This window comes from Pyrus communis, chromosome 14, assembly GCF_963583255.1.
Source record: "Pyrus communis chromosome 14, drPyrComm1.1, whole genome shotgun sequence".
Classification (NCBI taxonomy): Eukaryota; Viridiplantae; Streptophyta; class Magnoliopsida; order Rosales; family Rosaceae; genus Pyrus; species Pyrus communis.
Window position 1 is genome coordinate 16,608,076 of NC_084816.1, and position 113,019 is coordinate 16,721,094.

Here is a 113,019-nt window from a genome sequence, read left to right on the forward strand (position 1 = left end):
AGTATGGACTCAACTAAATCCAAACCATTTCCCTAACCGTGACTCGATTTCAAAACCGCAACCGTTTCAAAATTGCAAAACCTAACCTTTCGATGTGGTCCAATTTGATTCATGTTTCGGTTTGGATTTTCAGTTCCAAGTGCCGACCCCTAATGTTGGTTTGCATGAAGCCCACTGCTACCCAACCTCATTCACCATTACAGTCGGTTACTTGGTATGTGCCTAACATCTCGCACTTACGTTGTTTAGGTGCACAGTCTATATGCCAATAACATCGCCACTACATGCTAAAATGGGTCCTCAGAGAAGAATGACAATCTATGTCGATTATGATTCGTCATCAATTATTTGCTACTTAGAGCCCTTGATAGAAGATTTCTTTACCACATGTTTTGCAGATTGTCACTTCGTTGAAACAGTTTTCCTGTCGTTAGCAAAGATAAGAATGCTAACATTCTTGAAGAATGCCGCGAATTGTCGTGGATTGCTCCCACTATGTCTCATTTAGATCATTGAACTACCCAGTCTGAAACTGAAGTGCGTCGTATTCTAGATATACAGAGCATTGCTTAGAGCATGCTGGATGCTTTTACTGATCTAGCAAAGGTGATGGGATCATATATACCAATTGTAAATGCACATGCAATGATCGACATACCTATTGTATGCTGTAATATTGCCCTAGAAGGACGAGCCGTCCCTAAAATGAGGGTCAATCGTACCTCTCACGAGGCCCAATACACTAGCAGCTAGCCAATCATCTGCTCCTACCTGATGCGTGGCAAATCCCTTGGTTCATAGGATTTGCAATCCCGGGAGAGGAAAACGGCCAGAAAATTTACAGCTAGTGGGCTAGCTAAGAAGTATAAAAAAAGTTGGTTTTTGAAAAATGACTATACGTTAATCTTATAAGCAAAGCTCGTCCAATTATTCTATGTTATCAACCTTTAATATGACAAATATATACATAAATAAGCAGAAAAAGGTTAACATACTATAAAACTTTTTTAGATAGATAAAAATCATGCATAAAATAATTCAAAAAACTGAAACATGCAACGAGTTGCTTTTTAAAATAATTAAAAGCACTATTAAAGTAAGTAAACATTGTCACGATTAACCATAAATGGATAGTATATGAAGTGTAAAATAGATTTGTAATTTAGGAAATAAATAGTATTAGTTAATGTAGTAAATAAATAAAAAAGATAGATGGGCTAATAGTGAGATGAATATGAAAATAAATGAACCACAGGGAATAATTGGTTTGTACCCACAAGAACTACCTAGGTTATAGCCTAGGGTAGCCTTGTACTTGGTTCCACCCTTGGGCACAAACTAGTGAAATTAGTATGAATCCGACCATCGCTTACTCAGCCGTTCCAACGCATGAGATTATTCTAGATTACAGTGACGTCCTAGACGAGACGAACCGGCCTCCCAAGAATCATGAAATTTCAGTCCATTATGCAGTTTTGGATGAGGATTAGAATTAGAATGAGATGATAGTCGGTGATGCCTTTGCATACACAGTAGTTACTGACATCATGCATAGCAATAATATTGAACCATGTTTTATTGATGGACGTTGATGTAGAATTGACTGGTCAAACTGGAAACAAGCAATCCAGGTCAAACTCGATTCGCTTACAAAACACAAGGTGTTTGGAACCTATAACTTCCACACCGCCACATGAATCCCGTTGGCTACAAGTAGGTTTTCATGAGGAAACGCAATGAGAAGAATGAAATAGTGTGATACCAAGCACGCTTCGTAGCTTAAGGCTTCTCTCAACGCCCTAGGGTTGATTATGAAGAGACGTATGCTCCCGTAATAGACCTCATTACATTCCGCTCCTTTATCAGTTTGGTAGTTTCCCAAAAACTAAATATGCAACTTATGAACGTGGTAACTACATATCTATACGGGGATCTTGATATGGAAATCTACATGAAAGTTCTAGAATGACTTACATTGACTGGATCAAATAGGTCTAGACTAGGGAACACCTTTTCGATTTGATTAAGGAGATCACTCTATGGATTGAAACAAGCCGAACGAATGTGGTATAATCGTCTGAGTGAATATTTGATAAGTTAGAGTTATTTGAACAATGAATTATGCAAATCCGTGTTTATTAAGAAGTCAAATTCCGAATTTGCGATAGTTTCTGTTTATGTCAATAACATGAATCTCATTGGGATTCCTGAAAAGCTTGAGAAAACTGCCACTCATTTGAAATTGAAATTCGAGATGAAAAATCTTGGAAAAAACTCGATTTTACCTCAGCTGGAGATTGAGCAAGGTTCAGATGGAATCTTAGTACATTAATTGAACTACATCTAGAAAGTTTTGCGACAGCGAAGCCTTCAAGTAGTCATATGGTCGTTCATACTCTAGATGCAAAACGAGATCATTTCCGTCCCAAAGAGGATGAGGAAAAGATTTTGGGGCCTGAAGTTCCATACTTAAGTGCAATTGGTGTTTTATTGTATTTGGCTCAATGCACTAGACCCGACATCTCATTTTCTGTGAATCTTTTCGCAAGATACATCAATGCTCCCACACGTAGACACTGTAATGGTATTAAAGACATTTTCCCCTACCTCAAGGGTACGACGAATTTGGGTTTGTTATACCCCTATGAATCCTCAAGAGGAGCATCCGCCCCCTCGGTCCTTAGGTTGATTCTCGCCTTGTTGGTTATGTTGATGTAGGTTATTCATCTGACCCATACATAGCACGTTCTCAAACGGGTTATGTCTTTACTGTTAGAGACATTGCAATTTCTTGGAGGTTTATCAAGCAATCGTTAGTTTCGACTTCTTCAAACCATGTTGAAATTCTCACTCCATAAAGTCTCATGTGAATGCTTTTGGCTGAGAGCAGTCATGGAACATATTTGAAGTAAAGATCAACTGAAAAAGGGATACATCAAGGGAGACAACACCAAACACATTGCGCTAGAGTTCTTTTATTCTCATCAGCCACAACAACATCAAAACATTGAAGTCAAGCAAATCTGTTCACAAGACAAATTGGTCGATCTCTTCATGAAGTCATTGCCCAAGTCTACCTTTCAGAAGCTTGTCAAAGAAATCAGTATGCGTAAACTTTATGACCTGAATAGCTTGCAGTTCTCTTATTGGATTATGTCAAACTCAGGGGAATGTCTAGAAGTATACTCACTTGATCTTAATGTACTATTTTTCACTATGATTATGAGCATTTTACTCATTGGGTCTTTGCTACCTAACGAGGTTTTAATGAGCCACCCATCATGAGATGACCATACACTTATGAGGTTTACTACTTTCGTCCCGTATGACATTTATTTTTAACATTATGCATACTTCTCACGTTTCTCCTTAGTCTATAAGTTTTTCACATACTTTAGTTTTTACCGTAGAGAGGTTTTGTGAGTTTTACTACCGATGCATACTTTCGTTAATTTGAGACCCACATTCGTTCATTGTACCAACGACTTCATCAACTGATCTACTTCATTCGTTAAAGACCCGATGTGATGTTTATTTGAGTATTTACACACTCAAGGGGGTGTGTTGCAATCTTATTAGAATAGGAATGTAATCGTGTAAATTCTATCATATCTGAGATATCCTTGTGTGATTATACCATATGTCTTATACTAGATATTATGCTATTAGAGTTGTAATCCTATTGGGTAAGGAATTTACCTTTGCTACTACTATAAATAAAAACACAATTGGATGACATAACACACACCTCACAATTATACATATATTATTGTGCCGCCGCACACTCTCTTTGTCTTTTATATCATTTAGTAAATTAGGCCTCTAACCGTCGAAAATTATCAAGCGCTTTCTATCTCTTTCCCGATTTCCCTCCCTCCCATTTTTTTCCTATGTATTTGCATTTATACCTAACAGATAAATACAAACATTGGCAATAAAAAAAGAGAAATAAAAGCGATTGAAAATACTGGAAAATTTCCCAATCAGAGGCGTAAGTTAGCTGGAACACGTAGGGGTAGCCAGAAATTTCACTCCTCTCTTACAAGTTTCCAGAATATCGCAGAGATTAGGGTTTCTTTCTCCAACTTTCAAGACTCGCTCTCATTCTCTCTCTCTTCCCTGGTAAGATCTCAAAACCCTAATTTCCCCTTTTTATTTCTCCGTCTTCCATTTCGGAAAATGACTACTTTTTGATTTCTGCGAACTCTTTCACTGCCCACTCGAAAACAATAGATATAGAAAACCCTATACCTTCGAAAGAATGGATGAAGGCGACGGGGCTGATCAAATGGATCAGTTCCACCGCAACGAGGCGATCTCGGCGGTGGCCGACGATGGTTTTTTGGCCGAGGAGGACGACGATTATGAGGACCTTTACAACGACGTCAATGTCGGCGAGGGGTTTTATCAGTCTATGAGAAAGAACGAGGATGTAGGGTTTAGGAATGAGGTGGTGGAGGAGAAGAAAGTTGAGGTTGAGTCACCAGATGTTGCTCCGTCGGAATCTCAAGGTGGTCTGATAACCGGTAGTGGTGAGGAGACCGGTGGGGGTGGGGGTGGGGGTGATGGAGGGGTTAGAGGTTCTGGGTATAATAATCAGAATCTAGACTTTAGAGGGAACGATATGGGTATGAAAGGGAGTGGTGGGTTGGGGCCCGTTGGGGGCGGGGGAGGAGGTGTGATTAGGGTTGAATTAGGGCAGGCATCGAGTAAGAAGAATGTGTTTGAGCAACAAAGTGGGAATAATAGTAGTGTTGGGGTGCAAGGGATTGTTGCTCAGCAGCCGCCACAACAATTGCAACAACAACATCAACCACATTCTCATCCGCAACAGCAACAGTTACATGGTCCTGCTGCTGGTGGGAATGTGGGGAATGAGGGCATGTTGAGGCAAGCTGGTAGTGTTGGAGGTGGTAACATGAATGGGATTGGTGGGAATAGTGGTCCGGGAGGAGGATTTGGTGGTGCTGCCGCTGGTGGTGGAGCGGGGACAATATTGTTTGTGGGTGATTTGCATTGGTGGACTACTGATGCAGAGCTGGAGGCAGAGTTATGTAAGTATGGACCTGTTAAGGAAGTGAAGTTTTTCGATGAGAAAGCAAGTGGAAAGTCAAAAGGGTACTGTCAGGTTGAGTTTTATGATCCTAATTCTGCCACGGCCTGCAAGGAAGGGATGCATGGTCATGTGTTTAATGGGCGCCCATGCGTTGTTGCATTTGCATCACCATTTAGTGTTAAGAGAATGGGGGAGGCTCAAGTAAATAGGAACCAGCAGGTAACCCAAACTGCAGTGCCTCAAATTGGTGGGAGGAGGGGATCCAATGAAGCCGGGAATAAAACTGGTGGGAGTAACATTTCAACTGGCGGGAATTATCAAGGTGGGGATAACAATAGAGGTTATGGGAGAGGTAACTGGGGGAGAGGTAATCCTCAGGGTATGGGAAATAGAGGACCAGTTGGACCAAGGAATAGGGGTGCGATGAATGGAAGGGGTATAATGGGTAATGGTGGAAATGGGTTTGGGCAAGGTATTGGTGCAACCCCTCCTATGATGCACCCTCAGTCAATGATGGGTCAGGGTTTTGATCCAGCTTTTGGTGGACCAATGGGGAGAATGGGAAGTTATGGAGGCTTTCCTGGTGCTCCTACACCTCCTTTCTCAGGAATCTTGTCTTCATTTCCACCTGTGGGGAATGTTGGGCTACCTGGAGTGGCCCCTCATGTGAATCCTGCATTTTTTGGAAGAGGAATGCCCATGAATGGAATGGGAATGATGCCTACATCAGGTGTTGATGGGCCTAATATGGGGATGTGGTCCGACCCTAGTATGGGTGGATGGGCTGGTGAAGAGCATGGTGGTGGCAGAGCTGGGGAGTCTAGTTATGGCGAGGAAGCTGCTTCTGACCATCAATATGGTGAGGTTAGTCATGATAGAGGAGGTGCATGGCCAAATGCCATGAAGGAGAAAGATAGAGGTTCAGAGAGGGACTGGTCTGGATCTTCTGATAGAAGATATCGGGATGATAGGGATCAGGGATATGAGAGAGACGCGCCTAGAGAGAAAGAGGTGGCTCATGACCATGACTTCTCTGAAAGAAGGTATCGTGATGATGTTGATGTTAGTCGAGAACGGGACAGAGAGCGTGATAGGGGTCGAGAACGTTCTCGAGATCGTGATCGTGAACGTGATAAAAATCGTGAACGAGACTGTGACAGACACAGGGAAGACAGAGACAGATATGCTGATCATCGTAAGTACAGAGACCGTGAGCAGGAACATGATGATGAATGGGAACGGGGACGGTCATCCAGGCATAGTAAGGCACGTGTAACTCAAGAGGATGACCGTCGGTCAAGATCAAGGGATGCTGATTATGGGAAGAGAAGGCGGCTTACTTCTGAGTAACTGCTCTACTTCTTACTATTCTTTACTTTCTATTGAGAAAGAAGGGCAATAGAGTAAAAAGAACTGCTGGCTTTTGGTTCGCCGTGCTTATTTGGATTCTCTTTCAAGTGGTGTTTTTGGGTCCTTAATTCATCCAATGGCTGCTCTCACGTCATTGCGTAGATGTTTTTTTATTGCTTCTGTCTAGCGGGAGCAGAGTTTAATTCTCATGTGGATAAGGTAAGCATTTAAAATTCAATTTAATTTTCATCTGTGCATGTATGTTTGAAAATTGTTCTATTGTCTGTTTTGGACGTGTCATACAAATATTTGTGTTGTGCTTTTATCATGCATGACCACTCTTATTCCGGTTTAGTTCTTGTGTGTTGTGTGTAGAGTCATAATTTGGAGCTTAGTTTATTTGTTTTGAGAGGTTTTTATGTCCTCTAATATCGTCATACTTTTTAGTTCTTACTGATGTTAAATCGGTTTTTTGACTTTGCCTAATTTGTAGATCTGTGGTATTTACAAATTATAGTCTCTTACGAGCATTTTTTAGTGTTTTCAATGTTACGTTTACTGCTATGTTTATCATTTGGGCTTAACATGATGCCTTAAAATACTTTTACAATTAGAGTCTAAATGGTACAGATCTACACCAAGTTCTCAAGCATTTGTGATCTATTGATAAATATTTGTGCTTTTTCAAACCATGTTCCTGTATACACATTGCATCTATTTGTATGACACAGAAGGCCCTAAATGCTGTTTATCTGTCGAATTCGCTATGTAGTCGAAGTGAACAGTGGGATGTGGTTTTCCACGATGACCGCATTCGAAATTCTGCATATATGGGTATATATATATACAGTTTGGTACTTCCATTAGGTTTGCATTTAGAATGATTCCACTTGATTAATGACGTTATCTGGCTAGAGAACAGTACTCTAGATGTATAGGTATCCATGGTTTTTATTTAGTTTAGGTTCTATAAAATATTTGTAACTCAAACATTTTCAAACTTCCGTCTTTTTAATTATAAGTCTCTACAGTTTTTAGTATATTTAGTGTACGTGTTAATGATCTTACTGTGTCTAAAGTAATTATAGTATCAGTCGGGATGGTATTAACTGATGACTGTGACCTCTCAATGACTTTCCAAATTTGAAGGTTACTTAGCTTATTCGGATACACTAGTGATTTAAAGTAAAAGTAAAACAATCGTGGAGATAACAGTGACCTGGAAACATACTAAGGTAGTTCTAGACAGACAGCTACAGCAGTCATGTTACCCAGTCCCGGTGATTTGAAAATCCGTCATTTAGTAGTCAGTGCAGTTTGTAATTTACTAGATTAGCTTTGGGAACCAATCTACACAACCTAATAGTTCTCTTGCTGTTGTGACCTTGCTGCCTTGGGGCGGGCGGGGGGTGTCCTTGGATTTTTGATGATATGGTTGCTTTTTCCTAAACTTATATGTGTTTTGATTTTTACCGTTTACTGCGCTCTCCGTACAAGCGTCATTTAAGTTTACCACTGTTACCAGTAGAGTATGTTACTGTTTCCTGATGTGCCTATTACTGGCTTGATAATTGTAGAAATTTACTCTCACCTGTTTCACTGTCTAATAGTTTGAAGGACACTCTACCGTGAGAATTGAAGCTGTTAAGTAGAACTTGGAGTTTGACGACGTCGATAATCTACAACTGAAGAGACAATGCACGGTGTTTCCCTTTCACTACCTGGATATAGAGCCTGAACACTTTGCTTTTGGTTTTAGCTTTTGTTTATGTTTATGTTTGAGTAAATTAGAGCACTTGATCGAAAAGATTTGTGGATATTGTTATAACGGCATGAAATTGCTGGAGTCTATGTGGTAGATTGTTTCGGAACCTGCTATTTGACTGTTGTAATAGGATATGGCAGAGGATGTTGGTAATATGCCTTGTTTTGGTTGTATCATTTTGCGCTCATTTTTTGTTTTGGGTTTGTATACCTCCAATGCTGATTGTGCCCAATTTTTGTGAAGATGTAGAAAACTAACCATTCTTTTTGTAAAGTGTTTTTAGACCCCTTAGAGTTAGAATTGTATAGATGTCGCACGTCGGCATCGTGTACATAGAGAAAAGCAGGTGTTTGTTATCTTGTACATAGTGAATTCATTTTCGTATCTTCAAAGCTTATCTTAACTTCTGTTTGCATGGATTCAATTCTCAATTCTGAAGTTTGTCGGTACCTCACCTTTCTCTTCTCCTGAATTGAACCCGCACCAGATGCATACGTCGTGAAATTATGGGTGGTTTATGTCGAACCCATAGAGGAACTATTGGACTTTGTATTGTGAAAAGGCTAGGTGATAGAAACCATAGGTATGGGTATGAACCCCACAAGGGCCACGACACAATCGAAAGTGTTACAAATCCATTTCGTTTTTCGACCAACAAGTTCATGTCACGTCAGCAAGTTAACAATTTATGTAACCAAGTTCACAAGATAGAGATAAGATTGAGTGTAAAAGGTAAAATGTGAGAGAATAAATTGTAGAGGATAAAGTGAGATTATGTGGAGAATAGAAGTGACATGATTAAAAATAAGCCTTTTCTATACACAGCTGAGATCGACCAAAAAGAAGCAGAGACTATTCAGATCTAGTTTTTTGGTGGGGTTGGAAGAACAGGCTCCCCCCACTCTAGTGAAGAAGTTGAAGTGAGAGTTGACCTTTAGCCATCCTAGTCCTCCCTCTCTCTCTCTCTCCCTCTCTCTCTCACCCTCTCTCTCTCATCCAAAGGAAGCGAGGAGATGAGCTTCAACCCAATTGTCAAATCCAACCCAATTAGACAAAGTGGGCAATCAAAGCTCGCAAGACTTATATGGTCAACCAAATCATCATTTTTTTTTTCTTAAAAAGAAAATAAATTAGACAAAGCGGATTACCAAATCATCCTGGGGTAAAAATCACATACTAAATTTTTCTAAATTAGAATAATCCAAACTTAGGTACAGATAGCGAAGCAAAAACTTCTAGTTAAACTTGACTGAGTACAAGTATTTATAAAATGAATTTTGAACTCTGCTATACACGTTACTATTCAATTTTATTGATATTTATTTTATAAATAAACAAATAAATTAAACAAGAAGGCCTTGAGGACAGCCAATACAAAAGGAGTCAAACAATAAAGCCTATCTAACAAGCAGAGCTGCTGCTACTTAGTGTATTACAATCTAGTGATATTCTTCTTCACTTGTAAATGAGATGTCTTAGATTCGATACTAGTCAAATGCGAGTTTGAATTACATTGTTGCTAGCTCATTGTGAGGCTAAGCCCCACCTCTTCTCCCTTAGTGTAGATAATATCATTTGTTAAAATAAAAATAAAAAAAATAAAAAGTAGAGATGCTCTCCTAAGGTCCTCACGTGTTCAAGAATAAGGGGATCATAATTTTCAAAACCACAAAATCTTAATTTTTTTGGGGTGCTTTACAACTAACTAGGTTTGAATAATATTGATAAAAGATTGGGTGAAATTGGATGTGTGAAGTTATTAGGCTGGTTTTATGCAATTAGATTAGCCCGGTTTAGATATTTTATGAGGAGAATAAGTTTTGCACATGAAAGAGATTTGACATAACGTGAGACCTTCTCTCTTCTTTTGCTTCTTTTTTTTTTTTTTTTTTTTGTTTTATTAATTAGTATTTTGTTTTGGTGTAACAAAAATTAAGTGATGCCTTAATCTACTATAAGATTAATTTGAGGACTCATACAAAAAAAAACCTCACAAATCCTCAAAATAAGAATCTTAGGTGATCAGCACTGATTTAAGAAGGGCACAACAAGAAGGAAACCAAACATAATCTAAATTAAGGGGTGTGCTAGCCACAGACCCTTTGTTAATTTACGCCCTCTGATCGTCATCAACTCATTCGATCCGACATTCTAAAATTAAGAATGTGAGAAATAAAAAAAAAATGTGTATAGATATCACACCCCTATATCAATAGAATGTCCATAACTAGTTGGAGCATCGGCAACAAAGTTTGCTTCTCTCCGTATCTATATATATTAATAATCTAATATATCCGTAATTACAAAATAATTTTAGTGACAAGTAAAAGTAATATAAATAACAAGTAGGAGTTTACATACACAGACACTGTGACTGTCCTCAATTAAGAAAAACACTTTTAAGCAAAATAATTAGCAATCAAATTACAAAAACAACCCTAAAGCAAATGGCCAGCCACCAAGACCAGAGAGTCTAGCCTAATATAATCATCTGGGCCTACCCATGTTAGATCCGGGCCCACTCTTCCCCATCCCAACTCCACTCACACCCATCTGATGAAACCCACTCCCGCCGTACACGTGTCCCTGATGCTGCTGCTGCTGCTGTTGCTGCTGCCAGTATACCCCAGCTCCGCCACTGCTCCCACCTCCGACCTCGTACCCAACCCCACCATTCCCGCCACCGCTCCCGTCCTTGTCACGCGCCGACACGCTGCTCTTCTCCCCTTCCATCTCCCTAAACCTCTGCAAATAAACCTTCAGAGGCTCCACGTACTCCTCGAACCCTAACGTCGTCATCGCCCACAGCAAATCGTCGCCGTTGATCGTCTTCCTCTTCTCCCTCTGACACTTGTCAGAGGCCTCGCCCGTGATGAAGCTTATGAACTCCGACACGCACTCCTGCACCGTCTCCTTCGCGTCTTTCGAGATCTTCGCGTTCGCCGGCAGCGCCTTCTTCATGATCCGGCTCACGTTCGCTATAGGCAGCAATCGGTCCTGTTCCCGCGGCGAGAGCTCGCTCTTCGTGTGCGCTCCTCCCGAGTCGTTGTCCGAGTCCGCCATTGATGAAACTTCTCAAGCTTTTTGCAGTAATTTTGGTACAAAATACTACAAGTTGACTTCACATACTGTAGTCGCCGATCAAAAATGCTAAAATTGGAAATTTCGAGCTGTGAATCGAGCTAAAATCTCCAGGAATTGCAATTGACGCTTCAAATTTTTTTAAAAAATTGGATTTATCTTGCCTTCGAGAAATTGAATTCAGTGAGAAAAAAGACGGAGATTCCAGTAAAATCGGAGCTTTGGATTATGAGAAATTGGGATGAGAGAGAGAGAGAGAGAGAGAGAGAGGGAGAGAGAGGGGATGCGTTTGCGAGCGAATGCGTTGGGTCCGTTGGATCATGGAGTTAATAACGCCTATCCGGTGGTCACCTGCACGAATGTGGACCGTTGTCTGCCGATAAGTGTTGAGTGTACACCGACGGCGTTAGGGGCGTCGGATGAGTTGAGGTGGTTCATCGGGACCGTTGATTTGGTATCCAGCACGTGGTTGGTCTGACCTGGATTTTCCTTTTTCAAAAGATATTCAACCTTTTGTGGAAACTTCTATTTTCATTTTTATTTCAACCAATAATTATTTATTTATTTTCTTACAACAAGCTTTGGTCAGCATCTTGTAATTTTTATTTCAACCAATAATTATTTATTTATTTTCTTACAGCAAGCTTTGGTCAGCATCTTGTAATAGATAGCTATTTATTAAATGTTTTAATATTAAAATCCTTATTTTCTTTTTTATTTAAATTCACTGTCTTTAGAAGTTTTTTATATTTCCATAAATATAGAAAGTCATGTGTTGTGGACATGCATACATTTCTTTTTTTTTTAAGAACGATATTATCTACATTAAAGGGTACGAAAGTGAACTAAGTCTCACGATGGACTAGCAATAATATGATTCAACCTCATCTTTGACGATAACTTAAAACTTCTCACTTACAAGTGAAGAGGAATACCACTAGACCGTAGTATTAAATGACGTGGATGAAAAAACGATGTGGATGTTCTCCACATTGTTTGTGGATATTTCCTTTGTGTCTACACTCTTTCATAGCACATTACGGCAGTCACTTAACAAATTTTCCCATTAAGCACAATTCCAAGAATTTGGCAATAAGTCACATAACATAGCGTAATTTGATGATATTTTGTATAGAAATACCAAACGCTAAACTCTTTTTGTACAAATAAAAAATTTAGAACATTATACTTACCGAAATATTGATGATATGTTGTTACATTGTCAAGATATTGTCGCCAATTTATTTAACCATATTTGAAATTAGGGCACGGCCGTTTTGAGCAAAACAAACTCAGCCCTACCTTATATGGAGCAGCACCGTTTGTCCTAGCCTATGGTCTCGAGGCAAGGATTTGGTGTCAAGCCATTAAACTTCCTTCTGGGGAGCTTTGAGCTAGGGTGCTGCCAAGGGCCCCCCTAAGGTAGCACAAGTAGGCGCTCAGTTAGGGACCCCACTTCAGAGGAGCCCCCAAAAATTTTATATCCTGTAATGAACATATAAATACAGAAAAAGTAAGAAATATCATAATTTATTTGTTGGTACAGTAGAAATGTTCAGCTTCCTTTTTCTTTGGGGTGTTCTATTCAAAACATGGAGTTGCCTTTTTAGTGACTAATTTTTCTTGTTTTTCAAATTTACTCCCAATCCATTTGTCCAAATGCATATAAAGTTATAAAACTCAAGTCCTTTGCAATTTTTTTTTCTTTCAACTTCCCAATCTTTCCATTCACATCGAATGTTTAAATTAACTATCACATGATCTTGAAGATTGTACTTTAAGGTAATCAAAACTTCAAATTTATATTTTGTTTTTCAATAATTTTTTATTCAATGGATTATATTAATATTTGATTCGTTAGTGTGATGTTGATTTCAAAAGATATTCAACCTTTTGTGGAAACTTCTATTTTCATTTTTATTTCAACCGATAATTATTTATTTATTTTCTTACAACAAGCTTTGGTCAGCATCTTGTAATTTTAATTTCAACCAATAATTATTTATTTATTTTCTTACAGCAAGCTTTGGTCAGCATCTTGTGATAGATAGTTATTTATTAAATGTTTTAATATTAAAATCCTTATTTTCTTTTTTATTTAGATTCACTGTCTTTAGAAGTTTTTTATATTTCCATAAATATAGAAAGTCATGTGTTGTGGACATGCATACATTTTTTTTTTTTTTAAGAACGATATTATCTACATTAAAGGATACGAAAGTGAACTAAGTCTCACGATGGACTAACAATAATATGGTTCAACTTCATCTTTGACGATAACTTAAAACTTCTCACTTACAAGTGAAGAGGAATACCACTAGACCGTAGTATTAAATGACGTGGATAAAAAAACGATGTGGATGTTCTCCACATTGTTTGTGGATATTTCCTTTGTGTCTACACTCTTTCATAGCACATTACGGCAGTCACTTAACAAATTTTCCCATTAAGCACAATTCCAAGAATTTGGCAATAAGTCACATAACATAGCGAAATTTGATGATATTTTGTATAGAAATACCAAACGCTAAACTCTTTTTCTACAAATAAAAAATTTAGATCATTACACTTACCAAAGTATTGATGATATGTTGTTACATTGTCAAGATATTGTCGCCAATTTATTTAACCATATTTGAAATTAGGGCACGGCCGTTTTGAGCAAAACAAACTCAGCCCTACCTTATATGGAGCAGCGCCGTTTGTCCTAGCCTATGTTCTCGAGGCAAGGATTTGGTGTCAAGCCATTAAACTTCCTTCTGGGGAGCTTTGAGCTAGGGTGCTGCCAAGGGCGGCCCTAAGGTAGCACAAGTAGGCGCTCGGTTAGGGACCCCATTTTAGAGGAGCCCCCAAAAATTTTATATCCTGTAATGAACATATAAATACAGAAAAAATAAGAAATATCATAATTTATTTGTTGGTGCAGTAGAAATGTTCAGCTTCCTTTTTCTTTGGGGTGTTCAATTCAAAACATGGAGCTGCCTTTTTAGTGACTAATTTTTCTTGTTTTTCAAATTTACTCCCAATCCATTTGTCCAAATGCATATAAAGTTATAAAACTCAAGTCCTTTGCAATTTTTTTTTCTTTCAACTTCCCAATCTTTCCATTCATATCGAATGTTTAAATTAACTATCACATGATCTTGAAGATTGTACTTTAACGTAATCAAAACTTCAAATTTATATTTTATTTTTCAATAATTTTTTATTCAACGGATTATATTAATATTTGATTCGTTAGTGTGATGTTGATTTAAAAAATAAATAAAAAAACCCAAGAAACAAAATTGGTGTTTTTGAATTTATTATACTCGTCAATCAAGTTTTATTGTTATTTACTCTCTTGATCATCAAGTTTCATTGTTCTTCACTCTCAATCTTAGAATCTTGACTGCAAACATTTAGTACATTTGAGCTAAAAACGTGAGACGTGTAATATTTAAGTAATGTTTGTATATTTAGTTTCTTTTGATATTGATTTTCAATGATATTTGATGTGGAAATACAATTTTTTATGTATTTAGCGAATTCTTTTTATACATCAATGTACAAAGAACCAGAGATCAAAGAACTTTAGGGCCCCACTTTGAAGGCTTGCCTAGGGCTCCCAAATTCTCAGGACCGCCCTGGGTGATGCTACGCGTGGAAGTGAACCGATCCAATTTTTGTCTTTGGGCGGAATGTTTATTGTTTTGCTTTAGTTAATGGGGCAACGCAACAAGAAGATAGCCTGGCTAGCGATATTAAATGAGAAAGGATCCAAACTCAAAATTTTTGGTGCAAGAATAATTTTTTTTTTTATCAAATAAACTACAAACCCCTTACTAAAGCGTGTGATTTTCAACTAATTTATTTATAAAGCATGATTTGTTGCGTTTATTTTTGTCTTAATATCGTTAATTATTTATATTTATGACTTGAATTGCTTCCAACTTGGCACAGCAAATCCCCATTGACACGTCCAAGTCTAAGAAGCTTTAAGAATGGAAAAGGACCCTCGCCGGATCTTTTTCCTAGGGATTCTAGGGATCCCGTGATCTTATCATTCATCGTATATCGTGCAGTCAGTTTTTGTTAAGTACTATTCATATTTAATTTTAAATTTTAAATTTTGAAATGATTTCTAACCGTACGATGTACGATGAACGAATGAGATTACGAAATACCTAGGAAAAGAATCCGGCGAGGATCCTTTTCCTTTGAGAATTTGTCATTTTCGATCATGCCACTCATGATAATTTCGAAATTAAACTTAGTTTATGGTCCCAAACTCAAAACAAAACTGAATTTATATAACTCTAGTGCACATTATGAATAAACTAATGCTTAATTATTCATATTTTACTGAGAAAAGCATCAAATCTCCTCTGAAATGCAACAATAACTTATGTTTGTACTATATTATATCGACTTCGAAGTTATTGATTATCGATCAACTAGGAAGCATTGATAACTTTTAGAGGGATTCCTTCTTTGATACACTCGCCGAAACAAACAAATCAGCCTCACAAGAAGTGAGAGCCATAACACGTGGCCACCATGACATGTGACTACCCCCATGACTAATGAGAGACTTCCTTCCAATTTAGAGGCAATCACATCACGACAAGTGACACTACCATATTAATGCATTTAATCCCCCATTGGCCAAAATCAAGAACTCTCCACCAACTTTGCCTCTATAAAAGGGTAACTTTGCCTCTATAAAAGGGTAACTTCTACTCTATTCAAAAGATTAATTACATTTACTATTCAACACTATATTACCATAAACTCCGTGCCCACGTGGCATCCTAAATATACTTTGTTAACTTAAACATTAGAGACTCTTAGGCCGGTATAACACCAGTGCCTTTCGATACGTGCTCATCTTCCTTGCAAGCTACTTCGTCTGTCTACCTTTGATCGGAGCACTCTCGCGGAAGTCCTTACACCGCACTTTACATTGACTTGGAGTCCACCCAATTTTGTGCATCAACATTTGGCGTTGTTTGTGAGAAATGACTGATTCCTACTCTCACCAACTTGACCAAGCTGAGTCTCAAATTTCACACCCTTTCCTTCAACCAAGTACCGCTCTCCAACATGGGGAGCGAAGAAGGCCAAAGTACATAGCAAAATACACCTCTCATGTGCAGTGCAAAGTAGAGGAAATAAAAAACCCAAGTTGACCTTCAAGCTAGAGTCAAAGAGCTTGATGCGCAAAATAACAAAATAGCAACCAAGAATGAAGTCCTCCAAGAACAATATGAGAAGTTGTACGACCCTTCAATACTTAAAGTGACTTATGCCTACCGAATGAGAAGCTGTCTTTAGGGAGATACATGAGGGAGTTGGTGGAAACCGTGCTGGATCTAGGCCCTTCGCACACAAAGCACTTCGCCACAGATACTATTGGCCAACACTTCACCAAAATGCCATTAAAATCTCTCACTCTTGTGACAAGTGTTAGCGCTATGCGACTATTCGTCACGCCCTCCTAAGCCTCTCACTCCCATGGTCAGCCCTTGGCCTAGTAGGGTCTTGATTTGACCGCCCTAATGCCTTCAGGCAAAGGCAAGGTCTGGTATGTGACCGTGGCAATGTACTACTTCATAAAGTGGGCTGAAGTAGAATCCTTGGCAACCATCACTGAGGCAAGGATAGAGGACTTAGTGAATGAACAATCTCTGCAGATTTGGCATTCATATTGCCATTGTCGCGGACAACGAGCGCCAATTCGACGATAAGAAGTCCAAGGCCTTTTGCTCTAAGTTCAATATCAACTTATGTTTCGCCTCTCCAATTGATCCTCAGGCTACTTGGCAAATGGAAGCCATCAACATGATCACCAAGCGCCCCTTGATAACAAGCTAAGACAAAGCTAAGGATCAAGTCCTTAGGTCATAGACTGAACTTCATTTAAAACGTGTTCATCGCTGTCATGACATTCTGCTTTGATAAGATAATGTAACGGGGTAATTGTTTCTTCACATAGCATGCACTATTAAACTAGAATGTCACATAGTGATAAACTCATTTCATACAAGTTCTCCTTGAATGGTACTGTTGAAATGAAATGAGCTTCTACTTTCTACTTTCTAGAGGGGGTGTTGGTCACACACAGTGACCTACTATTAAGGCAACTGAACGTAGTTCCAAAATCTCCACATTAAAAACTCTTCTATACAACCTGCCGACTTTTGCCGACTTCACGACCCTCATATGACTTGGAATATACTTAATTTTGGTTTTTGTTGATAGTGTTTGGTTTAACCAAGTCTGCTCGCATATTTTCAACAAAGAGGCATTTGGCCCTTTCTATGGTGGCCGGAGGAATGCCTTATATTCGACATGTTGTTGTACTTCCATATAAAGGGGTTTGGAATTTGAATCCACGATTTCCAAATGTCGCAAAATAAAATGTATTACAGTCTAAGAAACAAGTTGCAATGAGTTTTATTCATTAGGAAACCCGAAACGATTTCAACATTTCTCTCAATTTTTTAGGTGATAGGTTTAAGTTCTATTGCCATAAATGACAAGTTCATGCCAAATTATTGATGTCCTATATTGTTGGCCCATGAAAAGCCAAGGTCGCCTTAACAAGGTTATTCACACTGTAAAATTTATCTCCATCCTTAACATGTAATTAGTCCAAAATTTTTTTTGCACTCAATCCTTCTTTTTATAAATGAGTGTGTGTATCTATCTGTTTATAGTTTACATATTCGAATCTTAAATCTCGAAGGAAATATTTTTAACCACTTGAGACTTGAATTGAAACCCCTTAAAAATGTAATGTTTTTAACCCATTAAATTAGGAGTTAAATCAATAAACACATGTCGAATAATTAGAAGAAAACATGAACGGAGACACAAATTTAAAAATAGTAGATCCCTATTAACTAATCAACAAATGCTTAATTACGCAGGCTGTAATTATTCAAAATACTTTTTGAGGAAGTAAGCTCGAGTTGATTCCTTAACAAAAGTCGTTTTCTATACAAATAAAAAGAGCAAGCTCGAGTTGATTCCTTAACAAAAGTCGTTTTCTATACAAATAAAAAGAGCCCAATTTACGACAAAATGCAATTCCAACGTAGTGGAGAAAATAACACTTTGTATTTTAATATCATGGGACGGTGATATCAAACCCCCTAACACAATAATTAAAGCTTAAATGCGCTTAAAATATCATTAACCGTCTCTAAACCCGATTAGTAAATCATGTGGTCCACTTCACAAGTGGAGCAATCTATCTTTGTCTAGAGGGTCTCTACAAACAAATGCATTTGCAAATGGAACTCCGAAGTCACTAGGAAACATCGTATTATTGGCGGTAATTTGTTTGAAGTCGCAAAATATTTTCAATAACAGCCGTCGGAACAAAATGTTTTTCGCAGTAAATACATTTCATCGAAACAAATTCCACGTCGATGATAATCAAATAGTTAAATGGTTTTATATTTAGTTGCAGCTCTACTTGGCAATTATTCATATGCATGTGAGGATGTCCACTTAAAGTGATACAGTACCAAGGGTCAGCTTTCTGTCCCAAATAGATGGGGAGGAGGATGCACAAGGGGCCATCAATGTCGAACGCATTTAGGGAGTTCGAACGAGAGACCTCTTCCAATAGAGCAATAACGAGTTGGCAAGCCTGAACATAATGAGTTGTGAATCCACAGCAAATTCTAGCCCACGTTATCCTACTTCCGTGACACCTTTAATCTCACGCTATTAATCATTGTTCAAGTAAATAAATACTCAACTTACCAATTGCAAACAACAGTAAATTGGCGCTAAATCGCTCTCAAACTTGTAATCTTGTTTCAACTTCAATTTGGGATGACACGAGAAGAAAACTAGAGGTACGAGACTAGGGAAGCATAAGAACATGAGTTTGGCAGAAAAACAAACATGCTTGGCGGAATGACCAAAGTGATAAATAATTAAGGAAAGGCGCCACGACAGTAAATAGAGCCAGAATAGAAGTCTAAATTAAACCCCAGGAAAAGAAAAAGAAGTCACAGAAGTCACCTGTCAGGTGGATATCATATATGATTAGTGGTCACTGGTCAGCCAGTTGATCCAAGACATTGAGAAACAGTCATGAGCTCAACCGAAAAATGACCGGACATACCTGCAGATTCGGCACTGAAGGACTTTAATCAGTTTGGCTCTCACTCCTGCATAGATGTAATCAGTCCAACATAGACCAAATATCGAGCAATAACATCCAAAAATTGGGGCCACAGTAATAAATTCAGAAAATCGGAGAAACTCAAATTATCAAGCAAAAAGTTCGGTTATATTAGACAGTAAAACTCCTATAGATTATGTGAACGTGTACATAACAAGCTGCAATCCTGCAGCACAACTTAATTTAACATCCGCTGGTTTAGCATTTAAATTTCCTAGTTTACTTGCCAGCAAGCAGAGCACTAACGATGACAGACTAAATAGTACATGCAGCATTAACATTAAGTCAAAAAAGCAAAAAACAAAGGGGCATAAATAGCTATTACTATGTCCATGCAGTCACATTCCCTCTCATTGGTCAGACTTCGACCTCCTCTCCCTTAGCAGTCCGGGTTTCGTCTTTCTCTGGATCCCCTTCTTCTTCGTCTTCTTCATCTGCCTCATCAGCTAATTTAGTAAGCTCTTCCTGGATCATGAGCTTTATGGCTGACTTTCTTAAGCTGAGATCTGCATTGAATTGCCCGGCTGAAAAGAAAATCGGCAGGTAAGAAGGCAACCAACTAAGAATTCAAGAAGATGAGTGTTGATTTGATCAAGCATTAGGTTTCAAAATGAAAACTAATGATTTCTTCAATCATACAGCAGATGAACGTTCGCAATTTTTCTAACCAATTTACTAGATGCATCAAGCATGAATAAATATAGAGAAATTTCTCTGAAAGGAGACCCTTTAAAAGCTGAGACCAAATTAGTACATTCGGATATCACGAATATTGAAAAGGAAATGAAGGCATTTAAAATTTAAATAAAACAACAGAAACAAGAGTGCATACCAAGTAGCTTCAGAATGTCGGTGAAAGTAGCCTGAAGAATAAAGAAAACACAACTTGTAAGCGTGTGAGAACCGTCACTTACCACATAGAGGGGTAAGCATAAACAAAGGAATATAATGGTCTCAGATACTTCTCGTTTTGATTGCTGATCTGTATAATGTTCTCACTTCTCACTGTTCTCAGCATATCATATGCAAACACCCTTTACAATCATATTTACCAGTTCATTCTACAACTGGTACTATAAGCTTACCGTATTGAAGTCAACTTCTTTGAGAATTTGACATATTGCATCTCTCAAATTGTCATCAGTTGGCCTCAATTTTCCCTCCTTGGTCTTGTCCTTCCCTTTAGCAATTTTTTTCCCTTCAAATAAGCAATAGTATTTAGTACTATTGACTAGGATTAAACGATCGACAAGCTTCAATTCTTGCCAAAAAAATCCAAAAGAGTGAGTTGTTTATGAACAATATGTATTAGACAACATTATCAAATCGTGCAAAAAATTTGACCAGATAAATCAGTCCCTCAATACTTAAACAAAACGAGAAGACAAAAAAGATGCACAAGAACTTCCAAAATAGTTATTAAAGAAAAATGTCATATAATCAAGATGGTGATGATGGTAATGGAAGAAGAGATTTCAGTTTATACCAGTTTTTTCCGTTGAGGCAGATTTTTTTGGAGTAGATTCTTTGGACACCTTCTCATTTTTCTTCTTCCTTGACGATGCCTTTGGACTTGTATCACTGTCATCATCAACCGGAGTGAGTTTTGTTGCTGATTTCTTTTGTCTTTTACTAGGTGGCGGAGTAGATTTAACAGAAACTCTGGATTTTTTGGTTTTAACTTTTTCAGAAGATTCCTTCTTTCTGGATGATGATTTTGATCGTGGCTTCTTTTTTATCACTTCTGCCTCAGAATCATCAGAAGAGTTATGTTTCTCCTCACTTTCTGAACGCTCAGGCATCACATCCTCTGACTTCTCTGGTACACCATTTTCATTTTCGTCCTCAGCATTTTCTTCTTCTTCTTCGGCTTTCACATCTTCCTCTGACTCATCTTCTGTATCTGGTGTACTCTTGTCCTCCATTTTTGAATCATCATCATTCTTTCTATGATTCTGGAAAATTACAGGACAAAAATTAATTTTTTTAAAAAATAAATAAGATAAAAAAACATTAAGTGGCACAAAGCCCTCTAAACAGAATGAACAGAAAAAATCCAATGCAGGTTGCATGCATATTTCTTCTCTAGATAAATTCTTATAGAACATTTTATTTTTCATGGAATTGCAGTAAAATTCACAATCAGCACAAACTTCGGCAACAGTGCATATAAGTGCTCTTATCTTAAGATCCACCAATGCTACGTAAAGAGATGGTCCGTGGAATAGTGCCCCATTCTATACACACTGAAAAGAATTAAGAAGCCACATTCCATACACACAGGGCCATGGAATAGTGCACCCGTCAAACACTCTAGTAAGTTTGACAAGGGAACATATAACATTCATTAGAAGACACAAGTTTAACTAAAATGGCAAGACAAAGTGTTGTCCAAAGTGCAAAATTTATACACACTTAATGAATATAAGAACATGACCAAATTTAAAGAAATATATACATATAAAAAGAATACCAACTTCTGCTGAAGTAGAACCTTTTACAGTTACAGCAAGATGAAAAAAAAATTTATTCGCCAATTGGGCTATTATACTAATGCACAAGTCAGAACTTTATATACACAGGATGCGAAAATAACACCTTTGCTGAGCGCTTTGAGCTTGTGCCCCCAGATGTTGAAGGACTTCCTTTAGTTGCCCTCTTGCGCTTGTTGCCCTTAGTTGGCTGACATTGAAACAGGAAATGAAAAGTATTAACATACTGCTCTAGAAAACAATTCTCTCCAAGGGAGAAAAATTGCAAGTAAACAAACCGTCTCTTTTTCTGCGAGGAGCACATCAGTTGTAGCATGAGGAGCCACCAAAAATTCAATGAGCTTTGCAACTATATCCTCCTGCATTTGCATTTTCCAGCTCATTTAAGCAACTGTCCTCCCAACTTTGTCAATAACAACATTAGTTTTTCAAATTAGGCCAAAAGTTCATTTCTGAGATGCCAACAAAACCAGTGTTTCAGATAATGCCATGATGCATCAACCCTTTCTCTTTACTAGAGAAAGCAAAATCGGATAAACTGTTGCATCTAAAGTCCACTCACTGTTAAATTATCAATTTTTGTGGATTACGAGAGCAGACAATTATGTCTGAATTGAACAATGTGTGTAATGTAAGGTAATCAACCATCAAGAAACATCCCCACTGGGGAGAAAGTTACTTTAGTCAGTTAGTGAACAAGTAATAGATTCAACACAACAAATATAAAGATTTAGGAACAAATTTCCAAACCAAAAAGGTAGCAGCAGCAATAGAAAGTTAGCAAACCTTCCTAGTAGTAGCTTTGGAAACTGATACGTTGAGCAGATCACAGAAGTCCAGTAACTTCTCTTTATTACACTTGTCAAATTTTTCTTTTACCTTAGCGTTTTGCTTGTCCTGCAACAATGTCAAATTTTAGTGATAACCACCCTCAAAGCACTAGAACATGTCAACCACATGCAGCAAAGATAATTTATTTATTCATTATGCATCTTTTACCTCATTTCCACGCCACACAAAACCAGAAAATCTGGATATATTACTCTTGACCTCAAGTGCCTGCAAAATTAAAGGAAAGCCACGTAGACACAACATTTCAGACTACATATGAAGAATACTAGCTTTAGAATCTCCCAAGAGATTTTATGCATGTAGTTTAATTTTGCAGCACGTACATTATTGTCACCAAGTTGGGTGAGGAAAAAATGATCGAAAATTAAAAATGGGAATTGTTATTGGCACTACCAAAATCTTATTTTGCACTCCAAAAAATAATTAGAAAGAAAAATACACTTGTGACGATTGCAGAACGAGATTTTTGGAGTGCTAATAACAGATCCCTAAAAAATAAGGAGTAAGCAGTAAATGAATTACCTTTCCTCTCCTTCCAAAAAGAATAGTATGAAGTAATTTTATGTTATCATCGATTTTCCTTCTTGACAACTTGAAAGCCACTGAACAATTTGAACAAGACAAACATCAACTATTTGCATTGCCATTATGAATATAGCCTTAATCAACTCCCTAGTTGCAAGATCAGGTTGTTATGAATCAAAGGGACAATAATTTGGACAATAATTTAGTCTCGTACTTTGATGTAAAAAATTGAAAGGATGGGGAAGAGAATACCTAAATTCTCAGTAAATAATCTATTTGAAAATATACAATACATCACATAGAGAGTTCGATATAGATTTCTTGTATGCAATTGGTAAACAGAAAACATGACAAAAAGTATTAATTGCCAAAATTGAACAATCTCCATAATTTATAAATGAAAGTATTAAGTGCAGTTGAATGCTAGTCAAGTCTTCGTACTCTACACTTAGCCTAACTTTTCATATACATGATATGGACAACCAGATACACAACAAGAAGCAAAAAGTGGAAGTACTGTTTTGTGCTTTTTGGTTGATGTAAATTGTTGGTGGATAAGAAAAAGCTGGACTCATGAAAATGAAAGTCAAGACAGAAACTCCCATCACAGTGATAGGGTTCTAGGAGCCACCTTAGGAATCACACCTAGAGGTAGGTTACATCACACAATCTAAAGAGAAACATATGCTGCTCACTCACTGGAAAGGTCTCTAAATTCATTAGTTTCATTGAAAGAAAAAGCTCTCCCAAGCCTTTTATAGAGTTCTACTAAGTTGGATACTACTCATAATTCATGTTGAACCCATGATATGTAAACCAATATCAATTACTATATGTATGAATCCAAGACACCACACTAACTCTGAACCAACATTAGTTACTATAGGACTTCATATTACCCAATATGTGAGGTACAGATGTAAAAGACTCTTCCCTGTTGCAATAAAAGCCCTAAAACAGTAGCTCATATTCACCGACTTGACCAAACCAACCACACAAGACCCCAGGTAGGAATAACATCATGATGTTCCAAAATAAGGGTTTGTGCATTTGAGCCCTCCTTGTCATGCTTTAGGTAAACTTTTAAAGGGCAACCACTTATATCCTTCCAGCTACATTACTACCAGATCCCTCGGACAACATACAGAATGTGAAAATATCTTCCAAAACAAAATTGACCACTGAAAGCTTTGACCCCTACACAGCCCTATGAAGCTAAAAATATGTCGATGTAGTTACTACTGATAGGAGTTTAAAATTGGAAAAGAATATGCAAGTGGATTACTGGATTGATACGACTTTCATTTAAAAGAAATTACAATGTACAAAACTATAACAGAGAGAACCAAAGTGAGGTTCATATAAAAAAATAAGCGAATAATAGGGCAGGAACAGTACCATTATGTATGTCTTTCAATGGTGTACCGCGTCCCTACAATATTTAAGGTAAAACTATGAACAAAATAATACTCGGTAATACATAACCTGAAATTGATATCTATAGAACAGAAAGCAAATAAAAAGAAGACCTTCTCTATATGGAATTCCTTGGCATTATCTTTTTCAATAGCTTCCACCAGCCTTTCAACTGATTTCCGCTCACGAACAGGCCGATCAGTAGCTGGAGTTCTTGGCTCAGGCTCCTTCTTTTCTGCAACTTTCTTTTTCTTCTCTATGGTTTTCTCTGCACTCTTTCCTTTTGCACGCTTCCTCGGCCCTTTCTCCACCTTAGCTTCTTCTTCCTTCTCTTCTTCCATCTCTTCTTCCTTATCTTCTACTATCTCTTCTTTCTCTTCTTCCTTCTCTTCAACCTTCACGTTTTCCTTCTCTTCCTCCACCGAAAGTCCATCAACCTTCTCTTCTTCCACTTCAATTTCCTTCTTTTCTTCAGTCTCCTCTTTTTCATTTGGAGCAGTTTCTTCTTCCTTTTCCTCAACTTTGAGTTCCTCTGTTCCTTCTTTCACCTTTTCACCGTCTTCGTCCATTTTCTCAACTTGTGCATTCTCGTCATCTTTTTCAACTTCATCTGGACCAGTTTCCTCTTTCAATTCCTCAAGTTTGGGTCCCTCAGCTTTGTCTTTCACTTTTTCATCTTTGCTTCCATTGGTCTCTTGGTCTCCATCCATTTTCTCCACTTCATCGATCTCATCACCTTTCTTATCTACATCCATTTCTTTTACCTCAACCTTTCCATCCCCTTTTTTCTCAGTCCCATCTCTGCTGGTTTTCTCTAACTGGCTAGTCCCATTTGCCACTATTTCAGTGTCATTGGCCACCATGTCTTCCTCACCCATGATCAATTAACCAAAAACAGATTACCTTCGTCGCAAAGTTGACTAAGGAAACTCCTGAAACAAATGTATATCCATTTAGGGATGCATAACGCATCATGCAAAAGAACGCTGATCGAAATTTAACGGTTACCACAACAGTTTCAAACAAATATAATGTCAACAGTTTGGAAATTTTCAAACAAAATTCATCAAGTTTGAAAATGCGGCAACCACAGCTTTCGCTCTAACAAATAATAATCCAAAGAACAACAATAGAATCTAGGAGAAAGATGCAATGGCAATTACAAAAATTACAATCCCCAGAAAACTGTAATCCCTAACTAAATCTGGACCAAGTAGCCCAACAGGCAAATTTTAAATCTTTAGCTTCTACACTGCTTTAACTAACTCAAAAACCTCAGCTTTTCACGAAACGGCGTTAATAGAACAAAAAATAATCAAAGAAATTATCTTCTTCTTTTTTCAGCTTTCTCGGCAACCAAACAGAACCAAGAAAAAAAAATCCAATTATGCACGGTAACCAGTAAAAATAAAGAAAAATTCACAACGTTTGAGGGCTGCAACAACCAGTTGGAAACCCTAAGCTCTGCACCTCAATTATCCCCAACTACACCGCCAAAGAGAACAAAAATTTACAGAAAAAAAAAAAAAGCAGAAGAAAAAAACAATATTTGGTAGTTAAAATTGAATAAAAATTGATTAGGGTATGAAACTTACAGAGATTTGAGTTCGTGTTGGTTGATTTGGAGCTCAGAAAAGTCTTCGAGTCCCACTCTCAGTGCTTCTCTCTCTTACACATTGTCGTTATTATTATGCTTCGAATTTCTATTTTTATTTTTGTTTTCTTAATTTTATTTATGATGTGGATATATATAGTCCGGACTTCAAAGCCGGATTCAAAATGCAGTTAAATGCCACGTCAGTTTTGAGTTGCAGATCGAGCTCCCACGGTCCAGATCTGGTTTAGCATGGCACCTAGCGAATCGACGGCCACTGGTTGACATTTCGTTCTTTTTTTATTTTTTATCTTTGAATAAAAGGAACAGTATTTTATTGATAAAAGTAGTTTGGTATGACGTCAACACTAACTTCCACGCCTTCAGTTTTTTTTGTCAATTTTTAATTTAAAAAAATAATAAATTAGCTAGTTACTTTGTCATGATAATCAAGAAGATTCACAAAGAGTTTTCAATATTTCTTAACTACAATCATGTGATTCACTAACGATAAAAATCTAATCCAAATGAAATACAAGCTTGGATTTATCCCCAACCACTAAGCTACTCCATAATGATACATGAGAGCATCTTCTCTCCCGAGTATCAACGTCGATGCCTCAATCAAAACAAGTTTTGTATCAAAATAAATCGAAATAATGTTTTGAATGTTTTGCTCAAAATGAATCTCTTGTTTGGGTTTCTCGTTAATTTTTTATTTTCTAAAATTCTTTGATTAATATTTGATCGTTGCAAGCGATGTCAAAGGACGGGTCCATTAACGTAATGGAAGAAATAGTTATGTTCGTCCATAGTTATTTTTGCCATTACAATTTTTCATGCAAGTATTTTTCATGCTAGTCATCAATTTGCAACCAAAATATTCAGTCATACGATCTCATCTTCCTTCAATCAAGTAATAACATAAAACTGAGACATAACCAAATTCGCCTCGACCAAGCAAATCAACACAATGTTTCCGACTCCATGCATTGCTCGCTTCAAAGTCCCCTACCATGTCGCAAAACTAAATACTTACAGCGCCATAATATAAGGCTGTTGATGTCAAGGATCCGGACAAACTATAATAACTAACCTGTAGAAAAATAATATATGGCTGAATTGTTTTCTCATTGATACGTGAAAGTGTATATATAGACAAATACATTCCTTGAGTAGCAAGGATTCCTCCTACAAGTTAGGAGTACAATTACAATTTAAGTCTAACTACTTTCCTATTTGTCTAACACTCCCCCTCAAGTTGGAGAGTAAATGTCAAGAACGCCCAACTTGCGTAACATGGTTGAAAATTTCTCCTTCCCAAGAGGCTTCGTAAATAGGTCTGCCAACTGATGTGTCGTACCAACATACTTGATAGTTATAGTGCTATCAACAATCTTATCACGTATAAAATGACAATTCATCCCAATGTGGCGAGTACGCTCATGAAAAACAAGGTTGGAAGCAATATTCAATGCTGTATTCAATGCTGCTTGAATGTTCAAATCCTTAAATAGAAAGCGCAGCCAAATTATCTCACAACAAGCACCCGACATAGCTTTATATTCCGCTTCAGCAAAAGAAAGTGACACAGTTTTCTATCGCTTTGTCCACCATGAAATCAAAGAATTTCCCAAGAAAACATAGTAGCCAGTAGTCGACTGACGAGTAATAAGACAACCCGCCCAATTAGAATCACAAAAAGCAGTCAACTTGATTTGATTATCAGAACGGAATAATAAGCCTTGACCCGGAGTAGACTTCAAATAACGAACAACTCGAAGTGTAGCATCCATATGAGAAGTACGTGGCTCATGCATAAACCGACTCAGAACATGTACAGGGTAGGTGATATCTGGCTGAGTTATTGTGAGATAAATTAACCGTCCTACTAGACATCGATACTTTTCAGGATCCTTAAGAAGTTCCCCTTTGTCAGATAGTTTTGTATCGTCCATAGGAAAGGCAATGGGTCGTGCTCCCAAGAAGCCATAATCTTTGAGAATCTCTAATGCATATTTACGCTGAGAAATATAAATGCCACGTTTGGACCGAGAAACCTCGATACCCAGAAAGTACTTTAAATCACCAAGATCCTTCATCCGAAAGTGATTGTGGAGAAAAAGTTTCAGAGAATCAATTGCACCTACATCATTACCTGTTATCACAATATTATCCACATAAATGAGCAAGGCTGTAAAAGAAGTACCTGACTTTTTCGTAAACAATGAATAGTCAGCTTTGGATTGTTGAAACCCAGCAGAAAGAATGGCGCTAGTGAACTTGGCAAACCATTGACGAGAAGCCTGCTTGAGACCATAAAGAGATTTGTGGAGGCGACACACAAGATTCTCCCCCTGTTGCCGAAGACACATATAGATTTCCTCATCTAAATCACCATGCAAGGAAGCATTATTGACGTCGAGTTGATGAAGAGATCAAGCTTGACTAGCAGCAAGGGCAAAAAGACAGCGCACAGTGATCATTTTAGTAGTTGGAGAAAAGGTGTCATGATAATCGATACCTTCGCCCTGTGTGAAACCTTTGGCAACCAAACGGGCTTTGTAATGCTCAATAGAACCATCAGAATTATGCTTCAGTTTGTACACCCATTTACAATCAATGGGAACTTTGCCTGAAGGCAGGGTACTCATGGTCCAAGTGCGGTTGGCATGTAGGGCATCCAGTTCCTCGCTTATAGCACGACGCCAGTTAGGATCACTGGCAGCCTCTACAAAAGAAGAAGGTTTGACACCCCGACTCACAGAGCAAATATATGAAAGATGATGTAGAGATAAACGATGGTAAGAAACATAATTACAGAAGGGATGCCGCGTACCTTTGACAGAACTTGGTGGCAAAAACGAGGACGGGTGTGGGGGCAGAATCACCTACGAGCAAATGTAGTCCTTTAAATAAGGTGGGGGTGCATGGGAGCGGGAAGACACACGGAGAGATGGAGAGGGTGCAGGAGAAGGCACGGGTGGTAAGTAGGGCATGGATGGAGAAGCTGGTGAGGCCGTGGGTGGGGGAAGGGGATTATACGGTGCAGTGCTAGGAATTGGGTCAAGAGACTAGGAAATAAAAGGTAATGAGGGAGGGGGCGGTGGTGTAAGGTCCAGGGAGGTGGGAAAAAGGACATCCATTAAGGGAGGAATAGGTAGGGAGATGTGTTGGGATGGGGGGTCCGTGACAGGTGTAGTGGGAGGGGAAGCAAAAGGAAAAAAATCCTCATGGAAGATGACATCCCGACTAGTGAAGGTGCGATGTGTGGCAAGGTCATAGAGTTTATAAGCTTTTTGACCAGCAGGGTAGCCAATGAAGATACAACGATGAGCTCTAGGAGAGAACTTGGTGGGCGGAAGAATGGATGTGGCATAGCCTAAACAACCGAAAACACGGAAGTGATCATAGAGTGGAGTTTTATTGTGGAGGACTGCAAAAGGTGTTTTGTTATTGAGAAGGCGGGTAGGAAAACAATTGATGGTATAGGCGGCAGTGAGGATACACTCGACCCAAAACTTGAGGGGAAGGTGTGATTGAAACCGAATGGCTCAAGCAGTTTCAAGGAGATGCCTGTGTTTGCGTTCAATAACGCCATTTTGCTGGGGCGTGTAAACGCAAGAAGTTTGAAAAACAACCCCATGGTCAAAGAAAAAATGGCAAAGAGAATAAAATTCCCCACCATTGTCGGTACGTATGCTTTTAATGGTGGTGTTAAATTGGGTGCGAACATAGGCAAAAAAATGTTTAAGAATTTGTTGAGTATCAGATTTATGCTTCATCATGAAGACCCAGGTAAAATGAGAAAAATCATCCACAATAGTCAAAAAATAATGAGCGCTAGTAAGAGAAGGCTGACGAATTGGACCCCAAATATCACAATGAATTAAGGAAAAAGGAAAAGTCGATGAAATTGAACTTAAACCAAAAGATTGACGAGTTTGTTTTGCCAAAGGACAAACATCACAAACATGACTAGAATCCAAAGAACATGGGAGAAAACTAGAGGCTAAAACTTGTAAACGAGCAGAAGAGGGATGGCCAAGGCGCATATGCCATAGGGAGGAGGGTATGGTGATGACGTTGCATAGAGGTTGGCGGGTGGGGAGAGAGGCAAGGGCCACAAGGTAGTAAAGGTCGCCACATCGCTTTCAAAACCAAGTCCTGCAAAATACACCAAGATGGGAAAAAGGTTACGAAACAAGATAAACTATCTGTAAGCTTACTAATGGATAAAAAGTCCACTTTAAAAGTAGGAACACATAAAAAATCTTTCAAATCAATCGAGGAATTTAAGTGAAGAGTGCCAGTTAAAGTGATGGAAGTTGTTGCACCACTAGGCAAGGAGACGGGCGGCAAAAGTGAAGCAGAAGTGTGAACCAAATTGGAAGGTGAGGAAGTAATATGGTCTGTAGCGCCACTTTCAAGGATCTAGGGACCATGACATGGGCCAACAGGCAATAAACCTTTGGCGAAGTCAGCACTAGAGACGGCATGAACTTGAGGAGAAGACGATGGGGCTGCGGAATTGTCAAGGGCAGCAAGGAGACGAGTGTATTGATTAGCGGACAGATTGGGCATGGCTAACTGCAGGTCGTGAAGGTTGGGAGAGATGTGCACCTGATGGGCAGATGGTGAAGAGCGCGGTGTAAAGGTGCTGGAGTTGCTGCCTAAGGAGAGCCGGGGGCTATGGTGGGCGACAGGGTTACCCATGAAGAGGATGGCTAACAGGATAGCCATGCAGCTTATAGCAGGTCTCACGAGTATGGAAATCGTAGTCGCAGTAAGTACAATGAAGCGGAGGTCTGTCTGAAGAGGTGCGGGAAGAACTGCGGACAGCCATGGCAGCGGGAGAGTCGATGGGACGGACAGAGCCCAAGGATCGTTGTTTCTCGGCCTGAGAAACAGAAGAACAAGCTTGACGAATAGTAGGTAAAGGATTCATCAAAAAGATTTGGTCACGAACAGTAAAGAAAGAGTCATGAAGACCCATGAGGAACTACATAAGATGTTGCCGTTCAGACTTGGTGCCACAAAAGCACGTGTAGCCGTCACTATAAGAGGCAAACTCATCCCAAATAACTTTGAGGAGAGTAAAATAAGCAGAGACAGAAGATGATCCTTGAGAAATTGTAGCAAGCTCACGGTTGAGTTGGAAGATGCGAGGCGCGTTGCTCTGCGAGAACCGTTCGTAAAGGTCGTCCCGCACATCCTGAGCAGTGGTGGTAAAGAGAACGGATTCTTGAAGATCAGGTTCCAAGGAATGAAGAAGCCAAGAAAGAATCATGTCATTGCAACGACGCCAAGCTGCGTGAGCATCAGGATCGTCGGAGGAAGAAGGTTCCTGAACATCGCCAGTGATGAAACCAAGCTTGTTCTTGGCACTCAAGGAAATCTGCATGCCACGAGCCCTGGAGGTGTAATTATCACCATTTAATTTTTTGAAGACAAGAACAAGGTTTGGGTGGTCTGAATAATGAATGTAAAATGGGCCATCGGAGGAAGAAGAGGCAACCATAAAGAACGGCAGAGATGTTTACCGAAAAAAAATAGAGCTAGGGTTAGGTTTTAAACCTGCTCTGTATACCATGTAGAAAAATAATATATGGCTGAACTGTTTTCTCATTGATACGTGAAAGTGTATATATATACAAATACATTCCTTAAGTAGCAAAGATTCCTCCTACAAGTTAGGAGCACAATTACAATTTAAGTCTAACTACTTTCCTATTTGTCTAAATCTGGACAAACTGTAATGACTAAACAGGTCAGAAAATCGGGCTCAAAGCTCCCACGGTTTAATTACAAGCATTCTTGCTCTTCAAATAATCCACATACATTCTCTTTCTCACTGTACTGATGTGAAGAATCCATCTGCGTCCTTATTTTCCCACTTAGTGGGAAAAGGCTTTGTTGTTGTTGCTGTTGTTGATTGCAGGCATCAAGGCACCTGTTAAAATTTGAAGAACTATTACAGCCGTTGCTTTGATAGGAAGAGATTATTATGCCTAAAACCAAAATTAGTCGCAGCTCATCTGTGGGAGGTTTAGCGTTCTTCACAATGAGAAATCCATGCTTTTTTAGGCTGAGCATAATCCGTTGTCAAACAAAAAGAACGAATTCTCCAAGAGGCATACCAGCAAGAACCAAGTATCTGCAATCTAAGAAACAGGGTAGCCAATGTAACTATGCGAGAACTCCTTCGTCTGAGATAAGCTATGAACCAAAATCAAAATGGAGTTTGCCTTTGCAATAGTAAGTCTGTTTTCCTTTCTGTATGCAAATCTCATATACTGACATGGTCCATGAATATTAATTTATAGGAAGCCTTTGTTGAGCGGGTAACTAATTCAAGCAAACCCTGAAAATCACAACCATTCATAACCACTCCTAGAATGTACTCATACGTTTTTCCCCCAACGGTTTTGATAGAAGTTCCAACGTTAAACTATGCTACATCCTCTTCGTATGCGCTAAATTGCATCTATAATTTAAAATGCACACTATAACATAAAAGCATAACAGCGTTGGAGTTTCCATAAATGTATTTTTTTCTTTTACATAAGAACATTTGTCTTCTTTTTTCTCCCTAAAGGACTTCCCACAATATCAAAACAAAAAGCTGAAAACCGAAAAGAGAACAACATTATTCCATGGTAGCAATAAAAGCTGAGATAATTAAAGCAAAAGAGATTTCGCAACTAACTTCTTCATGTCAATGTCAGGCAAGTCACTCCCTGCAGCCTTCTCCACAGTCACCTGCATGGGGCTGAAATTAGAACAGAGTATATACACCGAGTGCCTAGGAAGTAAACCTATTTGGTGCACTGAAATTCTCACTGGTATCCAATCTGGCCTTGTGTTCCTCAAATGACAAGCATCTAAACGAAGACGATGTCGACATTGTTCTCACCTACAAAGCCACCTGAACATGTATCAAAAGCATAAGCGAAAGAGAAACAATTGTATTCCATGGTAGCAATACAAGCCAAGAAAATCAAAGCACAAGATAAATGGCTACTAACTTCATCTTGGTCATGGAAGGGATTTGACTCCTTGAAACCTCCTTCACAATAACATGAATTAAGACTCAAACTCGAACATTCCACATGTCCACCAACCAACTGGCCATTTGCACCGATCCAACCTGGGTCTTTTCCCTCTCTTGTTTGACGGAATTCTTAACTTGTTTCAAGGGCATAGATGAAAACGAAACAATCATTTTCCGTTATAGCAATACCAGTCAAGAAAACCTAAGCTACAAGGGAATTGAAAGCTAACATATTCTCTTGAAAGACAGAAATGCAACTCCTTGCATCAGAATTCTCCACAATCATCTGCACAAATGGCTCAAATTCAAACAGACAGTACACTAAATGCCTAGGAACTAGTTAGTAAACATATCTGACCCACTGAAATTCTTACTGGTGTAGGATCTGGGATGTTCCCTTTTGCTAATTTTCCATCGATTCATCAACTGTGGTGTGTGTAGTCTGTACAATAATATGTAAGAGACTTGTACTCCGTTTCAAATTACATAAGATAATACATTGGTCTTCAAGATGATAAGAGATAAAGGTTTAGCATGCGTTTGGGTCTTTGTAGAACAATCATCACAAGCAGACTAGTTTGAACAACCTCACCATCATTTTTACTTACACTATTTCCTACTTGTTCTCAGATGATGCTGCACTTGAGGAGTTTGTTCATGAACTTAATCCCAAAACGTCGAAGATAGTTGATAGTTATGAGTTCAAAGAAACACTCAAATTCTATTACTTTGGGAAACAGTGTACTGACTACTGATCAAATTTTGAGCTAAATATGTGGGCTGAAAGATATGAACACTTATGAAGTCTCTTTCGGTTTTTTTCTTCCTACCGCGTATTGGCATTCGCTGATTTTATCTTTTCAATTCCAATGTCGTCTCTTTTACATAATTAATTGTCTTGCAATTCTAGCAGTGATCATATTCAAATATTCAACAATTCACCACCAAACTGGGATGCTGGAACCTGGAGTGGTATGAATTCAGGTGTTTGAGATACAATAGAATCTGAAAAATGGCTATTGTAGTTACAACGCTCTTCGGAGTTCTGTTGAGTTGCGAATTTAGGCCGGCCTTCATGACCTACGTATCAAATCTAGACAGTTTGAGTGTCAGCAACTCCCATCTTTTGTGCATCATGTGAAAGAAGTCTTCTAAAAGACCCTCAATTATCTGGGACTGGTAAATGTTACCAGTTCCTATATGTTTAAATCAATTTTGATTGTTTGATCACGATTCAGAGATGGTTCTATTAGGGCATGTAAAGTCATCATTTGATCAGGAGTTAGGACCATTACCTCACAGCCTATAGGTTATAATCAATTAAAATGGATACGAGTCTAATCCGCTGTTTGGTGCGATTTAATTCCATTATGGACATGGACTTTGGATCCAAGTAGAATATAGAGGGGGGGACATACATAACCGATCATTATACACGAGTCACAAGTACCTACAAGTTGCCTCTCACCTGTATCGCGTCGGCACTTGGTCTTGGCCAGATCGAAGACAAGGTTCCTTTCCTCATCGTCTCCTCCCCTCTTTGAAGGACAGCCTCTTCTTTACCGAGTACCAACACCGATGCCTTGATTAAAACAAGTTTCATATCATAACAAATCGAAATAATTTTCTGAATAAAGTTTTGTTCAAAACTCTCCTACCTTCCAATGCCAAATCTGCTCTCTATCAGAACTCTAAAGTCTGGCAGTAATGCTACATTTACCATCTATTTATACTCTCACTTATACCATTTTTTTAATTGAGGTATGATCCGTGTAGATCTCATCTCTATTGGAGAAATATACAGATGGTAGCATAAATAGATAGTAAGAAAAACATTTTTTATTATAATTTAGTGTTCAAAAAATTACAACTGTGTTTCAATCTTAGCGTCCAAGGACTTATCGACATAAAATGTTAATTATTGCAACCTAACAAGCCCGTATCGACATAAAATGTTACAATATTAAAAACAATAAAACATATGTTACGTTATTATTGAACAAAATCTGAAATTGTGTAATGAGTACCTAATTATTATCCGAATAAACATGGAAAAAAATTAATTACAAGTCAACAAAAAAGAATCAAATTACCTACATGGTGCTAAACTGCCTTGCCGACAGTGGCAGTAATTGCTCAAACTTTGTGCTTTTATTTTCCGATTACGCAATGGTGGTGAAATCGAATATAAAGGAGAAGGAAAACCAGACAAAAATTATGTGCCACACCACACATTTGTGTCGCAGCATCGTACACGTGGCACACGGATCAAACACAGCAAGGAATTTTGACTTTGGACTTTTGGATCTTGCATGATCCAACGATCCATCTACTTCGACCAAACTCCGACCAGATCAGAATTAAATTATGCTGTCTGTGAAGAAAGACTTTTGAACGTGACCGAAACACGTTATAGTACATTACATGTCATTATTTATATAATGAATATGTATGTTAAAAAATTAATAATTTAAAAAATAAAATATTTCATTACTTATATAAAAACATATAATATACTACTGATATTTCAGTTACAATGAAAAATTTATGGTATGTGAGAACGCATATATGATGAACCTCCTCCTTGCCAAAAAGAGACCGCGCAGAGAACAAACAAAAGAAAAAGAATAATAAAAAGAAATTAAAGAAAAGAATAACAGATTGCGCGGCCAATGATAAACTTATTAATGGGAGGCAGCGACTGAGATATTCCAAATTTTTCCAAGAACTCTGAACTCATTCAACTGAGTTAGTCAGGAAAGCAAAATCCCGACATGCAATTCTGGTGACTGGTGAGTTTTCTGTTAAGTTGGTTGGTTGTTTTATTTCCAAGTTCTGATTCCATACGAGAGAGAGAGAGAGAGAGAGAGATCTTTCTGTTAAGCTAGTTATTTCAGTTCATCTGGAAGCAATCCTTAGCTTTGATTAGGGTTATTTTCATTACTGCACTGCATTGTCTGAATTTGTATGTATGTTTGTTTGTTTATATCAGTAGAGTAGTACACTCACTTAAAAAGCTTGGTCCTTGATTGTGCATTCAAATCTGATATGAACAATATATAATCAAAGGAAACTAATGGTGAATTTTGTTTTATGGGTTCCATTTTTCTTTTCTTTTTCTTGTTTGCTTGGTTGTTTGTTTGTTTCTTGGTTTGATCTTCCATGGAGTTTTCGTTATCTTGATGAATCCGCATTTCGGTATTTATTTTATACAACTTTTATGAAGATGAGGAATGAAGTTTACTGGCAACTGATGATTCCAACCTTAACTGTGTTGGTAAACAGTTGTGTAAGCTAATTGATTGAAGATCGAAACTTATATCGAGGTACATGTGTAACAAATTGGCTCAAGTGTCTAGCTGCTTATGCTTATGCAGGTCGTCTAGTTTGCTGAAGCATCGTAATGGGCTCGAATGAGAGTGGATCCTTGGTTTCAGAACCAAAAGATCCCTTGTCTCAGAAAAATATAAACAATGCTCCAAAGGGTAGAAGAATTCGCCTTTGTAAAAGTGCTCCTCTTTCAGATTATGTAGGCTTCGAGACAGGCTTTGCCTCAGGTCCAAGTACCAAATCCTTTTTCAGAAATATACACCCGAGTTTTCGTATGGTAGCTGCATTCTTGACTGTCTACTTAGGCTTAGGAACTGTATGTTTCTACCTCGTTGGCCACCAGCTCAAGGGAAAGAAGATAAATGGAGTTCTTGATGCTGTTTATTTCTGTGTTGTTACAATGACCACTGTCGGATATGGAGACCTTGTGCCAAACACTGTTAGTTCAAAACTACTGGCTTGTGCTTTCGTCTTCTCAGGAATGGCTCTCGTCGGGATGACCTTGAGCAAAGCAGCTGACTATTTGATAGAGAAGCAGGAGTTATTGCTCGTTAAAGCCTTACATATGAATCAAAAAGCTGGGCCTATTGAAATTCTTAAAGATATCGAGACTAACAATCTGAGGTACAAATGTATTGTGGTCTTTATCCTTCTTTTGCTACTCATACTTGGTGGCACAGCCTTCCTAGCTACTGTTGAGAAATTGAGCCTTGTGGATGCATTCTATTGCGTTTGTTGTACAATCACAACCCTGGGTTATGGAGATAAGAGCTTTTCGACTCAAGCAGGGCGTGTTTTTGCAGTATTCTGGATATTGACAGGTACCATTTGTTTAGCTCAGTTTTTCCTCTACGTTGCCGAGCTAAACGCCCAGAGCAGACAACGGGCGTTAGTAAAGTTGATTCTCACTCGTAGGATGACCAATGTAGATTTAGAGGCAGCTGACCTGGATGGCGATGGCGTTGTTGGGTATGTTAAACTTTTCTTCACAATTGCTTCTGTAGTATGAGCTTATTATTTCTGAATTCTTATCTGCTGATGGTTAACTAACAAATTTCGACACTCTTCCTCCTTCCCTTACATAGGGCTGCTGAATTTGTCATATACAAGCTCAAAGAGATGGGGAAGATTAGCCAGGAAGATGTTAGACTTGTAATGGAGGAGTTTGAAGATCTTGATGTTGATCAGTCAGGAACATTGTCGACATCAGATATAATGCTTGCGCAACAACCTCAAACCGAGAAGTAACTCTGCCACTATGCTGGTGGCTTTGTAAGTTCGTGATATGTATGATTACTTGCTCTTGCTGTGGTATGAATTTCTTAACTAGGCCATATCACAAACACTCCCATATATCACTTCCTATAAAGACTTGGTTAAAACGCTTGGATTGCTTCTATGTATTTTAGAGATCATTGGTCAGTATCGTCCTACCTCGATGTCAGTCTCATCCGTCAAAATTTATGTTCTTTTTAACCCATCAACCGTGGTTTACTGGGCTAATACAGTTTGTGTAATTAAACTGTACGACGACAGTCACTGACAAAAAGAATTTTGGAAGAAAATCACGGTTCATGACTCCTAAAATCTTTACTTAAATGGAGATATAGCGTACAAACAAATTTTGGTCCTTCGTTAGATTGACAAACGGGACTGCTTAGTTCCTGAATTCAAGAATTTCGCCTGATGTGGTTCAATCTGTTTGTGTTACGATAGATTTGGAGGCTGTGCATACGCGACGAGGATGCAGTGTGGTGAGAGCTAGTGAGAGCACTGAAGGTTTGATGTACTGAGTTACTGTATAATGATCGTATTATACACTGCCTAAGAAATCTACTTGTTAAATAGTTTACTAAGTATAGATTATGAAATCTACTGGTTAAATTATTGGGTACTTATACAAATAGATCTGCTTCTGCATTGATTTTTACTTAACATGAATTAAGACCCAAATTAGAACAGAGTGTATCCACTGAACCGAATGCATAGGAAGTAGAGTCGGCCCTGAGGGTATGCAAAAGGTATCACCGTACATGGCCCTATTCCGAAGGCCCCCCATTAGGAAGTAAACCCATAACTAATTCGGTGAAACTATTACCTCCTTCTCGACTCCCACATTCCATATGTCTAACAAGCCAACCGGCCATTTGCACAGATCCAACTGCATGAAATTATCTTACCCATAAGTTAGGGAATTTTAACAAAAAACTTTCGGTATTGTTCACTTTAACGAAAAATCATATTTTTACACTAAAAAGTCAATCAGGGTACTATTCACTTTACTCTTTATTTTGACAAAAATAATTTATGTAAAACGTTGTAGGTTGAAATTTTTGACAAAAATAAAGCATACCAAACCCTAACGGCTAACGGGGTCGATTAGGGCTTTAGGAATTGATGAAAGGCTTGGTTGAGATAACTGGGGAAAAGATACAGGATCAAAATCAATCAAAGGGGACGTGTCAATGACGGTAAAGAATTTAATGATTTTGTTCATACGATATGAATACGATACATAAATTCAAGGGATTATAATTTCGGAAGTTACTTCTACTAGTTGCAGTCTTTAATTAGATTAGAAATGTGATCGTGTGTAAATCTTGTTGAAATTGTATGATGTTTTTTAGATAGTGTCCTGATTCAATAGTAATAAATAATGAGTATTTACCTTTATTTTTTTTTTTTTTTTTTTTTTTTTTACTACTTAACTATCATATTCAGTTGTAATACCTAAGTGTAAATAATTTACTTTTTAAGTGAGTGTACTACTCTACAGATAACGTGTGTAAAATAAACATGTTATGATCAGAAACGTGCTTGATATTGTTTTGTGGCCAATTTAAAGGGAGAAAGGGAGGTGTGGCAAGAGGGATTGAAAGAATAGAGCTTAGGGAAATTGTAGATGTATTTCGCCCATGCCACTGCTTTATTTATAGTAAACAATGAGAAGAGAGAAACTTACTATCCAAGTAATACAAAACCTAATAGGAAATGATCACTATATTACATAAGAAACTAAACCAAATATATCAATGATATACACAATCACACAATGTTAAATATTATTCAATATATCAGAGATTGAATAAAAATATTTTTAATACAAATAAAAGCTCTCTATGGTAATACTCTATATAGGAATAACCTCCTTATAGTTCTAAAATTTTTCGGTCCCAGCTTGAACTAGTTATGTATAAAATAAAACTCTGCATTATAGTATGTTATAATTTTTTTAGGTCCCGTATTAAAGAAACTCGCTTCCACATAATAATTGTGATCTCATTCCTTATTCACATGGATTTTCCCGTGAAGAGAGGCTCTCGCCCTTGAATCAATCCCGAAATATGAGACCAAAGGTCGGGCTGATGTGCAATGTTACAAATAAAAGTAGTAGATAAAGGAAAATATTTATCTATAATTGGGACCATTTTTTATTTTTAGAGTTGATACAACCCGTTTGAGCTTGTGGGTATGTAATATTTCGTAAACATGAACAAACTCTTGGTGAAGCCATTATGTCTATAACTTCTCAATCATGTTTAGAAGCATTAAAGAGAACACCGCAAATAAATACACTAAATTTTAAGATTGGGTGTCTTTATTTTTCCACTGTTACATTTTAGAAATTGACGTGTCAGCTCCAATAGTTGTTCTTTGTATCCTGTAATTTTCATTAAGGATGTCCAAATCAAAAAAAAAATACTTTTAGCTATACCTCTATTAAGTATTAACTACCTAAATATATAATCCCAATTATTATAGCTATATAGAGATAACATCGTCAGATTGCCTCACTACTATTCTATTTGAAGCTATGGTGAACTTAGTTTTTGTTGCTTCTTGGAACTTGATAATCATATACAGAGTTATCGGAACATGACCTCAAATTAGTAAGTTTTTGTTAGGTGTGGACATGGTTCGATTTGGGCCTGTTCGCCCTTAAACTATGCGCCAAATCGGATACATACAAGAGAAAATCAAATAAACTAAAGAAACTCGGTTTTGGTTCGGTTTTGTACCAAAAATCTTTTACTTAAATTTACATATAACAATATGCAATTAACCACCAAGCCCTAGATATGATGGTGAGGTTGGTATTGGCGGATGTTGGCGTTGCAACTTTGGGAAGAGAATCTGATCTTGGAGTTGGCATTATCCCAGCGTGGACCGCTCGTCAAGCTAGGCGAGTCGAATATGCGGGAAGGGATGGAAGAGGAAGCGAGATTTGTTGAGTCGGATCTCGTGAAGAGATGGACGAGGAAGAGAGATGTGGTACAATCTTCGAAAAGAAATGGAGGACTAAGGGGAGAGAGAGAGAGAGAGAGAGAGAGAGTTGTAGAAATAATGAAGATAGATGGCATAGTGTCAGAGAGATGAGTTATTAGGGGGGAAGAGATCCTCTCCGGATTTCTTTCACAAAATTCACCAAGTCTATTTATTTGGACTTTTAAAATTTGTTCTAACGGGTAAAATTATTATAACTTATTAAGGAGCCCAATGTTCGCAGTTGTTGAATAAAATTTCAAGGGCTCAGATAAGTGAACTTGATAGCTTTGATGGAAGAGATCTGCCCTTATTAGGAAAAACATCTCTAACAACCTCGCTAAACAAGGCTGTTTGGCTATTTTAACGTAAAATTCACAAAACTTACTTTCTAACGGACTCGTTGTATGTAGTGCCACTTTTAACATTGTGAATAGTTGCTTACTAAATTTAGTATTGGGTTGTTAGCCTTTAGGAAATTAAAACAATGTGTTGGATTTTAGATGGGCCAGTGAACGGCTGGGGTTAAAGAGTTAGGCTAGGCTTACGAAATGTAAGCCTAATTACTAAAAGGTTTTTTTAACTAAAATAATCTATGAGATTTGTATAACTCTTTAATTTGATCTATAAAATTTGAAATCGATATAATTGGTCCCTTAGTTTGTACACCATCAATCTTTTTAGTCATTCTGTGAAAAATCTCCATTAAATCAAGATAAAATGACAAAGATACCCTCAATTTTTGTCAAATCATTTTGGCATATTGCTTATTAAAATGAGGGTATTTTTATCATTTTGATTCTTATTTAACATAATTTTTCATTGAAAGATCAAAATGATTGATGATAGATAATTAAGTGACTACTTTTATTGATTTCAAATATCAGGGATCAAAGTGAGAAGTTATGGAAACCTGATGAATCATTTTGGCTAAAAAGCCTTACTAAAATATAAAACCAAGAACCAAATCAGTTGCGATTTGTACAGTCCCATTTTTGGTTTGGGTTTGACAAGTATTGGTCAACTTAGTTTTTTTTAATTTTTATGGCACTCGATTTGGTTCAGTTTTTCGTTCACTGGTTTCTCTGCTCGCATCTTGTTTTTGTTTCCCATGACTCAAAAATTATTTTTCTCTTCCAACTCTTATAGTTTAAAATTTTAACCCGAGATTATTAAATAATGATTTCAGCCTTATTTTTTCCGGTAATTTTTTTAAAAATAAAATTTATGTGGATTATACTAATTTATTTTTATGCACATTTTAATCTAAAAATATTTAAATCCCGATAAGTAATTAAAAATCATACAAATACATAGGTATTTATAAATTTTTAAGTAAAATTTGATTTAAATAGTTTTCTTAAATTATTTTAGATGTTAAATTTAATTTTGGACAGTCAAATCTTTTTTTTTTTTTTTTTTTTTACCATTAGATTTGATCTCATTTGATCACAACAGTTACATTATAAGTAAAAAACAAAAAAAATGTTTGAAATATAATTTGGTTGGTCCAGAACAATTCAAGTCAAACTTAAATCCTAGGGGAATCTAACCCAAATATACATTTTCTCCATGTTGCTTATTTTAGCCTAATGGTTGGAGATGGTTTGGGGGAGTTTTAAAGCTTATATTTTAAGATTTATCTTATGAGTTGGAGATGGTCTAAGAATGCTAAACAAGTCTTAGAAAGTTAGAAAAAGTATAATGAGAAAGTTGGAAAGAAGTTTGTTTCCTCTCAACGAAAGAAGAGTCCCTTGTTTTTTGTGTGGCAAGACAACTTGAATGAAATAAATTTACAGTCACATGACGTCTTACTTCAATAATATCATTTAATAATATCATGTTATTTGGAAATGTTTTCTACATAACATGATATTATTAGAGCCGAACAGTGCGTGCCGTATATTGTTCCATGTAAGTCCTTGCGAGGAGGTCATTCATTACTCAATCTGAACAAAACAAAAATAATAATAAAAAATAACGTCATCAAACATAGGAAGATTTTTTTACTTTGGACTTTTGGATCTTGCATCCAACGGTCCATCTACTTCGACCAAACCAGAATTATGCTGTTTGAAAGATTACGCGGCCAATGACAAAATTATTAATGGGAGTCCACCGACTGAGATATTCCGGACTTTTCCAAGAACTCCGAACTCACGCAACTGACATATTATGTTGGTGACTGGTGAGTTTTCCATTAAGTTGGTTGTTTTATTTCCATGTTCTGAATCTGGAGCGAGATCTTTCTGTAAAGTTAGTTATTTCAGTTAATTGGAACCAATCCTTAGCTTTGATTAAGGTTATTTTCATTTCACTGCACTTTAATGTCTGAATTTGTTTGTTTGTATGTTTGTTTATAACTTTACATCAGTGGAGTAGTACACTCCGTTTGAAAGCTTGATCCTTCATTGTGCATTCAAATCTAATTTGAATAATATAATCAAAGAAAATTAAAGGTGAATTTGGGTTAATCGGTTTCGTTTTTCTTTTTCTTGGTAGTTATTTAAAATTTAGTTATTGAAATCAATCAAGTTACTGTGTCAAAATTTCTTGATTTGATCTTTCCATGGAGTTTGGAAAAGATTATCTCGATATCTTGATGAATCTATATTTGGGTATCTATAGAACTTTTATGAAGATGAGAAATGAAGTTTACTGGCACTTGATGATTCCAATCTTTGGTAAATAATTGTGTAAGCTAATTGATTGAAGATTGAAACTTAGAAGCTTGAAAAAATGTTGTTGAATCGACGTACATCTGTAACAAATTGGCTGAAGTGTCTAGCTGCTTATGCCTATGCAGGTCATCTAGTTTGCTGAAGCATCCTCATGGGATCGAATGAGAGTGGATCCTTGCTTTCAGGGCTAATGGATCCTTTGTCTCGAACAAATAAAAACAATGCTCCAAAGGGTAGGAGAATTCGTCGTTGTAGAAGTGCTCCTGTTTCAGATTATGTAGCCTTAGAGACAGGCTTACCCTCAGGTCCACGTACCGATCAGTCCTTTTTTGGAAATATACACCCGAGTTTTCGCATTGTAGCTGCATTCTTGACTGTCTACTTAGGCTTAGGAACTGTATGTTTCTACCTAGTCAGGAACCAGCTCAAGGGAGAGAAGACAAATGGAGTTGTTGATGCTGTTTATTTCTGTATTGTGACAATGACCACTGTCGGATATGGAGACCTTGTGCCAAACAGCGTTCTTTCAAAACTACTGGCTTGTGCTTTCGTCTTCTCAGGAATGGCTCTCGTCGGGATGATCTTGAGCAAAGCAGCTGACTATTTGGTAGAGAAGCAGGAATTATTGCTCGTTAAAGCCCTACATACGAGTAAAAAAGTTGGGCATATTGAAATTCTTAAAGATATCGAGACAAACAGTCTGAGGTACAAATGTATTGTGGTCTTTATCCTTCTTTTGCTACTCATAATTGGTGGCACAATCTTCCTAGCTACTGTTGAGAAATTGAGCCTTGTGGATTCATTCTATTGCGTTTGTTGTACCATCACAACCATGGGTTATGGAGATAAGAGCTTTTCAACTCAAGCAGGGCGTGCTTTTGCAGTATTCTGGATATTGACAGGTACCATTTGTTTAGCTCAGTTTTTCCTCTACGTTGCCGAGCTAAATGCCCAGAGCAGACAACGGGCTTTAGTAAAGTTGATTCTCACTCGTAGGATAACCAATGTAGATTTAGAGGCAGCTGATCTGGATGACGATGGCGTTGTTGGGTATGTTAAACTTTTCTTCACAATTGCTTCTGTAGTATGAGCTTATTATTTCTGAATTCTTATCTGCTGATGGTTAACTAACAAATTTCGGCACTCTTCCTCCTTGCTTTTACATAGGGCTGCTGAATTTGTCATATACAAGCTCAAGGAGATGGGGAAGATTAGCCAGGAAGATGTTAGACTTGTAATGGAGGAGTTTGAAGATCTTGATGTTGATCAGTCAGGAACGTTGTCAACATCAGATATAATGCTCGCGCAACAACCTCAAATCGAGAAGTAACTCTGGCACTATGCTGGTCGCTTTGTAAGTTCGTGATATGTATGATTACTTGTTCTTGCTGTGGTATAAATTTCTTAACTAGGCCATATCACAAACACTCCCATATATCTCTTCCTATAAAGACTTGGTTAAAACGCTTGGACTGCTTCTATGTATTTTAGAGATCATTGTTCAGTATCGTCCTACCCCAATGTCAGTCTCATTTACTGGGCTAATACAGTTTGTGTAATCAAATTGTACGATGACAGTCGCTGACAAAAAGAATTTTGGAAGAAAATCACGGTTCATGACTCCTAAAATCTTTACTCAAATGGAGATATAGCGTACAAACAAATTTTGGTCCTTCGTTAGATTGACAAATGCGACTGCTTAGTTCCTTCAAGAATTTCGCCAGATGTGGTTCAATCTGTTTTGTATTACGACAGATTTGAAGGTTGTGCATAATATATGCGATGAGGGTGCAGTGTGGTGAGGGCTAGTGAGAGCACAGAAGGTTTGATGTACTGAGGCAGTGTATAATGATCATATTAGGAATGTGTACATCATTTGTGTGTTAGCATTAGGGATGGACAATGGTTATGGCGGGTGGGTAACCGCGGTTATTTACCCATAACCGTTTATAATATCCCTCTTAATAGTACTTCTAGAAAGAACCTTGAATAAGGGTTGCAACGAATTGCAAAACCTCTTAAAACCCAAATGGTCCACTATAGATAAAGGATACTCATGTAAGATAATCATATAAGCTACCTCTTTCCTAGCATTATCTTCACCAAAACTATGGTATCGTTTGGTATGCAGACGGGACGAAACGGAACGGAACGGGGCGGGACGAGACAGGACGGGACAGGACGGAACGGAACGGAGCAGGAGCAAAGATGCCCTCGGATGGAAACAAGGAGGAAGAAGAAGGAGACGAAGAGGTTATAATTTTGTGTTCCACGGATGTGGAACGAGTCGTTCCAAGGGGATGAGGTGGAACGAAAATTCACCCAAAACTCATCCCGTGGAACAGCTCGTTCCACCCGTTTTAGGCGCACGAAACGTGGGACGGAACGCCTTGTCCCATTCTGTTCCGTCCCGTTCCACGTACCAAACGGTACCTATGTGCACCATGTTTAACAGACCCATCACCAGCTATACCTGGACTCTTTTTCTTTGTCGTCAAAACAGGACATGTATTAACATGTGAACGTAAAGATGAAGTACCAATAGTGGAGCCCGGATGCTAGACTAGTTCGACAATGGTTACAGACAACTTTCAACCCCCCACGAAACATCTTTTCCTTGAAATGCTGCCAGACAACCGAGGTTTTTTTCCTCTTCTTACCAGTGTTATCATCAAAGCTTGATTCAGCTTGGTCCAAATCTTGATCAAGATTAATTGGTTCACTATCTTAGCTCTCGCTTTGAGTCTCCATATTGGAACTAGTTGCAATGAAACAAAAATCACAAAAAACAACATGAGAATTTACAATGAAATTACTAATCTCCATCAAAACTTTGAGAAAAGATTACAAGAACCCTTGATATATCATTCGGAGTCGGAATGACTCAGAACTATAATCTACATCCAATCATGTCATAAAGTATAGTCTACATCCAAAATTTTCAGCAATCCTCAGTGCAACGTTAAGAGAAACAGAAATTTATAATCTTCAGCTTTCCTGAAAGATTCCAAGGAATGTTACTAAGTCTGAATGCATGCCAACATGATATATTGTGGACCAATTTCCTAGTCCAGAAATACCTAGGTACTTCTTCAATCACATATAATTAGTTACTTATCATCATATATAAGTTGTGAACCAAGATTGAAGTCTCATATTAGTACCTTTTTTTCGCTTGGCTAAGATATACTTCTATAGCAATCTGCAGCACCCAGAACATGAATTCAGATTTCAGAGTTGTAAAAATGTAAAAATATAGATATATGTGATGCTTAATTCTAAAATATCAATCAGAACATTTTTATCCATCGTGAATTCAAACTAGTTTTACAAATATCAACCTTGTTTTACAAGCAGAACATGAATTTAAACTTTTTTAAGATATAAAGGACTAACTTCCACGACTACATAAGTGTATACAAAACATGTAAAAACACAGGACAATACTATGAGGACTCTTGATAGTATGAATTCAGGAGAAAGAGAAGAAACCCATTAGTTAGAAATAGTTAGAACATCTAAAAATATGAATTCAGACCTCTTCTTCCACGACTTCCCTAATTTTAATTGAAAATCAAAATTAATGATTATTCAGTTTTTGCAACAAAAAAAATCACTGAATAAAAAAAAAATCTCTAAAAATTAGACTTTAGTCTACACAATATTTTCAACCAGAATATTCAGTCTTCAGTCTTCCCTAGTTGTGACAACCCGTCCTTAATTTTACAATTTTATAAATTTTAAAAGCATGATTTTACGAAAATGCCCTTAGAGGCGAGGGTGTTGACCTTAGTTGACCATCGATTAGAGACACGTGGGACTTATTCTTTTAGTATGTCCTTGTAGTACTTGTCTTTACGAACGCGTAGGCGAAAACGGTTTGCGAGTTCGAATTATAACGGTATAGTTACGGACGTTTGAAACTAGTTAATTATATTTTAGATTATAAGTGTTAACTCCCACTTTGTGGGAAGGGGAACCAATCAGAAAATTTGGAGATTAGAAGCAACCAATTAGGAGGAGAGAGGGAAGCTCTCAGCCTTCCTCCCATTTTTCTTCCTGAGGCCTTCGAACACCCAAAAACCCGGTTTTGACTCGGGTTGGTTTCGGGCGATTCTCACCTGTTTTTCAGGTGATTTTCACCCATTCACCACCATCAAACCTTATCACCATATCCCAACATTCAATTCTAACCAAAATTTGCATGAAATGGTAGAAATTTCACGAAGAACACCCATGGGTGTCGCGGGAAACTTACTCGAAATCCACCCATTTGTGAAACGTTTTCCTTCAATTACCACTACCAAAACACTCCCCTAGAACCCAGGAACAAATCCCAAGCAGTGGTGGAGGCGACGAAGCAAGTTTGGAGGTCAAATCGAATCACACCCAATTCTAAGGTTCGTACGGTTTTAGCAAAATTGGAGCCTTTCTAGGCCAAATTGGACTTGGCCACAGGCGCCGATTGTTCGTGATGCCTCAACCTTCGTGCTAAGGATTTATGAATTTTAGCGAGGACTCCAAGTGAGTGGGTTTTTGGTTTTCTATACAAGTATATATGCTTTATGTTTTAAAATATGCATCTAGTGATTGCTTATGTTATTATTGATACTGTGAACTACGAATGGCTTGATCTCTGTTTATGGTACATAGGCAGTCTAACGAGACGTTAGATGCAGCCATATAATAAATAAGACTAAATAATTGAGACAATAGCCTTGTTTGGGGAATTGAGCAATGTGAAGGAGATTGATGGAAAATGTGAGATTTAACCTTATTTATTGGTGGTTAAATGTTGGTTATAAATTAATGTGTGAAGAATCATAATATTGAAGTGGAAAATAGTTAGGAATGATGGTTAATTTAACTAGTGTTTAGTTGGGCTTATCACCGATAATTATTTTGGAAGGTAAATAGTTTGGGAGTGGGGTGTTACAGCTTACGCATATTATGCCATATGTATATATGTTTATATATTTGGAAATATTATGATATGGTTGAATTTCATATTTATATTCTGGTATATCCATATGTATATTACTTGCACATAATTAAAAGTGAACGCTTTGAAGTGTAAAGGTGAACGCAGGATGCACATGTAAGTTCATGTGAGTTTTAGTTGAAATGATGGAGTTATGGCATGACTACATGTAAGTTTTAGGCAACTCCGACCTTGTCATACATGTTGCAATAATAGGCAACTTCGACATAATCGTACAGGTGGCCCATGAGTTGTATATGTTACAATAGACGTAGTTATAGCTCATAACCCTGCACCCCGGTGTTAGTGCTCCCGTCCATGGCCAGGGCACAATCCTTCACGTGATGTTCACCTCCTGCACCTTACTTTTACCTTGGATCCAAGGTAGGTGCACAGTCATGTTGTACAGACCACTATAGGTGGTTCCGACTCGTAGGTGACCCGCGATTATTCGCATAGTCTTCACATGATTGTAGCACTTAAGCGTACTTATTTACACCCAGTCCTGTCGTACAGACCACTATAGGTAGTTCCGACTCATGTACAAGGATATGTGATGAGATATGGGTTTAGCCGTATAGGCCACAAGAGGTGGATTCGACTAACATATTACTTGGATATGTGATGAGATGTGAATAAGTCGTACAAGTCACTATAGGTGACTCTTGACTTATATGCTAGTATTGATTGATGAGATATGGATAAGTCGTACATGTCACTATAGGTGACTCCCGACTTATATGCTAGCATTGATTGCCGACTTATATGCTAACATTGATTGATGAAATATGGATAAGTCGTATAGGTCACCATAGGTGACTCCCGACTTATGTGCTAGCATTGATTGATGAGATATGGATAAGTTGTACAGGTCACGTGAGGTGACTCCGGCTAGCATGTTGATGAGCTATTGGTTCAGCCGTACAGGGCACAATAGGTGGATCCAACTGACATACCATTTCATATTGATTTATTTCACCTGGGTTACTTATTCTTGTTGAGATATTTGACACGGCATAACTGTGAGACTGTTACTTTGGTTAAACTTTAAAGTTATAGTCACGCCTGTTATTTTCTAGGAAATTATACATGTATTACGACGAGGGGTTACTGCCTTTGGAATTGAAATTGGTTTGAAAAGTTTTGTTTCACTCACTCACATTTTCTATTTTTGCACCCCTTCAGGTTCTAACAGCAGAGTATCCGTATTGACGAGGATTCTTGGCACTTTTCAGTTCAGGTGTCTTCTTATGATGGTATAATCATTACCTTACCTTATTGTACTTTACTTATGCTCTGTATCATGTGTGTAATTGGTTCATTCCCGCTCACAGCGCACTCTGGTATTTAGACACTCTTAGTTTCAAATTAATTCATTTTTTTTTTATCATCATCACACTTTTTGGCTTCGTCACCTTCCGGGTGTCGGCCAGCACAACTCGATTCGGAATCCTAGTGGGTATTCCGGGTCAGGGTGTGTCACTAGTCCTGGCCTCTGGCGGAGAGAACGAAAAGGTTACAGATTAGGTTTTTTTTGTTTTTTAATTTTATATATCTATTAAAATAAACGGGTAACCGTTATAATCACAGTTAATATCCATAACCGTCCATTTAAATTTTACAGGTAAAGATTATACCCATAATCATTTAATTTTTTAAACGGTTACCCATAACTGTAACCGTGAAATTTAAATAGGCGGATAACCGTCATTACCCATAACCAATAAGTATTTGCTCATTCCTAGTTAGCATGTAGACATATTTATCTTCTGTTTTACTTTAGTAGAACGCTTCTTTTGTGTACACTATTAGAGAGAGACTTAATCGTATGCCAATGTGGAATCTCAAACAAATAAACATATGATATCTCGTTATTCGTTTAGAATATCACGGTGGTGGTGTATCGGGAATGTAAGTCCGTCCTCCATTTTTAGGGTTCTTTGAGTTGTGCCAGGCAGTAGCCTTTCTGTGATCTGACCTTTCAAGTCATTTATTGATCATGGCCCAGAAAGAAAGCAATCCAGATTTGGATTGTGAGTCTATGGATTAGACCTGAGCCCAGCAAAAGCAATGCTTCTAATGTCAAACACTGAAATGATTGTGGGGCCACCACCATGTAATCCCTACACCCTTTTGAATGATCATTCAATTTTTTGAAAAAAAATATTATCTGCCCATTTATTTATATTTTTCTTATTTTATTAATTTTTAATTGTCGAATCAAATGAATTAAAAAAAACTAATAAAAATGTGTAAGAAATAAAAAAAAAATGTATGAATATCACTACTCTTTCTTGAAATCTTGCAGTTCAGCCAGATGGGGAGATAATTCAAGGGATGGATCCACAATTAGATACCATCACATCATAGGCATCTAATGCCCACTTAAAAATGTTTCACCTGTCCCAACATTACACTTGATAGAATATAGAGTTTCATAAGGAAAATGATTTTTAGGCACTTATTTTATTTTATTTTTCCTTATTGCACACGCTTGTTTGTTTTTTGATTTTGAATAAAGTAAAGCAAAAAAGTTGAAAAAAAAAAAAAAAAAAGTCTCTATAGAAAGAGAAAAATGTGAGCACATATTTTTGTTTTCTGGTATGAAATTAAAGTATGTCATTGATTAGTATGAAACTTGTTCTGTCAACCATTCCTTTTTCTCCTTTCGGTCATCCTATGCTATACCATTGCTTGGTGTGGAATTTTCACGAACTATTGATGGATGTGAAAGTTACCAAAGAGATCCGTGTTAACTAGAGAAACTTATTTACAATTAAGTAATTTGACAAACGTTCACGTGATGACTGTTGTAAGAATAATTCTTTGACATTCCAGAACATGTAAGTTTTACTTTACATCAACGGTTATTACACAACAAACACGTTTACAGTGGTGGTTCCAAACTTGAGTGAGTGTATCTGATTGCCCAAACCCCATTATTATTACACATGAAATGTTTAATCTTCATTGGTATTCTTCTCAAACGTGGCTATCATGGAAGCAAGATGTCCGACAAAATACCTCAAAGAGGCCGATGCACGACAAGGAACGAACTAAGAAAAAATGGCAAGTGACCTTAAATAATTTTGCATTTACTCCTAATTGTTTTTAAAAAAAAATTGTCATAACACGTGAACAACTAATTCTAACAAATGATACTCGTACTCAAGAGTTTAGACTAGAGTGAAGTAGCACCATAGAAAAGAGTGAAGTCGTTGTCTTTAATACAACTTCCGAGTTTCAAAAACTCGAAATCTTAATACATGAATATATTGTAACTTGGAATTGAAACTCTATGGTACTACATTATCACTACTCACTAATAGATTAATACAATAAAAACCTGTTGTCGGTGTTTATGTGTATGGAACTATTCAGGAATCTATGCATGGTACACTTTAGGGCTTATCTGTAACTGCAAAATAAAAGTTCAAATTATGCTCACACCAGATAAAAAAACAAAACTAAAAACAATGAAATGGCATTAAGTTCACTAGAAGAAAAAATCTTGTATGACACAAGTGGAAGACTAAAGTGACGTACTACGTCAATGGCATATTAATGTTTTTTTTTTTTTTTTTCATTTCATGATTCTTATTTATTGGCAAAAAACGTCAATATAGTTGTGTACTCGTGATCATTAAAATATTAATATCGGAGAAAATATTGATATGTAAATTTGTGGAAATATTTGCGGATATACTAAATATTGATATCGGTATCAGTTGCTTTCGATAGAAACAATGAAAATTTATAATGAAATTTTAGGGATTGTTAAGTATTGATTTGAACGAAATATATAAATTTCTCTAATATTTAACAAATATGTTTAAAATATCAACAATATATGTCGATTTTAGTCTAAATTTAAAAGTTTTTCGAATAGAAGATGAAGTGTCTGTGACATATAAATTGATTTTCCAATAAAGCCTTTACACGTAAACCACTGTCGTGCGTGACTTTGGAGTAGCTCCGCACTCCTCAGATCCAATTCAATCTCCACCAATGCCACACTGCCACCAGACCAAACATTCCAAGCCTTCTCTCTTTTGAATAACAGCGGCAGATGATGGGTAAATTTTTTATTTTTTATTTAAAAAAAATATCAGTTGATGACTTTGCTCTAGTAGTCCACACATTTGAGGATCAGAAAAAATCACAGAAGCATGTTTGCCTCCTCTAGGTATTACTGTGCAATTTACCAGCGTTATGATTCGAAAGACATGCTATGTAAAATACGAAATTAAAATTTGTCCCCAACAATTGGTCGCTGCTTTTTCCTCATTATGCACTTTTCAATTTATTTATATTTAGTGATTATTCTTTAATTTATTTAATTAAAAGGCTATAAAATAATAAAAACTGTGCTTAAGAAGAAAATGAGTGTACACAAATTATTTTCTGTGTGTTCTTAAACCAATTGGCTTGGACATTGTTGCACTTAAATTCCAATCATTCTTACGACAAATTGAACTATTTTAGAATATCGTCTTGTCAACTATACCCAATATTAAATGATTAAACCTTTTGAAATTGCTTGATATTATCTACATTAAACCCAATTCCTAGTGAAAAATCATGAACTCATAAGATTTATAGTTGGATCTGAAAAATATATCAAGCTAACAATATTAAAAGAAAACAAAATTAAAAGGGACACATACGTCATTGACGGCATTATTCTCGCCAGAATTTGACAGTCGATATTTTTGTCATCCACAAACCAAGGGGAAGAGTTAGAAATTACAGAGATGACAAAATACCAAAAAAAAAAAAAACATTACATTTCTGGTTCTTTTTCCTCAACTACTTTACTGCTCTGCTGCAACTCGGATTTGTAACTTTCTACGACATGGTCCGGTTGCCCGGCTACATAGTCCAGGAGGCCTTCGCCGGGTTTGTCACCGGAAGCGTCGGAACCCGGCAACGTGGTCTTCCCGAAGACGACGACGGCGAAGAGGAAGAGCGCGGTGGAGAGAAAGAGGGGCCAGAAGTAGGCCAAAAGGGTCAGAAATCTGGGAGCTATTAGGGTTAGGGAGTAGAGGGCAAGGCAGAAAAGGAGGGCAAAGAGGAAGTGGAACTTGAACTTGACAAGCTTTTCTGGGATCTCCATGAGTTGAGTTTTGAAGAGGGGATTGAAGTTTTGAGTTCGATTTTGTAGAGAGAGAGAGAGAGAGATTGTGGGGAGGTTATCGCGCTCACTGATTGCAGAGATTCTCTGAAGGAGAAAGGCTTTGTCTCCTGAGCTTTGTTTTGGAGTGAGTAAAAAGGTTTATTTTTCCACTAGGGGTAATAATCCTTTCATCTTTTTATGATAATGGTATTCACACGTTCATTTTACTTCTTACACACTCTTATTAATTTTTATGCGTTAATTGTCTTCAATTTATTTGATCATAGAAAATTTATAGAGTTGTGTGAAAAGAAAAAAGAAGGGTGCGGATAGCACAATCCATCTTTTTATGATACTTACCTTGCACCTTGTTTACCAAAATGCCCATCAAGTGTCAAGGGATTTGCTACGCCACTCAAAGTATTTGAGACTTGGTGTTTTTCAACCGCTAGATTTTAAGTTAGAAATACAAAATTAAGATTTAACAGTTTAAAATTTTAAAATATTGTGTACTGTAGAGCACCATAAAATTTTTACCAAGTTTTTGTAATGATAAGGGCTTTGAGGTGGTTCAGATGGAGTCGGACTCCAAGTGTCTAGTGGATATGCTTAATGGGAAAACTCAACTTGATATTGTGATTGAAGACATCCTCTTTGATGTTTAGTGGTTGAAACAGCAGTTGAGGTCAGTAGAATTTATCTTTACTTCTCGTGTTTGCAACAAGACAACGCATCTAGTAGCTTCTTCTGTTACCAGAGAAGGAAGCTTTCATAATTGGGATGGTCTTGATTCAGAGTGGCTATTTAATACTTTGACTTCGGATATAAACATTTCTATTCGAATATAATAACATTTCTTTCTTTTGGAAAAAAAAAAAATCTTTAAATTTGACCAAAAAGTGCCCACATTTTTTCTTTGGGTTAAAACCCTTAATTGCATTTTGCACTAAATGGTTTGGGATCATTAAGAGTTTGGCTTCTGTCTTTTAAAAAATTAGCAAAATATCCACCCTGATTATCAAGTTAACTATTATTTTCAGATGTGGCAAAGGGTGAACTCATTTCGTATGAACATGGATTGGTGTCATGTGGACTCATGAATGCCCTCGAGACACCAAACAAGAAATTCCTGTATATAAATATATCAAGTGATGAAAAACGCCACATGTGACATCAATCCAAAGCGGAATCTTTTTTGTGAGGATCCGGAGATCCTCAAATTACATCTGTTTATCGTACATTATGCGATCAGAAATTATTTTAAATTTTTTTATTTAAATTGAATATAAACAGTATCTGACGAAAAGTAGCCGTACAATGTACGATGAACATATATGATTTGAAAATCTTCGAAATCCTCACAAAAAAAATCCGACGAGTATCCTTACTTGCAAAAATAAACCTCGTCACGGTCACGTCAGCAAGAAGTTAGAATAAAAAAGGAGGACTTTTGGACGTGAATGCAAAGTTACAGAGCGAGAATATGTTGCTTCACCTAGCTTTGTAAGTCCTAAAACAATGAGATTGTTTTGTTTGCAATAAATAAAAGGGTGTTAGGGTCATTCACCTTGTAATCGGTTAGTTTGGATACTCTTCCTCTAAAGCTCAATCAAGGCTCGTTTGAAAAGTGTTTTAAAAATGTGTAATGTTATTTATATCATGTTTTTATAACACATTTTTATACCACCTTAGGTGGCATATGATGTGAATAGCCACATTATTTGAAAAATTTGCAAACCCCAAGAAAAGGAAAGAGAAAAACTCATCGTATATCACAATCATTATTTTATTAAATAATGAACTAAATTTAAAAATCTGATTAATTTAAATAATGTGGGTCTACATCAAATACCACCTAAGGTGATATAAAAATATAATATAAAAACATGCTATGAATAACTTTATTCTTTTAAAATAACTGAAAATGATTCTAAAGAAAATGGGTTAGGATTATCTTAGTTTGGGATTCATCTTCGTTTATAATTGCTGTTTGAGATCTTACGAAAAAAATAAACAAAAAACAAAGGGTGTTATGGTCATTGCATCGAAAACTTAAATGGACGCGTGTGGGTGTTGGTGTGTTTTTTACTGAAATAGACAAATTGTTGTGCTGCGTCTTTTGGACCAAATTTTTGTTTGTTTTTGTGGAAGTTAAGATCTCACACATGAGTCGGTCCTTCGAGGCAGAAAAGTTTTTCATAGAGACGATAATTATTCGTTACTTTTTGAAATAGGTAATGACTAATGATAACTTTACCATATTTTTGACACGTTATTGGACCATTTTTATAAGAAGCAGGACAATAAAGATATGAGTTATATTTTTATTAGCAAGATAGTACACATTTGGTATAAAAAATACGGTATAAATAATATTTTGTTTCTTAATATAAATAGTAGTTGTACAGGGTTAAACACATCTGATATTAAAAAATACGGTAAGAATAATATTTTCGTTTCTTAATATAAGTAGTTCCGGTATAGTGTTAACTAATAGCATGGATTAAATATTAGGAAATTCAAGGCAACACAACATTCTTTTCTTTCTTATCATGCTTATTGCTTCAAACAAAAAAGGCTAAAGGAAAGTTGGTTTTTTTATTTTTGTCATGCTTTACAAAAAAGAAAACTTTTTTTTTTCATTCCATGAAATATGTATGTGTGTTGTTGTGGATACAAATTTTGTCTAAGGTTGAATTGACAAAATTCTACCTATAAAAATATACCATTAGCCTAGTTGATGAACATCAAAACAAAAAAAAAAAGAAAAGAAAAGAAAAGGACCTCCAATGCCTAAGTAAAAAAAAAAAAGTAGTTTGAGAGATACTAAACAAAGAGAATTTTGAGTAGTAAGTGACGATTACTGATTTTCTTGTGTGACTTGGTTATTTATAGACCCAAGCCCTCATAGGCAGCTGAGGTGGGAGGTTGCGGGCTACACTAGATGGACAGTTATGTTCTGCTAGTGATGGCGCAGACTAGTCTTCGCATGCCGCTCACGAGTAGTCCCAGAGGTCATGTTTCGAATGAGCACCATGGCGACTCGAAGGCCTTGTACCAGGGCAGGCAAATGCCACATCCCTTGAGGTATGTTGTGGTATGCTCAAGAAGATAAGGGTAAAATTATCATAGAGAGCTTAAAGTTCATGTGTTCGTCTCTTCTTAGATATGGTTAATTTATGTCTCCACAAGTGTGTAGGGTAACATTTTCAAAGCTTACACATAACTTCTCTCTCTTATTATAATTTTTTGTTACAAAAAAGGATCAGTGTATGTTGTGAGAAGAAAATGTCATTCTTGTTTTTCTAGATCCCATGATCTAAGAAATTTGTGATCACTGACCATTTAATGATATGAATCCAATAGTTGATAAAAATAAATGTTTTGAATTAAGATCGAACAATAGGGACTGTAATTTTCTTGAACCATGATGTAGATCTAGGAGAAGGAGAGTGCAGAAAATGGATAAGCCATTCAATAAATGTGAAGGATGCAAATTGCATTATGCATCGAGTACAATTTAGATGTGTAGACCCTGAAGAAGGTGATTTGATTCTAAAGGAGACGTGCGAGGGGATTTGTGGATATACCATTCTAGATCCAAATGCATTATGCATCGAGTCTTGTTGACAAACCTATCTGTGGCCAATCGATCATGACAAAATATGAGAGGAGACAACCTAGATAGCAAATTAAGCTTCTTACGTAACAAAGTTTGAGACTTCCGTGAAGATTTTTAAGGTCTTATTTCATCAGCTAAATGCTAATAACAATCTTACACGACAAGATTCTCACTAATTTATCCACTCTTTTTTTTTTTTTTTTTTTTTGTCGCCAATGAGTATACTTCACAAGAATATTAGCGATGTTAATGACACACAGTGGATCACAGACGACAATTGTCGTTTATCACAATAAACTTTAACATGAACTACGTACCTAGGCCATATAGCCACCAAAAGAAGGGGCGGCAAGAATTAATGTGCATGCACAATCGTTCTGCATTGTTTACACAACTTGACCTAGAAAACAAAAAACAAAAATGATGAGTTAGCTACATAAATTTACGAACCATTTGTCGTATAAACACATGTATAATAATGGAAAACTTGATAGAATTGAACCGTATATATGGAGATAAGCATAAACACCATCTTTCGATTTGAAATGTAATGAACCAAAATGATGAGTTAGCTAAACTTCAAAAATTATTTGTAATAAAAGCCCAAGTTAAAACACCAAAAACACTTTGTCTAGCAATCAATTATTTGTACGTCCAATCAATTACCATCAGTAGTCAAGTTGTATATTATACACTGAGATTTTAGTTTAGCCGTTAGATTCATGTTCTAAGGTATAAACACCAAGATTTAACGGCTAAAACTTCTGTCATATAAGAGATACATTGGAACATTGTAAAATTTTCATAATTATATACCGAAAGTCTTAGAGCTAGAGACATATTGATATTGATATATCGAATGGTATAGGGAGGGGCAGAAGTTGTGAAGCAGTGAGAGGTATTTCTTATTTTTCGGTGTGAATAAATAGTGAGAGGGTTAGTGATGGCTGCCATGCCACGCACAAGTGTTTGATGTTGGAGATAAAACGGCCTTGTGAAGAGGATTACAATGAGATTAGTTATATTTAAGAAAACACTTCCAAAACCCGCCAAATAGCTTCTCTGGAAAACCCGCCAACCTCCCAACTTCTTCTTCACCAAAAATCTCTCTCTCTCTCTCTCTCTCTCTCTCTCTGCATTTTATACTTGCATTTTAGTAGCTTCCAGAATATATCGAAATCCATAGCTCCAACAACCTCCATCACCAGCATCAACCATGGCAATTCGAGGCTGAGGTACTTTGTTTAATTAATTTTCTTGAATTCTCCTCCACATTTTCAATGTTTTCTTTTCTGTTCATCTCATGATTCATTAGGCTTTTACCGTTTTTGGGTTATGTTTTTTCTCCACCATTTCATTGCTAGTTCTTTTTACATAAAAAAAATGGGTGTTAATTCATGGCCCTCGACGTTGAATCTATGAGATATAACTTGGTCGTCTTTGTTCATGTCTAAGACCGTCTCCAAAGCCGGCCCTGATATTTCAAAGATTGAGGCTCTCACGTACGTGAATTTTTCGATGGATTATGAACTTTGGTTTTCCCTATTACAAAGATGATTTGAAAAATTATATATGCAACTTAATACGATAAGTATGATACGCAGAAGTACAAGGAACATAATTTACACGATATGTATCATTCTATATTTCCATAATATTGGATCAATTTATCAAACAAATATACATTCAATTGTACAAGAAAAGTGGGCAATGGTAAGGAAGAATTAAGAAACAAATATTAAAAATGATTACTAGCCACTTACCAGAAAAGAGGAGTCCAAGAGCATTAGATAGCCGGTTTACAGTACAGCAACATAAGCTTGATTAACAAAATAGAATTGTTATCTTTTGAACTACAACAGAACTGGTCTTTTACGGCGCACAAAGAGCGCCGTAAATGGTTATTCATGGCGTGAACCCCCAAGTGGCAAAAGCCCATGTTGTAAGAGATGTTTTGTCAAATGCGACGTATTCTAGTAGTTGTGAATAATTTAAGCAAAATACGCCATAAATGCTCTTCAATGCTCTTCAAGGCGTGCCTTATTTGGTATTAGATACAACGTTAATGGAGTGTCGAAATACTGCAAAAACAATTACGGCAATACTAGTGCGTCATAATTTATACTGCAAAAACAAAGCCAATTGGCTGCTGTTTATCCATTTTACTTTTAATTAGTAGTTTTAGGATTAATATGTTTAACATCACAGCAATAAACCGTAACGAAAACGTTAGTGCAGTAGTTAAAAAGGGTGAACAAAGTTTTGTTGAATTTTTATCAAAAGTACTATTTTAGAGTAGAAATTTTTAACATCACATTCGTATAGATAACTGTTTTGAAGGATTCTAAGGGGTCGACCTATGCAAATTTTTCTGTGCTTTTATTTGCTTGGTTTCGTTGAAATTAATTTTAATTGATGAAGGATGTGTTTGTGAAACAGACCGTTGGAGCTTTCAGAGACGCAGCAACAAAAAATGGAGCAACCTGAAGAGGAGTTGAAGAAGGTGGAGGAGCAATTGCAAGCAGTGGAGGTAGAAAGAGATCGAGCTGTCGATGAGCATCAAGAGACGAAAAAAGTGGCAGAAGAGGCCAACGTGAGGCTTAGTGAAGAATTGGCAACGCAGAATGATGTCGGGATGCACTCAGAATTAAGTTTCACGAAGGAGTTGTTGTCGAATGCAAGGCAAGAACTGAAGAGTAAAGCGGAGAATATTGAGTCTTTGAAACTTGAGTTGGGAAAGGCCAAAGGTTTGGAGCTCAAGTTGACTGAGAATGTAAAAACCTTTGAAGCTCAAGCAAAGACTTTATTGTCTCAAAACGAAGAAAGAATTCGGGAATTGGAGACCAAAGCGGACAATGCAAAAACCTCGGATGCTCATACAAAGGCCTTATTGTCGGAAAGTAAAAGAAGAATTCGAGAACTGGAGATGAAACTGGCAGAGAATATGAAGTCCACTGAGGCAGAGGCTCACACAAAGGCTTTATTATTCACAAAGGAAAAGACAATTCGGGATTTGGAGCTCAAACTGGCAGAAAAAGCGGAAATCTCCGAGCCTCACATGAAAGCTTTATTACTCAGAAGTGAGGAAAGAATTCGGGAATTGGAGTTCAAACTGGCAGAGTATATGAAGTCCACTAACGTAGAGGCAGACACAAAGGCTTTACTGTCCGAAAGTGAAAAAAAGGTTGGGGAACTTGATGTCAAAATGGCAGAGAACACAGAAACCGCCGAGGCTCAAACGAAGACTTTATTGCTCAAAAGTGACGAAAAAATTCAGGAATTGGAGCTCAAACTGGCAGAGAATGTGGAAACCTCTGAGGCTCGTACAAAAGCTTTATTGTCAGAACGTGAAGGAAAAATTCGAGACTTGGAGCTTAAACTAGCAGAGAATGTTAACACCTCCGAGGCTCGCGCAAAGTCTTTATTGTCTGAAAGTGAAGGAAGGATTCAGGAATTGAAGCTCAAACTGGCAGAGAAGGTGGAATCCTCTGAGGCTGAAACGAAGGCTTTATTGTCTGAAAGTGACAAAAGAATTCGAGAATTGGAAATGGAAATAGAGAAAAGGAAGCAATCAGAAGCAAGAATTCTTGATTCATTGATCACCCAAACCAACCAACTTGAACAGACCAAGGTTTTACTTGAAGAGGCAAAGTTTGAGAGTGCCTCTTTTCACAAGAAATTGGAGAACGAAGATGAATCCGCTGAAAGTAGTCAAGATAGTAGTGCATCTCATTATCATGATCAACCCGAAAGTAATATTTCCATGAAGGAGGAATTAGAGAGTCTCAAGTCTGAGCTTCAATTGACAAAGGAGAATCTGGTTGATGTCCAAAAAAAGGAGCAACTTGCTACGTCGGTGGTTGAGAAATTACTTGAGGAGATTAAAGTACTTAAACATGAACTGAAGTTGGCAACCGAAGCTGAAGAAAATGGAGAAAGGGCGATGGATGATCTGGCTTTTGCATTGAAAGAAGTTGCGACAGAAGCCAACCAGTTGAAAGATAAACTTTGTGTGAGCCAAGCAGAGTTAGAGCACTCAAGAGCACAAGAAGAGCGTCTGAATGCAATCTTAAAGAGCAACGAGGAAAGTTACAAAACGCTACTGGATGAAGCAAGAAGAGAAGCCGAAAGACACAAAAACATTGCTGCCAGGTTGAAAATAGAACATGAAGAGTCGGTTTTGGCATGGAGTGGGAAAGAAACCGGCTTTGTTAATTGTATTAGAGGAGCCGAGGAGGATAGACATGCTGCACAACAAGAGAACTTTAGATTGCACGAGTTGCTTCTAGAGACGGATAATAGAGCCATGTTATCAAAGGAAGAAAATAGCAAGTTGCGCGATATACTTAAGCAGGCCTTAAATGAAGCAAATGTTGCAAAAGAAGCTACCGCCATTGCTCAAGCCGAAAATTCTCAACTCAAAGATACCCTGGCTGGAAAAGAAGAGGCCTTGAATTTCCTTACTCGAGAAAACGAAAATTATAGGGTAAATGAAATAGCAGCTCATGAAAATATTAAGGAGTTAAAACGGTTGCTTATTGAATCGTCAAAGAATGAGGAAAAAGAGAAAATACCAACAAGGGAAAATGATTGCAAGAAAGAGGAGAAAGAGAAAACGCCATCAAAAGAAAAGGATTCGAAGAAGGAGGCTAAAGAGAAAACACAATCAAAGGAATTGAAGAAGGAGGCTAAAGAGAAAAAACCGCCAAAGGATGTGAAAAAGGAGGATACAGGTAAAGAGAAACCGCCATTATCAGGCGATGCAAAGAAGGAAGATAAAGAGAAAACATCGTCAAAGGATGAGAAGGATACTACAACATCTCAAAATGGAAGCATATTTGGCAAAGTTTTCAGTTTCAATCTTAAGGAGCTCAAAGTTTCAAACACGCATGAAGAAGTTGTTGATCATGACGATGACGAGATTGAACTAGACGAGGCTCTAAAAGACTCGATATTTGAGGTAGACTCTCCAGGGTCAGCTGATCACCGAAGAAATTCTTCTTCTACGTTCACAGACGATGGAGAAGGGTTCCAATCTGATGATTATGATCATCTAGATGGAACTCCAGGTGAAAATTCAAGGAAAAAGAAAGCATTGCTACGAAGATTCGGAGATCTTATAAAGAGAAGCACTACTTATAGTACCAAAAAGGAACCATCGCCGGATCCAAAAAAGGAACCATCACCGGATACCAAAGAAGAAACATCACCAACCAAAACGGAGCCTTCACCAGAATAGTAAAGCTTTATTTTTGCATTGTTCTTCTAGTTTTCAGTTAGATTTTCTGTACATATTCATCTACTTTGTATGATTTGTACGTACTTTGTTGTAGTTATAACGTACGTATTTAGTTTTTGTTCACACAAAATATACAACATAATTTTTTCTTTCTCACCACAATATTAAAACTTGATGAGCATTGTGCAATTGCACCAAGTATTATTTCACAATATGATACCAATGATCCAATTCATTAATTAATTTACTACCACACATCTTTCCTTCTCATACATATTGATTTCTTCCTAAATATCTAGCTAGGAACCTTTGGGTTGGTCTAGTGAAAAGCAAGTAAAGGTTTGGAATCCTCAACTCAAGTTTGAAGTTGCACAGATACATTTTTTGAGGTTACCGACTTTGTTTTAGCATATACTGTTTCACTCGAAGGACACAAACACGTCGTCGCCTTTTCTGATACTGCATGGAGAGAGAGATTAATCTGCAACCTGTATTCGAAAAAATATACATGCAGTTGCAGTCCCATTCTTCGTGCCCAAATTAAGCCATATTTTAAACCAATATCTTCACATAAGTTACTCAAATACGTACTTTGGGCCCTTAAGGACTTACGTAAAACAATACATCGCCATGGTGACGTTTCCTACCAAAGAAATAAAGATATACGTAAAGTTTTTGTCCACATGTTCTTCTTTAATTAGAATAAGATGTTATGTGACGGTGTACTCGTGTCGTATAAATTGTTCTCTATTTAAGTGTTGGGTGAGGCAGGCCTTAGCCCGGGAACGTGAAATACCACAACCCGGCCCACGTGGGTGGTAGGGACCTTCCATAACCTTCCTTCTTTTTCCTTCTTTTTCGGTAACAAAAGCTGTCACGGTTCGAACCGCCAAAAATGGCGCCTGTGAGAAGCACAGGCGCTATTGTGGCTGCAGTCTCAGTGTCAATGGCGTTGCTCTCTCTCTTCATCTACAAGTCCAAACTCTCCTCCAAAAAGACCAAACTAACCCTGGCCTCGAAGAAAAATCACACGAATGGCCTCGTTGGTGCCATCGGCAACACACCTCTGATCCGCATCAACAGCCTCTCTGACGCCACCGGCTGTGAGGTGAGCAATTGGGGTTTTCTCCAATTATTTTTTCTGGGTTTTCATTTGTTTCTTCAATAATTTTTGTTTTGAATTTTTGGTTTCTGTGTTTTTTCAGATTCTTGGAAAGTGCGAGTTTTTGAACCCGGGAGGGAGTGTGAAAGACAGAGTTGCTGTCAAAATTATTGAAGAGGTAAAAAGCTTCTTTTATTTGGCTGACAAATTTGATTGAAAAGAAATTAAAATTATGCATTTCTTGTATTTGTAAGTTAAAACTCGTGGAAGACATAATTGGCACCAGTGATCATTAGAGTAATTTTTCTGGAAAGTAGAGTTTTTCGAAACTCGAAAGTAAGTTTTGACAAACTCTAATCTGCTGTTATGATCTTAACTAGTCCATGATTGTGGAAGATTTTTACTTTAACGAAATTGAAGAAATGTATGTTGGATTTGCCCTGCTACTTTTGTTGTCGACTTGTTCAAAAATTAAGCGCCGGTTTGATAACAATTTCAGTTTTCAAACAACGTGAAAACGAAGAAAACTGAAAATGAAGTGGTTATCGAACGGCCCCTAAATATATTCAATGGCTCATAAATTCGGTATTGCTCTTTTTATCGTTGTTAGTGATACTTGAACATTGTTGTTTAGCTTAAGTCGACTTAAAGAGTATAGCTTCTGAATTTTCTTTCGGTTAAATGAAATTTGTAAATTTATTTATACTATAAGCAGTTGTAATGAGTTGTTGGCTGACTGTAATTGATCGGCTTACTGAGTCACGCAAACGTTCTGATTTTTGGTTCTATACAGGCTTTGGAATCTGGAGACCTTGCTCCAGGTGGAGTAGTCACTGAGGGGAGTGCAGGAAGCACAGCTATAAGCCTTGCTACGGTCGCTCCTGCTTATGGTTGCAAATGCCACGTGGTTATACCTGATGACGCTGCTGTTGAGAAGGTATTTAGAGAATGCATTTCGGATTAGCAACATTGATTCATGAATTGTTTATAAGTTACAGGTACTGTTGGGGTGTATCTGATATGAGCAAACAACAGAAACCCCGCGGTACCAGAAACCATGATCTCCCTCTCCCCAGTTTCATTTTTCCTTCAAAATAAAAAATTAGGTTCTGCGATGTGCTGAAATTTGCTTCTGTGGTGCCAACCCTTTTTTCTAGTCTCAAATACTTGAAGCTCTGGGAGCGACTGTTGAAAGGGTAAGACCAGTGTCAATTACGCACAGAGACCACTTTGTGAATATTGCTAGGCGACGGGCAACGGAAGCAAATGAATTAGCAATGAAGCATAGGAAAGATGAACAAATGAATGGCCAAGCCCTTGGGCAGACTAATGGTTTCCAATGTGATGGAGAGAAACAAAGTGTGGTCTCAAGTTACAAAGGTGGTTACTTTGCTGATCAGTTTGAAAATATGGCAAACTTCCGGGCCCACTATGAGGGTACCGGGCCTGAAATTTGGGAACAGACCGGAGGAAATGTGGATGCATTTGTGGCGGCAGCAGGAACAGGTGGTACCCTGGCTGGTGTGTCCAGGTTTCTCCAGGTCCACTACTGAAACCACTTAAATTGTTTTATTTTACTCAACTTATGCGGAAATGTAGTTGTGTTAATCGCATTTCCTTTTGTTCAACAGGAAAAGAAGTCTAATGTCAAGTGCTTCCTGATAGATCCCCCTGGTTCCGGTTTATACAATAAAGTTAGAAGAGGAGTGATGTACACTAGAGAGGAGGCTGAAGGACGAAGGCTAAAAAATCCATTTGACACGATAACTGAAGGAATTGGAATCAATAGAATAACAAAGAACTTTATGATGGCAAAACTTGACGGGGCTTTCCGAGGCACAGATAAGGAAGCTGTTGAAATGTCCAGGTCAGTCCATAGACTTGTTTAGTTATTCTTAGTCACCACTTTTTCATAGTGCTTTCTAATATGCCAAGAAGTTGAGAAAATGGAAGCAGTTGGGATTGAATTTTTCTCAACGTCCTCTATGATTCCTGTGCTGTCTAGTATATTTGCCATTTCGAAATTGGTCAAACGGTATTCTTAGTATGTTCAATCATATTCCCATTCATGTAAGATAAAATGTCCCAATTTCTTCCATTCACTTGGCAACGTTAAACCAAGAATATTTAGTTGTTTTTCTTGGCCTTGAGCTTTTATCCGGTTAAAACTTTTTCAGGTTTCTTATGAAGAACGATGGGCTCTTTTTGGGGAGTTCTTCAGCCATGAATTGTGTTGGAGCAGTCCGAGCGGCACAGGCACTTGGTCCCGGTCACACAATTGTGACCATTTTATGCGATAGTGGGATGAGACATTTGAGCAAATTTTTCAGCGCTGAGTATCTGTCTCAGTATGGTTTGACACCCTCGGCTAGCGGATTAGAGTTCCTAGGTGTTGGATGAGGTTCTGCATCCGCCAAGAGGATCCATTTCTCTCTCTGCAGTTCCATCCAAAGAGCAGTAACACTTTAGCAGTCACACTCAAGAGATTAACATGACAATTCTGTTCGATTAAATTCCCGAAGATTACATAATTTTGTACTGGCAAAAAGTTTGCATCTCTTTGATTTTTCATCTACATTGTCGATTTTAGGGCGTCGAGTTCTGTATTGAAATGAATGCTTCTCTTTGAATGTTTCTCCGGGCATCCAAGTAAGTTAATACGACGCAAATCACTTGTTTAAACGACCAAATTCTATTGCGATAAATTCTGGAATGATATTGTCAAGATACATGGCCTCCAATGTCTCGGAGATACAAAAGATCAAAACCTAACACGGGATGCAAAATTCAAATGTCTCGAGCAATTTATAACATGCGATACTCGAATCACCGGGTGTTCCACTTCTCGAACTCAGACTCATGACAGTGTGGGTCTAACCAATCCCTGTTAGAACCCTTTGCCATGCTGCTGCCTCCTTTCCCATCGCCCACAAGCTCTCTCAGATTCTCCAACTTATTCTCTCGGCCTGCCCCGGTACTTTTCCTATCCGCTTCCTTCAGTTTCTGCTTGAACTTTTGCTTACGGCCACCAGGGTTTACCTCTTGCTGCTTTGATTGCAAAGGAGGAGCCCCGTGCGGTCCTAAGTAGATCTTCTCTTCTTTTTCCACCTGCACAAAAGCATATATTTTCAGCAAATAACCATTTCCATGGTCACCGAATTCAAGACTTCAGGGCCATCAGATACAAATCTATATTTCCCTTTACTCCATACAAGGAACTAGGGCACATGCAACTGACCTTCGGAGATGGAGGTTTTGAAGCTTCTACTGTTGGAGCATCTTGATTTTGCTTATCTTGCTCTTCAACCACCAAGCTCGGAATCACGAACCCATCAGTGTCTAATGCAAAAAGCAGTCAAACATTAATCTCAAACCAGTTAAATGCACATCAAACGAATTCAGAAGGTATGTTATATTGCTGAAACCACTAAATGAAGGAAGGGGATTTCCGCACACCCCGTTTCTCCTTCTACAATCCTCTGTTTATTTCTATGTGCCGTTGACTCCATTGATATATTCAAAATAAAGGGCAGATAAAAAGAAGGTGTGCAGGGGAAGAAAAGAGTGTGCGGAAATCATTTGCCATCAATAAATCTGTACCAATCAACCATAATGTGCCACACACAAGGGAGAGAAACTTGCGCCACAAAGACTTTCCCTAACCTATATGCCTCTGGATAATAGAAACTATGATCAGTTTATGGCTCACACTTTCCAGATGTACAAATAGTATACATTGATTATACAAATCAACAATAATTGAGTCAAAAAGATTTAAAATCCTATAAGTACATGTGTATAGGGGCCAATTCGATAACCATTTTGTTTTTCATTTTTGGTTCACCTTTGTGTTAGTGTTAGACGGGAAATACAAGGGAAATGAGGGGATGAAGAGTGGATGAAGGATGGACGGAGTAACGTAGAAGAAATGCATAAAGAAAGGCACACAAAATAAAAACCAAAAACTACTGTAAATTGTTTATACTTCTAAGATTTTGTTTTCATTCATTCACCTTTTATTTCTTCCCCTCTCTCCGATCCCCCTTCTTCATCATCCCTCCTTACCCTCATATGTTTTCCTCATATCTCAAGAACAAAAACTGACAACCAAAAACTAAAAACAAAATGATTATCAGACGGACCCTAAGTTTCGAATCCACATTCAGAACTTTGTTGCCCATTTACACTAAAACTCGCGCACAACGCAAAATCCACGTACTAAATACCACAAGTTACTGATCCTGTAGCCATGAATGTAGCTAAAAGATGACGTTGCAATGCCGAAACAACATCTAACACCAAATAATTAGAAACCAAAATGTGTAAGCAAAACCCAATTTCAATAGAAGCAACCAATTCCCAGATGCAGCACAATGTGCATAACACAATAAGTGGCTGAGGATAAACTGATTTTTCCAAATCTAAACGAAACCCATAGAGATTATGCAAAAATATCAAAACCTTTCTATTAAACTTTCCACCAAATTTTCTCAGTAACCAAACAAGGAGATTATATGAAAAGAAGATGAAACTACAGATGGGAAAAGTGATACATAACATACCCCACTCATCTTCTTCCTCGAGAGGTGGATTGGTTCGCAATGGAGAGGGGTCCATGGGACGCTGATGATCATGGATTTGACAAGCCACAGGGCGCAAAAGCCCAGATCAAGATCAATCCAACGGCTCAAATCCAACCACCAACGGCAACACCACTCCCAAATGAGAGCCTTCCGCAAATCTGATGAAACGCAAAACCAGCTTATTGTTTTCAGAAAAACATCCGCAATGCCCAAACGTTTTAAAACCCTAACCCTCTTTTGCCAAAATTCTTAAAAAAAAAATTTAAAAGTAAAATTGTTTTCTTTGGTTGGTTGGCAGCTTTGGGCTAAATGATATTTTCGTCCCCCGATGGGAAATTGATTCGTGGTTGACTTTTATTATTCCTTAGGCTTCAGCAACGACGGAGAATATTTTTGCTCATCTCTCAAGTGATAGTGATATTTATTATTCTATTTATCATTAATTTTTTAGTTAAAATTATCTCTAATATTAGCATAATTTTGGTCTATGAGATTTGAAATCGATAAAGTTAGTCTCTTAGTTTGTTCACTATCAATCATTTTGATCATCATGTGAAAAATCTTTGTTAAATAATAACCAAATGACAAAAATGCTCTCCATTTAATAAACAATGAGCCAAAATGATTTTACAAAAAAATGAGGGTATTTTTGTCACTTTACCTTATTTAACGGAGATTTTTCACAAAATGACCAAAATGATTGATGGTGGACAAACTCAGCAACCCGTTCTATCGATTTTAAATCTCATGGACCAAAGTGAGGAGTTATGTCAATCTCAGAGATCATTTTGGTTAAAAAGCATTTAATACCGTTAGATGAGTTTAAATTTCGAGATTTATATGGTGGATAGACACAAATCTCAAGATTAAACTTATCTAATGGTAATAAATAAGGTATTAAGCATTATCATCTCTTGAGGGTTGTGAGAAAAAATGCACCCTAAGCAGCGGAGGTTTGTTGAAAAATAATGTTGGCTAGAATATGGACACATGGCACGTCTGTTAAATGGTATTGAAGCCAAGAGAAAAATATTAGAAGTGGTCAGATTATGTACAACTAATTCTAGCAATACTCTTGAAGCGAAATACAAAATTGTGGTCAATATGTCTCTCCATTAGATTGACTGACTCCATAAGTCTTGACATTGGACATGGATCATGGCATGGCTTGACCTTGCACCATGCCAACATGGAAGGAAAGACAATGCGATATTGTCTTCAAAGAGCAATGCTAGCATCAGTCGAAAGGTGCAGGGCAAGCTATATATGTTGGACTCATTGGCAAGTTGCGACACTTCATCGAGACATATATATGTGTTCGGGCAAGCTAGGATGCGAGTTGTACGCAGTGTGTTCATAAGGTTGCAGAAGTCAGTAAGTGTGGAGTGCTTGCGGTTAAAGATTTGATTTTCTAGTTTATGTAAGCAAGCTTCCGCTTTCAATTGTTAACAAATCATATGTTATACTCAAATTATCTTAAATAAGACAAAATTTTCCATAATTCCCTTCCTTTCTCTGCCACATGGACTCCACATAAACATGTTAACAAAATTCAAGTAATGTGGGATATTTAGTTGAGTTTTAGAGTGTTAAAGAGAAACGAATTGAATTCTAGAGAAAGAGTTGAAACTAAAATCAAGTTCAAAGGACTTTATAAAAAATAAACCTTAAATTAATAAAAATCAACCACTTTTACTATTTTCATTATTCACAGAATCAAAAGTAACAAGAAAACGACACAACACTTTGAATTCAAGACATGTCGAATGTCTTTGTACATGATTACATTCGTGCACGAGGAAATTATTAAAGTGCACTCAAAGTGGGGGAAATAGTAGGGCTGATTGCTAATTGCAATTAACTTTTTATAAAGCATTTGTGTATTTACCTAATTACCATAGAGATGTAATCAACGGTTATATATAAAAGAAAGTTTGATTTGTCTTTCTCATAATTTCAATAAACTTGATGTAAATTGTAATAATATTTTGTTATCCCATTTGAAATTCGGAATCACGATCTTATCTTGCTGCATAATCTAAACTAATCAATCAAATTCTGAATTTATCAACTAGCAATGGTTTACTTATTTATTTTTTTTGGTCCAAAATCAACTAGCAATTGATTACCGGTAACTGTTTCTTTTTTGTTGAATGAGTTTTCCACTTCAACTCACTTGAATATGATAACTACATATTTTAGCCATAGTGTCTAACTCCATTAGTGTGGATGAGATCTTGTTGGTGTGTTATTTTGCATGTAGTCAATTTAAATACAGTGGCGGATTTAGAATTCTAATCTTGAAAAATTTCACTTGTTTGGACTGCTCTAAACCCAAAAAAAAAAAAGAGAGGAAAGGGCTAGTGTAAAACATCCGAGTTTTATCTAAATGAAAACTGTGCACGCAGCGTGCAAATTTTTTTAGTGAGAAAATTTGTCGAGCACTAGGTTGAGTCTATTGTCATCTATGTTCATGTCAAAAAAAAATGCCAAAGTAATCTACCGAGTGATGTCGAGACTTTGTGCCATGTGTTGTAACACATCTTGCCAAATGTTGTCGAAATATTCATAGAAGGCATTTTATCAAACACTTAATAGGCACTAAAAAGTCTCTTATCAAACATTCAAAGGGTCGCCGAATGACATTCTCATGCATTTACTTGGCTTTAGGAGGGTCCGGAGTCTCTATGTAGATCTACACATCCTTAAACCTACGTGTTTTTTTTTTTTTTGAACAAATGATATTATTTACACTAAGGGGGTGAGCTTAACCTTACATTGGGCTAACAATAATATGGTTCAAATTCGTTTTTGGCAAAAATCGAACTTAAAACCTCTCATAATACAAGTGAAGAAGAATGCTATTAAACCGTAACAATAAATGACGCTTAAACCTATGTTTGTAAATATTCTAACGACTGTCAAAAGATTGAATTTTGAACCAATCTATCTCTAAAACAAAGTTTAAAATAATTTCGTGATCATGGACTCTAATTTCATTTTCTCTAAAAGATATTACTTCAAATTTATCGAACAATCATTAGATTAAAAAAAAAAATTGTTGAAAGGAAAAAAGAAAACAAAGAAACAAGTAAAATATACGATTAAAATGGCAACCAAAAAGCATGGAACTGTTTGTTTTTTTTTTTTTTCTTTGGATGTAACCAAATGCATATAGGTACTTGTATTAAATCTATATACATGCATGTATTCCTGGTGTGAACGTGAAGGTAATGGATACCTGACAAGTGCAGTGCAGCCAGAAAATGGTCCCGAGACAGGAAATGGGTTTCCATTACAACATGAACATGGAAGCTAACCAAATGGACCAAGGTTTTAATAACATTATTTATCTGTGAGATTCATCATTCATAGCAGACAATATAAAATGGGGCATTATAATTACATACTAACACTCATGTATCTTTCCTTTAATTTTGGAGTCCTGTCAAATTTTAGCAGCAGTGGTATATAGAAATTTCTTATAGTGATCCAGTATATAAGATATTTTGAATTTTTTAAAAATTATTATTTTTGTTCAAAAGTAAAAGGTTTAATATCTAACCGTTAAAAAGTATATTTTCACTCTTCGAAAATTCTATAGTGAATATTTCGAAATTTTAACTGTTAAGTTTTTTTTTCTTGTTTTAAACTAGATATCTAATAAAAAGCTCGGAGTGCCTGATATTAGGAGCGTCATAGAAAATCCCTTCATTCTCCTCAAAGCTGCTGGGTAATTTTTTTTTTGGAAGAAGAAAGTTAGGTAAGTAGAAATTTATGCATTTCAATATAAGTATAGTATAATGTTACAACTAAATTAGACGAGATTGTTTCTATAATGTGACAAGTATTGAGAGGCAGTTTAAAATTACAAAACACAAAAAAAATATTAAGTCACCCAGAAATGCTAAGTAATAAAAACAGTTACATGTAAGTGTTTTTCATGTAAATTAACTAGACGAACAAGAGAAACCTATAAAAATTTCCTAGCTAGTTGATCATTTGTTTATTTGTTTACTGTGAAAATTGATACCAAAAACAAAAAGGGGTGGTCTTCTAGGAAACACTTTCAAGTCACGCTTTCTTAGTATGCTCACTTTTTGTTGATGGGTTTTGTTTGGTTGCCTAGAAAATGGAGTGAAAAGTCTCTTTGGCGAGCCTAGGCATATATTGATGTTAGCTAGGGTTTACATGCATTGTTTTGTATTCTACTTGAGAGAGGCGCCATGTGGGGAGCAGAGCTGAGTCGCACACGACATGACTCGTCAATTCCAAAGTGTTGACGATGTGAAAAATATAAATGGCAGTTCTCAAGAGAATCGACTTCAGATAAGAGCACACTCTCTTCTGAAACTCCTCAAATTTGCAGAACATCAGCAGCACTACAGCAAGTGAAAGTTTGTAATTTATCTTCAACATTAACTTCTTTTTTCTTTGTTTGCCGGAATCGTGTTGGGATGCAAAAAGAGTGAATGCTCTTACCCAACTGCGCGCTTACGCATGTCGTTTGCTTACTTTCTGTGAGCTTTTGGTGCTCTCTGTGAAATGGCTAGGACTAAATTAGTCAGTTCCTCATTGTGTTTTGCTGTCCTAATTTCTTGCCTAGGTCTCATTTTCTTGGTGAACTTTGACTTGTTCTTCGCTTTCCTTGTTACAATTTCTATCCTCTCAACTATTTTGCTCCTCACCAACACAAATAAAAAGCTGGTTATTTTGGATGAGAAACCAGTCGGAACTGGGAATCTCACCGGAGGCCAAGAAAACCTGCCGGATGCGGAGCAAGTTAGAGAGCAGCTGCTAGTTCGTAAAGATGTCAAGATTTCAAAGTCGGACCAGCAACTCACTACTAATTCTTCCAACGTCGACATTGAATTGCTGTATTCTCTAACACAAGAAGCAGAAAGTGAAAAAGATGTTGTAAAAGGACTTCATCAACTGGTAGAGACTCTCACAGAAACTGCCCAACAAAGTGACCAAGTTGAAATTTTGGATTCTCCATCAGAAATAAGTGAGAATTTGGATAAGAAGTTTGAAGTTTCTGGTGATTGTTCAGTCTCTGATGATGAAGAAGAAGATAGCCTCATTGAGATTACGCTGCAGTCAAATTTGCGACAAGGTATGAGAGAGGTGTTGGGAGATATGAGTGAGATGAATGAAGAAGAAAATCTGATTGAGATTGACATTTCAATGGGCTCCATCAAGTTTCCAAGGTTTCAGAGAGAGATTATTCAAGCATGATATATCGTATCATATCACTTGCAAATTATTTTTATTCTACAGGTCAATTTAATTCATGTTTCAAGTTTTGATCGATGCTAATTTTCTGTTTTTAGAAAGCTGATTAGGTATTTAGCAAGTAGAACCAGACTACTAACTTTTCTACAGCATATACTTACTTATGAATTAATGAATTCGGTCACACACACACACGGATGTATATATATATATATATAGATGCCCAAGATCCATTTGAATTTTGAATTTCAGAAGTGTAATAATTTCTCCAAAACAGCATTATCAGCAGTAGCTGTCATCATTACAGTTTCCAGACAAGTCACTATTCTCCAACAGTGAAAAGCAGACAAATCACTGTTCATCCAGCTTTTCTGAAAACACAGCGTGAATCCACAGTGAATTTTCATAATTCGCCAGCCTTTTCCAGCTTTTAGCACATGCAAGCGGGTTTCCCGGATCTAGGTTCCCAGCCTCCATCATTCCTCTCAGCAGCTTAAAAGAAGGGCTCATTCTCAGAGCAAGGGGACTTTAGTCGAAAAGAATTCTCTGCGTATTCGAAAGAACAGAGAAAATTTATCAGTAGAAATATCAAACACCTGTAATACATATTATTATGAAGGATGCCTGCGAGCTCCACTTTGCTTATGTTCATCATCTGCCATTAGGCAAAACAGTTTGTAATTTGCAGTAAGTTTTAATAAAACTTATTTTCAAAACCTAGCTGCATCATTAATTTTAATTCATTATTTTCATGAATACATCACCTATGTTTAATTTGATCTTATGTTTTCATGTTATTATCTGCCATTCATGGATATTCCGTTTCAACCAGCCTCAGTTCTTCTTAATTCATTATATTGATATGTTACTCTGTTTATATACATTTTACTTCCGCACACTTGATTCAATGGACGGTTTTACCGCCTATCAGTAGTTCCGCCCCATTTGGTATCAGAGCTAAGTGGTTGGTAATTGCATTATCATTTATCTGATCTATTCTTGTATTCACATCTCTTTATCCTATCTGCAATTTCTTATTTGTCAGTCCTCAGTTCTTCAAACTCCCAACCAAACAGTAAGCCCCGAGGAGAGGCATGAGCGGGGAAAGGGTTTAGACACACGAGGAAGGTGAATCATTTAAGATTTGCATATAGCATATTGATTTGTGTTTTTCATGAGTAGATTGTTTAGATCTAATTCAATGGCCAGCACTAGCTCTATATCCAACTTAGGAACTATATCGGACATTATAAATGAGGAACAAAAACTTGATTTTCAAACTGATGAAAGTATTGATTTTGGTGATTGGAATATTCCAAAAATTTCAAGCAAAAATATTTACAAAAAAAAAAATGGTCTTTGACCTCTTTTAAATCCGAACATCATGTGAAAACAGTTGAGAAGACTTATGCTCTTAGTAAAGAACATGAGACTTGTCAATTATTTTCTCCCGAACAAATTAAATCTCATAGGAAAGATGGTCATAACTATATTCATATTGGTTTGGTTCAAATTGCTGTTAAACCACTAACAAGAAAAGGTCTTAAGACCTCTATTCTTTTGTGTCTCCGAGATGCTAGATTCACTGACTTCAGTGATAGTATACTTGGAATGATTGAACCCAGTCTTTACAACGGACCTATCCATTTTGATTGTTTCCCAGACCTCACCATAAGCCTTTCAGATCCACATATGCTGAAAGCACTTAATATCAAAACTTCTGGATACCAAGTCCTAGAAGGAACACAGCATTTGGCACTTATTTACAGAGTTTATTACAAAGTCACTGGCACAAAACATGAATTTTCAAGCTTTAACCAAAAGTTCTCGAGACCACACTCTTTTAATTCAAACAGCACAAGAAAATGCAAACATAAAAGTCCCAAGAACCATTAGGTGGTCAGACATCAGTCTCTCTTCGGATTGGTATTTAATCAACGAAAGTAAGCCGGTCGCTATACAAAACAGCCTTGTCAACCTTGACAATGTTGAACAATATTTTGATGGTACGGTAAAAATTAATTTTGATCGACCAGCAAGAAGATCTTGTGAATCAGTACATTCGCATAAATCATTTGCTCCTAGCAGAAATTCTTTTTCTGGATCCACATCAAACGATAGATTGGGTCGAGATTAAGATTTAATAAAGTCTTTAGTAAATAAAAAAATTAAAGGAGCAGGAAGCTAATTCTGCTGTTACCCAACAATCTCAACAGGAATTAATCAATGACTTGATTAAATTAAAGTCTGTAGACACATCTTCACAAGTAGTACATCTTGTTTATCACCCTCCAAATCAAGAAGAACCAACTTCACCAACAGCTTCTGATTTTGAAACAACATCGGTGAATCACCAATTACTTGTTTTAAACAAACCTTACAAAATCCGATGGAGGAAGCTCAAAGCTGACATCGAATCTGTTGAAAATATTCCCAGAAGAAATGTTTTTAGAAAAAAATATTCAGATGAAGAAAAGTTTGCCATTTATGCTGAATGGAAAGCTTTTGTAGAACAATACCAATTTGAAATATCTTTCTTTGATTTCATTGAAAAACATTATGAAACCAAGAACAAACTTACGGTTGTTACCAAAGAAAATTGGGTTAACGAAGACAAAACTTTGATTTCTTCCAGTTATCCTCCCAAAGAAACTATTTTGATTTCCACTGGTAATACCAATATTTCAGCCACTCATTTCAAAATTCCAAAAGAAGATGCAGGTTTTAAATATGTCATTGAACAGAACAATTTTACAAATCAGAGTCTTCATACTATTGGAAAACAGTTAGATAAAATTGAAACCAAAATCGACAAATTGTCTCAGCCAAAATCTTTTCAAAAAGAAAAACCATTAGTGAATTTCACTGATGCTTCTTCAAGTTCTACTGCTTTAAAGTCTATGACTACTATGCAAAAAATTGATCAGATGCTCAATGAGCTCAAAAAAGAGAAAGTTGTTAATGTTTTACAAAATCTTGATGTTTCTGTCGAAGAAGAAAAAACATTTACTTCAGACTCTTCTCAGGAAACAGAAACTGATATCTCTATTCAAAAAATTGAACATGCTTTTCAAAATGTTGATCTTCAACCAACTTTTGATCTTAAACGTATTCGTACTAATCCAGTCAACCCTACAACTCTTACAAAAAAACTGGTATCCCATACCAACACCCCCAGATCTTCAATTTGAAGAAAGAAACATTCAAAATCAATTTTCGGTCTCTGCTGACAAACTCTATGAATGGAATATAGATGGATTGTCAGAACATGAACTCCTCAACAAACTCCAACACATGTCTATGGTTGCTAATAGCTACATTTCTAATCACGGTTTTACACAAACACAAATTGTTGACCTCCTAGTCACTGGCTTCACAGGAATGCTTCATTCCTGGTGGGAGAAGCACTTAACTTCTCAGTCCAGAGATGAGATACGCCATGCGGTTAAAAAGGATGAGGAAGGACTCCCCATCTTTGATAAAACCATAGGACAAGGAATACCTGATGGAGTAAATACCTTTACACCATTATAGAACACTTTATAGGAACACCTAATAATGTCACCACTAGAGTTCACGACTAACTGAGTAATTTAAGGTGTCCAACCTCAAGTGATTTCAGATGGTATAAAGATGTTTTTATTCCAGAGTCATGCTTCGGGAAGATAGTAATCAACCGTTTTGGAAAGAAAAGTTTATAAATGGTTTACCAAATCTTTTTGCTCACAAAATTCGAAATGTTTTAGTAAACGAAGAAGGTATCATACCTTATCATACCCTTACTTATGGGAACATAGTTAATGTTATCCAGAAGGAAGGATTGAAAATGTGTATTGATATGAAAATTTCAAAACAAGTCAACAAAGACAAATCTATTGCCAAATATGAACTTCGAACGTTTTGTGAACAATATGGTTTACCTCCTATAGCTCCTTCACACAAGAAGAAGAAAGCTCAGCACACGAGTAAGTATTCTAAACCCCATTCCAGGTTTTACAAAGACAAAAGGTCTTCCACTAAACATTTTCAAACCAACAAGTTTTATGAAAAACCTTTTCGAAACCCCAAAAAGAAATCTTTTCAAAAATCTGGCAAACATTTTCAAAATAAAAAAGGAAAATGCTACTAGTGTGGCAAATTTGGTCATTTTGCTAACGAATGTAAAGTTAAGAAAGCGATTAATCAGCTGAAAATCTCTGATGAAGAGAAAGTACAGCTTATCCAGGTCTTAGAATTTAAAAACATCGACTCTAGTCAATCAGATAAGGATTTGGAATTATCCTCTTCTGATCATAGCAGTTCTAGTGAAGTTTCTTCGCCAAACATCAAGTTTGGATGTAACGACACTTGTTGTAACAATATTTCAGTGCTTAATAAGCAAGAAGAACAAGAAGAATTTTTAGTTGACACTTGTTGTATCAAATATATTTCTCGGCATTATTATTCCTACTATATCAAAATGAAAATGTGACGTAAGAGATTACATTTGTTTAGAAGCGAAAATTTGTTGAAGTACAATAGATTAAGTAGATGACCTCTCCCTTCTTGGTAAACTCATTTTAGCACAAATATTATTTCACACCCTACTGCATATGGTCCAATAGTCATGCCCCACACGCCTGGATATAACATTAACAAGCTACAGTTGCATCAATGATAAGTTTCAAATCAATCAAAAAATATTCTAGTTTCGGTTATTCAGACCAAAGAAAAAAAGATGAAAAAAAAAAGATACAGAGGTGTGCCCAATGAACACACTTTTTACAAAGTGTAGCATGTCCATAACAACATAAACCAAAAAGCCAATAAGAGTCGATCAAGAGTCTTTGATAAGCTTATTCCAACGTCGTTTTGCAAGAATGTTGGGCAATACGCCATGGCGAAGTTTTCATCTTTGTCAACTTGGACTCGGAAACAATGAAGAAGACACGTATAACTGTTACCAAGAATATCGCGATCACACAAGTAGCCATATAGTGGACAATAGTTCCATAAATGCTCGAAATGGGACGAGCAACATAAGTTTCTTGAAAAATAAGCATTACACATCAATATGCAGTGTAGCTGCAATAATCGAACATAATGCACGGGTAAAGGCCGAACAAATGAAAAACTGATATGTATTACTTATGATGTTTCATGAAGTTTTTGAAATTGGTGTGGTAGTTGTTTTATTACTATTGTTCATTCATCAGTCATTTAGATAATGCTTTACAACTCAAAGCAACAACGTGAAGTCATAACAAGGCATCAATGCAAATACATCGAAATTTTATTCTGACACATGAAACTTCCCACAAATTTGTTAGCCCTAGAGAAGTTCAATTCTCAATTTAAGATAGCGAAGAAGGAGGTGGGACAGAAGTTGCAATTATACAATGATTAAATACTCGGTCAGCTCTGGCTTGAATGGCAGTTCTGTTCCCAGTGTGTTCATAAGTGAAGGTGTTGTTCACGAAAACATTATGGCATGGTCTTCCCAACGCCACAAGGGCCCGGCAACTAAAGTCACCAATTTTCTTCCCTTTGAAAATATAGTTGTACACGTCGAATGCATACTTTATGCTGAAATGTTTTTTGCACTCAACAACGGCCGGCGAGTCATCCAAATGGGCCAACGTTGGAAGTGCGCAATTCGCCAAAAGCAAAATGACCATAATTGGAAGCATGTTTAATCTGGCCATAATGGTGGAAAGAATGAGTAACTTTTGATTTTTTTAGAAAATGATGCCTTAGATTCAGTTGAACTTTGACGCAAGGAGTTCTAAACTTATAAGGGATGAGGTAAAGGTGCGAGTCAATTGTAAAATGAAAAACGCATTTTCCTTTAAAACTATTTTAGCAACGTACTTACTGATGTGAGGTATCAACTACAAGAGTTTCTAATTTGGTATTTATTTTGGTACCATAAACACAACTTACAAGTTCCCATAAATTGTTAAATTAATCTCAACAATAATATAGCTATTTATTAGGTCACACAAAAATTACTTGTTTCAAATTAATACACTGACTAGTTTGTTACAATAGAGTTGCCAAAACCGTGAACTGAACTTGCATGTCATGTTAGTGACTATCGTTGTGGGAAAAAGTGATGACAAGCAGGTAAAAGAACGCGACTAGCCTTAATTGTTCTGTAGTAAATGGACAAACGTATTTCTCGGTATTATTATTCCATGTCGTGTTAGTGACTATCGTTGCGTGAAAAAGAGATGACAAGCAGGTAAAAGAAATCGACTAGCCTTAATTGTTCTGTAGTAAATGGACAAACGTATTTCTCGGCATTATTATTCCTACTATATCAAAATGAAAATGTGACGTAAGAGATTACATTTGTTTAGAAGCGAAAATTTGTTGAAGTACAATAGATTAAGTAGATGACCTCTCCCTTCTTGGTAAACTCATTTTAGCACAAATATTATTTCACACCCTACTGCGTATGGTACAATAGTCATGCCCCACACGCTTGGATATAACATTAACGAGCTACAGTTGCTTCAATGATAAGTTTCAAATCAATCAACAAAAATTCTAGTTTCGGTTATTCAGACCAAAGAAAAAAAGATGAAAAAAAAAAAGATACACAGGTGTGACCAATGAAGACACTTTTTACAAAGTGTAGCATGTCCATAACAACATAAACCAAAAGGCCAATAAGAGTCGATCAAGAGTCTTTCATAAGCTTATTCCAACGTTGTTTTGCAAGAATGTTGGGCAATACGCCATGGCGAAGTTTTCATCTTTGTCAACTTGGACTAAAAAACAATGAAGAAGACACGTATAACTGTTACCAAGAATAGCGCGATCACACAAGTAGCCATATAGTGGACAATAGTTCCATACATGCTTGAAATGGGACGAGCAACATAAGTTTCTTGAAAAATAAGCATTACACATCAATATGCAGTGTAGCTGCAATAATCGAACGTAATGCACGGGTAAAAGCCGAACAAATGTAAAACTGATCTGTATTTTTTACGATGTTTCACGAAGTTTTTGAAATTGGTGTGGTAGTTGTTTTGTTACTATTGTTCATTCCTCAATCATTTAGATAATGCTTTACAACTCAAAGCAACAACGTGAAGTTATAACAAGGCATCAAAGCAAATGCATCAAAATTTTATTCTGACTCATGAAACTTCCCACAAATTTGTTAGCCCTAGAGAAGTTCAATTCTCAATTTAAGATAGCGAAGAAGGAGGTGGGACGGAAGTTGCAATTATACAATGATTAAATACTCGGTCAGCTCTATCTTGAATTGCAGTTTTGTTCCCAGTGTGTTCATAAGTGAAGGTGCTGTTCACGAAAACATTATGGCATGGTCTTCCCAACGCCACAAGGGCCCGGCAACTAAAGTCACCAATTTTCTTCCCTTTGAAAATATAGTTGTACACGTCGAATGCATACTTTATGCTGAAATGTTTTTTGCACTCAAGCACGGCTGGCGAGTCATCCAAATGGGCCAACGTTGGAAGTGCGCAATTCGCCAAAAGCAAAATGACCATAATTGGAAGCATGTTTAATTTTGCCATAATGGTGGAAAGAATGAGTAACTTTTGATTTTCTTAGAAAATGATGTCTTAGATGCAGTTGAACTTTGACGCAAGGAGTTCTAAACTTATAAGGGATGAGGCAAAGGTGCGAGTCAATTGTAAAATGAAAAACGCATTTTCCTTTAAAACTATTTTAGCAACGTACTTACTGATGTGAGGTATCAACTACAAGAGTTTCTAATTTGGTATTTATTTTGGTACCCTAAACACAACTTACAAGTTCCCATAAATTGTTTAATTAATCTCAACAATAATATATCTATTTATTAGCTCACACAAAAATTACTTGTTTCAAATTAATACACTGACTAGTTTGTTACAATAGTGTTGCCAAAACCGTGAACTGAACTTGCATGTCATCTTAGTGACTATCGTTGCCGGAAAAAGTGATGACAAGCAGGTAAAAGAACGCGACTGACCATAATTGTTCTACAGCAAATGGACAAACATATTTCTCGGCATTATTATTCCTACTATATCAAAATGAAAATGTGACGTAAGAGATTAAATTTGTTTAGAAGCGAAGAATTGTTGAAGTACAATAGATTAAGTAGATGAGCACCCCTTTCTTGGTAAACTCATTTTAGCACAAATATTATTTCACACCTTATTGCATATGGTACAATAGTCATGCCCCACACACCCGAATATAACGTTAACGAGCTACAGTTGCGTCAATGAAAAGTTTCAAATCAGTCAACAAATATTCTAGTTTTGGTTATGCAGACCAAAGAAAAAAAGATGAAAAAAAAGAAAAAAGATACAGAGGTGTGCCGAATGAACACACTTTTTACAAAGTGTAGGATGTCCATAACAACTGGGACCACAAGGCCAGTAAGAGTCGATCAAGAGTCTTTCATAAGCTTATTCCAACATTGTTTTGCAAGAATGTTGGGCAATACGCCATGGCGAAGTTTTCATCTTTGTCAACTTGGACTCGCAAACAATGAAGAAGACACGTATAACTGTTACCAAGAATATCGTGATCACACAAGTAGCCATATAGTAGACAATAGTTCCATACATGCTTGAAATGGGACGAGCAACATAAGTTTCTTGAAAAATAAGCATTACACATCATTATGCAGTGTAGCTGCAATAATCGAACGTAATGCACGGGTAAAGGCCGAACAAATGTAAAACTGATCTGTATTACTTACGATGTTTCACGAAGTTTTTGAAATTGGTGTGGTAGTTGTTTTGTTACTATTGTTCATTCCTCAATCATTTAGATAATGCTTTACAACTCAAAGCAACAACGTGAAGTCATAACAAGGCATCAAAGCAAATACTTCAAAATTTTATTTTGACTGATGAAACTTCCCACAAATTTGTTAGCCCTAGAGAAGTTCAATTCTCAATTTAAGATAGCGAAGAAGGAGGTGGAACGGAAGTTGCAATTATACAATGATTAAATACTCGGTCAGCTCTGGCTTGAATGGCAGTTCTGTTCCCAGTGTGTTCATAAGTGAAGGTGTTGTTCACGAAAACATTATGGCATGGTCTTCCCAACGCCACAAGGGCCCGACAACTATAGTCACCAATTTTCTTCCCTTTGAAAATATAGTTGTACATGTGGAATGCATACTTTATGCTGAAATGTTTTTTGCACTCAACCACGGCCGATGAGTCATCCAAATGCGCTAAAGTTGGAAGTGCGCAATTCGCCAAAAGCAAAATGACCATAATTGGAAACATGTTTAATCCTACCATAGTGGTGGACGGAATGAGTAACTTTTGATTTTCTTAGAAAATCATGCTTTAGATGCAGTTGAACTTTGACGCAAGGAGTTCTACACTTATAATGGATGAGGCAAAGCTTTGAGTCATTGGTAAAATGAAAAACGTATTTTCCTTTAAAACTACTTTAGCAACGTACTTACTGATGTAAGGTATCAAATATGAGAGTTTCTAATTTGGTATTTATTTTGGTACCATAAACGCAATTTACAAGTTCCCATAAATTGTTTAATTAATCTCAACAATAACATAGCTATTTATTAGTTCGCACAAAAATTACTTGTTTCAAATTAATACACTGACTAGTTTGTTACAATAGAGTTGCCAAAACCATGAACTGAACTAGCATGTCGTGTTAGTGACTATCATTGCGTGAGAAAAAGATGATAAGCTGGAAAAAGAACGTGACTAACCTTAACTGTTCTGCAGCAAAAGGACAAACATATTTCTCGGCATTATTATTCCTACTATATCAAAATGAAAATGTGACGTAAGAGATTAAATTTGTTTAGAAGCGAAGAATTGTTGAAGTACAATAGACTAAGTAGAGGAGCACCCGTTTCTTGTTAAACTCATTTTAGCACAAATATTATTTCACACCCTACTGCGCATGGTACAATAGTCATGCCCTACACGCCCGAATATAACGTTAACGAGCTGCAGTTGCGTCAATGATAAGTTTCAAATTTGTCAACAAATATTCTAGTTTCGGTTATTTAGACCAAAGAAAAAAAGACAAAAAAGAAAAAGATACAGAGGTGTCCCGAATGAACACACTTTTTACAAAGTGTAGTATGTCCATAACAATTGGGACCAAAAATGCCAATATGAGTCGATCAAGAGTCTTTCATAAGCTTATTCCAACGTCGTTTTGCAAGAATTTTGGGCAATGCGCCATGGTGAAGTTTTCATCTTTCTCAACTTGGACCCGGAAACAATGAAGAAGACACGTATGACCGTAACCAAGAATATCGCGATCATACGAGTAGCCATATAGCGGACAATAGTTCCGTACAAGCTTGAAATGGGACGAGCAACATAAGTTTCTTGAAAAATAAGCATTACACATCAATATGCAGTGTAGCTGCAATAATCGAACGTAATGCACGGGTAAAGGCTGAACAAATGTAAAACTGATTTTTATTACTTATGATGTTTCACGAAGTTTTTGAAATTGGTGTGGTAGTTGTTTTATTACTATTGTTCATTCCTCAATCATTTAGATAATGCCTTACAACTCAAAGCAACAACGTGAAGTCATAACAAGGCATCAAAGCAAATTTGTTAGCCCTAGAGAAGAAGGAGGTGGGACGGAAGTTGCAATTACACAATGATTAAATACTCGGTTAGCTCTTGCTTGAATGGCAGTTATGTTCCCAGTGTGTTCATAAGTAAAGGTGTTGTTCACGAAAACATTATGGCATGGTCTTCCCAATGTAGTTGTACACGTCGAATGCATACTTTATGCTGAAATGTTTTTTGCACTCAACCACGGCCGACGAGTCATCCAAATGCGCCAATGTTGGAAGTGCGCAATTTGCCAAAAGCAAAATGATCATAATTGGAAACATGTTTAATCCGGCCATAATGGTGGAAAGAATGAGTAACTTTTGGTTTTCTTAGAAAATGATGCCTTAGATGTAGTTGAACTTTGACGCAAGGAGTTCTAAACTTATAAGGGATGAGGCAAAGGTGTGAGTCAATTGTAAAATGAAAAACGCATTTTCCTTTAAAACTACTTTAGCAACGTACTTACTGTTGTGAGGTATCAACTACGAGAGTTTCTAATTTGGTATTTATTTTGGTAACATAAACGCAACTTACAAGTTCCCATAAATTGTTTAATTAATCTCTACGATAACATAGCTATTAATTAGCTCACACAAAACTTACTTGTTTCAAATTAATATACTGACTAGTTTGTTACAATAGAGTTGCCAAAACCGTGAACTGAACTTCCATGTCGTGTTAGTGATTATTGTTGTGTGAAAAAGTGATGACAAGTAGGTAAAAGAACGCGACTAGCCTTAATTGTTCTTCAGTAAATGGACAAACGTATTTCTCGGCATTATTAATCCTACTATATCAAAATGAAAATTTGACGTAAGAGATTAAATTTGTTTAGAAGCGAAGAATTATTGAAGTACAATAGATTAAATAGATGAGCACCCCTTTCTTGGTAAACTCATTTTAGCACAAATATTATTTCACACCCTACTGCGTATGGTACAATAGTCATGCCCCACACGCCCGAATATAACGTTAACGAGCTACAGTTGCGTCAATGATAATTTTCAAATCAGTCAACAAATATTCTAGTTTTGGTTATTCAGACCAAAGAAAAAATGACGAAAAAAAAAAAAAAATACAGAGGTATGCCGAATGGACACACTTTTTACAAAGTGTAGCATTTCCATAACAACTGGAACCAAAAGGCGAATAAGAGTCGATCAAGAGTCTTTCATAAGCTTATTCCAATGTCGTTTTGCAAGAATTTTGGGCAATACACCATGGCGAAGTTTTCATCTTTCTCAACTTGGACCCGGAAACAATGAAGAAGACACGTATGACTGTTACCAAGAATATCGCGATCATACGAGTAGCCATATAGCGGACAATAGTTTCGTACATGCTTGAAATGGGACGAGCAACATAAGTTTCTAGAAAAATAAGCATTACACATCAATATGCAGTGTAGCTACAATAACCGAACGTAATGCACGGGTAAAGGCCGAACAAATGTAAAACTGATCAGTATTACTTACGATGTTTCATGAAGTTTTTGAAATTGGTGTGGTAGTTGTTTTATTACTGTTGTTCATTCCTCAATCATTTAGATAATGCTTTACAACTCAAAGCAACAAAGTGAAGTCATAACAAGTCATCAAAGCAAATACATAGAAATTTTATTCTGACTCATGAAACATCCCACAAATTTGTTAGCCCTAGAGAAGTTCAATTCTCAGTTTAGGATAGCGAAGAAAGAGGTGGGACGGAAGTTGCAATTATACAATGATTAAATACTCGGTCAGCTCTGGCTTGAATGGTAGTTATGTTCCCATTGTGTTCATAAGTAAAGGTGTTGTTCACGAAAACATTATGACACGGTCTTCCCAACGCTACAAGGGCCCGGCAACTAAAGTCGCCAATTTTCTTCCCTTTGAAAATATAGTTGTACACGTCGAATGCATACTTTATGTTGAAATGTTTTTTGCACTCAACCACGGCCGACGAGTCATCCAAATGTGCCGACGTTGGAAGTGCACAATTCACCAAAAGCAAAATGACCATAATTGGAAACATGTTTAGTCCGGCCATAATGGTGGGAAGAATGAGTAACTTTTGATTTTCTTAGAAAATGATGCCTTAGATGCAGTTGAACTTTGACGCAAGGAGTTCTAAACTTATAAGGGATGAGGCAAAAGGTGCGAGTCATTGGTAAAATGAAAAACGCATTTTCCTTTAAAACTACTTTAGCAACGTACTTACTGTTGTGAGTTATCAAATACGAGAGTTTCTAATTTGGTATTTATTTTGGTACCATAAACGCAACTTACAAGTTCCCATAAATTGTTTAATTAATCTTAGCAATAACATAGCTATTTATTAGTTCACACAAAAATTACATGTTTCAAATTAATACACTGACTAGTTTGTTACAATAGAGTTGCCAAAACCATGAACTGAACTTGCATGTCGTGTTAGTGACTATCGTTGTGTGTAAAAGAGATGACAAGCAGGTGAAAGAAAGCGACTAGTTTTACTTGTTCTGCAGTAAATGGACAAACGTATTTCTCGGCATTATTATTCCTACTATATCATAATGAAAATGTGACGTAAGAGATTAAATTTGTTAAGCGAAGAATTGTTGAAATACAATAGATTAAGTAGATGATCACCCCTTTCTTGGTAAACTCATTTTATTAAATACGTTAATGGCGAAGTTTTGAGATACGAGAGTTTCTAAATTTGGTATATATTGGGTATGATAAAAGCAACTGATAAGTTGCCATAAATTGTTTAAACCCCAACAATCACCTAACTTTTTATTATTTCGCACAAATATTACTTCTTTGCAAATTAATTGATTGACTAGTTTATTACAACATAACTGCAAAAACCGTGAACTGAACTTGTATGTCGTGTTCGCGACTATCAGAGATGTCCAAATATCATTGCGTGAAAAAGAGACTGACAATCGGAAAAAAAGATCATGACTAGCCTTAATCATTCTGCAGTAATTGGACAAATGTATTTATCGAGCATTATTATTCCTATTATAACTAAATGAAGATGAAAATATGGTATTGTCTAATAATCGGAGTGTAAAGTTTTGAAGTGTTTGAGACAGAGTAGATTTGTTGCTCAATCTAAAAGAACGTCAATGTGTTTGAATAATTTCTACTGTACAAGGTACATCAACCATGTACTGAGATTATAAGATATTTGGATCGACATCTATCTGACTATATGCTGCTAATTTCTTCAACCCCATCTGTCTCATTTCATCACGAACCTTATCAGCCTCATCCCACCGTTCGTGAGTGGTGTATGTATTCGATACAAGAGCATAAGTTCCGATGCTTACTCCTCTACTCTTGAGGAGACCATTTCTGATCCTCTTAAACATCTTCTCATTCCCATGAATTTTGCATGCATTAAGCAACGCTCCCCAAACAGCGCCGTCTGCTTCTGTTGGCATTTCCTTCATGAAACTCTCTGCTTCCTCCAAGAACCCCGCTCGACCATACATATCAACTAGGCAGGCGTAATGCTGTGTTTGAGGGGCAATCCGATAAACATTTTTCATAGCATTGAAAATCATCAACCCTTGATCGACTAGACCTGTGTGACTGCATGCTGATAACAAGCCAAGGAAGGTTACATCATCAGGAGGAATCCCGTGGACTAGCATGAGCGAAAAGAGCTGCAACGCGTGTATACCATAACCATTCATGGCCATGCCACTTATGATAGTACTCCACGAAATGTTATCCTTGCAAACCAGGGTTTTAAAAACCGAAACTGCCATACCTACTTCACCACACTTTACATACATGTTTATTAATGCATTTCCCACAATGCCATTCAACACGAGATCTGGCCATGCACTTATATACGAATTCACCCACTGGCCTAAACTCAATGCCCCAATCGAAGAACACGCTGACAATACATTTACAATGGTAGCCTCATTAGGCTCAACTTCGTCTCCCTGAACCATCTCCTGAAAAAGCCTCACTGCCTCATCACAAAATCCTCTTTGTGCATAACCACCCACCATGCTAGTCCAAGAATACACATCTCTCTTGGGCATATTTACAAACAGGTACCGTGCACTCACCAAAGACCCACATCTCATGTAAAAATCCAACACTGCATTCTCCAAAATAACATTCCTTTCAGATAACTTCCTCATACAATATCCATGAACAGATTTACCAAACTTTAAGGCTCCTAAACTCGAACAAGCGGACATAACAATGACAAGAGTAGTAGAATTAGGCGGCACATCCATGGACATAAACTTAACAATTGCTTCCTCCACAAATCCACACTTGTTAAGACCCGAAATCATCGAAGTCCACGAAACAACATCAGGTTTTGGTATGGAATTGAAAACCCGGGTAGCGGATACAATGTCAGCTTGGGTTACGTAGAAGTGAAGCAACGAGTTTTGGATGAAGGTATCGGAAAAGTGCCCGGTTTTTATGACGCGGGCGTGGACTTCCCGGCCCTTGTTGTCATCATGGAGGAAGCAACATGCCTTGAGAGCGTAAGTGAAGGTGTAGTGGTTGTGGGAGGTTGGGTAGTGGAGCATTTGGTTGTAGAGGAAAAGGGCAGTTTGCGGGGTGGGGGAGTTTGTGAGATGTCCCAGTAGAGGGTTTAACAGTTGGGGTTTAGGGTTTTTGATGATTTGCTTTAATTGTCGTTTCATTGTACTTTTTGACGAAAATGTATGCACAGTAGGTGTCGGAATTGCTGGGCATTCATCTTTTTCTTGAGGAGAAATCCGACATCTGAAACAATTGTGGGCAGCGGTAGGGTGGGAATTTGGGTTGCGCAGAGGAAGGGAGGCGGAGGAAGGAGAGGGATCAGGAGGGCCGGATAAGATGTATTTTGAGAGAGAAAAGCTCACTAGTCACTACGTCCTCCATACCAGGGTGTACGGGCGAGCAAACAGGTCCTGAATCCGTGGGTCAGGGCTGGTACAAGAGGTTTGGGACGGGTACGGGACGGTTCCAAATATTTTTAAAACTGAACAGGGTGGGACGGGGCGGGTCGATGTTTTTAGCGGGGTAGGGTAGGTCCAAATATATGAAAAAAAGGGTGCCTGACCCAGACCTTTTCCACCAGTGTAATATATGAGATTAAATCTCCACCCTTGTTCAATCTAAAGGGCAAACACTCTTGACTCTTTGTCTGTTTCTCCTTCATTCAGTCTCTCGAACTCGAAGCTTCAACCGACTTTGACTCTCGGTCTCTCACTCAGACACAAATTCACAACGCAACTGAGCTCTGTTATGTTCGTCGTCGGTCCGTTCGTGGTCAATCAATCATCGAATTCCGTCCTTTCGTTCGAACAATTAGGGTATTTGTTAGTTTTGTCCTTGTTATGTGGGTTTTCAAATTCCATTTAAATTTACTGACTTTGATTAGGATTGCGAGTCTTTAATCTCAACCCTCTGCGCCAAACATGGATTTTGATCAAATTTCCCAATTGGATTAGACTATTTCTTTTCTGCTTTCACCCTTTAGTTTTGTGTCTGACTGAATTTCAAACTCTTCCAGGTTGGTTAGGTGATGTGCATGTTCTCACGCTACACAATAGAAGCATTGCTCACGTTGCCTTCAGATCAGCCTTCAGGTTTTTCAGGTGCAATTTGCATCAGGAAAGGAACGGGGGCCTGTAGGAATTGGCCTATTTCAAATGGGACGAATTAGCTTCGGTTCCTATTTCAATTTTGTAATGCCCCGCCACACCCCGCCTTGCTGTATTTCTAAACAGGTGATGCTATCCATGTACTGCCGTCGGATCGAATAAATTAAAATATATCAAAAGTTGTAAATTAGCAAGGAATGAGTGCAAAGTAAAAATAAGGAAAAATTATACATATAGTATACCCTTAATACTTCATTGTATATTAAGTCAACACTTTTTAAATATTAAAAGGATAGACAAAAGTTAATACATGTGAATTATGACATCATTACCTTCTTTATTTTTTCCTCTAGAGTGTAAGTTACAAAACTACCCTTTATAGTATAAAAGTTTTTTCACACTTTGATCTCTTCATCTATTGCTATGTGCCAGGTGGTGGTGTTCCCTACCAATAGAAAAAATTTGACATCTAAATCTTCTTTTATCCCTTTTTAATCAAATAAATTCTTAAAAGCTGGAAGTCCAATAGTCAAACAAAAACTAAAGGATGTGAACTTCCCCATCTAGCACTTCTGCAACTTTCTTTTGAATTCCATCATATTTCCTATTCAACTTTAAATTCAATCTTTTTTGCCCAGCACTCACCCTCCACTTTTGAATCGAAAACCATAGTCTAAATAAAGAGGAAAAAAATAACGTAAGTCAACTTCTAGATCCCAAAGCATGCCGTGCCTAAACCCGATTGTATCTTTCTTTCTCACGTTTTCATTTTCTGAGTGCTGGTAAATTTTGTGATGATTTCTGAATTAGCGAAAAGATTTACAGAATGAGTAATTGGTAATGGTGGTAAGAGTTGACGGTGGAAGTACAACTCCGTTAAATTAATTTGTTTTCTGTCGACGATTCAGCATCTCAATTTTTAAGAATTAAAGATATAAAAGAATATTTAGATGTCAAATTTCAATTGGTGGGAACACCGCCTAGCTTTTGTGCCAAGAACCCCAAAAAATTTCTCCACAGTGAGCTCGCGTTTCTGTCTTTGGATGAATCGATATTGATATTATCAACAAATGGTTTTGGTTAGGGGTACTATTTAGGCAATAAGCATTGCTAAGAGATCCAATAAATGGTGTGGGTTTATAGTCACAATTTTAAAGAAACTTTGGTTGAACTGATTCTGCAAAAATGGTCACAGACGAGTTGAAATAATTCTGCAAAAATGGACGAGGATGGGTTGAACTGATTCTACAAAAATTGTTGAGACTTATTGAACTAATTTTGCAAAAATGTTCGAGGACAGGTTGAACCAATTCTGCAATAATTGTCGAAGATGAGTTGAACTGATTTTGTAAAAATGGTCGAGGATGAGTTGAATTGATTCTGCAAAATGGTGGGTTTAATTGATTCTGCAAAAATGGTCGATGACTGATTGAACTGATTCTACAAAAATGTTCGATGAGTGATTAAACTAATTCTGCAAAAAATATCGAGAAAGGGTTGAACTGATTATGCAAAAATGGTTAAAGACAGGTTGAACTGATTTTGCAAAAATAGTGGTGGATGGGTTGAATTGATTCTGCAAAAAAGGTGGGTTGAATTGATCATGCAATAATGATAGATGACTGATTGAACTGATTATGCAAAAAAGGTCTAAGACGAGTTGAACTAATTTTGCAAAAATAGTCAAAAATGGGTTGAATTGATTTTGTGAAAATGGTCGAAGACTGATTGAATTGATTCTACAGAAATAGTCGAGGATGAGTTGAGCTTATGGTACATATTAATTTTGTTGGAGTTGTGAAGGTTGGGTTCTATAATAGCCCTAAAGCCTTAGGGGTATGGCTGGTATTTTAAAACATTGTTTCCATGTTTTTAGGCTGAATTTTAGTTGTTTTTATGTTTTTGTCTCTCATTGACATGTTTAAAAACTAGTGGAGTTCCTTAAAATATAGTGAAATTTTTTGTCTCTATATATAATGCTCATAGTCCTTGGTGTTTTACCGACCAATAACCTAACTACCCTATCCTTGACATAAAAAGAAGAGAAATACCTCAAAATGGGACAATTTCTTAATCTTGGGACAGAAATATGTTTTTTTGAATATGCATACAACATGCACACGCTAGGCCTGGCAAACAAGTTGGGTTTGTCGTGTTCGTGTAAAACTTGTTATCTTAACGGATTGTGTTATGTCACACCCTTTATCTTAACAGGTCATTAACAGGTCGGGTCACTTTACCCAACAGGTAAAATGACCCGATCCATTATGACCCGTTAAGAAAAATATTTTTTTTTCCTTAAATTTGCACATATCACATTCCCACATAAATATTACATCAAAGCATAAAAACACATTTGTCGTTAAATACTACATCTACACTCCAAAATAAGAGCTTAATAAAAAAACACCAATACACTACTAGTCTACTACAAAATATCAAATGTGCAAGGATATGCAAAATGAATGAGTTTTTCTTTTCAAAGTTGTGAAGCCTTACTCAAAAGTTAAAACCTTGTCAATGAAACTCAAAGCTTGCATGTTATTCCTTTTACAAAATCCTTCAATTTTATCGATCACCATGGGGAAATTGTATTGGAACTTTGGCTTGATCTATTGCCTTCAAGAGTTATGTTGATGATGTTTTCAGTAAGGTTTTCCATATCAAAACTCTTTTCCGCATAAATGAAGTATAGAAAAACCAAACATTATAAACCATTTAAATTATGAAAATTTTACCAAAATAATTATGAAAAGAAATAAAACAATAATACTATACCATATAAAAATATATTACCTCATTTTTTTCAAAATTTTGCTAAAATTTAATTTAATATATATATATATAATTATAATAGTATATAATATTATATATATATATAATTATTATAGTATTTTTAGGGGTATAAAATTATTAAATTAATATTTTACTTATCGTGTATTAGGTTACCCATGTGTATACCTGTAACAACCCGTTATCTTACCCGATAATGACCAGATTCGTTATCGTGTCAACTCGATAACTTGTTAATTTCGTGTAGTGTCTGTCGGGTTAACGGGTCATGTAAAAAATTGCTAGGCCTGTCACACGCCATGCACAATAATCGGACATAAATAGGAAATTTTATACACCTTGAAATGACCAGATTGCCCTTGTACATAAATGAGTTAATTATTCCCATTTTTTTATTTCTCTATTCTTTCCTCTCTCTTTACGACATCTACACACTCTCTTCTTCTTCCTAACCCGCATTCATTTTCTTCACAAATTACTAACCCTAACCCTAACCCCCTTTCAATCTGCGATCTAGGTTTTAACGTGCAAGAGTTGTACTTGAGTTTGATAGCAGATAGCAATCTGCAAAGTTCAAACCCATTTGTTAGGGTAATTAATGGCCAGCCATGGTTTTAAGGTTTTACCTTACACATGGTGGCATCCTATTGGCCAAGGTTTTATGGAGAACTATTCTCAACATATTAAATAGGAGATAATATCTTGAGATAATGGAGTAAATAACCCTAATTGACTTAAATAGGAATTACTTACTTGAATGGAGTCAATCTTCAATTGGGAATGTATTAAAGGTAGGATTCGGGTAATTAATCCTTATTTTTAATGCTTTGACTTTTCCTTGCCAAGGGCAAGTGAGCTATGGGCAGTCCTATTTAGGTACAGACACATTTAGGGGTGTAAGCTACGCGTGGGAGTATTTGAGCAACCTGCCCATTTAATGAGGGCAATTTTGTCTTTCTTGAGCAAAAATCCATGTGTCACCTCTAGAATTTTTGGGATTATATTAGGCTCCACAAATTCCCCTACACCTACTGGGTTGCATGTAGGAAAATAACAGTAGGTGTAGAAATCCCAAGCTGCATGGACTTGTGGAGTTATTTCCGAATTTGAACTAGATCTCCTTCCTTGATTCGGGTGCAGACTTGAATTGTATTCAAGAAGGGTTAATTCCTACTAAGTATTATCACAAATCCACTGAGATACTTAGTGCTGCGAATCAGTCCCCGGTGAAGTTAAAATACAAAATTCCTAAAGCCCATGTTTGTCAAAACAATGTTTGTTTTAAAACTCCATTTGTTTTAATCAAAAATATTTCTAATCCAGTTATATTCGGACTCCCTTTCATTGCTTTGATTTATCCTTTTAAAGTTCATCATAACTGTATCACAACCAAGGTTTTAAGCCAAAAAATTACTTTTGAATTCTGCATGGAAACAAACCTCAAAAAATTGAAACAACTTCAGAAAGACAGTGTCTCCAAAACTCTTAATCAAATTAATGTGAAAAGTCAACATATTAATTTCTTACAAGAAGAAATTATACACAAAAGAGTTGAAGAACAGCTAACAAATAAGTCTTTGTTAGAATCCATCAGCCAGTTTTCTAGTAAACTTGCTAAGGAAATCTGTTCGGATATTCCCAATGCCTTTCGGCACAGAAAACAACATATTGTTAAACTCCCTTATGTTAAGGATTTCATTGAGTCACAAATTCCTACAAAAGCACGACCTATTCAAATGAATCAGGAAGTTTTAGAGTTTTGTAAAACAGAAATCAACCAACTTTTGGAAAAAGGAATTATCTGAAAAAGTAAATCTCCATGGTCTTGCCCTGCTTTTTAAGTTCAGAAAAATGCTGAATTAGAAAGAGGCGTTCCAAGATTAGTTATTAACTATAAACCTTTGAATGATGTTTTGGAATGGATTCGGTATCCAATCCCCAACAAAAGAGACTTAATAAAGAGACTTTCTCAAGCAACTGTTTTTTCTAAATTTGATATGAAATCAGGTTTTTGGCAAATTCAAATTCATGAATCTGATAAATACAAAACTGCTTTTGTTACTCCTTTCGGACACTATGAATGGAATGTAATGCCTTTCGGCTTGAAAAATGCACCAAGTGAATTTCAAAATATTATGAATGAGATTTTTAATCCATATAGTCATTTTTCAATTGTTTACATTGATGATGTCTTAATCTTTTCAAAATCAATAGATGAGCATTGGAAACATTTGCATTTATTTGCTAGAATCATTACGAAAAATGGGTTAGTTGTTTCGACTCTCAAAATTAAGTTGTTCCAAACCAAGGTTAGATTTTTAGGTTATCATATCTATAGATTTACAATTCAACCAATAGACCGAGTCATCCAGTTTGCTGATAAATTTCTAGATCAAATTATTGATAAAACCCAACTTCAGCGTTTTCTTGGATCTCTCAATTATGTTTCTGAATTTTATCCTCATCTGAGGCAACAATGCAAACCTTTGTTTGATCGTCTTAAGGAGAATCCTCCATCATGGTCTCAAATTCATACTTCCATTGTCAAACAGATCAAAAATCATGTCAAGACTTTGCCTTGCCTTGGCATTCCAACTCCCGACTCATTCAAAATAGTCGAGACCGATGCATCTGATATTGGTTATGGAGGTATCCTCAAGCAGAAAACTTCTTCCGAAGCTCCTAAACAAATTGTTCGTTTCCATTCAGGAGTTTGGAATCCTGCACAACATAATTATAGTACTATTAAGAAGGAAATATTATCTATTGTATTATGCATTAGCAAATTTCAAGATGATTTATTAAATCAAAAATTCTTGGTTCGAGTTGATTGCAAATCTGCAAAACATGTTTTACAAAAAGATGTTCAAAACATTGCATCAAAACAAATCTTTGCACGCTGGCAAGCCATATTAAATATTTTTTATTTTGAAATTGAATACATTAAATGCAGCCAGAATTGCATCCCAGATTTTTTAACAAGAAAATTTTTGCAGGGGAAGAATGGGTACTAATTAGAGAAGACTTCCAGCTACTCTCACCCAAACCCTAGCACCAGTAAAACATGAATCTATTCCCGATTCCTTATCGGCCTTAGCCATCACAAACAGACTCACTCCCTTAGGATCAACTATAGGAAATATTCACCCAAACTACCAAACGGCATTAGCCACCCCTTTGATCCTTATTCATCTGTTCGTTCTCCCTCTCCTTCAATTCCAAAAACACCTAGCTATGCTAAATCGTCACCCTATGTCCAAAATCCCAACTCTGAAAAGCTTTTATAATTCGCCAGCCTTTTCCAGCTTTTAGCACATGCAAGCAGGTTTCCCGGATCTAGGATCCCAGCCTCCATCATTCCTCTCAGCAGCTTAAAAGAAGGGCTCATTCTCAGAGCAATGAGACTTTAGTCGAAAAGAATTCTCTGCGTATTCGAAAGAACAGAGAAAATTTATCAGTAGAAATATCAAACACCTGTAATACATATTATTATGAAGGATGTCTGCGAGCTCCACTTTGCTTATGTTCATCATCTGCCATTAGGCAAAACAGTTTGTAATTTGCAGTAAGTTTTAATAAAACTTATTTTCAAAACCTAGCTGCATCATTAATTTTAATTCATTATTTTCATGAATACATCACCTATGTTTAATTTGATCTTATGTTTTCATGTTATTATCTGCCATTCATGGATATTTTTCTTGTCAATATTTTTGCTTGAAATTTTTGGAATATTCCAATCACCAAAATCAATACTTTCATCAATTTGAAAATCAAGTTTTTGTTCCTCATTTATAATGTCCGATATAGTTCCTAAGTTGGATCTAGAGCTAGTGCTGGCCATTGAATTAGATCTAAACAATCTACTCATGAAAAACACAAATCAATATGCTATATGCAAATCTTAAATGATTCACCTTCCTCGTGTGTCTAAACCCTTTCCCCGCTCATGCCTCTCCTCGGGCCTTACTGTTTGGACCACGCCTTACTGTTTGGTTGGGAGTTTAAAGAACTGAGGACTGACAAATAAGAAATTGCAGATAGGATAAAGAGATGTGAATACAAGAATAGATCAGATTCGAGAATATGTCGAAAATATCCAATAGACAAAAACAAACACCAACATTTATTCTGAAAAACGTGAGAAAATTGTTCAAAAATTAAATTAGAAGGGTAAAATTTCGGCCAATATTGGGGGGAATTTCGGCCAACTTAGGCCCCATGTCTAACAATTCCAAGCTTCCCTAGGTGTTGAGGCCTATTGGAATTTAGAAATCTTCAATTTGGTATCTTTAGGATCGCCTTCTTAAGCAAAGTTTGACTTTTGATGCTTTTATGACATGAATGATTTCCGCAACAACTATAGGTAATGCAAAGCAAAGCGGAACCAATGGTCAATTGCATTATGGTGGAAGTACGTCTCAAGGTCTACAAGATCTTGATTTGTGTGGACTTTGCCCTAATTCTTGAAGTTGAAGGCCTTGAGAGGTAGAGAATTATGCTTCAAGGATGATTGCCACCCTAAAGTGGGCCTCTGTTCTGTCTCCCCTGAGGCGCATGTTAGGGGTTGGAATCCTTGCCGCGTCCCCCACACCTTTTTTGGTGGTTTAGGCCTCAAGATGCATTCGTATTGGCTTCAGGCAATTGAATGACATTCGAGCTAGTGGGGCAAGCTTGATGGTGTTTCATCAAGATTTGATTGTTCTATCAACAAGATAGAATCAAATCCGAGAACTTAGTGAAGTTCTAAGCCCTTATTGTTTTGGATGACAATATTCAAGAGATCTTCTGTACGACACTCAAATTTTACTTGAAGGATTAAGAAAATAAGAAGCTAACACGTTAAGCAAGTCTTGTAGTCAAACACATGGTATTTTGGATAAGTTTAGAGAAATCTTTAAATGTGATAAACATGAGAGATTCTTCTATACGACACTCAAACTATGGCCCAAGAGAGGAGGTGGGGGGGGGGGGGGGACTAGAGAATGGAGTTTGGTTGGCCTGAAAATGGGAGGGGGGAGGAAGAAGATGTAATTTTTTGTGTTTTTGCCGTGTTGTTGAAGTGGTTCGGGGTTTCTTGACAAAAACACTAAAATGTGATAGTACTAAACCACGTTTTATAATAAAAGTTACGACATAGTCAATGTTTCATGAACTTATGATGCAATTTAATAACTCGATATACACCACATGATGAAATTATCACGCTAAAATCTTACTAAAGTTTAATATGGTGCACCAAACGAGGCCTTTTGAACCGAACCCAAGTGACCTGGCCCAACAGAAACCGATATGTCCAGCAATCCAGTATTTTCGAAAACTTCAATTGCACAAGACGCAAGCATTATGGAGGGAAGGCACTCGAGATGGAACTCACAGCCACGGCCCCGCGATCTGCTAAGAAAAATCAGAGGTCAGATTTCCCATTTTTATCAAAATTTCGAATTTGAAATTCAATTTCTTCGAGTAGACACTAATTTCTCATTTTCCATTTCCTATTTTTTTGTGAATTTATTTGGGTGCCCAGAATTTACTCGAGCTATGGTTGAAGATCTCAGCAATGGACGGTCTCCGGAGATTTTCATCGATCGCTTCAGAAATTACTGCACGAATCCCAATTCAAATTGGTTAGATCCTAAGCCTTCTTTCTCGATTTTAGTTGATTGTTCAGATTTTCCTCTATACTCTCAGCAACCAAACACGCGCCACAGAATTCTTACGTTTATGATTCACTACTTATTAATACATCATTACTACGTTTTAAATTTTAGTTATCGAAATTGTTATGCTCTGCGCAGCTATTGTAGTTTTGATTCACCGAAAGGGCAGGAGATTCTCACGCTTCGAAGGACAAGCCATGTGCGTAGATTAGGTAGGATTGTTGTGCTTGCTGTGGAACATGATTTTTTTGGCTTTGAAATGCATTTCGTTATTTGTCTTTATTAATGTGCAAACAACTTATCAGAGGCATAGCACGCCGTAGAATCGTGCATGTGTTTTTGTCAGACTATCAATGTCAATGTATATGTGATCATGACTGAGTCTTACAATACAACAGACAATAGAACGTTATCGGAAATGTTTAAGAGATTTATGAAGTGCATTTGTTATTGATGATTAACTGGTTTGCGTAATCTGTTTCAGATGTTTTTCTCCGGGTTTTGTTGATTGTTCAGCAACTTCTGCAAGAAAACAAACATGGGTCTAAGAGGGATATCTATTACATGCATCCTTCTATATTTTCAGGTGATCTGAGTTATCTTTCATTTCCAGTGTCAAAGCATAATCCTTACTATATGATATAGCTCGTTAAGGGACCTTGAACTTGGATTATGATAAATTGTATTCTTTGTAAATTTAGTAAACCTTGATAAATGCAATATATTTTGGGCCTTATATTTTTCATATCATCATGGAGAACACAGGATTTCTGTTTAGACATGATCTTTAATAATTTGAAGTTCTTGATGCGGTACGTTCACGGTCTCCCCATGTAAGTAGTAATATTTTCTGCTTAAATTACAACGCAGATCAGTCAGTCGTAGACCGTGCAATCAATGACATATGTATCCTTCTGCATTGTAGTCGCCACAATTTGAATGTGGTGGGTACTCCGATTTTTTCCTCATTTAATTACATTGCTATTTTATTTATATTATTGTACTCGAGCCTGTTATGTACTATTAGTATGGTAGCTTTTTGATATGTTCCCTCCTTTTGACAGGTGTCTGTAGGAAAGGGGTACGTATGAAAAATTTTCGGTTGATTTTCAAAGAAAAGAAGATAATGGTGTACTTTCCTGTTTGATTTTGTATGAAAATGACTAATGCCAATAATTATTCACATTTAAATGCGTGCATTCCTGGTTTTATTGAATACTTTGTTAATCTTGAGTTGATCAACTTTCTCACTGTGGTAGAGTTAGATTTTCATTGCGTTGATAACAATGATAACAATTCACATATTGTCAAACTAGAATGTTAATTGACATGCTTTATAGGTTGGTAATGGGCTGGTTAAGGTTCTCAGAAGCTGGAAACGTATTTGATTGCATAAATAGGCCAAACACAGTAAGAATGGATCTAATTTGATTTTTTTAAACGATTTGATGATATCTTCTTCATTGTCACCTGACTGTGTTTGAACTTAAAACTTTGCATCTGGTTCACATACAGGCCTTCCCTGTCCCTATTCATGTTGAAGAGGTTAAAGGTATCCAGATGATTAAGAAAGAATAATTAAATTTCTGTGTTTAGAAACAATGTTATTCAATTTTGATAATGTAAATGTTATAAATGCATTGCTAATCCTTATAGACCAACCCTAAGTGTCCAAGGAAAGAAAACTCAAACCTTTAATTCTAACATGCAGATATTGTCAGTGTAGCTCGGTACATACTTGTTGTGGAGAAAGAATCAGGTATGCTATTTTTTTTTGTTGTGCCTTGGCCCGTTCGTTAGTGCGGAACCGAGATTCAGATTACAACCTCACCAAAATCACACACAGTTGAATAGTTTAAAATACAAGAAATAAAGACACCGAGAAATTTACGAGGTTCGGCAAAAACCTGCCTACGTCCTCGGAGAGATATTGCTCTTCACTATGAGAAAAACAGTACAAGTTACACATGAGTTAAATCGACATAACCCAATCCCATAACCCTTGTACACCCACTCACAGAATTTTCCCAAGAGCCTCACTCTACCCCAAGAGTTCTTTCACAAGAGATCTTTCACTCTAGCTCTCTTGATTTCTCTCACCCATGCCCATGGTAGAGCCAAATGCTCACACCATCTCTTTTGGATGCTTTCCTTCTCTTCATCCGTATCCTTGTTTTGCCAAATGCTCTCTTTTTATGCTTTTCTTAATCCAAGCCTTCTCTCACAAAATATGGCTTTGAAAAAGCCACAAAACATGGCTTTGAAAAAAACCACAAAACATGGCTTTGAAAAAGCCACAAAACATGGAGCAATTTAAGCCACAAAACAAGGAAACATTTGGCCATTATCCAACAATCTCCACCTTGGCCAAATTGTACCAAAGTCCATTGGCCTTACGTACTAGCATGCACACTGTGAATCAACCTCGTTGGTCCTGTTCCGATTCAGTTACTGCCAATGCATGTGCAGCTGCTGCAAGCTAAAAATCACCATTTAGCTTCAGACAGGATCTCAACACATCCTCGTCTCCTCCAGCAGGTTTTCCTCCTCTTCATTGTCTGCAACCTGGAAACTCGTCAGCGCGCCTATTTCCAGCAACAACCCATCGAGCCAGACAAAATTCCCACACTTCCTCCTACCTCAGGACCTTCTCATCACCTGTGAATCCCATAGCTCCACCTGCTGCAAAACCCCTGCAACACTTGAGACTAAACATCACCAGGAGAAGTGTTGCTTCGAGTACCTAGAGGGCATACTCAAAGTCTTCCACCACAAACTTGCTAACCCGGCCTTGCACCCGTAGCACTGTGGACCCTTGCCTCCGGAACAGGATCTGAACCTGCTGTCTCTCTCAGATCCTCTTTCCAATTTTCTTCCACGATTTCAACCTTGAATAGCTTAAGCAGTCTTGTGCCCACCATCATCCATGGTTTCTTGTGTGTATCATTCCACACCCAAGAAGCTTGCACCTGCTCCAAACTTACTGTTTCTTTCCTTGCAGTAAAGTTTCACAAGGTTCTCGTACAAATCTGAAAGTGAGGTAAGAAGAAAGAGGCCTTTGTCTTCTTCCTCAACATCAACTTTCGCAGTTGATCCAAGCATCCCTAAACACGGCTTCCATTTCTTCAGGCTTCCATTACTCTCCTTTACCAAGAGCAAAACCGCCTCTCCCTTTAAACTGCTCAACTGAAAATTCCATGGTGAACAACAAATCTGGACCTCCCACAAACCAAAGCCCCCAACGATGCTCTGATACCAATTGTTGTGCCTTGGCCCGTTCGTTAGTGCGGAACCGAGATTCAGATTACAACCTCACCAAAATCACACACAGTTGAATAGTTTAAAATACAAGAAATAAAGACACCGAGAAATTTACGAGGTTCGGCAAAAACCTGCCTACGTCCTCGGAGATATATTGCTCTTCACTATGAGAAAAACAGTACAAGTTACACATGAGTTAAATCGACATAACCCAATCCCATAACCCTTGTACACCCACTCACAGAATTTTCCCAAGAGCCTCACTCTACCCCAAGAGTTCTTTCACAAGAGATCTTTCACTCTAGCTCTCTTGATTTCTCTCACCCATGCCCATGGTAGAGCCAAATGCTCACACCATCTCTTTTGGATGCTTTCCTTCTCTTCATCCGTATCCTTGTTTTGCCAAATGCTCTCTTTTTATGCTTTTCTTAATCCAAGCCTTCTCTCACAAAATATGGCTTTGAAAAAGCCACAAAACATGGCTTTGAAAAAAACCACAAAACATGGCTTTGAAAAAGCCACAAAACATGGAGCAATTTAAGCCACAAAACAAGGAAACATTTGGCCATTATCCAACATTTTTAACTCTGACGCTTTAGCATGAAAGAGCTTGATTTTGATGCGTGCTTCTATCAACAAACCATCATTTGTTTATATATTTTGTACAGTTTTTCAACGATTGGCAAATGACCAGTTTTGCAACAAAAACCATTGCATCGTTACCACTGTAAGCATACACCTTTTTCTTTGTCCATATTTATTCTCTTGGATCCTTGCAACAGCTTTTATTATTTTTATGGGTGTTTTTCTTCACAGGGGCGTGGCTATCCTGATATTCCCACAAGAAGGTAAAGAGTCCCTTCAAACTTAAAATGGGAGTAGGGAGTGCCTTGCCTTATATGCTGTTTGCATGTTCGTTTCCTTTTTGTCTATTTAGTTCTTATAATTTTCCGTTATATTTGCTAGGTTTTTGGGGCTCCTTGTTGATACTCTGCATCTCCCTATCTATTGCTTGGTAGATTGTGATCCGTACGGTTTTGACATCCTCTCGATATATCGGTTTGGTTCTATGGTTAGGCTTGATAATTAATCCGTTAAATTGTTATCTACTTTTTGCAAAGTTGACTAGCATGTGAACTACCTAGGAAAACTGCACATATTGAAGATTAAGAAGTGCTGAAGAAGTCAATTGTTTTGTAGACTGCTCCTATATTGTAACGAAGCTCAAGTTTATATCAATTTAACGCACTCCCATTGTTATGTAAGCAAATGGCCTATGATGCAAAATTTCTATGCGTCCCCGAGGTACTCTGGCTTGGAGCCTTCCCTTCGGACTCAGACAAGTACGGTCTTCCACAACAGTGTCTCCTTCCTTTGACGGTAGAAGGTGAGAGATATGGTGCTTTACATTGGCATTTTTTTGTTTGTAACCTTCCTAAGGTTCCTTATAATGATGCCAGACAAGAGGAAAACGGAGGCCATGCTACTTCGATGCTACTTACAGAGAGAAGCGCCGCCACACTGGAGGTAAGACTCTGTAGGTTTCTTATCTCATTCTTCATATGACTGGATCGATTAAATTACATTTCATAGTTTTACTCTTTCTGATGACAGATTGGAGCTACAGTTGATGCTGGAAAGAGGAGTGAAGTTTGAGTTAGAAGCGTTGTCTGTGCACGAACTTAACTATTTGTCGGAGGTGTACATACCATCTAAACTTCAAGGTGGAGTCCACATCTAACACCATCTAAATCTGTATTACTTGGATTGTGGGATAAACGAAATTATCGGATTTCTGCAAAGCATAATCAACATTTGCATTTGCAAACCATTGTTAAGTGGACAAACAATGATCTGAAAACACAAAACTGGAATGCCTCAATAATTAGTGATGTAATTCCTTTATGATTATGGTGCGCTATCGTTTTTACCTTTTTACTTGCATCCGAAGTCTCTGTTTCTCGGTGGGCTAAAATCGTGCTTCGCTTTTGAACGCGATCCTGTACAAACAGAATTTTGACAGATTGCAAGGCACTGTGTTTAATTTGGTGAAATGTGATGACCCTGGTGAATACCATTGTATTACTCAATCATCCTAATATGGATCAGGCCTTGTGATTCTATAATATCGCTTTTTTAAAAAAGAAGTAAAAAGACTCTTTTGCTTATATATTTCCAAGTTCCGGGCACACTGTTGACGTGGAGTTCCACCAACTATGACATGACACGTGTGTATTTTTAACATCATGACTTGATGCCTTCTATTAATATAACACCAGCCTTCTCCCTTCACTCTCCCGTCACCGTCTCTATCCGCACCGACAATGAAGCAATCTTCGACCAAAATGTCACCACCACCTTCATCCAAACATCTGACACTGTCACGACCAAGGTTCTAAAAGACATTAGGTGCTAGTCAGTGGCAGGCTGGGACCTAGCGCCTTGGTGGCTAGGCGGAGGCCTAGACGGATTTAAGTAAGTATATTATATAGCGTATAAATAATTGTCTAATTATACTTAATAATTTCATTGGGATATATAAGAATCTGATTATATATTTTTAAATTATATATCAAATGAATAAATGTCTATCTAAGTGAGAGTCGCGACCTAGGCGAGTGTCTAGGTGGGTCTGGACGGGCTAGGTGGCGCCCTAAGCAGGTCTAGGTGTCCTTTCTTAGTTTTCAAATGTCTAGAGATTAATCGGGCCAGTGGCTAGTGCCTAGGCAGGGCCTAGGCGGAGATTTTAGAACAGTGGCCACCACCAAGATCAAAGTTAAGTGAAAAAACACATGATAGATGATTAGGTGTACGATAGACATATACTATAGCTTATGGTGGTGAGCAAAAATGCTCCCTTCCTTAAATGGTGGGTCTGTGTTAAAATTGTACACGTGTCAAGTCATGGTTGATGGAACTCCAAGTCAGCTAATGAGCCCGGAACCTAAAAGCTTTTCTCCAAATCATAATGTTAAAAATGTACAGGTGTCATGTTATGGTTGGTGGAACTCCATATCAGCTAATGAGCCTTGGAAAAAATTCTTTTAACCAATAAGAAGATATCAAATTAACTGTTGGTATCTTGTCGATATTAATTTCTTCTTAATCAATTTGACTTTGATCTTTTTTTTTTTTCTTTTTGAATGTACTATGACGACTGAATGTCCACATTCACACTTATATCTCTCAATCCGAATTAAGAAGTAAATTCGAATATTAAAAATTACGTGACTTGTATTAGGCAATTCATCCAATAATATCACGTGGTTTTATTACCTCTTCTGCAAGGTTTTACAGAGTGAAATTGTTGAAACACTAATATTCCTGCTCGAATCAAACTTATATGGAAATATCCGAGACCAGAGATTTTAGGAATTGATCCAGAATGTAACAGCCAAAATACAACTATAAAACATGGAAATTCATGAGTAATTATCTTTTAAAAAATAATATATAAACGACATAAAAATAGGTCACACTGTGCGTATGAAGCGGTTCAGACAACAGTAAGCTGTGCAAGAAAACACCATTCGGAAGAGCTACCAAGAAATTCTATCAGAAGCTCTGATGGATTCTTCTGTTGCACAAATGGTAAGATTATAAAACTTTTAATACTTCTGTCTTTGTATTTTTTGTTAACGAGGCAATATTTTGAATTACTCTAATTTATGAAATGAAGGTTTGAACTGGGTGCTGGTAGTGGGCAGTGTTGTTGGGCAACTAACCTAACTCGTATATGTTATCTTCGTTTGTTTTTAATTGTAAATATATTTTTTTTATTTTATCTTAGCTTAATTTGATATGAATTCGTTCTTTTGCAGAGTTGTGTTCTGAAAGTAAGCATCAATTGTGAAGCATGCAGGAAAAAGATCTACGAAGTCTTGCAGAATATTTATGGTATATATTTTTCATTTTCCCCCTCCTTGATTTGCCCTTTTATTTTTCACTAATATGAATTTATTTTATTTTATTTTGCTTTTGTGAAACTTAGGTGTGTATAAAATTAACATAGATGCAGAGGGAGGAACGGTAAAAGTTTCAGGGAAAGTAAATCCAAGAACACTTCTAATGGTGTTGGAAGGGTCAGGGAAACATGCAGAAGTAAAAAGTGTTACGTTCGACGGTGAGGTCAAGAACGATTGGGGTGGGGGATACAATTATTTTGGAGAGGCTAGATATGGTTATGGTTATAACCCTTATGAAGTGGCTCCACCGCCATTTTATCCCTATCCGCTGTATGGAGGGTATGACTACCACTGGAATGATCCCGGTCGTCTCAAAATGATACCATTGCCAGCACTGCCCCCACCACCAGTGTTGTTAGCTTCGTCATCACCATCGGTACCACAGCAGTCTCAACCACCACTGCCACTACAATTACAACCACAATCAATGCCACCACAACCACCAAAAACACCGACACCACCAAATCAGGCGCCACCACCACCGCCACGGGCAGCCAATGCTGCACAGACAATAGCGAAACCAGCGGCCAAATCGGATAAGAAATCTAAGTGTTGTATCATGTAAGGTGCTGAAATAGGTCTAGGATTGCTAGACGGCTTTTCATCATACAAGGATTTTCCTGATAATTATATCATGTAAATTCAGAACTCATTTTTTTTCTCTCCCCTTGACATTTCATGTCGAAAGAATTTTGGTCTAAATGTTTAAGAAATTGCATGTGTGTTGTGGCCTATATTTACTGAGAGAAAGAGAAGAGGCACAACATGTAGAGAAAGAGAGATGCAAAATAGGCTTGAAGAAATGTGTGTTATTCTCCATACCTTGTGCCTTTATTTATAGTCATAATGAGGAGGGAAAACTTGTTCTCCAAGTCATACAAAGATCTTTTTGATCCCGAAGAATTCCTAACTTATTTCTACTTAGGATTTACACAATCACCTATGTATGAGAATGTATATCACAACACTCCCCCTTGAGTGTGTAAATACTCAAGTAGATGGTCCATCAGATCTTTTGGCAAATGTAGAACCATCTGATCAAGTCACCTCGTTTAGTCAGCACAAGTGACAAATATGAGTCTCACAGCAAACAAAAGAATGCATAGGTAGTCCACTCACAAAACATTGCTATGGTATAATGTATGATGTAGGATGTGTGAGAATAAGACTAAACCATGTAGCAGTGTTGTACATAGATGATCATGTTTGGTTAATCCACATTGGGGACCATACATATTTTAGGGGTGACTTTGCTTGGTTAATCAGCATTAGGGTTCACTACCTACTTGGTTACATTGTCCTCAGGATCCCCGAGTCATTACTGGTACGTTACTCATTTGTGGTAATCCAGCTAGAGTTTTGATTGAGTCGGGTGCTACATTTTCACTTTTATCTCCATCATTTGCACGAATTATAAATTTGCAACCTACACCGCTTGGTTTTGATATGCTAGTACAAGTGTGTCACATCTTGGCCCGGGCCTCCACCACATCCTGGGCTTGACTTCGCCGTAGCACGATATTGTTCGTTTTGAGCCCTGACCACGCCCTCACGGTTTTGTTTCTAGGAACTCACATGAGAACTTCCCAGTGAGTCACCCATCCTGGGATTGCTCTCGCGCGATCTCGCTTAACTTCGGAGTTCCTATGGAATCCGAAGCCAGTGAGCGCCCAAAAGGCCTCATGCTAGGTAGAGATGGAAATATACATATAAGGCTTACATGATCCACTCCCAAACTGTCACATCCAGGCTGGGGCTCCCACCACATCCAGGGCTCGACTCCATCGTAACACGATATTGTCCGCTTTGGGCCCCGACCATGCCCTCATGGTTTTGTTTCTGGGAACTCATGAGCAACTTCCCAGTGGGTCACCCATCCTAGGATTGCTCCAGACTAAACTCGCTTAACTTCGGAGTTCTTACGGAACCCAAAGCCAGTGAGCTCCCAAAAGGCATCGTGCTAGGTAGAGATGAGAATATACATATAAGGCTTACATGATCCACTTGCCTGAGCGATGTGGGATGTTACAAAGAGGCATATGGGGATCTCTTCTATGCGCAGTGGGAATATAGGGATTGCCTAGTGGTAGTTAAAGGGGAACTTATGGAGGCTAATTTAATTCCCTTCAAATTAGCAGAGTTCGATGTTATATTGGGAATGGATTGGTTATCCAGGCACTATGCTTATGTTGGTTGTAGGGAGAAGTTTGTGATGTTCAATCGGCCTGGACAACCGTCAGTCACATTTCAAGGTGAGCGACGAATCCTTCCTAATAGTATTATTTTTGCTATCTAGGTGACTAAGTTGTTGCATAAGGGATATGTGGGATTCTGAGCCCACGTAGTGATGATGGATGAATCTTTTTTGCTTCCTGAAGATGTGCTAGTGGTGAAAAACTTCACCGATGTATTTCCTGAGGATTTGCCAGGGTTGCCACCAGCGAGGGAGATCAAATTCACCATCGACTTGCTTCTAGGAACAAACTCTATTTCCTTAGCACCATATCGAATGACACAAACAGAGTTGAGAGAATTGAAGATACAACTCCAGGAGTTAGTGGATAAGGGTTACATCCAGCCCAACATGTCTCCTTGGGGTGCTCCTATCTTGTTTGTTAAAAAGAAGGATGGGTCGATGAAATTTTGCATCAACTATAGACAGTTGAATCAGGTGACAGTGAAGAACTGTTATCCTCTACCTCGGATCGATGACCTGCTTGACCAACTGAAGGGTGCTCAGGTATTTTCTAAGATTGATCTTTGATTGGGTTATCATCAGTTACTGATTCGTGAAAAAAATGTGTCGAAGATTACCTTTCGCACTAGGTATGGGCACTATGAATTTCGTGTCATGCCTTTTGGATTAACAAATGCACTTGCAGCATTCATGGCTTTGATGAATAGAGTCTTCAGACTATACCTGGATCGGTTTGTAATTGTGTTCATTGATGACATCTTGATCTATTCCAAGAGTGTTGCTGAGCACATGAAGCATTTGAGGTTGGTGTTGGAAAGGTTGAGAAGCAATCAATTGTATGCTAAGTTCAGTAACTGTCAATTTTGGTTGAACCAGATCAGTTTTCTTGGACATGTAGTCTTTGCTGAGGGAATTAGTGTGGATCCTCAGAAGATTTCAACAGTGTCTATTTGGGAGCAATCAAGAAACGTTATTGAAGTGAGAAGTTTTCTAGGTCTGGCTGGCTATTACAGACGTCACCTAAATCTAACCCAACACCCTTCCTAAGCCCTAAATGGATCCAACCCTTTGACCCAGATGGAATATTCCGTCAGGGACTATTTTATCAGTCGGGGACTATTCTCAGGAATATTCTTTCTGTTGACTTTTTGTTCAATTTTTTATATTTACCGGGGACCCTTCTTGGAGTAATTTGACGTCCTAAATCCGTTTTTGACATTCATTTTCCCAAATTCAAGCGTTTGAATATAGTTTTATTAATTGGACCTTTTATGTGCTTAGGTGCATTTATTGTGGCGTTTTCGTCTTCGCTAGTTTGCACGGCTCTAAGACGACGAAGTATGTGGACCCCTTCTAAAATGCATGTTTTAATAGTAGAAACGCATACATGAAAAGCATGATTTAATGATTACATTTTATGAAATGTTTTATGAGATATTATGCTCACTTAGAATATTTTGGAATACCATATTTTCTATCGAACCCATGTTCTTTGTAGGACATCTGATGGATGACGATATACTATTTAGAACATGTTTTCACACACTTATTTATAGTATAGATGATGGATAATTTTATTCTATGAAGATGATTTTGAGATATATGTACCTATGTTTGGAAAGACTATATTCAATGTTTTTGTGCGTATCTATTGGTCACTGTTCTGCCTTTGAGTGAGATACTTATATTGCCTTCTAGTCGGGTGATGTAGGGGCCTTCAGGTCGATTGAAGATTATTATATTGGCCTTCGGGTTGGGAGATATTATATTGGCATTCGGGTCGGGTAATGTAGGGGGCCTTCGGGTCGATTGAAGATTCATATATTAGGCCTTCGGGTCGGGTGATGTAGGGGCCTATGGGTCGATTATGATACCACTAGTTAGCACACTATATACGAGATTCGTTTTATGAAAGGTTTTATGGCATGTTAGGGTTTTCGGAAAACCTATTACATATTATACTATTGAATTTCCATAAAACTTTCGGGGTTAGTATGTTGATAACTGTTTTATATATATATATATATATATATATATCAACTTGGTCCACTCATGTTGTTTTACGCCCCCTCAGGACTTAGAATCAAGGCGTATAATCCTAGCGTTAAGGCATTTCCGCATTGGCATCTTCGAGTTCTCTCAGTGTAGGACCCATTCTTTTATTCATTCAATTTTATGTTATTTCTTTTAGTATTTCTAGTTAGTTGTATGCGCTGAACACGTTCCTCATTCGTATATTAATTATATGGAAATTGATAAGTCTTATTTATTCTTATTCTCATGCATTCTAAATGGCTTACGTCACCTTCGGGTGTTGGTTAGCACGTACCTACCCTAGTGTTCAGGGAATATCGGGGTCGGGGTGTGTCAAATTGTACTTGATATATCCGTGATGGCTGATCACTACCAAATGTTATATGAATTGGTCATGCTTGGTTAATCCACATTGGCGGATTATACACATTATCATGGTGATTCCGTTGAGTTGGTCTGGAATCCTATATTCGATGGATTTCTTTAAGTTGGTCTAGAATCCAACTTCCTCTATGGTTCCGTTGAGTTGGTTCGGAACCCTATATCCGAGGGAATCCATTTAGTTGGTCTGGAATCATACTTCGTGCATGGTTCCGTTGAGTGGTATGGAACCCCATATTCTTGGGATTCCACTGAGTTAGCCTGGAATCCTAGTTGTTAGATGGTTAGTTAAGTAGTTTGGAATCTAGTGAGTCGTGCTTGTCGAGTTCCATTAAGTGGTTCTGGAACTCTATGTTTTCCTGCTAGATAATTCCATGAGAAATTGTGGAAGTCATTGCAAATACAAGGTTTTTTAGCTTAACGAAATTGTAAACTACGATTGGCTTGATTCCTTCCCAGGATACGTAGGCAGTGTAACCCTAAAGCTAGGTTCGACCATAAAATAAGATGAAAAGCTACTATATTGTTGAATTAATGATTGTTTTCGGTACTTCACTTTGTGGGACTATTTGTTTATAGGTGCTTTATGTGTGTAGTTTACTGAAGTATTGAATCTAGCTTAATTTTATGTGGTCATTTCGATATGGCATGTGTCGATCCTAGACGTATCTTGGAATCAGGGCGTGACAAAAACAAGTATTATTCAGAATAAACAATCAAAACAAATGAAAACTAATGAAAAGAGCTTGAAAACTTTGAATTTTCACGAAAATGACAAAATAAAGGGTAAAGTGAATAGTACTCGGATTGACTTTTTAGTGTAAAAATGTGATTTTCGTTAAAATGAATAGTACCAGGAACTTTTCGTTAAAATTCCCTAAAAGCAATTTACATGCCCTTGTCCTAGCCCTCCTAAAATGGGTCGAACTGCTTTTAGAAACATATGAAGCAATCTCAGATGGAAATTGGAATTGGAATTCACTTATTCCTGTATATTCTATCGTTATCCCCACCCCACCAGGGGTATCTTCATTGAATGGCAAATGGAACTTGACAATCCAAGTAGTCAAATCCATTGGAAATTAACTTCACTTTGAAGGAAGGAGGGGAGGACCAATCATCATATATGGACAAATTGCATGCTCTGTGATGTAAACATTCGCAGATAAGGGGTGAAAATGAAAGCTCTAGGTTTCCAACCACACAAATGTAAAGACTTCAAGTATTCATCATCCACCTATGTACCAATACCATTCAACAGTGTGAGACAAATTCAATCCGTTTTAAAAATCAAAACAAAATTTGTGTCTTTTGACACGTGAGAAAGTTTAAGGAAAAATTATAGTTAACCGTTCTGTTCTCTTAATCTTTAGACTAAATATTTGTAGGTTTTCTATTTCTTATTAAGCATTATATTTTCGATTGTAAGTGCTATTCAATATTTTAGATTTGAATAGCACGTGTAAAGAATACACCTCATGATTTGGTTAGATTGTATATCTAAAATACACCTCATGATTATTAATTAATTTATTTAAGGAATGCTATTCAATATTTAAGGAATTCCGTTCAATCTAAATTATATGGGTAAGTTTTCAATAATTAATTCACAAAAAAAAAAAAAAAAAAAAAAAACTTTTGTACCTATAATTTTATGATTTGCTATTCAATTTTTTTAGACTAAATATTTTAGATTTGGTTAGTTTGTATATCTAAAATACACCTCATGATTATTAATTAATTTATTTAAGGAATGCTATTCAATATTTAAGGAATTCCGTTCAATCTAAATTATATGGGTAAGTTTTCAATAATTAATTCACAAAAAAAAAAAAAAAAAAAAAAAACTTTTGTACCTATAATTTTATGATTTGCTATTCAATATTTTTAGACTAAATATTTTAGATTTGGTTAGTTTGTATATCTAAAATACACCTCATGATTATTAATTAATTTATTTAAGGAATGCTATTCAATATTTAAGGAATTCCGTTCAATCTAAATTATATGGGTAAGTTTTCAATAATTAATTCACAAAAAAAAAAAAAAAAAACTTTTGTACCTATAATTTCTTCGGCTTATATTTATAGGTTTGTAATTTTATGAACGCACTTGGAGGTACGTTTGCTTGTATAGTTATTTGGTTATATGGTACGTTTAGTTTTCTATAACGTTAGTGTGTTTAAGGTGTGGGTAAGGGGTGGGGTAGATTAGGTCCTAGGTTTGAGGCCGGGTATAGATTAGGTCCCAGCAGTTTATCTAAAATACGAAGAAAGGAATTTGAAAACAAGATCTCAGGTGCAAGAGAACAGTCTTAACCAGCTAAGCGTTATCAATTAAGATTTTTTCTTGACATGAATTAATTTCTTAGATTATAGGTTGGCACCACAATAATAGAAAGCATTTTAATTAAAATTCTAAAACACATAAATGTATCTAAAAAATAAACGTTTGAGGCACCTAAATCTAAACCCACAAAGTTTAAAATATCAAAAAATATGGGAAATTATGAGAAACCGGTGATCGGATATGGAAAATTATGTTAGAGAGATTATATTCACACACTTCAAATTACTTCCCCAACATTCTTTTAATTTTTTAATATTTTCTATCAAGTGTTAGTGGTGTGTAAAGTATCAAAAAATAAAAATAAAAAATAAAAAAAGTGTGGGAAAGTAATTTAAGTTGTGTGATATAATCTCTTTTACGTTATTGCTTTCATTACTTGACGAGGAACGTAAGTTAGTCCTTTTTTAGCGAGTAAATACTCACATATCCTTTATTGTATTTCTATTTCTCTTTCTCATCATATAAATGACTTTAATGAAATATTTCATATCCCTCTAAATAGGTTAATTTTTTTTATATTAATAAAAAATTTCTCCTATTACCGAGGTTTCTTAAAGAAGAAGAAAAAAGAAAAAACAAGAGAGAGATTCCATGTCCATAGGCATGACATGTGTTAGTCTTCATTTTGTCCACATGTAGTTCCTGCAAGATGATTACAGTTCTGAAATGAATCATTCAATT

At 37.0% G+C, this 113,019-nt stretch overlaps 10 protein-coding genes across 15 annotated transcripts; 6 read left to right on the top strand and 4 right to left on the bottom strand.

Moving 5' to 3' along the window:
* Positions 1 to 3,949: 3,949 nt before the first annotated feature.
* On the top strand, positions 3,950 to 8,368 carry LOC137715191 (uncharacterized). The gene is made up of 3 exons (XM_068454434.1): positions 3,950 to 4,122; positions 4,234 to 6,625; positions 8,017 to 8,368. Exon 2 carries the CDS (start codon positions 4,262 to 4,264, stop codon positions 6,404 to 6,406), a length of 2,145 nt encoding a protein of 714 aa, XP_068310535.1. The 5' UTR covers positions 3,950 to 4,122; positions 4,234 to 4,261; the 3' UTR covers positions 6,407 to 6,625; positions 8,017 to 8,368.
* A 2,008-nt stretch (positions 8,369 to 10,376) lies between these two features.
* Positions 10,377 to 11,547, bottom strand: LOC137715717 (nuclear transcription factor Y subunit B-3-like). Its single transcript, XM_068455057.1, has one exon. It carries the CDS (start codon positions 11,232 to 11,234, stop codon positions 10,659 to 10,661), a length of 576 nt encoding a protein of 191 aa, XP_068311158.1. The 5' UTR covers positions 11,235 to 11,547; the 3' UTR covers positions 10,377 to 10,658.
* A 7,976-nt stretch (positions 11,548 to 19,523) lies between these two features.
* LOC137715296 (DEK domain-containing chromatin-associated protein 4-like) lies at positions 19,524 to 26,440 on the bottom strand. Its single transcript, XM_068454571.1, has 12 exons — positions 26,318 to 26,440; positions 24,836 to 25,654; positions 24,705 to 24,738; positions 23,304 to 23,383; positions 22,929 to 22,988; positions 22,716 to 22,826; positions 22,208 to 22,288; positions 22,036 to 22,119; positions 20,924 to 21,392; positions 20,523 to 20,635; positions 20,270 to 20,300; positions 19,524 to 19,961 (listed from the first exon to the last, which is right to left on the bottom strand). Exons 2-12 carry the CDS (start codon positions 25,598 to 25,600, stop codon positions 19,795 to 19,797), a joined length of 1,995 nt encoding a protein of 664 aa, XP_068310672.1. The 5' UTR covers positions 25,601 to 25,654; positions 26,318 to 26,440; the 3' UTR covers positions 19,524 to 19,794.
* A 9,552-nt stretch (positions 26,441 to 35,992) lies between these two features.
* Positions 35,993 to 38,788, top strand: LOC137715278 (two-pore potassium channel 1-like). Of its 3 annotated transcripts, none has more exons than XM_068454544.1 (4): positions 35,993 to 36,162; positions 36,748 to 37,669; positions 37,786 to 37,987; positions 38,417 to 38,788. In XM_068454544.1, the coding sequence occupies exons 2-3, from the start codon at positions 36,774 to 36,776 to the stop codon at positions 37,946 to 37,948; spliced, it is 1,059 nt and encodes a 352-aa protein (XP_068310645.1). In that variant the 5' UTR covers positions 35,993 to 36,162; positions 36,748 to 36,773; the 3' UTR covers positions 37,949 to 37,987; positions 38,417 to 38,788. The 3 variants fall into 3 exon arrangements, with proteins under 3 accessions (XP_068310645.1, XP_068310646.1, XP_068310644.1); XM_068454545.1 differs by lacking the exon at positions 38,417 to 38,788 and having other exon boundaries at positions 36,748 to 37,521; positions 37,630 to 37,669; positions 37,786 to 38,278; XM_068454543.1 differs by lacking the exon at positions 38,417 to 38,788 and having other exon boundaries at positions 37,786 to 38,278.
* Positions 38,789 to 43,020: 4,232 nt separating this feature from the next.
* Positions 43,021 to 45,116, top strand: LOC137715279 (two-pore potassium channel 1-like). 3 transcript variants are annotated; one of them, XM_068454548.1, is made up of 4 exons: positions 43,021 to 43,151; positions 43,770 to 44,546; positions 44,655 to 44,694; positions 44,812 to 45,116. In XM_068454548.1, exons 2-4 carry the CDS (start codon positions 43,796 to 43,798, stop codon positions 44,972 to 44,974), a joined length of 954 nt encoding a protein of 317 aa, XP_068310649.1. In that variant the 5' UTR covers positions 43,021 to 43,151; positions 43,770 to 43,795; the 3' UTR covers positions 44,975 to 45,116. The 3 variants fall into 3 exon arrangements, with proteins under 3 accessions (XP_068310649.1, XP_068310647.1, XP_068310648.1); XM_068454546.1 differs by having other exon boundaries at positions 43,770 to 44,694; XM_068454547.1 differs by having other exon boundaries at positions 43,134 to 43,265; positions 43,770 to 44,694.
* An 11,593-nt stretch (positions 45,117 to 56,709) lies between these two features.
* On the top strand, positions 56,710 to 62,602 carry LOC137714465 (WEB family protein At3g02930, chloroplastic-like). The gene is made up of 2 exons (XM_068453674.1): positions 56,710 to 56,828; positions 59,803 to 62,602. The coding sequence occupies exons 1-2, from the start codon at positions 56,710 to 56,712 to the stop codon at positions 62,600 to 62,602; spliced, it is 2,919 nt and encodes a 972-aa protein (XP_068309775.1).
* An 859-nt stretch (positions 62,603 to 63,461) lies between these two features.
* Positions 63,462 to 66,386, top strand: LOC137715730 (cysteine synthase 2). Its single transcript, XM_068455073.1, has 6 exons — positions 63,462 to 63,710; positions 63,808 to 63,882; positions 64,498 to 64,641; positions 64,862 to 65,245; positions 65,336 to 65,571; positions 65,882 to 66,386. The coding sequence occupies exons 1-6, from the start codon at positions 63,498 to 63,500 to the stop codon at positions 66,102 to 66,104; spliced, it is 1,275 nt and encodes a 424-aa protein (XP_068311174.1). The 5' UTR covers positions 63,462 to 63,497; the 3' UTR covers positions 66,105 to 66,386.
* On the bottom strand, positions 66,378 to 68,625 carry LOC137715731 (uncharacterized). The gene is made up of 3 exons (XM_068455074.1): positions 68,267 to 68,625; positions 66,943 to 67,043; positions 66,378 to 66,812 (listed from the first exon to the last, which is right to left on the bottom strand). The coding sequence occupies exons 1-3, from the start codon at positions 68,319 to 68,321 to the stop codon at positions 66,531 to 66,533; spliced, it is 438 nt and encodes a 145-aa protein (XP_068311175.1). The 5' UTR covers positions 68,322 to 68,625; the 3' UTR covers positions 66,378 to 66,530.
* Positions 68,626 to 87,133: 18,508 nt separating this feature from the next.
* Positions 87,134 to 88,753, bottom strand: LOC137714184 (pentatricopeptide repeat-containing protein At1g08070, chloroplastic-like). Its single transcript, XM_068453461.1, has one exon. The coding sequence runs from the start codon at positions 88,751 to 88,753 to the stop codon at positions 87,251 to 87,253; it is 1,503 nt and encodes a 500-aa protein (XP_068309562.1). The 3' UTR covers positions 87,134 to 87,250.
* Positions 88,754 to 97,835: 9,082 nt separating this feature from the next.
* On the top strand, positions 97,836 to 103,369 carry LOC137715286 (meiotic recombination protein SPO11-1-like). 2 transcript variants are annotated; one of them, XR_011065557.1, is made up of 15 exons: positions 97,836 to 97,904; positions 98,019 to 98,118; positions 98,290 to 98,363; positions 98,636 to 98,737; positions 99,022 to 99,095; positions 99,216 to 99,232; positions 99,492 to 99,561; positions 99,667 to 99,703; positions 99,863 to 99,910; positions 102,081 to 102,139; positions 102,229 to 102,260; positions 102,379 to 102,484; positions 102,613 to 102,799; positions 102,873 to 102,939; positions 103,027 to 103,369. XR_011065557.1 is itself a non-coding variant. In XM_068454558.1 (15 exons), exons 1-15 carry the CDS (start codon positions 97,838 to 97,840, stop codon positions 103,151 to 103,153), a joined length of 1,101 nt encoding a protein of 366 aa, XP_068310659.1. In that variant the 5' UTR covers positions 97,836 to 97,837; the 3' UTR covers positions 103,154 to 103,369. The 2 variants fall into 2 exon arrangements, 1 of the variants encoding a protein (XP_068310659.1); XM_068454558.1 differs by having other exon boundaries at positions 102,679 to 102,799.
* The last annotated feature ends 9,650 nt before the right edge of the window (positions 103,370 to 113,019 follow it).

What these genes read in the sequence shown, in the direction of transcription:
- LOC137715286 (XM_068454558.1), top strand. Translation starts at nt 97,838, where the DNA reads ATGGAGGGAAGGCACTCGAGATGGAACTCACAGCCACGGCCCCGCGAT. An exon ending in GCATCCTTCTATATTTTCAG is followed by an intron (nt 98,738 to 99,021) that starts GTGATCTGAGTT and finishes ATTACAACGCAG; the next exon opens with ATCAGTCAGTCGTAGACCGT. An exon ending in TATATCGGTTTGGTTCTATG is followed by an intron (nt 102,485 to 102,678) that starts GTTAGGCTTGAT and finishes TTGTTATGTAAG; the next exon opens with CAAATGGCCTATGATGCAAA.
- LOC137715278 (XM_068454544.1), top strand. Translation starts at nt 36,774, where the DNA reads ATGGGCTCGAATGAGAGTGGATCCTTGGTTTCAGAACCAAAAGATCCC. An exon ending in GATGGCGATGGCGTTGTTGG is followed by an intron (nt 37,670 to 37,785) that starts GTATGTTAAACT and finishes TCCCTTACATAG; the next exon opens with GGCTGCTGAATTTGTCATAT.
- LOC137715279 (XM_068454546.1), top strand. Translation starts at nt 43,796, where the DNA reads ATGGGATCGAATGAGAGTGGATCCTTGCTTTCAGGGCTAATGGATCCT. An exon ending in GATGACGATGGCGTTGTTGG is followed by an intron (nt 44,695 to 44,811) that starts GTATGTTAAACT and finishes GCTTTTACATAG; the next exon opens with GGCTGCTGAATTTGTCATAT.
- LOC137715717 (XM_068455057.1), bottom strand. Translation starts at nt 11,234, where the DNA reads ATGGCGGACTCGGACAACGACTCGGGAGGAGCGCACACGAAGAGCGAG.
- LOC137714184 (XM_068453461.1), bottom strand. Translation starts at nt 88,753, where the DNA reads ATGAAACGACAATTAAAGCAAATCATCAAAAACCCTAAACCCCAACTG.
- LOC137715730 (XM_068455073.1), top strand. Translation starts at nt 63,498, where the DNA reads ATGGCGCCTGTGAGAAGCACAGGCGCTATTGTGGCTGCAGTCTCAGTG. An exon ending in CTGACGCCACCGGCTGTGAG is followed by an intron (nt 63,711 to 63,807) that starts GTGAGCAATTGG and finishes GTGTTTTTTCAG; the next exon opens with ATTCTTGGAAAGTGCGAGTT. An exon ending in CTGTCAAAATTATTGAAGAG is followed by an intron (nt 63,883 to 64,497) that starts GTAAAAAGCTTC and finishes GGTTCTATACAG; the next exon opens with GCTTTGGAATCTGGAGACCT.
- LOC137715296 (XM_068454571.1), bottom strand. Translation starts at nt 25,600, where the DNA reads ATGGGTGAGGAAGACATGGTGGCCAATGACACTGAAATAGTGGCAAAT. An exon ending in AGGAATTCCATATAGAGAAG is followed by an intron (nt 24,739 to 24,835) that starts GTCTTCTTTTTA and finishes TAAATATTGTAG; the next exon opens with GGACGCGGTACACCATTGAA. An exon ending in AAGAAGTTGACTTCAATACG is followed by an intron (nt 20,301 to 20,522) that starts GTAAGCTTATAG and finishes TTTATTCTTCAG; the next exon opens with GCTACTTTCACCGACATTCT.
- LOC137715191 (XM_068454434.1), top strand. Translation starts at nt 4,262, where the DNA reads ATGGATGAAGGCGACGGGGCTGATCAAATGGATCAGTTCCACCGCAAC.
- LOC137715731 (XM_068455074.1), bottom strand. Translation starts at nt 68,321, where the DNA reads ATGGACCCCTCTCCATTGCGAACCAATCCACCTCTCGAGGAAGAAGAT. An exon ending in CGAGGAAGAAGATGAGTGGG is followed by an intron (nt 67,044 to 68,266) that starts GTATGTTATGTA and finishes TTTTTGCATTAG; the next exon opens with ACACTGATGGGTTCGTGATT. An exon ending in CAAAACCTCCATCTCCGAAG is followed by an intron (nt 66,813 to 66,942) that starts GTCAGTTGCATG and finishes GCTTTTGTGCAG; the next exon opens with GTGGAAAAAGAAGAGAAGAT.
- LOC137714465 (XM_068453674.1), top strand. Translation starts at nt 56,710, where the DNA reads ATGGCGCAGACTAGTCTTCGCATGCCGCTCACGAGTAGTCCCAGAGGT. An exon ending in CAAATGCCACATCCCTTGAG is followed by an intron (nt 56,829 to 59,802) that starts GTATGTTGTGGT and finishes TTTGTGAAACAG; the next exon opens with ACCGTTGGAGCTTTCAGAGA.